Source organism: Leptonotus elevatus, chromosome 1 (assembly GCF_054856555.1).
Source record: "Leptonotus elevatus isolate MCC_2025b chromosome 1, RoL_Lele_1.0, whole genome shotgun sequence".
Lineage (NCBI taxonomy): Eukaryota > Metazoa > Chordata > Actinopteri > Syngnathiformes > Syngnathidae > Leptonotus > Leptonotus elevatus.
In genome coordinates this window covers 19,047,161-19,191,339 of record NC_141239.1, presented here as the reverse complement: position 1 = coordinate 19,191,339, position 144,179 = coordinate 19,047,161, and the positions used below count along the sequence as shown (strand labels likewise).

Genomic DNA, 144,179 nt, shown 5'->3' with positions numbered 1-144,179 from the left:
AGGCGGGAGCGAGCGAGAGAACATAAAGGCGCGCAACATCCACATCCTCTATCATGCACACAAGTTGTTAACATTGAGAAAGTGGAGAGGACGTCATTCTTGTATTCTGTTGGAGATTAGAAGGGCAATACATGAGGAGGAGCGTCATTGACATTGAGAATTGTTTATGTGCACATAATAAATGATGTGCACAAATATTTGGATAAAATGCAAATATTTGATCAATGGCACACAAATATCATATGCGTTGATACAAAAAATGCATATAATACACAAAATATGCAAATAATAGACAAAAGATATGCAAATACTAGATGAGGACATTTGCAAATATTAGATGAAAAATTGGGTTGAAAAAGTGACTTTTGGCTTTTCACTGTGTGGGGTCGCCACCGTTTCATCCGGCTCCGGGATCGGCAGTGGGTGGGAATTACAAATAAAAACAAAAAACAACGAATATAAGGCAAGCTTTATTTAACTAGCACATTTCATACACAAGGCAACTCAAAGTGCATTGTGTAAGCAAAGACACAACACCTAAAATTATTTGCAAACACATCTAACGACAAAAACAGAGAGAAAGAGAAAAGTAGCTTACCAAAATTCCAAAAAGAACGTACATTGACAAGATTTAAACACAAACACAAATACTTCAAAAATAATTAAACAATTGAAAGAGGAAAGAAATACAAGTAGGTTTCGAAAATTACTAAATGGCCACAATGTGAAATCAATTGATGTAAAATACCTTAATTAGGGTCAAAGGTATGAGGGGTAAAATTTGGATTTAAAAAGCATGGCTAACTTCCCTTCTTTTGGGGTCTTATTCCATTTGCTTTCAGCATAACAGCTAAATGCTGATTCACCATGTTTGCTTCAAAACTATTACAACTAATATATACTAATAAAAACTAAACGAAACAAGTATAGCACTAGATGGGAAAAATTTGGCAAAAAATTGTGTAAATATGACACATAATAGAAGAAAAATATTCACTTATATACACAAATATTAGACAAAACCTACATATAAAAAAAACTAGAAATTAAAGAAATTAAAGAAAGTACATATACAAAGATACAAGTCACATTACATGAAAAATATGCAAATACTGTATACATTTTATATATTATATAATATAAGTGGAAAAAACGCACATGGGTCGATAATATGCCAATAGTATCACCAAACAAAGACAGAGTAAATATTACATTTAAAAAATTGAAAGCTATGCGAATATTAGACCAAAATTACAAAAATATTAGAATGTGTACAAATATTGAAAAAAACAAACAAAAACATCAGTTAAAAAAAAATCTCCAAAGCAGGAGAAATACACAAATTGGATTAGAAAATGTTACATAAAAGACACACAAATATTAGACAAAAATATTAAAATAGTAAACAAAATAATGCAAAGAAAAACACACATATGATGAATATGCAGATTAAACAAGATATGTATTTCTGTGAAATATGCACATTAGACAAAAAATGCAATCATTAGACCAAAAAAAAAATTCAAATATGAGACAAAACATTGGAAACACATTTTAAGAATTAGAAAATTATAAAAAATAATAATCACGTCTCGCTTCTAACAGTGAGCGAGCAAAGAGGACGACACTGCGGAATATAATCGATTGGAGATTAAAAGGACAACGCACGGCTAGGATTAGCGTTGACATTGACAGACGCCAGCGCAGTCGTCGCAATGACTTATTTGGCGCGCACGGCGGGAAAATAATTGCTAATTTGCACATCGACGTCTTTCTACTGACAAACGGATAAAAATAGTGAGCCATAATAAATAATTTGCAAAGCTAATTAAGTGGGAAGTGAACCACATCGGTTGCATCTGCCAATTTATGTCGACGTCTTTGATTTACAAAATGCACATTTTCACACAAAAAAGAACAAACAAACCTCGGACGTAGCGATAACTAAATAATGAGTTTGCCATTTATTGATGAGAAATATGGCTTTGTTTTTTGGCTCGCTCACTCGCTGAAAAAACTGAGCTGTCTGCTCGGGGCAAAATATTTCATTAAAACAGGAATTGATGGTGTTGATTGTGAATTGATTTCATGAAGTGCGCTACTTGGGAGCAACCAGCAGAGGCGCTGTTGAATCACTCAGTTTGCTGTCTGAAGAAGTGAAAATGCCGCGTCATGATTACACTGAGCAAAAAAGGTCAAGGTTATCAGTTTTATCAAAGCATGAGCCACACTTGAGCCACAAGAGCCAAAAGATAATGTAAACGACGATCTGCAGATAAAAAGATGGTTGTAATAATCACCAAATATTGTGAAAAAAGTGGGGAAAATACACAAATCTTCAATGAAAAATACAATCTAAATACAGTATTAAGAAAATTAAAAGAGAGAAATATTAGAGCAGTAAAACAAACAAAAAAAAAAGAATAAAGAAAACTATTAGAAAATGTTTATTTTTTTAGAAAATATTCATTTTTAACTTAAATACATTCAACAAAAAAAGAATAATAAATGAAAAAAAATACATGTTTTCATCCAAACTAACTGGGGAATCTTTAATGGCCAAGTCAATCACCAAACCTTAACCCAATCAAGTATGCATTTTACATCCCGAATGGGAGACTGAATTGAGAAACCCCCAGAAACAAAAAAGAACTGAAAGAGGCTGCAGTAAATGCCTGGAAAAGGATTACGTATGAAGACTGCAAACAGTCTGGTCAAGTCAATGAATGCCACCAAATATGAAATATCATTCACTTGCATTTAATTTGACAAAATGATGAAATTTGAACTTCAGAACATGAAAATAATAATAATTTTCCCGCCGTTAAAATCAATGTTGACAAATGTTGGCAACTGCTCGCAAGATTTCCCCCCTACTTTTACTCAAAAAAATATATATAAAAATCCAAATAAAGAGGAGGATGTCACCTTGTAACCCGACGGCACTCCTGAGACGTGGTCGGCGGAAGAAGCCTGCAGATTGGCGTTCCAACAAGCACCCGCGGGTCCCGTTTATCGACTGCGAACACGACTTTCACCACATTGCACAATTGCAAGTCAGCCGAGCTCAGCGTTCTGTGTCAGCCCGTGTGTTTCCTGTACGTGTATGCGTGTGTAAGTGTGTGTTTGCAAAAAGTGCCACAGAGCCACCGGGGGACACGACGTCGGTAAACATGAGAATGCACACTACAATGTGACGACTCGGGAGGGGGAAAAAAACTCCTAAATTATTCCGCTGCTGACCTTTGGCGGGCCTCGGGAAGACGGATGCTGGCCGGGTTATCGATGGTGGTGGTGGTGGTGGTGCTGGTGGGGGGTGAGTGGGGGTAGGTTCGGTCTTTCTTGTGGGCTCCCTGCAGACTGCCACTGAATGAATAAGTAAGTAGGTGAGATGACAGAGCGCCGGCACAGCGTGTCTTTAATTTATTGCTGTCTAGACCTGGTCAGTCTGCTCAGATCAATGTTGTTCTTTCCCTCTATGTGGAATATTCCATCCATCTGTTTGCTTTTTTGCTCAAAGTTCTGGTGTGTGATGTCTTGATTTACAGCTTGTAAAGTCCAGTTTGTTTATATCTCTTGGATGGTTGACATTTGTTTTTGCTGCTACTCTTATAATTTCACATCTTGAAGGCAGGGTTCATAAAGATTGTGAACGACTTAACCATTTTTTTTGTGTGCTTTTGAACTGCTCATATGACGTGAGTGGCTGCCTGTGCATCAAACAAGTTTTGCTATGACGAACCAATCAGAAGAAGGAAAAATGCTGATATCATCTATGACAATGAGTTTGAAATCTGACTGGTTATAAAACAGTCCATTGCTATTATTTGAAGTATTGGCATGACAACACAGAAGTAGTGATGGGAAAACGAAGCTTCATGAAGCACTTGTGATATTTTTTGACTCCCCTAGATGGTGCTCTTGGTTTGAATATGAAGGCTAGTGCAAAGGAAATTGATTACTGCATCTTTCAACCAAGAGTGCCATCTAGAGGAGTCAAAAAATATCACAAGTGCTTCATGAAGCTTCGTTTTCCCATCACTACAGAGAGGCTGAAATCTGAATGGACAAAAAAAATTCATAAACATCCACATATAGAACTGGAAGCAGTGCAGCCAATAGGAACGCTTTGTAACAAAGACAATATACCAATGGGGATATATTCAAATAATTTCATGGAACAAATATGATAATTTCGGTTGTAGATGTAGATGGCCTTGTTTGTCCTGACAACTCACCACTGCTGTGGTGTACTCAAGATGACAGCAAATGCTCTTGTCAACCAATCAAAGGGTGTCAAACCACTGTGACTGGCACCTCAATAACGCAGACATCTCGGGACCCTTTACACTGGAAGCCAGAAAAATTATCCCAGACAGGGTTTTGTTTTTTTTGACTTTTTTTTTCTAGATGCAAAATGTTGGCGAGTTGTCAATAGAGGGCGCTAGGACGTCGCTCTACGACACACAACGTTAGCACCATATTAGTTTCCTCAAAGCCAAAAAATCCAAATATTCACAGTAAAATAAAAATATCTCAAAATACAAGCATGCCTATTTTAAGATGAGCAAGATAAATAGTATACAGTATGAGTAAGTTGTTTCCCTGACTCATTTCCGGGCTGGACCGCTGAAATAGTGACCACGTTTACATGCAGGCAATATTCAGGGAATGGTCAGAATTTGGGTTTCTGGAAACATCGGAATAACACGTTTACATGCGCAAGTTGACAGAGTTGCCCCCGTATACATGGCGTTTGGAATAACGCCATGTAAAGGACGTGACGTCATGGCAGAAATAGACGTCATTTCCACTTCTAACTTTAAACAGTCAAGAAGATATATTATATATATATATATATATATATATAATTTTTTTTTTGTTTGGTTTGGTTTTATTGAACATATAAACATAAAGAGAAAACACAAAACACATTACAAGTAGTGATGGGAAAACGAAGCTTCATGAAGCACTTGTGATATTTTTTGACTCCCCGAGATGGTGCTCTTGGTTTAAATATAAAGGCTAGTAAAGTTAATAGCTCCATATTGTTTTCTTCAATAAACGAATGAAAAAAATTCAAAATAACTGAAATGTTGAATTTTTACTCATCTTAGTTTTAATTTCAAACAAAAACAGCAGCATCTAGTTAAAGTTAACTCCAAATAGTTCTTCAAACTGCTGACTATCGATCCATCTTTACTTACTGTATGCTCAGTCTGGAGTTGCTGAATAAAACATACTACAAAATGAAAGTAAACCTATATTCACACTCCAAGACGCAAGACAGCTTTACAACAAAAAAAATTGCCAGCTTAATGCGAACACTAGTGATGGGAAAATGAAGCTTCATGAAGCACTTGTGATATTTTTTGACTCCTCTAGATGGCACTCTTGGTTGAAAGATGCAGTGGAAATGTATTCAATTTCCTTTGCACGAGCCTTTATATTTAAACCAAGAGCACCATCTAGGGGAGTCAAAAAATATCACAAGTGCTTCATGAAGCTTCGTTTTCCCATCACTAGCTAACACACAATGTAAAATCCTATTGACAGGCTAACAAAAACTAGCATCAAGTCACAAACACTTTATGAACACATACATACAGATTATAACAATACTCAGGCGTATACCTTTACATCCTGACTTTCTTCTTCTGGTCTATTAAATAATACACTGTAGGTGTGTTATCGGCATGCATGCACCACACTGCCCCCAGGAGGACACGGCACGCACAGCAGGCAGTACAAAGCCAAAGAAGGTCGTGCGTTAATCAGGCACAAAAAAAATTAGCAGCGTTAAAGAGGATTTGCATAAATGTGTTATTCCAACACTTCAGATATATGGATGGATGGATAGATGATAGACACCCACTGACAACAACAGTCCATTTTCTGTTGAAAGAGTCCTGCATAAACATCCCCTGGAGTCCCCACAGATGTGACACTGTGACCGCAGAACAGCAGCGAGAGGGAAAAGCGAGGGCGTCGCTTTTGGCTCCCCGGGGGACAACGATGCTCCCTTTGCATGATGCGTGCGGGGCTGGGTGGCAGATTTCAACTCGTCGTCTATTCAATGTCACTTTGGGCTGCACCGCCAGCGCGGCGTAAGTAAGTCATTCTTCATCTGACGTTGGCTCCTACTCGTGCATGAATTGTTCATGCGCCCCACAAAGGACACGTAATCATAAACTATGCTTGTACACGGACAAACATGTCTTTTGCTGCTGTCTGAAAAGTAACATCAATGTGTGAACCAGCCAAGAATTGCAATCTTTAGAGTAAAAAGAAAAAGAGAACAGTATTGATTGGAACACACTTTTTTGTGGTAATTACTAGTGATGGGAAAATGAAGCTTCATGAAGCACTTGTGATATTTTTTGACTCCTCTAGATGGCACTCTTGGTTGAAAGATGCAGTGGAAATGTAATCAATTTCCTTTGCACGAGCCTTCCTATTTAGACCAAGAGCACCATCTCGGGGAGTCAAAAAATATCACAAGTGCTTCATGAAGCTTCATTTTCCCATCACTAGTAATTACGTATTATTCCGTACCTAATAGAACTAATAGAACAACATCTTTCAGCTGACAGTTCCAAGACAAATACAAACTGGTGCCCAAATCTGAGACCTATTCCAGGAAGATGACATCATCGCGAGAAAATAAGCAATGATAGAGCAATGATGTCATGGCATTACCCCAAAGAACATAATGATATTGCTCGGATTTCATACCTACATCGCACACATCACCTGGGGGAGCATATTTTCATGTTGTATGGAGGTTTCATATTTAGATTAAAAGCAATATTGTAGTCCTCAACTTTTTTCTTTTTAGAATGGAGGCAGACAGACCCGTGTAAGCAATAAAATGGAGGACTTGGAGGAGTAACGTGAACGGACAAGGACGGCTGGTTGTTGCCTGACTCAAGAGGGTAGAACCGAGGTGTCGTCAGTGGCGACAGCGAGGTCGGCGAGAGGGCGATCCGTCCCCGGAGGGAAGAGGAATGCTATCTTCCCGAGATTGAGCTTGACAACGTGTAGCATATGACGTTCAAGCACTAACGCCCCTGCATGTAGCGATGTGAGATGCCATAGCACTTACAGGAGAAGCAATTTGGAGTGGGCGGAAAAAGAAAACGCAGTGGCTCCTGGAAAGAGCCCAGGGGGACACCAGAAATCTCTTTATGGCACCTGGCAGCAGAAAGTACATCTGGTGGGAGGAAGAAAAAAACAAGTCAGTCTCACCACATACAGAACACACGGCCTGGCCTGTCTCATCCTTTCCTAAGAGTGGCCCTTGATTAATTTTTTTAACCCTATAATGCCAAATTTATCATATTAAATACAATAAATTTTGAGCCCTCTATTTCATGAGTATAATATTTTTTTCTGTATACATGCATTGCATAATGGCTTTTCCAGCGACCTTGCAAGATCGCCCCATTTGAAAAAGGAGCGACACCTATACTTACTAATAGGGGTGTTAAAAAAATCGATTTGGCAATATATCGCGATATTACAGCGCGGAATTCTTGAATCGATTCGATATGCGGCTGAATCAATTTTTATACATCAATTTTTTATGGGAATATTCAACAAAACGTCTTATTTAGAGTTAGGGTTCACACGTTAAGCATGGAAGAATATTATATTAATGGAACATTAATCCTTAATATTTGTATTTCAATGCTGTTCAAACATGAAACAGATTGCAAAAGATTGTTTGTTAAAAAAAGTGGCTCACAGTTATAAGCCTAAAGTTTCAGATAAATAAATACATTTTCGTACAAATCTTACAGTGTACATGTACAAGATTACGGATGAGTATTTTCTAAATTTGAGTAAAAAATGTACAAATTTAAAGCATTGTGACCGGATGTATTAAATATGACACAAATCAAAAGTCATATGTGAAAGTTGATTTTCAAAAAAGTTTTCGTTTGTTCAAAAGGACCAATGAATACTCTTATTTACAAAGAATCATTATTTTCTCTCATATGTGTCATGGTTCAGGCTTTATAGGGTTAAAAAAAAAAAAAAGTTTACTGTAGCGGAGCAGTTTTAAACGGTAATAAGTTAATTACTGTTCATCACTAGATGATAGAGAGCTGAGGAGTGGATCTTTTAGATGGATTTGCTCTTATATCAAGCCATTTAACTACTGTACTACCGAACTCTACATTTTAGATTAGCTTCGCAGTTAGCATGACTTCTCTGTATTCTCCTGTTACTTAGTCCTTGTCCTCCTTTTGAGACACTTGTCAGAGGTGAGGGACTTATAGGAGCGTCTCCACAAGGGCAGTAATGTGCCTATTTATAAAATGTACGAAGGTTTGAACATTGAGAATGTTTAAACGAGAGAAATGTGAGAAAATGTAAATGCCTCAATGAGAAAAGTCTATAAACTGTGTGGTGAGGGGTTTTAGAGCCTTAAAACATTTATAATAAATGTAAAACAAAACTATAACTATTTTGTGGATTTTATTTATTGCGAGTATTTTTTGGGAACCTAACCCCAGCGGAAAATGAGGGAACACTGTATATCAGACTCACGGTGTATTTTCATCAACAATCAAGTTTTGCATGGTTTATAGTAGCGATGGGAAAACGAAGCTTCATGAAGCACTTGTGATATTTTTTGACTCCCCTAGATGGTGCTCTTGGTTTAAATATAAAGGCTAGTGCAAAGGAAATTGATTAGCTTTCCACTGCATCTTTCAACCAAGAGTGCCATCTAGAGGAGTCAAAAAATATCACAAGCGCTTCATGAAGCTTCATTTTCCCATCACTAGTTTCTAGATCATGTTTGTGCACTAAATGGTAAAAAAAATATCAATATAAAGTCAAGCTTCTTTTTGACAATATATTTCATTTACAGTACCATGTTTTTAACCCATTAAGGCCGGGAGCTCTCCAGCGCTCTTCTCCATTTCAAGCGGCGAGAGCGGATAAGTCATTTGGTTTTGTTTTGATCAATTCTTGGTCTCTTAGCCGATGAAACAGATGAAACAGCCGAGAGGGTGACGTGAGCCTCGTAGCATGTCCTGGAATTTTATTCGAGCATGTATGGTTGACGCAGATTTACGGGAGTTATGAAATAAATGACGCGATTGACGACGGCACGGGAGGAATTCGAATCCGTGTAACGAGTCGACAGTGACATACCGTTAAGAAATATGTTTGTAGATGATGAGGATGTTGAAAACTTTAGCGGCCTTGTAACGGAATGAACGACGAATAGATCCCCCGAGGTTATTACAACTGCGCTCCAGTGTTGAAGATAAATATACATGGAGTTATGTACTTGCAGATGCGATATTTGTTTGTTATTTAAAAAAAAAAATAGATTGAAGGTTTATAATAATAAACGCCTCAAGTGTAAGTTCTGAAATGTTTTGGGAATTATGTGTCTATCTGCTTCAGGAGCTGAGATATCAATTCTTTTTTGATATTGTCACAAAACATAACTTATTTTGAAAAACAAATAACAAGAAAAAAATGTCTTCAATGATGGCGCACCTGCTGCTCGCCTCTTGCTTTAAGCTTCTCCGCCCCGGGTGACGTTCTGACTGCTTTGCCTTGACTGCTCACGTCGGCATCACACCGGCAACGCGTGCAGAAACCGTGATAGCAGTTTCGACTGCATGCTTTTGGCCAGGAAATTGTGCTCTTTTGTCCATTCAATATTAAAAGATGTCCGGCGTTTTGGCATTTTTTTCTAGTGCTGCCTTTTCACTGCTGTCAAAGAAGGCGGCAAGGAAATGACATATAGTCAGCCACACGTGGAGATCTGTTTACATTTATTGAACTAATGATATATGAGACTTTTAACTGAAGCCACTTTTGGCCAATACATAGTATTTACATGACGTCACCGATCCCCACCTATCGACCTAGCAGGCCTTTCGTGGGGCAAACGACTAGCAAGACAACACAACCAAATGCTGAGGAGCGCTCGTTTTGATGACTACAAGTTACTTTGATTCATTTATTTGTTCATTCATTCCAGGTTTTCACGAACCGCTTCACGACGGTGCACAGGTGTGCTGTTCATGGGTGCAAAATTGGGCGAACAAAGATGTGAAATGAAACTTCTAGATCGCATTCACATGCCGTCATTTGCCCCACATTGTGTAAGGTTCCATAGAATGTCGAATGGGAACGGCAAAGAAGTGTCCGGAATTACAAAGATACATCGAAAGGATTTCCAACAGACAAAGTCTACACAAGTGTGTTCTGATCATTTTGATTAAGGTAAGTGTCATTGTAAGATGGTAAAAATGCTTTCACCCTAATGCGATTGTGATATTTGTGAGCCGCTAGCCGTGGCTAGCTCTGGCTGAAAATAGATTTGTGGTCAAGATGTTAAATTTTGAGATCTCTCCAAATACCACCCTCCTTAAGGTTTCTTATTTTCCTTTCCCAGCAGCCCAAAAGTTGAAATTGTGTACGAAAATAAGTGATGAATCAACAATGTTGTTGTTGTTGTAACATGCTAGTGCTAGTAGCTAGCGCGTTCGGGGGAACTAGCTATTTGGTTTAAAAATAACCCGAGATTGTTCACCTCGAATTCACAAAGCAACCAATAAAAGCCAAAAGTACAGAAGACGCAAGAATGTCCGTGTTTTGAGAACCATCCTACCACAGAGCTACGTTTTCAAGTCGTCCGGGGCGGGCAGTATCGGCAAATGTTTGTAATCCAATCGATTCCACTAAAGAAACGTTTCAACGTGTACCGATGCAAAGAGTGTTGAGCTAAATCTTCTGCATACATCTTGCCACAGCTCTTTTTTTTTTTTTTTAAAGGCGGACAAACCAGCGTCCGGCTTAGGGTTGAGCAGGACGCAGGACACGTCACTGAAAAGTAGGACTGTACGGCCTAAAGCTGGACATCTGGCCACCCTAGTCTCCACACCATGAAAGGAAAGCGTTTAGCTGCGCTAACTAGCCAGAGTTAGCTTAGCATCCCCCTGGTAGTTCCAGAGCAGCCAGCTAAGTGTTTGATGTGGACACAACAGGGCTTTCAGCACCGTTTTTAGATCTGCTTGAAGACATTTTCCAACAGAGGCAGATTACAAATGTTAGCGCGATTGGTCTCTACCATATACCACGCCCACCTACTTCTTCACTTTACATCTAGCATTACCTCTCACACTGTACTTGACAAAATGGCAAATTCTCACCTATGTGAAGTGGATCTGTAACTCCGCGAACCGAAGATCAGTGTCATGTTATTTTTGCCATATAGGCCTACTGCTGATCTGCGTTTATTGTTCTGTTGTTGTTTTTTGTGTGTGTGTGTGTTCTCTTTTCTCTCTGCCTGTCCCCTCTCAATCCTCATTCTGCCTGACAGTGTTTCCAATAAATATCCATCACAATACAAATAACAGAGGGTGTGTATATCAACTGTTCCGGTGTAAAAAGGCATACCGATCCATCATTACGACTTAGCCAAGCTGGGCAGGAAAATAACTAAATAAATAAAGACAAAACAAATGTCATTCACTTGGGCCTGCAAAAGAAACAACAAAACACCAATATGCATGCCAGTCTCATTCAAAATGGTCGGTGTGCGCAAGTTAAGATTTGAAAGGAACACCTTTGCGGTGTTCAATCACCTTGCGGACCGAAAATGTGCTTCTGAATTTTAAACAAAATTCATGTTTGCTGTCAGAAAAATATTCTTACTGCAGGAACATTTTGAGTGAGTCTTCCTTCCCCGGAGGAAAGAGAAGCACAATCATCCCAAGATTGAGCTTGACAAACTTAAACGTACTACATCTGAATGTTTTTGTAAGTAATGCGACATAACTGAGATGAGAATCAATTTTGGGGGCAAAAACATTTGGAAAAAGATAAGAAAAAACAAAGGCAACCAAACGCAATCGTAAGGGACAACTCGATATCACTGTTTTCTGAGATCTGTTTATAGTCACCTTTTCGACTACCTAGAATTGCTGCTAAACATCTCATATCAGAAATGGGATCCCTTAGTGGAGTGGATTGGGAGACAGACTGATCAGCCTGGTTTCCAGTGAAGTCAATATACAGTGCCAGTTCACAACAGAAGTTATCTTTGAAACTAAACAAAGCAGGTTTAGAGAGAACTCTGGGTCAAGAAACCCCGAAATGTAGGAAACTCTGCGTTTTCAGTTTCAAAAAGGGAGGTAACTGAAACCAGAGAAAAAGTGCTAACTCTAGCCTGTTTCAGAAAAAGAGGTCATTTAAGCTGTCGGTCATTTACCGTAGTAACATGTTCCATAAACAAAACCTGGTCGGTTGCAGGTTTTTCACCATGAACCTTGAGGTTTTCTCTGTCTCCGCCTCCTTTCAGCCGCATTCTGACATTTTATTTCCTCATGCATAAAGTCCGCTACGGCGAGTTTTTGCGTAATAATGCCTATAGTCTAGAACGTAAAGTCACCAACATGGCATGTCCTTTTGACAATGAACCTATTAATAAGGGTGCCGCATTATTGCGCAGGGAATTAAATATTCGTCGTGAGATTCCTATCAGACCGCGTATAGATATGCTGGCATTTCCGGACAGTTATCTTTTTGAGCGGTACCGTTTCACATCACAGTCCATCATCTACATACACAACTTAATCCGTCCCTACATTTGCAACATTACCGGCGCCGTAGTCATGCGCTCGCATATATTGTGTGTTGCGCTCCGTTTTTTTTCCTTATAACCGTTTGAATGATATTTTTATATTTCATCTTAAGTCAAGTGCGCTTCTCCCCCGCAGGATTGCGCCTAAATGAAATTAACTAATGAGTTACCATTCAACAGGTTTCCCCTGTAATATTATTGTATTATTCTCCCACGCCGCCTTCCTCTACGGGGAGCCGCTGCGGTGTTGCACTTCTTTTCTAAAGACATGTTAAAATTATGATCGCATTTAGATTTCCAGTTGAGAGGGGTAAAAAAAAAAAAAGCGCGGAAGCAGAGTGCGGCGCCGCGCACTGCGCTTCCCCGTTGCCATGGTGACTCGACGAATCGGGGCTCCATTGATGTGGACTTTTTAGTGTAGTGACAACACCAAGTGAAACAACTCTGCGTTGATCCAACTACCTCAAATCAGCTGTCCTGGAACCGAAAACGCAGAGTTTCCTATCTCAGGGCATGTCAACTCGCTGATCAGATTTAGTCTCGGTGTTTGTTGAACATGCTTTGTAAAATGGTCCCCTGGTCTTCAACAGAACGCTCCACACAAACAACTGAAACAGGGTTTCTGCAGGTATCATCAAATCGAATTGAATGGTTTCCATAGATGATAATAATAATAACAATAATAATAATAATAATCTTGTTAATGAACATAAAAGTGGATATACATGGTTACTAAATCCAAATGTGTTTTTAACATTTAGTTCATTGATACAGTAATTTCATAGTATGTAATTCCAGTTAAAAGGAGTGTGAAACATGGAGTCATAGATTTGTGTTGAGGTATTTTTTTGCCACTAGGTGGCATTAGTGTTTCACGTTGGACCTTGGTGACAGATGAAGCAACTCGAGAACTCCAGGCCATTTTGTTTATTGTTAATTACAACTAGTCACTAGTGATGCACCGAATATTCGGCCACCAAAAATTTTCGGCCGAAAATGGCAAAAATATGCATTTTAGGCCAAAATAAAATTCAAGCCGAAAGAAGATGACGCAAGCACAAAAAAAAAAAAAAAAAAGTCTGCAAGCAAGTGTCTGTTTGAATTAAACACCAAACACGGGAGTTGAGTGTCCGCCTTGCCCGCTGGCGTTTGTGAGTATTGGCAGCTTCATTGTGCACACCGCAGGAGGAGAGCGTCGTTTGGTAAACTATGCCAAAAAAGAGAACACTGCCGAGTACTGCACTACAGGTGAGCCACTCTTTCTCCTGCAGCACCTTTCTTTTTTTTCTTTGATAAGAGCCCCTCGACCGCTTTTTCACTTGCATTCTGGTGGTCATGCTAAATACTTTAGCTAATGTTAGCACTATTGCTATCAATAGTTTTAAACAAGTAAACACTTACCACTAGTGATGGGAAAATGAAGCTTCATGAAGCACTTGTGATATTTTTTGACTCCTCTAGATGGCACTCTTGGTTGAAAGATGCAGTGGAAATGTAATCAATTTCCTTTGCACTAGCCTTCATATTTAAACCAAGAGCACCATCTAGTGCTTCATGAAGCTTCGTTTTCCCATCACTACTTACCACTATCTCCGGGCAACTACAGATCTGCACAGGACGCCGTGTGTGACTTTGCAGTCCGTTCCCAAAGCCGATTGGCTGGTGCGAAGAAATTTATTGATTTTTAAACGGTGGTGAATATGTGAATGTGCCAATTTTAAGTGCGCCGCACCGTGTCCCGCTCCAAATAGCCTACAAATGCGTTATCCGTACCGCACAGCACGCATCCGTGCCCGCCGGTGCGAAGTACTGTACATTGACTATAAAGTGCAATTGCACCGCCAGAAAATGCTCAGTTGCTCACTTCGCGTTTGGTGTTTAATGTACCATTCGGCAACTTGTTTCTGATGTCTGTGGTGTGGACGCATTTCAATTTATATTGTGTTTTGTTAAAATGCCCATGCTAAATAGGCCTAAATATTTTATAATAATGTTATAATTTTAATCAATTATAATAAATGCAATGATAATAAAAATATGGCATACATTTTTTTCGGCGTTTCGGTTTTCAGCTAAGCATCTCTCATTTTCGGTCCAAAAATTTTATTTCGGTGCTTCCGTAATAGTCACCAGTCACCACTAATACTTCAGTTGCTTTAATAAAATAAAATAAAATCACATTTCTTTTTGACAAGTTATGTTATAGTGAATCATTTGCACAATGTTGTGTGTAAAATAAAGCATGAACAACACTTGTATTTAAATTTAAATGCCTCTCAACATCGTATTGAATGCTTCTTAATGTCATTTAAGACCTTCATTTTTGTGAATTCCATTTAATGGCTTTTAATACTTTTTATTTGACCGACAGAAAACCTTTGAACCCCACAGTCTTGGTCCAGCAAAAATGCTGACGTAAAGACCATCTTCAGTCTCTATTATTGCGTACCCAGAACAGGAATAACCACGCCACCAAACTAATGAATTACTCTGCATGTAGCAATTTGACCTCATTTGAATGAGCAAATGAATATAAAAATGGGAAAAACAGGGTCCCCTGGGAATGAGCCCTGAGGGACACCAGTCCAGGGCTATGAATTCCTTCATGAGTTCTGATACCAGCAACACGATGAAGGGGTGAATTAAGAGTGAGCAGATCTAACTCAGAAAATGGAAATAAGACAGCCAAGCTAAATATATGAACTGGCACTAAGGAGAAAGAAAGGCTATTGAATCCCTGGAGTGCTTTTAGATTTATTCATGCCTTTATACGCTTGACATCCCATCACCCTCTTGTCTTTAAGGGTTTAGATCCCCTGGTCACATTTTCAACAATAGATAATTTCTTCCAACGAGAACAAATAATGTCGCGATGGTCTCAGGCGGTCCGGTCAGCGACTTCGCGATCAGTGGTTAATAAATGTGCTTAAGGCGAGTCGCGCCTGGATCAATGTGCTGCCGTTAGTACAATAAGGCGGTTATTGTATTGTCCGCATGGAGGAGAAAAGAGGCCACTGGGTAGGCCAGGCTTTCCTGTCTGCTGAGCCTTTTGTAGTCAGGCAAGGCTATGCATAGCCCACGGCGAAGAGTGACAGGCCATCAGCCCGGATGAACAAAATCATGTCGTCGTCTTAGAGAACACCAACTCTGAGTCACACTTTCTCAAAAGAAGATGTGATTCCTTTCACACCGTTTGTGTTCCACGCAGGATAATGGATCTAAAAAAAAAAAAATCATTAGTCAGCTCCAACATATTCAGCAGCCATCAACTGTTAAGTAGTAATAAACACAAGCGATTATAAGCTATTATAAGATCCCTTTTGCTCACGAGTGACGGAATTCCCGCATTATAATAAATTGCTTTTTCATGCTAATGGCAGATGGGGCCCCGGCTAACTGTGGCGGTGTAAAACACATTAAGATTGCGAGTGAATGATGTCGAATGGGTTTCACCCCACGCTGACTCATTTTTCTTTGCCACAAATGGCGTCTCCTCCCAGTTTGACTGCTCGCCCTTAATTTAGAGCGAGGAGTCGCGATGATGCTCGCTGTGTGTGGCCGGAAACATTTTCAAGCGGGTTTACAGTCTTGAGCACAGATTTTCACTCGGGGGAGAATTCACAGGCGTCACAGTAGGCATTATTGCAAGCCTGCGCTGCTTGGCTCATTTGCATTGTGACACAAAAAGAAGGCTTCCATTTTATTGCGGTTGAGGATGAATTTTTTAGAGAGTCCCTGCTAGTCAGTCTACCATTAAAAGCTAATGTACTTTTGAGACCGTCTTACTACTTTCACATACAGTATATAACAACAGCCTGATACCTCCTACTCAGGAATATGATAGCAGGCTGCGACTGCATTTTCACACTACTTCTAAAAACTGTTCTTGGAACGCTTCTTCTGTTTTTCCCATTCATGTATTTTTAGAACAGCGCACCCTGAGTAGCAGCACAAAGAGTTTCAAGTTTATTTGAAAACATGAATGCATTGTATCGTGCACGGGTAAACAAATGCACAGTGAGGACGGATGCTGCAGTTGATATTAGTCGCAGGCAACATGGGGACCACAAACAGAAAAAAAAAATGTGTAGACATGTTATTTGTGAACAAGGGGTCGTCAGCAGTGGCGATGGAAGCACATCTACACTAATGCGGTATTGAAGACATCATTTGTAAACATTTCTGCACAATAGAGAGCACCCTGACATACGGATGTACGTTATGGTATGCGCGCGGCACTGCATCTGGGAAGAAACCATTGTCATCAAGGCAGCCCTTTGTTGGATTCTTATACAAAGACAATACATTTTTATTCTTCTCTTCTTCTATAGGCAGTGCATTTAAAATATTTATACAGTAATCAAAATGAACAATAGGACTATTCATTATTTTTGTTTACATAAATGAAAAAGATGTCTCAAGTATGTTGAGGCTTGTTAATGAAATGAGGATTCATTCCTACCATGACAGTTTAGATTCTAAAAAAAAGTCCAAAATATTGTAATGTAATTTTTTCAAGTTACAAGCGGACACATGGTTGGTTAATACAATTTGTGTTGTGAGCCAAAATGTGTTTTATGAGCGAGCTTCAGATACACCACCGTTCGAATGAACTAAAACACACTGACCCGCTGATGCACTTTTCTGCCATTTATTGATCAGGGCAAAAGTATCAAAGACTGAAGATGTGTTACTCTTTTTTTCCCTGTTCTTTTTTTTATTTTTATTTATTTATTATTATTTTTTTAAGTACACAAGCTGTTCGGTATATGAACAGAATTGCATGCTAGCCAAAGAGGAGTAAATGTACCCTTGTAGCTTTAAAAAGCCCCCCCCCCCCCCCGTCCCCCAACACCACCACCCCCCAAAAAATCTTTAAATTGCTTTCAAGCAGTTTACTTGAAAGGATTCTGATTGGAGGCAAAAAAAAACAACATAGAAAGATAAGCTGGGTATTGCAATTAAGTGAACAAAATGGAAAATCTTCCACCAAAGACACAAAGGGCCTGATTTATTAAAATCCCAAAGAGCAGGTTCTAAATTGCGTTTTCGCTCACTCACTCTAAATGTGGTTTTTTGGTTTTGTTTTGGCTAATGTGAGTAGCTGTATTTTTTTTTTGTGTGGAAGTGTTAATGGAAGAAGCAAACAAACACAATAATGAGTTACAGGATCGAAATTGATCGCTGCTCATTTTGAGAGCAACTGCATAAAGGCCATTCTCGCCCTGAGTGCACGGCAATCGGCTGTATCTGCCCATCTTGAATTTTGGGACAGCGCACCCAAACTGCTCTGGGGAGAGGCTAGCACTGACCGTCACAGTGTGCCCAAACGACCCAGGCCCATCTGCATCTACAGGATGTGCAACACTGCTAAGTGAATGAACGTTTGGGCTGCAGACATGCCTCAGCGGTAATACATGAATAACAAGGTGTCCATAGACTGAGACGTCAGTTGCACATGAGACCAAGATCAATAGTTAATTTAATAAAACGCACCACAGTTTGACATGCATTACTGCCAATTAGCGTCTTAAATAGGAACCATGGAGATGCCATTAAGGCACATTAGTCAAGAAGCGACTATGCAAAGCCAATAATTCCTTGGTTATCGTTGGCTGGGAGCGAGTCGTTAAGCAGTTATGTGCAAAATTGGCTCTCGGATGAATTTGAACATTGGAATGGGGTTTAAGTATCCGCATTTGTGACTGCGGTTGGTCTGATTCAAAGGCGTGAGACGGATCTGCCTCCCTGCCGGCACAAAAGAGGTGGGGGGGTGTGACCTTGTTATCCCGCAGACTCAATGTGAGCTGCGACACCATTAATGGCGTAATACAGTGATCAATCACATTTTATAATGGAGGTAAAGAGAGGAAGCAAGCTCGTCTTCAGCGCAGTTTCTCATTCTGCTCTCCTCTTATGCTTCTGGCTGCTTTCAACGTTTTTCCACGCGATACAAATGAGCTGGTAGTTCTGACGCAGCGCTAGTGAATTGTACAGGATTTTTGACGGGAGATGTTTAGCAAAGCCTCGCTGCAAGTGCCACTTAGCTTAGAATAGGTGCTTAAAACAATCCTGATCTTTTGCACTCAAGTGGATGGCAGTGTAACGAGAAAAAAAACTTCTTTATATTCCCCTAAAAAGGTTTGCAATTGACTGTGGATGCCAAAAAATGGCAACACATTAGTAAATAAAGCTCCACACCTGATTGCAATTGTTTCTTTGGCACTACGAGGCCAACAACAAACAGCACATTGGATGAGTTTAACTCATTTGCTTCCAAATACGCATAAATACATTATATTTGAAATATTACCATGCTCCCAAAGACATCATTATACAGGGTTTTTTTTATGCTAGAGCATACAGAAGGCTTTGATGCCGCCTCTGAACTGAATGGAATTCTTGATTTTTTTTAGTTATTACAAAAACTGTAAAAAGTGGCAGCAGAGTATAAGAGATCAACCAGGGCCATGTTGCAAAAAGCTCTTTCCCCGCTGTTTTAAACAGATTTGTGAATAATGATGAAACTTAGCTATATTCTAATGCTACACAGATAGAAATATACTTTTTTTCCTCATAAAAGAAGAGACCAATCTTTCTTTTGGTAGGTTCCATGTTTTTATAGCAATAGAATACAATATTCTATGGGCCTTGCAAAATCTGTCAAAATCCAGTAAGGGGGGTTGCTTTAGGGAAAATGGCTGGGAGTGAATGAGTTAATGGTGAGAATACTACGACACAAAGCGCTGGACGAAGCCAGGAGAAAAACAGTTAACAAAAGTCGCTTGCAAAGTATGCAAGGAAAATAAAGCAACAAAAATACACCCGAGGGCTGTAGAATCGCACAACGCAAATAAGAAAAAACAAAATGCAAAACGAGCTTTACAAAGCGGATCAACTAAAAGCAACGTGGGAAAAACCAATCGTGGATACCAATCACTCAAGCGTAAAGCTGAAGAAACACAAAACTACGGAGCAAAAGACTCACGTGAAACGAAGCTAGAGATAGGAATTTGGAACACGAAGTCAGAATAAAGCTCTTGGATGAGGACGTAGCAATACTCCGACGAGGGGAGTCGGCAGTTCCAGTCCTTATAAAGCGTTGATTTGTGAATGAGAAAACAGGTGCGGCGCAGGAGGACACGCCCCTCTTCTCAATCAGAGACTGAAAAAACCAACAACAATGCAATGAGAGCACAACCATAACAAACGTGGTTATTTAGCAGGCGTTTCGTCATCCTCGTGAACGCAGCCTATAATCAGCAGCTTGTGCTTCAACTGTTCAGTTTCCTTGTACTGTGAGGGCTGAGCTCCGGTATGCCGTTTTTTGGGGCACTCTGAATAACCAAATGAAGCGGTACTGTTTATTGTCATGCCTCTCCAAAATAAATAAATCAATAAATCACTTTTTTGGGGGGACTGGTCCGACTCACAAGAAAAACAGCAAGAAAACTTGCAAAATAGCGAGGTTATGCTGCATTTGATGATGGTCGGAAGTCTGACTTTTCCGACTTCAAACCAAGAAGTGTATACGGGAACGCCCCTTTGAACTCGGAAATCTCACTTGCAGTCGGAAAAAAAAAAGGACCCAGACTTCACCAACAGACTACAATGTCGACCCCTCTGGAAACACAGACTGTGAATAGTAAAACACAATTTACTCGAATATGAAACTAGATCGCTTTCTTCATTCATAAATATTCGACATAACTCCACGTAACACAAGGTACGTGGCGGTATGCCGCTGTCGCCCTGCATGAAATTATACGGCGAACTACTGAACTGTATGGAATGCTTATGAAATAAGATACAAACAATAAATGAAGCAATATTGCCAGAAAGGAAGTTTGCTGGAGGTCAAAATGAGTTTTGAGGACCAAAATAAAAAAACTATTTATCACTATCCGTCATTTTTGGTTGTTTACTTTCGCCTCGAACGCTTTTAGGTCGTAACTGGGAAAAAACAACTTGGATGAATCCGACTTCCGACCAACCTCGAACACAGCACAAGTCTGCAATCGATGAAGTCATGGTCACAAACCCAGCGCTAGAGTGAAGCTCTCCGACCGCATTAGCGTGGGTTAGTGGTCAACTACGACGTCTACAACTTACATACAAAGTCAGGTGCACACTGACAACCTCTACAAGCACAATTTGGAATCCCTTGAACAAAGCACATTATACACGTGAGTGCAAATATTCCCAAACAACACCCCACAACGTGTTTAATTGCACATCTATTCAACATTTTACAGCGCCTCTTAATTTTGTCAGATGAGAGCAATGAGATCCAAATGCAAATTTCATCGCTTTGGGCTGATGAGCACATTTGGAGGATTGTTGGGTGCATTGGCGGCCATCTATCATCATTTCTGGGCTAATGGGCACAACCTTATCAAGGATGACATTTGTGTTTACGCACTGGAAATTACGTTGGCTGAATATCTGACACAACGCCTTCTGGTGTATTACAACATAAGCCGCGGGGGTAATAATGTGTGTCCACAAAAGATTGCATCAGAAAAAAAGCATCTTAATAAGGACAATATCAAAAAAGCTCTCATTTGTGATTTGCATGTAAATAAAAACATGCGCCGCCGAGAGATGCATAATGGAACGTTACACTGCATTTAACCGTATGGAAACACCCACTCGCTATGTAGACGGTGGCTTCAAAGCTATCATGATACGTCAATCCAAAGCTAAAACCTCAGTGTGAATTAGCCTAAACCCAGAAAGTGGGCCTCTGTAAGCAAATGGCTGGGCATCGCGCACTGGGCACAGCCACGTATCCAAATGGTGTAATTGATGTGAAATTATGGGCTGCATTCCATCAGCAACCGTGCAGGGTTTGGCAGCCAAAGAAAAAAATCCCATCAGGCTCTTGACTTAATTCTTCCTCCGAGGCTTGATCATCTAGCGTGTGAGGAAGGCTGAGTGGGGAAGTTAGAAACGAGGGGGGGGGGGGGGGGGGGCTCAAGCAGAGGCACTTCTCTGTATTTGCCAAGCCTGCCAAGACAGTATTAAGGTGGACTGCTTTCTTTTGTTTTTGAAACACTGTGATCGCTGCCAAAGCTTGCTTGGGGACTGATTGGCGGAGACAAAAGCAGCTTTTTTGAATATGTGTGGGTAGGATATAGGAGCAAAACCAATGGAAGCTCGTCCTGACTTGAGAGGCCTCCCACCGATTCCGGTGGGAGACGTTCTGACGGGGCCGCCTACTAAGCCGAGGTGGAGAAAGGATGACAGGGTAGATACAAATAATTTGCTCAATCCGGAAAAGAACAGACTGCGGGATGCTCTTATCCCGCTTCGCTTTCTCTCGATAAGCCAACAAGGAGGATGCTGCACAACACAAGGCAAGCGCTTGACACTGTTACTGTAAAATACTTTTAAATTGCCCCTTGCTATTTGGCTTCTAAATTAATCATCAGCGCTAAAGAAAAGTCCAAACAAAACTCAACATGACAACAATGCGTGTCGCATTTCCTTTGCGTGTGTGCGTTTGCACGTTTGTCTGAATAAAGATATGCTGTCATCAGCATCAGCCTTCGATGAAACTAAGGATTTTAGAGCCGACCACCAGCAAGTAAAAAAACAAAACAAAAACGATAACCAATCACCGACCTGATCAGAAGATAGACCAATCCTTCATATACTGTACAGTAAATTCACACTTTTCGTGGAGGATTCAGATTATTCCGGCCCAAATATAGCCCAAATTTGCGTATAATTGACGGCCATTGAAATGTATTGGGAAAAAATAACAATTAAACTAAAAATTCTCCCCAAAATGCTGAGAACCAGCCAACACATGACATAGTTTGTCTGCTCAAAGGTAAGCAATGTACATCTATTATCTGTAAATTAAATGATTTAGCTACCTAACCAAAAATGCAAATGTTATGCTAGATAATCTAAGCTACATAGTCATACATGGATTGACCGACACAATCACACATTCTAGCAGACAATATCAACCCCATTGCTGTTATGCAGGTCCCATCCCGGCATCCCGTTTTTTTGCCATGTGTATTTCAATCACACAGTTGTCATATATTTCATTCCGATTTGCGTTCCCATTCTCATTTTATTGCTCGCAGGCGTGTTTTCGTCATACCGGAACTAGAACTGCTTCCTGCTTCCATATATATGAATAACTGGAAATGTAGTCCTACTAGCCTGATACAGCGGTCGCCGGTCAGACCCAACGTAAAATGGCAACCAGCGCCAGGTAAGCAGCACAGCCAGATTACAATAGCTGCCAGGACCGAGCAAAGAAAGTTGGATTATGGTGAGTGCATTGCCTTGTTTAGCGCTTTTGAACTTTCAACCAAGATAGCATTTAGCATTAGCTTAAGTGACAACTTAACTAACAACTTTACCATTACCACTATTTGATAATAGTTCAATTGTACCATCCCGGTTCATAATTTACCTACCATTCGGTCCATATGAAAAGTCAGTTCAGTATCCCCACAAAAATCTACTGACACATCTTTGTATCCTCTTACGTAAGCGGTCTGTTCATATTAGCTGTAAAATACATCATGGTACAAGGAATCCTCGCGTTACGGACGAGTTCTGTTCTTACGCTGGCGATGTAAGCGAATTTAGACATTAGTCGGATTTCACCGTTAAAGTCGATATTTACATCAAAATACTTTGTACAGTAATTTTAAAAAACACATTTGCGCCGGAACGGATATTTCGTGTTTCCACATGGACATGTATTGCTGACGGACGGCATAGCGGAGCTAATGGAAGCTTAAACACGAAAATGTGACACCGACCCGCTCAATGGACAACACAACTTTAAATAACTTTAAATTGGTGTGATTACTGTGAGATATTAATGAAAAAGAAGGTGCTACGGACGAGGCACGGCCGCCGTAAAGTCGAAATGTCGTAGGTCACGTACGACGTAACTCGAGGACTTCCTGTATGCTGTTTTTGCTGCTTTACCAAAATGCTACCGCTGTTCTCGTTACTCTCCGTGGCACGGGAAAGCTAAGCTAACAACGCTAGCTAACTGCTCTTGTTTGCGAGGTGTATCAAAGACATATTTGCTATAAAGTTCCTGTTTGCGTCAGTGTTGGGTAGCACGGTAAAATAACCAATGTCATCAAAGTTTGTTGAAATCAACCTAACTGATTATGTAGAGGTGAATCTTAAAAACATAACATTCATTATCCGTCAATGATAGTGGAAGTACATACATGTTTTGTTATTTGAGTTTAGCGTCCAAACAATGGTGAAAATGTTTTCATAGGCTGTTTAGCACTTTTAACAATACATTCAGATGAGCACTGAGATAGTAGATTTTTGAGACAATTTTAACAATAAAAAAATACCACCCCCCCCCAATAACTACTCATTTGTCCAGTTATTTACAGGGCTGCTAATCATCACTAAGGAATAATTTGCTTCAGTTTTTTTATCATCTGGGCTCCTCCCACTTTTTGTGAAGTGTGAATGTGAATTTTGAAGCCCATTTTCACAACTGAAATAGGTGATGCATGGTCGCTATGGCAACGGCAGACACTTTACAGCTGCTTGTTTAAGGGCAAACAGCTACATATTGTTTCTTGCCATTGCCATTAAGCGCTGATACATGCCATAAAAAACACGAATCGCCATTAAGTTTAATATCTTTTCATATTGCAGATGCTGTAAACATTCATGTGTGTTATTGCTCACATCCATTGAGTAATCATCATGTTTACAGGCTGGTTGCCGGGACATAACCAAGCACATGTAATTAGATATGGTTGTGAGCAGCGCTGCTCTGTGGCAGTTGCCCATTGTTTTTTTTTTTTTTATTGTTACAGGTGAGCAGAGAGGTGAGACGGCATAGACCCACTTCAGTAACTAGGTTGCAACGAGATCCGTCTAAATGCGAGCAGTGGTTTGACAATCCCTTATGGGAAGTCTATATTTTATTCATGGGGATATTACCGTCGCGCAAGAGTGCGCCTTAAGACAATGATTAATATGAGTATCTCCACAAAGGAAGTGTTTCTAAAACTGCTAACACGTTTGTATAAATAACAAAATGGCTCGGCTGATCAGTTCGGGCTCATTGGCGCTTAGATAGAAATGCTCGATTTTACTCCGGCTCCTTGGAAAGTCACCAACACCCACACGGTGGAAGTGGTGGCACTGGTGATTAGAGCGCCATGAGCCGAGCACAAAAGGGGGTTCGGCTTTAGACTGTACTGGATTTACGACGGTGGGGGCCCACGCACCGGCGGCCCTCTCCCATTGTATGGTAGCGCTATGGATACAAGGTAATGGATGCGCGCAATGAAGGCGGCTCAAGAAATGTGGAACAGGTACTCAGACCAGTGAGTGGGAGGAGTCGTAGCAGAACTGTTGGCAGCAGTGTGCGGGGAAAAAAAGCATTTAATAGGGACGCAGTGCCGTATTCCTGAGTGGGATTTTAATTGCATACAGAGGGTCTTGCCAAAGACGCAGACAGAGATTATGGGTGTGTGTGCTTTTATAGCATGTAAAGGCCTGAATTCCCTCATTCATGTCGTCATTTCACAAACCGCAGTGAGTTTTTCTAGGTCGACTCGTTAAGTTAACCGCCAACTTTAGAGGTACGAGGGCTGGATCACGAGGATTATAGCCCACTAAACTTGGAATGAAGGTATTCGGAGTGTAATGAAGCCGTTATTTTAAGGCAAAGTTACGACATACAGTTGTTGACGAGCAACTGGATAACGCGAGAAAGTGGTTCGACAGGGCCAGCAAGGGCTTTAGACATGACCAGAAGTACCAACCAAGAATTCCTTCTAGGGAAATGTATGAATTATTCCAAACAGTAAAGTCTTTTCATTTTCTAATATTTGTCTTGGCTGAACTTCTTTCAGAATCAGTTCAAATTTGCCTCAGGGGTTCCGCTGACCCACAATAACATCCAAATTTTACCAACCTCTTGACTGGTTCGTCAGAGCAACCAGAGTTTGACTAGCAGAACATGTCTCGAGTGATATGCACACATGAATACATGTAATAATCAAAATTTCTGGTGATCATTGTGTCGTTTATTAGCTAAATGCTGGTTCTCAATCTTTCCAGATTATGTTTAACAGGTGTGTGCTGTTATATTGTATTTGGTGTAGTATTGATGATTTATATAATTGATATTATAACTTAAAACTACAGTTGTCACATATTTGCAGTTCAGCACCCACTAGGGGTGGGAACCTTTGAATGTCTCACAATTCGATTCAATTCCGATTTTTGGGCCTGCGATTCGATTCAGAATCGATTTTAGATTAAGAACGATTTTTGATTCAAAATGATTTGATTGACAATGATTTTTGCTTCAATCTATAGATGTGCAAGGAATTGTAACGATCTACTCCAGTCTGACTCGTTAATGCTAATTAGCGTGCTACTTGCGGCACTTCTATTGGAATAACTTGATCGTGACTTTTCCCTTCTATTCTCTAACAACTTAACAGTGTATTAGACCGCGTGGAACCACACCGCCCCTAAGTGGCCAAATCATGAACATAAACAGCGCTCCAAATAAAGACACACACAGACAAAGGCAAGACAGTATAAAATAATTGAAATAAAATCGATTTTGGGACATTTAAAATCGATTCTGAATCGTATTAGATTGCGATTCTTATGAGAATCGATTTTTACTCCGGGATTTTTGTTTTTTTGTTTTTGTGAGAACATACTGAAAGTTTATCAGCATGAGTTGTGGGTTTGTTAAAATAAATAAATACAAAATCACCACCAAAATGCTTTTCAATATATATTTTTCATTAATCACATTGCCATTCCAACCCCATCCAGAAATATACCCCAAAAGATATGATCAAAATTACTCCTTTGCCTAATAATTGTGCCCACGGTGTGGAGTCAACATCTGATCACTGGAAAATGCCCGCAGATTTGTAACCGGCACTACCTCCATTTTAATGTATCCACGCAATTATACATGTTGCCGTGCTCCTCATCCCAGCAATCAGCAAACCATTAGTCTGCCGCAGACGGCGTTTGCTGAACTTTGGCTCCCTGCGGCGTTTAATGACAGTGCTCGGTGGTGTCGCACGTCTTTGTGCCTCCGCTGGGATGCGCCGACGCTCGCTACAGGGGAAAGATGTGCTAATCATGCACGAGGTGGCAGATTTGGAACGTGACACAGCACGGCGGTTGTTACCCTGTCTTATTCTGACATCTTGTTTTGCGTGTTTGTCTCGCACCTTGGGTACCGACACCCCCCCCCCTCCCCCTCCCGTCAAATGAGATGCACCCACAGCTCTCGCATCTCAGCGTTGTCTAAAGTTAGACCGGCAGAATATCACTTCCCGCCAACCGTAGGGTGGGAGAACTTCACCTTTCGCCTCACTCCACACTGTACGCCGTGTTCTCATCCACTCTGCAGCTTTGATCATGCTGAGACTGTTTGCTCACACTTGGCTCAGTTCCCCTGCCAACGCCCTTGTCCTGCACTCAGGTGAGGCGGAGGGAAGAAAACGGAAATGAACAATTTCCAGACAAGAAAGACAAAGATGAAGAAGCACGGGGAGTTTTGTTGATATAATTGCTCATCCAAAACGATTAAACTGCCAGTTTGACTGTTGCTGATCATGACAAGCCTGTAAAAATGTTTTGATACGCTTCGACCTCAAGTTTTAATATGAAAAACAAAGTGAATCTTGTCAAATCGGCAAATTGCTTGCGTAATTGTTTAAACCACCAGCCAGGGGCGTACAAACTTGGGTGGATGCAAGGGCCACTTTAAATTTGGACTTTAATTTATTAAAAGCACTGAAACCCAACAAGCAAGCATGCAATTGGTGTTTATGTTTTCAGTTATTTTGAAAAACTGCTCCATCCATTTTTTAAGGTGGTAAAGCAAATAGTTTAAGATTTTCTAGATTATGGGGTGGCATTGTTCTGCTATCCCAACCGACTACATCCACCCCTGTACTGAAGAGTAGCCAAATCTTGTCTCCACATTCTAAAGCTAAATAGGAGCAAACTGTGGAAGCTGTCATTGATGTTCATAAATAACAAAAAGCAGGAAGTGCAAGAAACAATGCCTTCCAAAATTGAGTCGTCTTTATTGACCAATGTTTTGAAGAGAAATTGTGTTATTTTAGTTTTTGTTGTATCTTATAGGGATGAGAGAGTACAGGACTACCTGTATATGTTCGACCATCTAAATTATCTGTATCTTTTTTTCGAAAAAATGTAATGAATAAATAAATAATCTGTATCGCTATTCGGAGTGGGCGTGACTTAACAAAATGGGTGGTGCTTACAACAATATATTACTGCATTTTTTTGTATGAAATTGAGAAAAAACTAAACAAAGATTTAGTTTGAAATTGATTAAAAGTGTCTATATTTTTTGTTTGAAAACTATTGACAAAACATCCTAATAAAGATTCAAATCAATGGTTTTGATCACAAAAAAAAATATATATTTCTTTATTTAGAAAATGTATGTGTATGAATACAAATTTACAAAACAGTCTGAGAATTGAGATTCCTTTTTTTTAATCAACATAAGGGAACTAACAGGAACAGAACAGGAATCTCTTTAAGTGTATGAATAAATATTTACAGAACAGTCTGAAAATGAATATTCGCTGTTTTTGATCACAATAGTAAAGACAAAACAAGTTTTTATAAACTTGGGGAGAATACGACTGAATACAACACATACAGTAGGAAATAATGAACTATTATGTGAACGAACAAGAGTTGTCATAGCAACACAGATTTCTTTTTCTATCTTTTTTATTATTTTGTTTTAAATGTTTAAATGTTTACTATACCTAACATTATTAAAGGATGTTAAGATGTGTGTGTAAAGCTTAATTTGCAAGATTTATATTTTTATGGACTGCAGTGGGGGTTGGTAGGGGGGTAATTTATATTGATTCATAGTGTGCTCTGCATGCGTGTAATGTCATAAGCCGTGCGAAGATGAGGGTGGACCCAAATGCGGGGAAACACAGCAGGGAGACAGGGATGGCGGGCAATGTGAGGAACTTTATTAAGATATAGAAAGTAAGGTGAGTGAACACGCACTGGACGGGCAGTGACTTTATTGGACGCCATGACTGGACTGGACGAGAGTAGGCTGGCTTGACTGTGAAAAGGACGACTAGACAAAGACAACTTAACTGTGACGAGGGCTTACTTAGCTTGATGCGACGAGAAACACAGACTCCCACACATAACGTCGACATCGACAATGCTCACACACAGACAACAGACTAAATACACCAACACTGAGACACACCTGGGGAACACAATAGACTGAGGATACTGATTGGCCTCACACACTGGGAAGGGAAGAATCCCACAGGTGGACGTGATGAGACATAACGAGACAAGGGGAGAGACTAGGAACACACATGACGAACACCAACCACAGACAAAAACAACAAACACACCTATAAAAATAAAAGCAACCCCTACAAAACCGAAACATGACATGTAAGTGCTTTAACCAGCGAAATAAAAACGAACATAGTCAAGAGTGCCTCCCTCAGTCACCCCGTGTGCCGCGCGCCGCATAGAGGAGGGAGGGGTCGGCTTTCCTTCAGCACGGATATTTAGTGTTATATTCGTAGCCGGGGAAAATCAATTATCCGTACCAGATACTCGTGTTGTATGACTACCCGGCTCACCCCTAGTTGTATTTTATCATATCTAGAAAAGTTCTACAGTATATGAATCAATTTATTAGTAATAGTGGCACCTATTAATTTTTTTGACACTCTCTTCTCACTGGTCGTGCCACTAATCATCATTGCCCCACGGTTCGGGTCACGCCCGAACTGCGGATTGGTTGCTGGGGAAACAAAAAAACAAAAAAAACAAGTGCGGATTCACAATCGATAATATTCTGACATATGTCAAGGAAGCTGAAAACATACTCAATGTAACAGGCTGAACCAAACGTCAAAATAAAGTTGACCATATACAGTAATACATTGACGGCAATGCAAATAGACTTAGTACACTTTTCCTTTGAAGTTTGCCCACGTTGTGGCGTGATGGCTAGCTTGACTTCTTGAAATTGTAGTCGCGACAGACATCAACACAACGCTATCCCGAACTCATGTTCAATCGCTAATTTAGGACGCTAAGAAACCGCTAATTAATCACGCCGTCATTGTATGAAGCGGCAGAAGTCTACGGCGTAAGTAGCTAGCGGCTAGCTGTTAGCATGACTAACGAGTGTCTGTCTGCAGGCACAACACAGATGGTAAATAAGTTTCACAGCTGGTACCTGCAGGCTTACTTCTTTTTCAATATTCTGGACCAAGGCTACTTTGTAATTCAGTCTCCATGTTTAAAGGAAAGGAATGTGCCTTAAATTGCACGTTGAGGTATTTTCATTATATATATAAAAAAAGAAAATGAATGATAAATAGCATTTTGTCTTCATTCTTTTAAATGGGAAAAGGTGTTTTACGAAATAAATGAAGACACTAAATCCTACACAGCTATATTAGACATTTTGAATTGATATTTAATGGAAAAAGCGCTTCACAGAATAAATAAAGACAAAATACTGTTTTTCTGTTTGTTTGTTTTTAACGATACGATCCGTGACTCAAATCCGTGATCCGATCCGAACCTTGACTTTTGTGATGCGTTGCTCCCTTTTTTAAAAATAAAAAAATAGCCCTATGGGTCTTGTCAAATGTCATTTTTAGTATACGCCAAGGGCTGCTGAAGAATGGATGGTGGCCCGCAAATGGCTACCAGACCGTAGTTTGGACATCCCTGACATAATGTAAAGCTTAGTGGGGAAAGTAGTGGCTTATTTTGCAAATATTACAGCAATAGTTGAATTCAAGTTGCCACTGATGTGCTTTGACCAGCACAGAAGGCATGGCAGACAGACAGTGGTAAATATATACATTTGGAAACACCGCTGAAAGAGCGTCATCAACAAAAAGTCGCTATTTTCAAGGGGAGGAGCTAATCTAGAGGGTTCAAAAGCTATTGCAGGGTTTGACGTTCATTATATGCAACATTCGAAGGGCCCTATTTTCGTAGACAGGTGCCCGTGCGCTTGGTGTAAAAATGGGCACAACTTCATTTTCGTGCAAGTCTAGTTTCCCATGTTTGGGACTTGGGAGTTGAACCTCGCTGGGCATTCCGCCAGATGTAGACTGTCCTCAGTGTAAAAACGGACTCATCTTCATTTTTTTGTGCCGGGGCAAGTCTCGTTAGTGTGTTTTGGTGAATTTGGTAGACCATGCTATGCGGTGTATTCCATAGCATGCCCTCAGCGTATCTGGCAATTTGGTGATAAAAAGTAGACTACATTTTAAACTTGCTAAAACCATGTCTAAGAGTGGTAGAAGGCGATGTTGGTGGATTTGATCGAAGCGCTGGCAGACAGATTCTGAAGTCTGCGGACATGTCTGCTGGATGTAATGGTATTCCATTCATAAAATATGACAAAAGCAAGGGACTCTCTCTTTCTCTCATCATTGTTGAAATGTAAACAACCTCATTGTCCTATGATAGTTGCTGCCAAATAGCAAACATCTATCATGCCTTCACTGCTTTGATATTTAGACCCACCATAAACTTCATTACTCCATCAATAAACCAATGAGCAGATCACGCCTGTCCTCAATAATACATTTCCCCCTTAGGTTAAGTATACATTGGCAGTAATCTATCCACAATCTTCCTCGAAATGTTCCAGTTCAAGACACTAAAGCGAGAATCTTCTTTCTTCCTTAATCCGGGTTCACGGTCACAGCCGTGTACGCATTCCGAGAGAAACACCAAAACTGGCTATATAAGGGAGAGAGAGGGAAGGGTCACGGCGCTAATCGCCATCTTTCCTAGTGAAGCGTGCGCAGTGACAGACAAATGAGCTGGTCTCGAACACATTAATAACGTCAATAAAGCTGCCATTGTGCATCTCATTGCGATGCTCAAAAGTCAACCGGAACGTCGTACGCAAATATTTCTCCTTGACGTCCCGCCGGGCTATCTCTCCGTTGGCGGCCTGATTTGTGAGTCTGATGACTCAATCACAGGTGATGGAGACGAGGACTTGCGTGATTAAACGCCACATCCTGTTGATATTTGCACTACGGCGTGCCTCAAAAGAATTCCTTGACGCCCTACACAGTAAACATTACATGGTAAAAATGTGCGCCTCAAGAATTGTTTCTACCTTTTTAGAGGACAAACCGTGACATCAAACAAGGACGTGATTGTGTTCTTATCACATGGACCAAGAGTGGTGGTTATAGCTATCATGATTTTGTAACAAGGAAGAACTGGCACAGGACGTACGCTGTGGTGGTGCCAGTCCTACTTTCACAGTTTGGAAGGTGCCAGAAAAGTCAGACTGATCCCAAACAGGCCATGTGTTCCAATTTTAACTTGCACAAAGTTAATGCGGCAGCAGGCGAAGAGTTGTTTCGCTCTTCGATAACTGATGTAAGAATCTAAAAAGAGCCAATTAATGTACAAGGGGTTCTTGGTTCCCGGGCTAGGGGGCCTCGGCTTTTGGTCTCAACCAATGGCATTTCCAACAGCGTAGTTTGCGCCCCAACCACAGCAGCAAATGAAAGTAATCATAGTCTTTTCTTTTTCTTTCTTGTTGCGGTTATTGTGCCGTTTTTAATTCAATTATCATTTCTGTCTGACCTACCAGTGTTTTTCATACAAACATTTACGACAGCGTAAGCATAACTGCTGTGAGATGTGACACAATTACAAAGCCCCTCACATCAGTAAAACACAAAAAGGGATGTGCAACACACTATCCCTCTATTTGTGTGCCATAAGCAGCTTTGACAATGTAGAATACTGGAGGTAAATGTCTCACAGCATGTCCTAGGGTTTATCTGTCTTCTCGTATTGCTCCATTTGGTTGATTTGAAGCTTCTTGCCACCACACAGAGACCTAGGGGCGATCAACAGTAATTCTCTTCCAGTTCACTGGAGCCTTACTTAAATCAAACAGCTAATGTTTAAAGGGACTCAATACCCTCAAGGACGCTAAGAAACTCACAGATCTAACAGAACTTCTGACTCAGGTTTTGTTTTGGGGGTGGAGATACAAGTTGAGGCAGGTTCAATTGTTTGACATTTATTGTGTATGAGTTTATTCCACACTGTTTTGAAATCCTGATTTCAGGATGGGGTGGCAAAAATGTGAGTGCCATATTTGATTTTTTAACGTCATTCGTACATGAGAAAAAATGCAAACATATATACAGTATAATAGCAGCATGTTGAGCTAGTGGTTAGCATGTATGCCTCACAGTTATGAGATTTGAATTTCTGTTTGTTGTGGGCACTCCGGCTTCCTGCCACATTAAAAAAAACATCTTTCTTAAGTTCTTAGATTAGCCGCGACTAATACGCTTCCATACATGTGCCTTATGATTGGCTGGCGAGTGGTGACCAGAGTGTGTACCGCGCCACTTGCTCAAGGTCAGCTGAGATAGACTCCAGCTCGGGGTGTGTAGTATATGCGGTACAGCGTTAACATTTGCTGATGACATCATTGTATCTACCTCGGTGTGAAAATGGCTTCAAGCACGTCTGACCATGGAGCTACCAGCACCATTATTTTCCTACCATTTCCAACCAAGATGGTTATAAAAATAAAATAAAAATGATGTGTTCCAGTTAAGAGTCTCCTAATCGCTCTGTGATTCCATGTGGCTTGGGAACAACTGGGTGAATGCTAGGAGCTAAGCTAACTTCCTCCACACGAGCTGGAGATGGCTAGCTATCGCGGCCAAACGGCTCCTTGACTCCTCTAAGTCTTTAATTGTCATCTCCATGGTGGCAAATAAGGTAAACTTCTGTCAATACTTCTGTAGCTGCATGTGACACACTGCACAAGAAGAGATAAGACGAGAAGCTTGGCCAACCGCTAAGCTGGCTAACGTGAAAAGTAGAGCAGCGCAACACCAGAATAAGTGCTTAGATGGTACAGTAGCTACACTTTTAATAATTTTGAATGTGGCACAACAGCAAGAATTTCTGTCATAGTTATTTTATTATTATTATTATTATTATTATTATTATTATTATTATTAATTTCTGTTCCGTTTTCCCTTTTCTGTTTATCCTTTCACAAACCTTGTTTTGTGTAGAAAATAGATGATGGATCACAATCAGATCAATCATCTGAACGATGATGCAGCTAATCAGGACAGGTACAAATGAAAAAAGAAAAAGGTCAGTTATGTAGAAAATGGAAGGATAGTTTTTTTCCATAAATGTTCATTTTTGTTATAATTCATAATTCAATTATACTTAAACATATTTTATTAAAAAAGTTAAATTTAAATGTGCCAGACAACAAATCATTAAACCAATTTAACCGAGTACAGTTACCAAGTACCGATACCTGCCCTTATTTCAAGATAACCGTACTCGCGATGGTGGCCGGTTATGGCTGTTTTACGATCAGCGGACCCGTCGGCATGGGCGGGCATTGGGGGTCCGTGCCCGCACTGGCAGTCAGCTGTGCCAACCCTAGCTGTTTTAAGAGGCCTCGCCAACTATCTATTCTTCCTATCAGTCACGTAAACTTGCGCCAATGCGCAATGCTTCAAGTAAAGTATGGTGTGTCAGCCAACCACATACCTCCTTTCAAGTTTGGCTTTGATTGACAGCTAAATCTAGCCAATGACAAGACGCAGAATCTAGAGACGCGCATCAGGCAAATATACTTCCGTTCCAATAACCGAGCAGTGAGCACATCATGCCGCCGTTAAAACAAGTGATGCAAAGCAACGTATTGTAATGGGAGCTACCAAACGGCAAACCTCGATCCAGGCTGACACAACATCGCTGGGATTCCTGAGTCCACTGATTACAACGTTCACGTGTGAGTGGCAAACTTATTTTAATCAGTCAAGCCACACAACACATGCATGGACAAATTGTATAATAATGCGGTTAACAGACCCACGCAGGCACATAAACACAACAACTTATATTGGGGCATTAAATTATTTATCACTAAGCACAGTTGCAGTACAATGTGAATTGAATTCTGTGTTTTTTTATTGCCAAGTTTGATAATGTTCATAAGTGTAATTAAGTTCTAATTTTAAAAAGCCCTTTGGATTGATATTTTGCTTAGTTTTCACTGACCCCATATATCGTTATTGTATATTATCGACTTTATTTATAAAGCACTTTAAAAGCATCCATTGCTGCATACAAAGTGCTGTACATGGAATAGAAATCAGTCTTGCAGTAGAGAAAAAAACAACATTATTTATTAATTATTATTAATTATTAATTATAATTACACAAGATAAAATTAATCATAATAAATATCCTTAGCAGGTAAGTATACAAGGCAAATACAATTAATATTGACAAATTAATAACAAGACCTAGGGAAGTAAATATGTATATCAAATAAGTATCAATAAAATAACACAAAATACAGAAGGCACCATAAAACACTGAAACAATGCAAAGTCTCTTGCTAAATCAAAGGCCAAAGAATAGAGATGTCTGGCAAAATTATTGAGATATGAAATTTTGTCCATAACGTACATGCCTAAAACTAAAAAGCAAATGAAGGCAACTGCTAGTCAATCCTAAATAGAAGTCATTCATTCGGACATACAGAAATGCCGAGCCGTTTTGTTGCAAGTGAACTTTTGAGTTGAATGAATGCAAACGGAACTACACAATTTTTTCCATTTGTCTTTTAGATTTCAGAATGAACGTGGCAGAAAATATTTCTAAGCAGTTTTTCAGCCTGAAGAACATTAGATTTAGGTTGAAGAAGTGCGCCCCAAGTACCTCGTACTCCCGAAGCACCCCCACAGGACTCTCCGAGGGACACAGTCAAACGCCTTCTCCAAGTCCACAAAGCACATGTGGACTGGTTGGGCGAACTCCCATGCACCCTCGAGAACCCTTCCGAGGGTGTAGAGCTAGTCCACTGTTCCACGGCCGGGACGAAAACCACACTGCTCCTTCTGAATCCGAGATTCGTCTTCCCGACGGACCCTCCTCTCCAGCTCCCCTGTATAGACCTTACCAGGGAGCCTGAGGAGTGTGATCCCTCAATAGTTGGAACACAACCTCCGGTCCCCCTTCTTAAAAAGCGTGACCACCACCCCGGTCTGCCAATCTAGAGGCACTGTCCCCGATGCCCACGCGATGTTGTAGAGGCATGTCAACCATGACAGCCCCACAACATCCAGAGCCTTTAGGAACTCCAGGCGGATCTCATCCACCCATGGGGCCTTGCCACCGAGGAGCTTTGCAACCACCTCAGTGACTTCGACCCCAGAGATAGGGGAGCCCACCTCGGAGTCCCCAGACACTGCTTCCTCAAAGGAAGGCGTGTTGGTGGAATTGAGGAGGTCTTCGAAGTATTCTCCCCATCGATTCATGATGTCCCGAGTCACCCAACCCCTTTGGCCCCTCCCACAAGTGGTGAGCCCATGGGAAGGGGGACCCACGTTGCCTTTCTGGGCTGTGCCCGGCCGGGCCCCATGGGTATAAGCCCGCCTTCGAGCCCCGCCTCCAGGCCTGGCTACAGAGGGGGGTCGGGAAACCTCAATCCAAAATTAACATTCATCATAGGGGTCTTTTGAGCCATGCTTTGTCTGGTCCTTCACCTCCCTAATTTACTTCTTTTTTTTTTATAAAACAGGACAAATTGAAAATGAAATTAATGGTCCAAATATCCCAGGACTCTTAGTAATGTAAATACTCAAGAATTTGGCACAACTGCCATTCGGGAATTCTACAGTATATTATACTGTAATCAACAGAAGCACATAAAAAAGCCATTCTCACTACTCACAATTTAAAAAAAAAAAAAGCACATCCAACTCTTTTGATTATATTTTATATGTAAAAACTTTTGTATCAGAATGTGTAATTCAAAGTTAGCTTATAAGAGATCAGACCTATGAGATGCCTCAACCAACTCGCAAAGAATGACATTTCACAGAAAATGAAAATATCAAAGTCTAGTCTGGTCTTACGTGGGTGTTGCAGCTCTGTGCTTTGGGGTGAATGTGAATTAGCTATACGTCTATATAGTGTGTAAAAGTGGATGTGTGCATGACGATTGTCTTGTCTTGCTCTCTCTCTCTCTCTCTCTGGCCACTCAATGCCACCGGGGAAACAAGAGCAGCGCAGCAGGGCTAATTAAACACTACTCCTTAGTGCCGCAGCCAGCAAACCACCTCAACTTGGATCCGTCATGAGTCACAACCTGAAAGTCAGTACTGGTCGCCAAACACTCGCTGTCACCATGACCACCGAGGAAGGCGACGGGACGGGAAGGGTGGCCCAGCAATCCCCAGAGCGACGAGGAAAGGTGTTGTAATAATTTAGCCTTAAGTCTGTGTTACATTATACAATTTAACAGTCTCACGTCACAAGAACAAGCACCGAGCCCGAGTGATCCAAGTAGCCACCGTCTGACGTACTCAATTCTAGAGCGATGCGACTATCGTCCGATCACTCCACAAATAAGATTGATGAGCTCAGAAGAGGGATTACCACCCAACATGAAATCAGGGAATGATGTGCTCTGATTTCGACGGAAACTTGGATAAATAAAAAGCCAGACTCGGCCATCTAGCTTTAGACACACTCCATCTACCGCCGAGACCGAAGTCGCCTCGGGCAAAAACAAAGGTGGCGGAGTATGCATCTTTGTCAAGACGAGATGGTGTGCAGACTTTCAGGTAATGGAGAAATACTGCTCAATGGACATCAAACTGCTGACAGTCAAGTACAGACCATTATTTACCAAGAAGGCTCATTACTGTGTTACATGGCTGTGTACTGTATATAGACCACCGTAACCTGACAAAAATTCAAAGCTAGCTCTTCTTTATGATGTCACTGATAAACACAAGACTGCACAACCAGACGGCGTGCTTAGTACAGTGTCCAATTCCAACCACTGCAAACTCCACTAGCATGTCATGATTTCAACTAACAGACTGGATATGGCTACCAGACGAGCCTTGTGTCCCGTGTCCTGGTGGATTCTGCCAGCATCATTGTTTTGTTCCACTTTAAGCAGGTCTTTTTTTTGTTGTTGTTCAGTCTACACGCCATTTTTTTTGCGCCATGTGTATGTCAATTACCCCAGTTGTTATACCGATTCACATGATAAACCAATTGAAAAGGAATTAAACTTTATTCAATTCCTTCCTATTTACGTTCACATTCATGTTTGCATTCTCATTCTCATCCACATCTAATCGCCAGCAGGTGTGTTATCGCCATACCAGTCCAGAACTAGAACTACTTCCTGTTTCTAATTCTCCTTTGTCTAAGACTCATGGAAAATGTAGTCCTACTAGCCTAATACTGCGATCGCCGGTCAGACCTAAAGCAAGCCAAGCTTTTTTGGTGGCATATTTTCAGTGTAACAATGTGGGACCGGCACGACGTAAACGGCAAAGCCAGCTTCCAAAAGCTGCCGGCACCGAGCAAAAAAGGTTGGATAATGGTTAGTGCATTGTTTGTGCTGTTGAACTGTCAATCAAGATAGTATTTAGCATCAGCTAATAACACAACCAGAAGTCACCAGATTGGCTAGCGATTCAATTGGTCATAAATAGTTCCTGGTGAGAATTTATTGTATATTAGATTTTCAATTAAATTGTCGTGTCTCTGTTTTTAATTTTGAAAATGTGGTCACCTTAACACTGTATCTTACCGTCACATCGTCGTCATGAAAAAAAGGGGCCTAAACAAAATCATGACATCTTCGTCATCGATGAAAACAATAATGGTTAATATGTCAAAAATCGGGCTGAGTTTACAGCGCTTAATATGACGGTTGCTTAGATGAACTGAGGTGACATGAAATGATTTGTTGGGTTAGCCCAGCTGTTGCAAGGTCTCGCGTTTGACTGCTGTGCAATTTCTTTCCAGTTTGTACCTTTTTATCAATTAAAGTATAGCAAATTAGCAATGTCATATACAAGATATTTTCAGTGCACAGGAGATCATTCAAACAATTGTCTCTGAATCAGCCCATTTCACGGATTCTACCCATTTTTTTTTATCTGTCTGGTGTACCAAATGTAGGGATTTTCAATCTGTTAGCATGCGAGCATGGCCCTGACATTAGATATTCTTATAAAATGGCTCAAAATATTCCATTCAGCAGGTGATTGAAAGCCTTTGCTCAACAAATATCTTGTACAGTATGATGATAATTGCCAAAAAGTTCTAAAACATTATGAAGGGGAAATAACCATGGTTTGATATGTCCTCATGTAACCTCTTATATAAGGATATGTTGTTGTCCTGAACTGTTGTACGAATCCAGGTGCCCAACAATTTATAAATAAAGGGCGGAATCAGCCTGGGAGTGAATACCTTGTTTATACTACAGTCTTCCCTGCTTCGCAAACATGTTTTCGAGAGTGTCTGGGAGAGGGCTTGGACAGCCCGGTTACTCACGCTAACAACTTTTTGTTAACGAATAAAAGACGGGCGGAGTCAGCTGTGGAATACGTACCATTGCCCAGCCGTTATTGCAGCTTGTTTTACCCGGACCGTGGGCTCTCCGGTCTAGTGTCAAAGTAAGCGCTGATGATCATCATATTCTGCTGCTTAGCGTTGAAGTGTGTTGATTGCTGTTTGTGGGGAATAAAAGGTACAATTATTCTGCTGTTTAGAGTTGAAGTGTGTTGATTGCTGTTTGCGGGGAATAAAAGGCACCATTATTCTAGCAAAAAGAGGTGTATATAGATTGCTGTTTGCGGGGAATAAGAGGTACAATTATTCTAGCACAGCCCAGGTGTTGATTGCTGTTTGCGGGGAATAAAAGGTACGATTATTCGAGCACAGCCCAGGTGTTGATTGCTGTTTGCGGGGAATAAGAGGTACAATTATTCTAGCACAGCCCAGGTGTTGATTGCTGATTGCGGGGAATACAAGGCACGATTATTCTAGCAAAGCATATCAGTCTGTGTATTCATTGTTGCCGCCGACCACTCACGATCCTGCATAAAAATATAAAAGTGAAGTAGTTTTTTCCACAAAACACATTACTAAAGTATTTTTAAAGCAGTGACAAATATATAGCATCTAACAGTAGTCCCTTGACAATAAGAACCCCATTGCCATAACTCAACTCAAATTTGCTCTCATTTTGAGGTCCTTGTTATTTGCATTTGGTAGTAATTGCTGCAAATGTGTGGACTTGATCCTCCGTCTTCTTGGTTGGTTCATTTCACTAAATATCGCAGTTTGTTTTTGGTGGTGGCATCTTTCATCTTTGCCCATGTCTCACTGCGAGATGTACAATCACCGTTTTTCAGTCACAATGTGACCATTTTCCTACAATCCTTTGTCCCAGATGGGAAGAATTGTACAGTGTCACACAAGCTTTAAAATAACAAATTTGGACCACTTTGACAGCACACATGCTTCCATTAACAGGAAGGTCTCTCACCCTGGAAACAGCTACTTGAGCTGCCCATTATATTGGTAGACAAACCACAAAACCTCTGGTTTGTTTTTGCTGTACCTACTCGACAGCAGTTCAAGTTTGCAATGCTTTTAAACGTTCATGAGTTCATTCAAGTATAACCTGGACAACCCTAATTGAAAAACGGCATAAAAAGCAAAATAATGTGGTTTCAGAACTGACTAATCACATTCAAATGCATTTTTAATTGGAGTCTATACACACCTTTTACTTTGTTGCATTTTACAGCAAAGCTTTTCAAAACTGTCAGGAGAAGAATTTCAAAGGTATTTGATATACTGTGGAACACAGTATAGTCAGGTTTCGATCCAATTGTTTTTAATTTTTTAATCAAATTTACTGAAAATGCGCAAAACGGACATGCAACTTTACATCTGTTCTTTTTTTGCGAATATTGAGAGGGGACTCCGCCGCTGTAGTTGGCGGTATACTATACCCCATTAAGAGATGTGATCCACCAGTAATTTAAAAGAAGAAGACCAGGAAGCGACTGCGCCGTGCGATGACGTCGTATGAGTTTGCTTTTGAAATTCTTGATAAACCGTAGTGTTTCTTTGCTGTTTTCCATCTAAAATAGCATTCATATTCGCTTCTTTAATTAATTCCAAAAAGGTTTCTGTTTCGTCCCCCCCCAACAATACCTTACTTTATCGTCCGACATTGCTTTGGGACTACAAACATACGTGTGACGTGTATCCGGTTTACATTGCCAACATTTGCATTTCTTTTTTCGATACGCTTCAAAATCCACCCCCTCTAAGCGTAAAAACGTTTATTTTTTGCGAATTTTGAGCCCTTTTTCGAATTTCTGCCGTTTCCATTCAGTTTTATTTTCGCATATCTTGAAAATTCGAATAAAACGGGTGGGTGGCTGTAAACCTAACTATTGATAGTCCAGTGAAGAAAATATGGCACAACATTGGCATGAACAAGAAATGGAAGAACCTTTAGAATTGATGAAAAGACGACGGAGGGGGCTACTAAAACACTAACTACTAACCCCAAAAGATTCATATTGAACCATTAAATATCTTTTTAAGGATATACAACTATTAGATGGTATACGTCTAACAGGGCAATGGAATATGTCAGCACACAGCAGGAAATGTAACACAGGCTACTTTATCCCTCCGGTCGATGAGTCGAGAAACGTTGAGTATAAATGAAATATAAGAGCTGCACTCGTGTGATTTATAATACCTTCCTGGAGCGCGAGCTGCTCCTAACTGCATTTGGTGCGGTCTCGTAGGAAATTACGACAAGCTTTTGTGAACTCTCGTGTAAGGGTGTGAATTGGATGATTGAGAGCAGTCCGACGTTAGTTCTCTAATGCATTGTTCCTGCTGCAGAACTCTAAGTAAGCGCCTTGCTCGGGTTTCAGTCTCAGTGTCTCTCATAGATTCCGCCGTTGTACGTAATACAGCATGACAGCGCAAGGCACACCGTACCACTGTCATCTGACCAACTCAGCGCCGGGTTTGTCTCCTTCTAACCTTGTGTATTTCATTTGACCTCTGGACACTCCAGGTGCCACTTAAAATAAGCAGCTGCATCTCTGGTCCTATTCTTAAACCACTTACACTGCCAGACGGGAGAGGAAGCTCATTCCCAGTGTGATGTTTATCTGACATTTTCCACAGGCCTGCATGTGACTCAGTGGGCTGTGATTGCTAGCAGAGCCTATCTGATGGCAGGAGGTTCTTACAGTGTCGCCTCACTGGATTTTGTGCAGGTTAGCGAGCTGCTTGGACGGTTTCACAATCCTTGTTTCTTTGTCATGTTTTCACATGTGCAGCTTTGAAGGGGAAGTCAACCATAAACATTTGACAATAATATGTTCTATGTGACCTTGCTAGTCTAAACATGACAGTCTGATTAATATTACATTTATGCAGCAAAATCCAGCCGTTTTTATCCATCTCAGGGAGCGGCCATTTTGCCACTTGCTGTTGAGTGGAAATGAACACAGTTGCTCAGGTCTTAGGTAATAACCAATCACAGCTCAGCTTCAGAATACAGGTGAGCTGTGATTGGTCGTTGCCTGAGGCCTCCTGAGCAACTGTGATGTCACTTTCAGTCGACAGCAAGCGACAAAATGGCAGCCTCCTGAGATGGATAAATAACAGCCTGGATTTTGTTGCATAACTCACATTCCAAATATGTAATATGCGCTAGTATGTGAATGTATGTACAGTATTGTAACAGTTCCGTTCATTTGATGCAGTATTATGTGAAAATGGTCGACAGTATAAGCTTTGGCTTCAGTCTACACCTTTTGGTCTTTGTATTTGTAAGTGTATGTTTGATTTGATCACTGATAGTTTTGACCAAATAACTAAACGAAACTAAATTCAATAACTGAAGAATCCTTTGTGGTTTTGGCTTACCACCACCACCCACATTGAGGGCGGGTACAGTTCCAAAAAGTAGCTGACATGCAAACGAGGATGAACCTCAGAACAGCGTCGACCTCCGCCGAAGCTTGACAACCACGATTTGAATCAGTGCCAAAAGGTACACCATAGATATCAACAACCTACAATAGGCCTACATATGCAAAAATCGGCCTCGACTAAGAAGTAAAGGACAATGTTGGATTCTCCTTTAGTCTACTCCTCGGTTACATTGCGTAATCCTACCCCATGCTAACATAACAACTAAAGATCTAATAACCTATGTTTATTTTAGGGACGGGACTAATAATCACTCAACTAATTGTTGTCGGGAACCGTTTGCTAAAGAACCACATCTTGAAGCAATTGAGCCAAACAATTATACTTATTTAACATATTTTTTTTCCCCCTTTCATAAAACAATTTTACAATATCAAAATGTCCAGCTGCTTCTCTTCCACAAGGATATGTGCTTTGCATTTAAAAGACCACTTCAGACTTGCTGCAAGGAATGAGACAAGGGCCTCGGAAATCTTAAATGTCAAATATAAATACGCCATCTTAAGTGATACATTTAGTCCTCAAGCAACCTTGCGGAAACTTTCTATGCAGAAGTGTCCTCAAACAGGTAAGGTTCGTGCTTTGTTCTCTTTGTAAATATACACTCATATTTTATACGTACAAACAGAGACTCATTTCAACTTTTAATCCAATAAGATTAGTAAAACAACACTATAAAAATGAATCCCAGTGGTGCCAGATGTTGTTCACTAATGTATCCAGCAAAACACGGTCTGGGTTTCACAGGAACCCAGAGACCATATTAAGACATTTAATTACTGGCAGCAGAGCGAAGGCAAAATAAACATTTGGGGAGGACATTTCCTTCTTCTTGATTCATAACAGCAGTTGGGGGTCACCGACTAACAAAACCGCAAGGCCTCTTATAATGCTAGCCACATGTGGGCCGTGGCTAGAGTTTGGTCATCGAGAACCCGCAGTGTTAACGAGCCAAAGTATTAGCTTTGACACCTTCTCTATCAGCCTAATCTAATTCTATCCGTCTGCTTTCAGAAGAATGCTCTCAAAGAATTTTTCACAATAAAGCAAAGTCAGTTTTCCTCCTTTAATTTGCGAGAATGGCTCTCTGCGGACACAAATTACCTGACCACATCCTTGCAGGGCTTCCGCCATCTGCTCTGTTTGTATTCCTTATGCAGAGTACGTCAATCAAGTAGAGATACGCGCTGCTCTAAATGACTTGACTTTAGGGGTAATAAGGACATCATTTGATCGCTAAACTTTGAGTGAATTTTTAAAGATCATCTGTCTCTTTGACTTTGGAGGCCAGACCTGTGATTGACTGGCAATCTGTCTAGGGCGTAGCCTGTCTCTCACCCGATGTCAGCTGGGAGGAGCTCCATCTACTCTAAGACGGTAACAAGACTGAATGCAATTTATCTCCCATCTGTGTTTTGTGTTCCGAATACAGACAGTAGGGTTTTAATTTACTTCCAGAACATACGCATGGTGTGAAATTGATCTTTCTAGCTTCATGATAGTTGTTGTTCTTTAATTAGTTATAGCAATTATTTTTTATCTGGCTATGGCGAGCTTTACAGAGCCTGTTCTGACTGAAATTAACTTTCAGAGGCTTAAACCAGAGTAACATTTACCACACAAAGTGTGACCTTGGATGCAAAGACATACACGGGGAACTGGGAGTGGTTACTGAGGAAACTGGCAATGTTACAAGCAAACACGGTCACACTAGTAAGCACCCAGCAGATCCAGACAAAACCGGACAGGGAATATCAAAATAGTCTAAATCTCGGCAAGGTCAGAAAAAGGAGAGTCAAACTGGCTGGAAAACATGAATGCTTGGACAGAAATTCTGGCAAGGGTTTGAGGGAAATACCAGCTTATAATAGGAAGGGGGTTGGTAACTATTTGAACACTGGGGAGAGACAACAGTGTAGGAAAAGTGCAAAAGCTAACACTAACAAAAGAGGACAGCCTGTTTCATGACTTCTACATGTGATCACGTCATCGGATGTCTCTCAGAAAACTGCACCATGAATGACTGGCTAATTTCCTCGCCTGATTTTGACCTACATGCATCAGACTCAGTTCATTTAAAATATTGTTGGTCTGGAACACAGATAACGTTGGCTTACTGGTATGTTGGAGTTGATGGAGACAGTCCTCCAATAAATACGATCACATAAGCCGCGTTTCCACCGCATGACGTTTGGGTATGGCGGGGGGCTTTCACAGGAACCGTCCTCACAGCCGGCCCGCTTGTGGCTGTGTCTCCACTGCGGAGTACGACCCATTTCGCAACGTGACGAGTTTTGATTGACACGTAAATGCCGTGAGACGGTTTCTCCCGTGCAACAAAAATCACAACGAGGAAAGAGAAAAACTTGTGGCGGTTGCTGTTTTTTTCTGCTTTTTTATGTACTTGGCGTGGGTGGATGCTTCGAGTGAGAGGAGATGGTGTCAAGATGAAGAATTTGAAAAGGCTACAGTCGAGCGAACGAAAATAGGCAAAGGATTATTAAGAGAATTGTTTTGGTGGAAGAGACTTAAGCCGAGAATGCATTATCGTCGCGCATGAAGGTAAGATAATTTTTAGCCAATCAGCACGAAAGCGAGTACACCCTCGAGTAGGACCTCCGCTCGTCCCCGTAAGTTTCTGTAAATGTGGCCCGGTTAGGAAGGCTCCTGCAGTGGAGACGCGCACATACGGGACTGGCCCCGTAAATTTACCCCGAAGTTCCTGCGGTGGAAACGTGGCAAATAATGACCAGGTGTTACATATTTTAGTTTAGCGACCTCTATTGGCCATGTTAAATAGATTCGAACCCGGTCCGTCTGGTCGGAAGACAGTGTTTTCTTCGTGTTGACTACATGTTTTCTAACGGTGTACAACCTCACTGAAAGCCTCATCCTAAACCCACGTCCATGACGGCGAATTGACATACATGTCAACACTAAAAATGAACACTGAGATCATTACTGGACTGTTAGCTCAGTAAGATAGATGTTAGTCTTTCAAGCATACGATCCGGGTTCGAGTTTCAGTTTTGTGTATTTTCGCTATTTAACATGGCCGATAGAGGTCGCTAAACTACAATATGTAACACTTGGTCGTATCTTGTTGCATGGTAAAACGACCAATACGGTCGTTATTGTTGGAGGACGTGTTGAGTTGTCTTGCCTCAATTCCCTCTTCAGCATAAGGCAATGTGATTTATTCAATTAGGATCCCTGGTATGCAATAAATAGATCCAACACTATTGCAACAGAAATATCCATCCTTCCATCCATTTTCTTAACCGCTTGCCTCACAAGGGTCGCGGGGGCGCTGGAGCCTATCCCAGCTGGCTTCGGGCAGTAGGCGGGGTACACCCTGAACTGGTTGTCAGCCAATCGCAGGGCACACAGAGACAAACAACCATCCACACTCACAATCACACCTATGGACAATTTAGAGTGTTTAATTAACCTGCCATTCATGTCTTTGGAATGTGGGAGGAAACTGGAGCACCCGGAGAAAACCCACGCAAGCACGGGGAGAACATGCAAACTCGGAAGGCCGAAGCCCAGACTCGAGCTCACGTCCTCTGGACTGGGAGGCGGACGTGCTAACTAGTCACCAACAGAAATATTTAATACAAATATGTGCAATATAAATTTACATATATAACAGCACAGGGTTCAATCTCTCTTTCTCTTGTTTCTGCTGCCCCCTGGCTTCGACCTTAAGAAAACAGCGCTGGTTGTTTTAACATGCTTTGTAAATATAGAGTTGAGTTGAGTAATGGAAGTCAGCATTCTAACTTCCTTGGAAGCTGCATGGAGATGGGGAATATAAGAACACAACACTTTCTGAATTCAAGAGAGACAGATTCAATGAAAAGGCTACTTACTCTCCATGTTCATTTTCACAAAAATAAAAATAATAATCTTTTTTTTTTTTTTCAATAGCGAAGAGTTCGGGGAATATGTATGGGAAATTGGTTGGGTTTCAGTACATCCAACAAGGTTAAGATTTGTATTTATTTTTTTCAAATTTTATTTCAAACATGTATATAAAGGAAAAAACTGACTGGTTATAAAAGTACATGTGTAAAGACAAAATATACATCAACAAACACAACATTAAAGCAACAAAAGCAACATTAGAAAGCTTTACAGTGTTTCACGCAGTCATGAGCTACACATTTACACATACATGTCTCGAAAAGGAGTAGGAAGAAGTATAAACTTACCATGGCCGACCTATTTTTACATCCATTACACATAGTAAATAGTAGGTATGTATGGTAAACAAAAAACTGCTAGTATACAGCTAATATATCTTGATTATTAATAACAAAGGTTATCATAGTAATTATTAATAGTGAACACATTGAACAGTGTGCCTTATGCATATATTGTCATACTTTTACATGTACATATATATTTTTTCCTTATCAATAGCAACAATACTAATAATAATACAATAATAATAATAATAACATCAACCAATGTTACTTTTCATTTACGATATGATCCGTCTGTCAGAGTGCACCATGGCATTTGGGGGTTGTCTGACAAACTTCACGTCTCATGGAGCCACAAAAAGTACAATCTTACTTTCATTAGTGAGTCTTTGCCATTCTGTTGATCTATTTGAATGGCAATCTTCAGTTTTCTTCAGTCAGTCTTTTCTTTCCTTTCTAAAGCATTGCAAGTCATTTCAGCCAAGTACCTTGGAATTTTCGGCACTTTTCTAAAATATTTCTGAAAAATGTCTGCGGGGAAAATCTTAGATTTTCAGAGGAAAATTCTGCACAAAATGGGCCACCTGATTGGCACCATTTTTCCCCCCACAGAATAAATTACCTCTCTAAATGAACTACATATACACCGCTATTATTTTCAACATGGCTCTTTCAATTAATCATTCCATTACACAGACTCAGAAGCACATATTAGTAATTAGTCATATAATTTCAACCTAAAACTATGATTATCTGGTTAGCCATGTTAGATTGTTATTATTTTCAACACGTTTTGAAAAACAATTCTGGTGGCCAATAAATCCACATCAACAAAATGTGTTTTCATTTGGTTGTTGAATAATCCATATTGTGGATGACTATCAGCCTGCAAATTGCTCTTATTGTCGCACATACATTACAGCACCTGCTGCTACAACAATTGCTTTCTCTTCTCTTGGTTACAAGGTGACAGGATTGCAGTTGCAGACGATTGCTGAATTGTGTTTCCCAATGATAAACAGTTATATAAACGACAGCACTTTGTGATACAATAATAGCACTGAGCCACTCTTCAACAACAACAACAATCGTGAAAATGTTTCTCCTATATGGTGTCCATTGCGTCTCCCAGGAGATTCTCGGTTTAGATGCTATGGATTATTGTGAAGCATCTCCCTGCTTGCTTCACTTCATGCGTCATTGTCCTTGCTGGCAATGGCATCAATGTACTGATGCGAGCGCTGATGCCTGCTGGCTGATATTACATTCTGCGCTAGTGGCTTCAGACACCACCTCAAGGTCTGCTGTCACCCTTTGCTATTTAACCTACAGAGCAAACAAGCAGTATTTATGTATGGACATGCTTTACGACACGTGTCTTCTCTACTGGGTGCTACATTTCCTGCATTCTTATACGAGATGACTACTGATGAAAAGGCAAAATCGTGCCCTCGCATGCACTGGGACAGAGGCAACGAAGGCCAAAGCCTGAACTCGTGTTGAGTGAAAGAGGACAGTGGATTCTCCAAAGTCGTACACACTCCATTCTGTCATGTTGGTTGACTTGAAAGTTCTATGAACTGTACATAAAGTGCAGCATTTTTTTTGTGCTAAACACTACATTATATATTTTGGAGCTTGTGTGTCTTTAACGCTATTGATCAAATTATATAAAAATGACCTTTAACATTCCTTCAAGATGGGGCTCTCGTTCCTTCCATTTTGTATGACTCGTCTGTCCTGTTTGTGAACAACGTATGCCATAACAGACGTCCTCAAACTTGCATTCAAATATATATATATATATATATATATATATATTAATTGTTTTACATGCAACGCTAAATTACAAACCTACAGGGAGTTGGTTACTCAAAAAAGATAAACAGAGTCCTCATTAAATAATAATACTAATAATAAATATAAAGGGTTGGGAGGGTTACTTTTAAAATGTAATCTGTTACAGTTACAAGTTACCTGCTAAAAAAATGTAGTTAGTAATGTAATCCAAGTACCATAATATTAAAGTAATGTAACTGGATTACTTTTGGATTACTCCAATATTAGCATATTGAGTATGCTAAATTCCAGTGAATAGCTAGTGAAGAGCTTTTTCAAACTGCCCGCGTGTGGAGGACACGACTAATCAGTTTGTTCGTTCCCACCTCCCCGACATGTAGCAACGGTCCCACTCGCGCGGGCGTGCACACGCTCTCTCCCACTCTGTCGCTCTCTCTCTCGCTCGCTCTCTATCTCTCGCTTTGTCTTTGTCTCTGCCTCTCTCTTTTTCTCTCTCTTGCCCTCTTTCGCATTCTCTCATCGTAGAAATTGTAATCTCTCGAAGTAATACCCATTTTTAATAAATGTACCTGTAATCTGATTACAGGTTTTTTCCTGTAACTGTAATGGAATACAGTTAAATTTTTTTGTTATCTGATTACCCGCTCTCTCTCTCTTTTTCTCTCTCTCTCTTCTTCCTCTCTCGCCCTCTTTCGCACTTTCTCTCATCGTAGAAATTGTAATCCCTCGAAGTAATCCCCATTTTTAATAAGTGTACCTGCAATCTGATTACATGTTTTGTCCCCCTGAAACTGTAATGGAATACAGTTAAAAAAAAATTGTAATCTGATTACGTAACGGCGGTACATGTATTCCGTTACTTCCCAAGCCTGTAAATATAATAGTAATAATAATAAAAGTAACAGTAATAATAATAATAATAATAAAAATAATAATAATAATACAACACTAACTTAGGGTACAACAAAAAGATACAAAGAAACCCAACAAACTTACCATTAACGATAAAACGCATACCGGTAATTAAAGACAACTATTTATAACTACCGCTAAGCATACTGGTATGCTTATTGTCAACTTCACCAGCGACAGCAAGAGTTGAATCTAACCTTATTCCGTGACGTGATTTAGTAAAATAGTCTTCATAACTATAGTTTATTGGTAAATTATGTTTGCTGTTGTAGTAGTAGATGTTGTGTTTGTCTTTTTGTTGTTCCCTGTTTTTCTTTTTCTTTTCACTGACAGTTACATTTGTATTCTGTTTAGCGACCACATTGTTCGTTTTCATTTTATGTTGGGGGTGCTACATCACTTGGCACACAAAGAAAACTATTTGCGCATAGAATTGGTCTATACACCAATCCTTCAATTGAATCAAGGTTATTAGACACATAACGTTTTTTTCTTGCACAGAAGAAATACACAAAACAACTAATACTCAAACTAATAAACACTCAACTTAAATGAAGTATTTTGAAGCGTCTAAAAAAAATGAATAAAAAGTAACAAATGTGCTCTGAAAACTAATTAAAACAAATAATTAAAAAAGCAACCTCAAAATGAGAATAAGAAGTAACGATAAAAAATATTGCCAAACTATTATAACCCTACTGTGAACACGTGTGCACATACCGCAATGGAGCACTTAATAGAAAAGTGAGAAAGCAAATATTGTTTTTGTCGGTGGGCAAGTAATGCAACAGCCTTGAATGAATGCATGGCATCGCTGTTTCAATAATTCTGTGGGAAAGTGTTTTTTTCCCCCATGAATCATGCATTTGTGGTATTTGAAAGTTGAAGGCTGTTTTGACAATCATTTTTATTCCCATTGAATTTTTCCTCATTCACATATCTACGCACTGTATCATTAGGTGGAAATTTGCACCCTCCGGGGCAGAAACACTGACAAAAGAAGTTGTGAATTAAAAGAGCTCTTGTGTCGATTGTGGAAAAATATATATATATATATATATATATTTATAAACCCGCATATTGGCATTACTGTGTTTTTACTGACTTTTTATACATACTGTACTTCTGTGTAGCAGTTTCCAGGAGTGTTGATCTTGCCCTGGCAGATTGAATTCGTAGTCTGGATTGTGGTGAAGGAGATGGTTTGAGAAAAGATGAATTGATGTAATTATCTTTTCACCTTGCTTGCTTTCTGTCATTTTGTTTGATAAAATACATATTTCGTATATATTATACATATTTATATATCTTGTGCCTGTGCACCATTTTGTGTGAAGACCCTCTTTTTACCTTTCAGTATTTATATCATTTTTCCAATGAATAAATTGCATTAATGGTGCGTCCATATGCAAAAAAAAATTTTGCAAGTGTGTATTTACTCGTTAGCCAGCATTGCATATTTCCACTGATAATGTGTCATGTGACGGAGGACTTGTTTTATCCCGTAAACACTCGCCTTTCTTCGGCCACGTAAATGTGTGACTCATGAACTGAACGCATACAGTAAAGTGCTCGCAGGTGGCGAGTGGGTGGCGGTATAATGATACTCAAGATGTTCCTTCAGTGGCCTGTCTTAATAATGCAACCATTAAGAGGAATAATTGTGGCTGGAGCATAATGATTTGCATGGAAGCAAATGTATAAGAATTACAATTAGAACTGCATTTAAATGAGATGAGCATTGGGAGGATTTCTGTAAAAACAAAAAAACATTGACCTATCTTTTTTTGTTTTTACAGTCTCCTTATCCTGCAGTGTGCTCAAAGTGCTCACTGCTCTAAGCTATTCTCAATGCACATTTTTGTGATGTCATAACATATTGGGATAGGCCAGTATATTGAAAATCTCTACCTTTGGCTATATTTATACCGCATACCACTTACATTGTTGATACTGCTCACCAAAGGTGGGCACGTAAATGAATTTTGAGCATCCGTCATTCATTAACTCTTTTCCTGCCGTCAACGTTACTTAACGTTAACGGAAATCCCACCGAGTACCCCCATCAACGTTAATTGACGTCATTTGTTTTTCGATGTGCAGCTCTGGTTTCATGAATGAGCTGAAAAATCAAAAACATCCACGAACTATGGCCAGCGGATGGCAGCATTGTATCTCTTTTCAATGGGATCCTGTGAATCAAATGACATGGCAGATCTTAGGAAATACGTTTTCAAGGATGTCGTGAATGATTTGAGTTTCACTAAACAAAAAATATTAGTGTCAAAGTTACTGTTGTGCTTTTCACAAAAAGCTTGTTTTCTCATTTTAGTTTGGTGTCACTCAAATTACCTAATTTCAAATGGTGATTACTAAGGAACGGAATAAGGTAGAATCATACTTTTTTTTTCCTAATTAGAGAATGGAATCCAACCTTTCATATTGTATTCACCATGTATATGTAGTCATAGCACACATTATTCTGTTTGCCTTGAAAGATGTGTGAAAGTGCTTGAAATCGGCTTGCACTTGTCTTTTTGGATAACGTTTGGCAGTAAAATAGTTCATCACACTTCCGTCATCATTAATCCCTCAATATTTCAAGCTAAACCGCATTGTTAATTGTCATTCCGCAGCGAAACTGACGGATTGATGATAACATTGACGGACGAAACCCACAAGCCAGCAAGGCTTAGTCCGTCAAGTCTTTGTTTCCCGTCATTTGTCAACAAAACGGGCATTCATCATTGACGGACCTTCCTCTGCCAAATGCTTGTTTTATTCTAATCATAGTGGCATTTAAAAGTAAAAATAACACAAGGTAGAATACTTTCCCTGTATCCAGATCTAAATGTAGAAAACTAAACTATCAGGCCCGCAGACCACTGAATCTCTGAGGTCCAAAAACAGACTCAACACAAAGTGAGAAACAATCACGAGAAGAACAACAAAAGCTCAATGCGTCGACGTAAAACTAATACGGAATACAAAGACTAAACGTCCCGAGCCACAGTGAAAGGACGGCGCCATGAACACAAATAACACAGACGCTAACCTACATTTAAAACATATAAATATGAAATCACCAAAGGTAGTAGTAGGAGTAGTGCAGCCATTTATTGTAGAAAGTCGCAATATACGAGAACGAGATTCGACAACAACGAGTCAACTCGAAAGACAATGGATGTAAGCCATACAATTCTCTGATTGTCTTATAAGCAGGTGAGGAGAAGTAAGCTCCGCCCACCCATGCTCACCAAGACTGGAGGACAAACAAAAAGGCACAACAAGCAGGCAAAGAAAACAAAACCAATATCATGATGGCAGACTTCAAAATTACACTTCACAACAGCAGGGGGAGCCTGGGAGCAAAAATGAATGTGTTTTTGTTGGTCTTAATGTAAGCAAATATAGATTTTATATATTATGTGAGGTATTTTGGACTTCGGCGGTGGTTGGGTAAAAAAAAAAAAATGCCAAAGGGACAGCTACGTTGCTGTATGTCGGCAAGTTGTGTAAACAGTCCATCTTCCTCTAATACTTTATAAGCCGCTGGCAGACTATCAGGGCTCCTTTGATTTGGAGTATTTATTCTTTGTAGAGGGAACCACTTACAGGTTGAAGAGACGTTCATTAGTGCATGACAGACTTTCCTGCGGGATATCTTATACTCTTGCATTTCATGTTTAATTCATCATTAGACTGCAGGCACTTTAATAGGAATACTGTCAAGAGAAAACAGTAACTATAAACTACCCAAATTGGAGGCAAACATTGATCTTTTAATGTTCCCCGAGACATCAAAAGGCAGAGAAGTTGAGCAAGCTGAACGTTTATAAAGTGCACAGAACTTCACATGTCAGAATGCGTATGATTTATGAAGCCTTCACTGGGCTGGTCCAGTACAGTTCATGACAGCTGGCAAAGCCATTAATCATGTGATGTGTATCACACACTTCCCATGGGGCTGATCTACTGTCATTGATCATTTTAATGTCAACGGTGTTGGGACAGACACACGGCCTGCAGACATTATTCTTTAAATAAAGATGGCATGTCTTAACCATTTTTGTGATTTGGTGATCAACCAGTTTGGGGTTAGCCTGGATGCTCACTGTTTGAATGTAGAAAATACATGCACTTTTGCTTTCATCTTAATTGCTGATGGGGACACCGGCAATGATTAGATGGAGGTGACTAAACGGCACCCAGGGTTGGGAGGGTTACTTTTAAAATGTAATTCGTTACAGTTATAAGTTACCTGCTAAAAAAAAATGTAGTTAGTAATGTAATCCAAGTATCATAATATTAAAGTAATGTAACTGGATGACTTTTGGATTACTCCAATATGGAGGATGCTCATGAAGACAAAATAAAAATAAATATCACCACAATATATATTTTACACAATGTGCCCCTGCTATTTGCGGGTAATAGGGACCCGGGCAGCCTACAAATTGCCAAAATCCTCGTGTAATTAAAAAGCATGTAGGCTATTAATTGATTGATTGAAGGCCATATGCTGTTTTCGAACTGTCACTGAAAGCAACCACACCTTACAGTTTGATAGATGGATGGATGGATAGATGCATAGATAGATAGATAGATAGATAGATAGATAGATAGATAGATAGATAGATAGATAGATAGATAGATAGATAGATAGATAGATAGATAGATAGATAGATAGATAGATAGATAGATAGATAGATAGATAGATAGATAGATAGATAGATCCAATGAAGATGATAATGCGTGACATCAACTGCAAAATGAACTTTTATCCCAGTCACAAGTTTAGCCATGTATATGTTGTGTATGATTTGTATGATGTTTAAAAAGTGACTTGGTGGGAGGAAGATTTGTTTGGAAGGTGTAACTCACTCATTATGGTTGTAGGCTAGCGGGCTAGCTAGCAAGAAGCTACAGCGCGTAGCATGCCGCTGGACTCTCAGCTCAAACTTTCGCTCCGAGTAAGTTCTAGTGAATACCGGTCGCCATTTCCTACTCTCGTCTGTGAAGCTTTTTCAAACTGCCCGCGTGTGGAGGACACGACTAGTTAGTTCGTTTGTTCCCACCTCCCTGACATGTAGCAACGGTCCCACTCGCGCGGGCGTGCACGCGCTCTCTCGCTCTGTCCTTCTCTCTCGCTCTGTCATTCTCTCTCTCTCTCTCTCTCTCTCTCTCTCTCGCTCTGTGCTTCTCTCTCGCTCTGTCATTCTCTCTCTCTCTCTCTCTCTCTCGCTCTCTCGCTCTGTGCTTCTCTCTCTAGGTCACCGAAACACTGAACTAAAACGACACTCATATTTTGCCTTAACACAACAGCATCAAAATCATTTCAGTGGTTCACTCACTGAAGATAATTGTCGCTGTTATTGCCACAGTAACCCTAGATCATTGATCATGAAGATCATGATTGTCAGGAAGTAGATCACTCAGGAGGAGACAAAGCGGAAATGGAAGTGGCAAACCATGAAATGAATGAAACAGACAAGCTGCTGTGTGAGTCACTGCTTCAAGAAAACCCCAAGAAATTAAGATGTTAACCAAGTGGAGAAAGATGAGCCTTACTGAACAAACTCCAAATGAGTGAAACTCATATTGACTAATTGTCTACATGCTAACATGCAATGCTTTTCTCAACTGTTTGTTGCATGTTATACTAGCCATTATCTTAGCATTGAAATGCTAGTTTACTGATTAGCAAGTCCTAGGTGTGTGGTAACCCAGCTATTAGCTTAGCCATCATGCTAATGCTGACATGCTAAACTCTTGTGACTTTTCTGTTGTTGAAGTATTCATTTTCTGCTACTTTACTTATTAGCTTGATATGCTAATGCTAATTGCTAAGTCAAAGCTACGTACCATGTGGCCTGCGAATGTGATGACCTGAAGCCATGCTAGCCTAACCTTATGCTGCATTCAAGAAAAGTGTGAAGTCAGACTTTTCGGACTTCATACCATAAGTGTGCACTGGAACGCCCATTTGGACTCAAGATCCGGGACCCTGACTTCACTGACCGGCTTCAATCTGACGTCACTGATCGAGAATTGCTAACCCACAGACTGTGAATAGCAAAACATAATTGACAAGATTTTAACATATTTATTTATCTTTATTTATTCCTACTTTAATATAATTATTTCACATAGGTCACAACGTGATTTGGAACGACTGTGTTAATCAGAACTACAAACAATTTGTCTCAATCAGCCATCGTTGTTGTTTACATTTGCCTCAAACACTTTGAGGTGGGAACTGAGACAATCCGAGTGGGATAAATCCGACTTTCCGCCTTCCTCGAACGTTAGCCTAGTTAGCTTAGCTTGTGCTTGTACCATGTAGCTATGGTGTTTAGTGTTTGTTAAATACCTGTACTAATCCTTTAGTTATTTAAAGTGTTTAGGAACTATTTGCAATGATAATCTAAGATTTATTTCATGTATCAATGCCATTTAAGGTTTTCAACCTGATTGTGACAAGAAAATGTGTCATCTGAGTAGCCTACATTCCTGCTGTTGTTGGCCATTTTTGAGTTCAGGCAGAAATTGTGGCAAAATTTAAAATGAATTCTTTATTTTCCAGACCAAATGTAATTGTCCGACTCTGATTTGGTTTTTATTACTGTCTATTTACATTTGCATAGTCAAATGTTCAATATCACTGAGTTGACATGTACTGAACTTCAGGCAAAATCAGCTAAACAGCTATTTGAATGTCAACAAGGGCCAGCAGCAACACAAGCAGAATACCATTAGGTATGTAATCTTCAGTTTGCCTGAAATGATTCCTTCCATTGGTTTAGATGCAGAAACACTAGATATTGATATTTTATAGTCCCTGTAATAAATACTTACAATGCATAAGTATCAGATTTATTGGCCAAGTATGTAAAACCACACAAGGGATTTGTCTTCACAGTCACAACCTGTCCAACAAACATGAAAAATAACAATGACCAACAGATGCAGAGAGACCGGGAAGCCTGGCGGTTCCCTTACGCCCCATAATATTGATTGTACATGTGAAATATGTATACATTATTCCACAGTGTCCAAGATGATTTTTCTCACAGTCAGTGGGGAAGTGTTATATAAATGAATATTGAACCATACAAAAGATGACATGAATAATTCTTTTCTGGCAGCTAAGTTGAATAAGTCTGTTTGAGAAAGAGCTTCTTTGCTGCTGCAGTGTCACGGTGAGGAACGATTGTCCGAAATGGAAAGAAGCAGAGGCCTGAAGGTTAGAACTGCTCATAATTATTTCCCCCCTTGACTACGGCCCCTCTTCCAGTTGAAGAAAAAAAGCCCCAAGGCATGATGCCGCTGCCACTGTGCTTCACTGCAGCTATGCTTTTTGTGATGACCAGTATTGTGTTTGCACCGTTAAACATGCCTTCTCATTTACTTATCTCACAAAAACCTGGCACTTGAACAGGAGTCAGTTTATATCCACCGTTAACTACTGTGCCACCACAATGCGCAACACTTGTGTCGAGGACCTTGCCTTGATTGTATTGTCCGTTTTTATGGAGACAGCTGCCCTTCAACAGACACTCAGAAAAGCATCGCACAACACCAACGCCGACGTGTTGAAGTTCAGAGAATATCGATAACTCGTAGTAACGTTGAGTTGCTCACTGCCCTCCATGAAGACCGCAGACAATTTCCTGCGGGGGTGGCAAGTGGAGCCTGCAAGCATTCAATGGCCAAAGTGTTTTAATCACGATGTCGCAGGCATGAGCCACCTTTAAGAGCACAGCACAACATGATGAATGATCATCCGCCCGGCACAAACGCTGCAGTCCGCTATGATTGTGCAGTGGAAACGGCTGATAAGTGGCATCTGGGGGGATGATTAATTGATGCAAACACATTTCAATTTAACAGCCCTTTGATCAATTATTAATAAACCGACCCCTCCCCCAATCGCTCAACCACCCACCTTTATTATGTGTGGGATAATCCATCCTAACAAGCATGAATTCTATTGAGAAGCTTAAGAATTAATTGGTGTAAATTGAAACTCGAGGACATGCAGTTACTTCCGCTTTTTAGCCCTGTGATGTTTCTATGAGACAGACCCCTTCCTTTCAAATTAATGAAAAGTAACAGAGAACTCACTTTCGGACAGCCAGGCTCACACACATTCTTGAGGAAGCTGTAAATTGGAGCGCAGATTCCTCAGTGGACCTTCAAGGTGAGAGAGAGCTTGTGAATGTGCTGCCGGTAAGTTGGAAATTGTTCCCCCTCAAGGCATCGCCGCCTTCATTCTTGTAATCTTGCTTGTCTTGCAGTCTGGTAGCGGACGGGGAGGAAAAAAAGTAAATCAAAAATACTCCTTCTGAGGATTGAGAATTGTCCAAGGGCCTTACTTTTAAAATGCTTCCACAGTACACTGAGGTTTTTATTGGCTTTCCTGATTGCCTGGCAGTCACAGGTAATATAGATGGCATTTCTTGTAAAATGGGGAAATATCTACAATGGCAATTTCATGAATATGTTTGCACTCTTATAACTATGGAGGTCAAACAATAGCACAGAATGCAATATTTAGAAAGGAGTTACCCCATTTGGTTCATGCAGCCTCACTTATAGCAATATCAATCATCTACAATAGAAGTCATAACAAATTAAGGGTTCTTCTATTTACTCCCAAAAGATGCATATCCCATAATACAAAATTGGGAAACACACTTGCTATCATTATGTGTGGTGTTCTCAAAATAACCATACCAGGACACCACACGCATAACACTCAGCGGCTTTTCATCCACCTAATTTTCAAGAATTGTGAAAATAAACCTGAATGGAAACAATACAAATTTGTAAAAAAGGCACACGTTTTGCTCAGTATTACATCACATGCATATATTATAGTCACAAAAAATGGTGGCGGACAATAAAATAAGATAAGCCACATGATTGTTGTGTGCATTTTCATGAAATTTGCTTCATTTTTATTTTAACATTTGGCTGTAAACCCTCTTGAAACGCTCTCATACACCCTAAAAACAGATTGGTCAAATTTACCAAAGAAAAATGTTACATTTGACCAATCTAGCTGGTAGTTAGTTATGTGTCCGAGAGATCCTTTGGTTAAAATAACCAGAATGGTAGGTTTTTTTTCAACCAATACAAATAGGTGATTGTCACACCCACCTAAGTGGGGCGAAATTCGTTCTCTGCATTTGAACCATCCCCTGAGGGGGGCGGTGAGCAGCAGCAGGGGCCACGCTTGGGAATCATTTGTAGATCTAACCCCCTAATTCCACCCCATAATGCTGAGTGTCAAGTTTTATAGTCTTTGGTATGATTCAGCCAGGGATTGAACCCACAACCTCCCAGTCTCAGGGTAGACAATACCACTAGGCCACTGAGCTGGTCACGCCTATAGTGCTCTATCTAGACACACATTTCCAATGTAAACACTATATCATATATTGTAATCACTTATAATAATTAATACATGCATTTAGAATACAATACATTGATACAATAAATATTTCCAAGTGATCTCTCTAGACTTGCTTTCTATTGTAACAAATTTCATTGGTTGTTTGGCTAACCAATAAAATTGGTATGCTTGTAACCACCCGGAATGGTCAATGTCTGACCAATCTATTGGTTAATCAAGCCAATATGAGCTAAACCTACTTGATTGGTAGTTTTCGTCTCTTCTCAGTATTCACAAAATAATAAATGGAAATGGGCGTAAGTCGCATATTCGTTTTGCACATTTTCACCAAATTTGCTCACAAATTTCAATTTGCATGAAACCCCCATTAACTCATTAACGGCTTTAGACGTTAAAGATCCATTTTTGCTGGGCTGGTAGAGAATGAGTTAATATGGCCACAGACAATTGCAAGTCTCCCTCAAAACTCGATGCCTACTTGAAAATACAAAAACGTGTACTAACAGTCAGCACAACCAGTTGCGCCTCTCTTCGTGTACACCGGCAATATAGCAAGCTATACCTGTATGTCTCTTTCTAATTGGCTGACTTATTGAAATATTGAACAAGTATAATATTTATGAGCAGAGAGGAAAAGCTACTCTTTTCACACCCCACACTACAGTATAATCTATCCGGATAATCTTATAGAGACATGTGGGAATTGGCGTCCAAGGAAAATCACAACATTTGTCCCTATTATCGGTGTGTATCCCACTTCAGCAACTTTGCTATATTGGGTAATAGATATATTTTATAGGAGCCATCTCTTCCAAGGCTCTGTGACCCCTTGTTCACCCATGTATGAATAATTCATTTAGATGCAGGGTATAAAAAAGTATAAAAGGAAATATGTATTGTTGGCGATCCGGGAGTTAAAGCAACGAGATGTGCCAGGCGCAATTATAGGACAGGAAGACGAATAAGTGCTCCCATGTACTGCAGTGGCTCCCGCTTGTCCCTTTAGCTGTGTTCTCATCCCATGGAGTCGGTGTGGATGGCTGCATTAAGACACACAGGTCTACTGATAGGGATTGAAAGTGACCCTCTGCTCTCAACAGTGGTGCAGAGCTGCCCGGCGTCAGGCTAAGCCACTTTGACTCTCTCGGCTGCCTTAATTGCTCTGTGAACCCGGTCGCAGCATTGAGCGGCCTGACTTCACTGCGCCCCTGGGAGTGTATTACCGCGACTCTGTCCAACTAATCGCCTCCTTTGTTCCCCATCATCCCCGCACAGTTTGTCTACATGTAATGACAGGCCAGCCACGATGTAGCGAGCGCCGCACCCTCTTTCTCATGCTCCCCGGGCCACCGATCACTCTCTTATTTCTTCAATTCACAGATATTGATGAGTGCAAACTGAAGAGGTCAATGAAAGCATTTCAGCGCAGTCTATTTACAAAAAAACGAAAATAGTCTAAGCTATTGTGTGCCCTTTTTCCACTGCATAATAGGAAGGTAACTATCCAAATGTCACAATATCACGAAATGAGCCTTACGATACGATAATTATCACAAAGTTGTGGGGAATTTGGCAACACAAAAAAAAAGGCTATATTGGGGAGGAAAAGCACAATATTGCCTTATTGTACAACATAACAGCAGTGCCAAAGAACTATGCTTGGCCAGCCATTTTATTGTCATTGCCACGTGCTCCAATTGGCTCAGCAGCACAAAGTACAGTATCATGGTCTATGTAGTTCACGATGCTGTGTTTGGCTGAAGCAATCGAAAAGCGATGTTGAGAAAGTATTTGCTGGTATGACGAGCAAAATGCATGTGAATGTCTCGTCTATACAATGCTAATTAGCTGAGGCCGTAATTATACATATAAGTACAGCTAATATTAATCTTAATGTAAATAAACGACCTAAAACACTATTAGCGCTTAATATCGAGGCACTGACTTGCTAATGCACGCACATATTGGGAATGGAGTCAATTTGTGGAGCAACTGAAACGTGCTGCGATTAGCGTGGGTCTTTACCATAGGTGGCCAAAACATGCGTAATTAAAATTAAGCTGCACTAATAAATTACACTCTAAAAATGGAAAAACTACCAATCTAGTTGGTTAAGCTTATATTGGCTTGATTAATTTATAGATTGGTCAGACAATAACCATTCCGGGTGGTTACGGGCATACCAATTGTATTGGTTAGCCAAACAACCTGCCCACCGCTCCCTCAGAGGATGGCTTAAATACGGAGAACAAATTTCGCCCCACTTAGGTGGGTGTGACAATCACTGGTATTTTTTTGTCAGCCTCTGACACAGATTAACCAATCTCTTGGTCAAAATTACCAATTTGTATCGGTTGGCCCAATCACCAATGTACAGTATATTGGTTGTAAACACCTACCATTCTAGAGTGGTTGTTTTTTTGTCAGACACATAACTACCAGCTAGATTGGTCAAATTTAACGTTGTTGTTTTTTTTGTGGTTAATTTGACCAATCTGTTTTTATTATATAATCACCAGAGGGTGCTGGAACTGCACAAATGGAAACAGTCAGGCCTTTTTAACAGATGTGCGTCTTTTTATATCGTAACATGACAATGACGATATCGTGATATTGCCGTTATTGTTCCATTCTGATTGCATAATACCTACCATGTGGCCACGACTACTTCCGTTTGGCATGTTTCCATGGACAAAACGAATCCATGCCTTGTAGAGGTTAAGCTTGAAATCATTGTTTTTGTCATCAGCTACAGCAAAAAGAGACAAAGAGAGGTTAGTAACAACTACACACCTGAAAACAGCTTTATCCATAGTTACAGCCGTGATGTTACTATCAACAAGTTGAAACAAAGAGGTAAGAAGGATATAGAGAAGAGACGAGGAGGGGAAGCTCTGTGTATCATGAGAGATCCCCTGCCGGGTTTTGGCCCATAGCAGCATAACCAAGAGATGAGCCAGGAGAAGCCTGATTCATCCCTGACTATAACCTCGATCAAAAAGGGAAGTTAAGTCTACTCTTGAATAGAGAGAGAGTGTCTGCCCTGCAGACAGCGTTAGGAAGATGGTTCCACGGGAGAGACGCCTGATAGCTAAAGGCTCTACCTTCAATACTCCTTTAAAATTTTTAGAACCACAAGTAAATGTAAGCTCTGGGAGTGTAGCAGTCCATTGAGTCTGATAAGGCACCACAAGCTCTTTAAGGTACGATGGTGCCTGGCCACGGATGTGTCGTATGTGAGGGGGATTTTAAATTCAATTGTAAATTGAAAAGGAAACCAATGTCGAGATGCCAGTACAGGAGATCTCTTCCCATGGTTCTGGTTAGAAGTCATGTGTTGTGGACCCGCTGGAGCGTCTTGACTGATTTGCTTGGGCAACCTACTAGCAAAGGTCCTGATCCCATTCTTGATGTCTTTGAGACGTACCTTAAATTTGGATAGCTGACTGGTTTCATTTGGTTTACTTTGATAAAGTGATGTGTTGACAGTGTATTCTACTTCTAACAATACTGCCTAAGGGAATAGACTGAACAGTATTGGTCTAAACACAGATTCCTGTGGGATGCCAGGGGCACAGATTTGTAATTTACAATGGCTACAACCTGTAAGCGATCAGACAAACAACACGTTCTAATCTCTATATTAGGATGAATGGGGGTCATTAGTAGCAAATACTATGATTGTTATGTAAACATGATTAATGTATGACTTATTTGTGAAACTACAATGCAAATACTGTACTTTTTTCTTTCTTTCTAGTTTTCACGGTGCAGAACAATAAAAAGATCAAAGATTATCGACACCCGTTCGAAACGCTCTGCGTCTTCGTTTAAAAATCCAAGGGGCCGCTACATACTACACAAAGATTCAACAGGTCGAGTACACAAACAAGATGTTTGTTTGTTTGTTTGTGTTTGTTTGTTTGAATCAACAAACCCTGACCAAATGTCCTAAATTCTGGCTTTGCAGAAAGTCATGAAAAACTTTGGCGACTGCTTTCTTGAGCATCCATCTCATCCATCCATCATCTACCGCTTATCCGTCCTTGAGCATCGTGGAAAGAAAAGGAAGTTAGCCTCAAACATCTGGATTAAGATTATTTTATTTAGGAAGTTTGATTATAGCCCCTTTAAATGACTTTGCTTATTGATAAAGACCCACAGCCTGTTAATAAAGTCATTTAGATCATGTGGAATATAGCAATGCCAACCAGCGCTACAGCATCTTTAAAAAAAAAATGGGTAAGAATTGGATCTAACAAAGATATACAGAAAATGTAGAGAACAAATCAGAACATTGATGGCATAGAAAATGGCACAGCAAGCCTCTTACTAAAACCTTTTTAGCCATCTAGACGAAGCGGTAGGGAAAGTGCGTTAAGTGACTCAGCAGAAATGACATCATCAATCAAATTGCTGTGACCATGGGTGGACCGAAGGTAAGTGCTCCTCTATTAAAAATATATACTCTCTATATATTTTGTAAGGTTTTCAGCCGTAATGAAGTGTCACTCAAACCAATGCAAGCCTGTTACTCGCATGAGCAAAAAATGTCATACTAATAGCAAGGTTTTTCTTTTCTTTTTTTTCCTATGAGATTACATGTGTTCTTGTGGAAGCATAGCAAATAAAACGGAATGTACCCTTCAGCAAAAACTCTTAACATTAGCATTGTTTTGCAACCATGTTACTGCAATTAAAGTAGTCCTAAAAATTCAAAGAAATGTAACTTACCCTACTTAATTGTAAATAATGTTTTTCAGGAACATCAGTATCTCCAACAATGTTTTGCCAAATACAAGCACATGAATGCATTACGTAAAATGTGTTCGATTGCTTGTTGAGCTGGATAAAATACATTACATGATGGTTAGTTTCCTGTTTTTCTTGAATTCAAACAAAAAAAAAAGAACACAAATTCCATGTTTTTCCTGAAAACGACAAAAGATACAATACTATACTATACAATTCTGGAAATGAAAATGACCTTTTATTTTATATATTTTATTGATTCACAGCAGGATTTAAATATAATAATAATATATATCTGATGCTGCATGAGCTTTTTGTTAGTGTTTTGAAATTGTTACTGTATGTTTGCTGATAAAGCCAGCAAGTAAACGTCAGAGACGAGTCTTAGCAAGACCTAACAACAGTAACTTTTGATAGAAGCAAGAAAACTGACCGTCAATGTCAAGGTCATCAACTTCATCTCATGACTGCATGTGTACATTTATCCAGGATGTTTTGTCTTAGTGCTAGCAGATTATGGACAAAAATGGAATGCTATTCTTAACGATAACGGCACTAAAAAAGTGACGGAAAATATTCCCACACTGTGTTACAATGTATTAGATGAGATGATTGTATTAGAAACTTAACTGTCACCTGCGTCGTTACGTACCATATCATTAGCTTTCATTTATTTTAGTCTTTAAATCAACTCTTTCTTTCTCAATATCTAGCCACCCATCCATCCCATCCGTCCGTCCACATCATCTGAACTGCTGCAACTGTCAGGGAAATATTAATGTGCCAAAGAGGTGATTTGAAGATGTTGGCCTTGCTGTACAAACGTAGTCAAAAGTCAAGCATCTAACACATTTACGCATGTGTTTCACGCATAACTGACTGACTGTATAATATATTATGTATCAGAAGAGCCTCTGACTGAAGTCCAACTCTCAGAAACTCTGATGGAATGAGTTTCAGCATAAAAAGCGAAGTCGTTGAAGTCAGATAATGAAAGCTACAAGCTTACAGGTGAGAGATAATATATGTACGTATGGATTCTCCAGTCGACAAATGACCTTCAACTTGCTTTCATTCAGGACCAGATACCCTTTAGCATGAGCTTCTGAATCACTATTTGGGCAATGCCCTTTAAAAACAATGAGATTTAACCAAAGGACAGTGGTGGAATATTATCAGTGAAGGAGCAGCACACCATGTGGTCAAGGGATTGGTTGGAACTGCTCAACTGCACTTTTAAATGATCAAACTGTTCAAAACTACAGAAGTATCTCAAACGCCAAATACCTTAAAACATGTGAAATGTGGCGTTTAGATAACATTGTCTCTTAAAATAAGCCCAAAATGTCTGCATTTGATTCAGTTTGTGGTGTTTGAGTGAAGATGTAGACTGCTACGTTAGCTTCTAACATTAGCTGCTACCTAGCTACCACCAACTGGTTAGCTGCAATAGGTTTGTCAAATAGTAGTGTTACATTTTATACTACATTAGTGGCTGATGTAATAATAAATTCAGCCGTTCAAGTTAAGAGTTTCTGAAGTGTCTTTTACTGTTTCGACTCAAAATAACATTTCCAAGAACTGGATTAAATTAAACACTGTATCAGCTTTTGGAAGGCATTTTGGTGCCAAGCAAATGCAGTACAATTAAAGCTTATACCACAAAGTGTTACTATATTGAGCGACTTCGATTAGCATTTTTTTGTAATTACGGAGTGCTTTTTGATAAATCTATACATTGACTTTTTCAGCACAGCACAGAAGTGTAGCTTTAAGTGAACAGGATGTCATGAGAAATGCGAGCATAATAACTAGTTTGCACAGCACTGTCTTTGTCAAGCTGTAAAGTGCTTTTTGTTCTTGTGATTGGGGCTTTTTTTTTTTTTTTTCACGCATTGCCACACATCACGGTAATGATGTGTGGCAATGTACAATCCTCCTCCTCATTCCCTCTAGTGGCGTTTCTCCCTCCACTAGCATCAAAGAGGTGCACAGCCTGAAACGAATGCATGTGTTAATCACCATCTCCAAAGAATTAAATGATCTCCAACCACTCTGACAATTCATGTGCAAAGGAGAGCTCTCAGTATTCATGAGAGCCATGCTGCGCATTTACATGTAGAAAGAACAGTGTCGAAACATTAAGTGGGAGGTTCAGAGAAAACGGTTCTTGCAGGAGATCAAACCAGTTCAGTGTTCAGTGAGAATTAACTTCCCCATATGTCTCTGGCAGCAGCTAGCTAATGCATCTTTTAACCTGGCTGTGCTCCTGAAATGAGCCGTTAATAACGCATGTTTCATCTGATTTTTTTTCTCCCGTCCTCGGCGTAATTATTTTATGTGAGTCATCCAGCACTGAAATGCATTTCAACAAAGCAACGGGGGTGTTTGGTGGGATGATAATAACTATGCAAATGTTTTAGCTGGTTTATAGAATAAAACCAATGTTCAGATGTTAGAGGTGACACAAATCAAAGTAGATACTCTTCCGGTCCATATGTTTAGTTTCACAAAAAAAGAAAATTTTCTCAGAGTTTGCTGATCAACAAAAAGGGAAAAAGGTAAGGGTGGCGTGGCTCAGTGGTAGAGTTGTTGTCTCCCAACCAAGAGGTTGTGGGTTTGCTCCCATGCCATTGTGGCTACGTCAAAGTATTCTTGAGCAGGATACTGAAGACCTAGTTCCTCCTGATGCTGCGTCATCAGTAGGCGAACGAGTAGTCGAACGTAAAGCGTTTTGAGGGCCTTATAAATTCTGTAGAGTAAATTTGACTCTATTTTGAGTGGGACCAAATAGACTCAGTTTTAGAGTAATATTTACTAGTGATGGGAAAATGAAGCTTCATGAAGCACTTGTGATATTTTTTGACTCCTCTAGATGGCACTCTTGGTTGAAAGATGCAGTGGAAATGTAATCAATTTCCTTTGCACTAGCCTTTATATTTAAACCAAGAGCACCATCTAGGGGAGTCAAAAAATATCACAAGTGCTTCATGAAGCTTCGTTTTTCCATCACTAATATTTACACTTGAAAGAGAGGAAAACAAAGAATTGACCCGCCCCCTCAATAAAAGTCACTCAAGGACTGAGGAACAAATTCACGACCTTCAGCTTGGGAGACAGCCGATCTACTGCCTGGGCCACGCAGCTCCTTCTGTGTGCTAATATATCGCTTGTGTCAGCTGGAATCTTCGTAACTCCAAGAGACCAATCGTTTTTGGTCTCATCTTGGATACAAGTAAACAGTAGAAAGGGCATAGCTCTGGTGGTAGTGTAGCATTCTCCAAAGCTGGAGTTCATGAGTCCGTTCCTCAACCCTTGAGTGACTTTTATTTATTTATTTTTCAATTCTTTAGTTTACTTTAGTGTAAATATTACTCAAAAACTGAGTCTATTTGGTCCCATTCTAAATAGAGTCAAATTTACTCTACGAAATTTACTGTGTAAGATGGAAAAGCGCTATGTACATGAAGTACCATTCTACCTAACGTACAGAATGTGAGTACTTGTCACCTGTTTTTATACGCAAATTGCAAACCCCCAAAACAAAATAATCACTGCACTGTGCCATAATTTGTTGAACATGTATGCAAAGATCAGTCTAAAATTCTAAACAATAAGCCTTTTTCATTATCTGGAAATGCAAAACAATTTATGAAAGGAAAGCGCTTCTTCACAGTTTTAACATTTGTGCCTGTTAATTCATGGATAATTTTTCGGATCAGCATAAAAATAAAAAAATTAAAAAAAGATAAATAGAACTTTGTTAACTTAATTTATTTGTAAAACGCGTTTTCCATAAAATTTAAATAAAAATCAATTCAAATTTAGTGTCTTAATTTTTTTTGTAAAACACCTTTTCCCATTAAGCTAGTGTTTTGTAAAATAAAGATAAAGTTCAAAATTATTATTATTATTTTTTTCTTAATGATGAAAAGACCTCAATGTGCAATTTAAGGCACATTCACTTCCTTTAAACATGGAGAGTGAATTACAAAGCAGCCTTGGTCCAGAATATTGAAAAATAATTAAATAAGTCAGGTACCAGCTGTTAAACTTACCCCAGACGGCAGCTAGACACTAGTTGGTCATGCTAACAGCTAGCCACTAGCCACTTACATCGGAGACTTCTGCCGTTTCATACAATGACGGCGTAACTAATTAGTGGTTTCCTAGCGTCCACAATTAGAGATTGAACATAAGTTCGAGATAGCGTTGTGTTGATGTTGGTTGCAACTACAATGTCAATCAAAGTAACGCCGCGACGTGGACGAACTTCAAAGTAAAAGTGTGTCCTAAGGCTATTTGCATTGCCGTCAATGTATTACTGTATTTGGTCAACTTTATTTTGAAGTTAGGTTTTGCCTGTTTTTTTACGTTGAGTATGTTTCAGCTTCCTTGACATGTCATGTCAAAATGTTATCGACTGTGAATGCGCACTTTGTTTTGTTTTTGCAACCAATCCGCCTGATCCGAACTATCCACAGATCAATGATGATCCGTTGCACCACTACCGTTAATACATACTTTATGGGACCATTGCGGTGGACAAAATAATCCGTGTAAAACTTGGTGTTATTGGTTGGCATTTATTTCGCAACAGTTTTTACAGTACACACAGCACAACACAGTTAAAATTGTCATAAAGCAGACTAATAAAGTTTTCATCGGACAGCGACGATATTTAACAGCGTCTCAAGTTTCAGTATCTACCAAAGTTCAAAAACATTTATTTAAACAATGGTTCAGCAGGCTACCGAGGGAGCGAGTCTGTTTATTTCCCAGAGAGCAGTTTGAAAAGGAAATTGGTTTACACTTGATATGAGCCATTGATCCATAGAGAACAGAGTGCAGATTGCCATTCAGTCGGATTGGAGTGATACGGAGGAGTTCTGGGAGCGATGGAAGCAGATAAGTCACTATCAGCGCTGTCGAGAAGGACACACTATAGCAGAGGATATGAACGTGTGGCAGATAAACAACGGCTTTTTTTCCCAGCAATTTTCTGGTTTCGACTTTTTTTTTTCTTTTGAGGAGTCATGTAGGGTAACCGCCATCATCGCATTTCCATTTAATGAAAAGCTTTGTGTTTTGTATGTCACATTGCTCTTTGTATACATGTTGAACTAATGATGACATACCCAGCTGCAAATACCAAAAGGTGAAAAGTGGTTATGAATTTTTCAAATGGATACTTTTTAGACACAAAAAAACAGAGGCCATATTGAACTCATTGAATAATTTAATGTTATAATGCTTAATGAGAAGGTTGTACGTTATCCAATGTTGGAAGTGTTCCCATCTCGGTACACTATCATTCCATAACATAATCAATAACAAAACCTGCCAAAAAAGTGGTCAGTCGTCATTGACGGGCCGACAAACAAAAAAGATTTTCCGGTTCAAAACGTTTTTTTTGTTATACCCCTAACGTGGACTGACTGAAACCATCCCTATGAGTAGACAGGGTTTATATGAGAGTGTAAAGCAAACAAGACCTCGACACAGTAAATTCTGCAGAGTACATTTTACTCTAAAAAGAGTTGATTTGGTCACACTCTAAACAGAGTAAAATTTACACTTGGAAGAGAGTAAAATATTTGGAGTAAATTTTACTATGTATGAGGGTTGGCCTATCTCATGACAATAAAGCTTGTAAATTTTATGTATGTATGGAATAAAAAATTTTGTTTAGTACATTGCTGATATCCAAAAGAGACCAATAACATGCTCTTGTACATAAAATGTAGTGTGTACGCAGTAAATTCTGTAGAGTAAATTTGACTCTATTTAGAGTAATACTTACACAATAAAAGTCACTCAAGGGTTGAGGAACAAACTCACGACCTTCAGCTTGGGAGACAGCCGATCTACCCCCTGAGCCACGCAGCTCCAGCTGTATGTTAGTATATCGCTCGTCTCCGCTGGAAATTTTCGTAAACTCCAAGAAGATATAAGCAAACAGAAGGAGGGGCATAGCTTAGGTAGTAGTGGGGCAGTCTCCCAAGGTGAGTTTGTTCCTCAAACCTGGAGTGACTTATTTTATTAATTTTTTTCCTCTCTTTCAAGTGTAAATATTACTCAAAAACGGAGTCTATTTGGTCCCATTTTAAATAGAGTCAAATTTACTCTAAATAGAGTCAAATTTACTCACAGAATTTACTGTGTACCAATGCCAAACAGTGTTAAACTGGATCGGACCAAATGGTACTTGCATTTGTCTGGATTTTGTCGCAAAGACTCATGGAATATCCACTGAGAACTTGAGCTACTAGACACGATAAAAATCTGAGCAAAAAATATAATAGCTTCATTGTGCTCTCCTGCCCCGCCACACAAACTTTACCGGAAATAGTTATTGTAATCGGCATTTGTTCATGATCACTAACATATCAACAGTAATGGAAAAAAAAACCCTCTTTGGTGGGGATAAGAAAAGCAATCAGGAAGCACCTAAAGTCCATAAATAGAACGCAGACTGACCTGGAGAACTACAACACTACTATTTAGAACAATTTGCTGAAAAGCAAAAATGCATTAGCGGATGCTGATAAATGACGCCAATAACAATACCACTTTTTGTCTTTTGAAGAGAGGCAGAAAGAGGATGAAAGAGCTTGCAGGGGCCATGCCCCACTATCTGTACTCACAATATGTCAAAACATACTCCAGCTTCACAAGAGCCATTCAAGCTAATGGAGGCAATTACACCGAAATTATAACCTGTCTGAGAGCGAGGCTACAAATGAGTGTGGATGCGTGGGAAATGAGCAATCATCATACAATCAACACATCCATCTGTGTACGACATACTTAACCACTACTCTGTGTCTGGCACCCTTCTTCACTGTCAAGCTGGGAAAAGGGAAAGGGACTGACATTTCCATAATCTGACACCAACACTGACTTTGACCTTGCGTTACTTAACATCCAGCACAGCTCAACACTTGAAAGAAAGTCTTATCTCCATTTTGATGAAGTTCAGAGACGGGGAATCGGATTCATCCCTATCCCTTGTGGAGATACGGAAGGTTAAAATCTACTCACTCAATATTTTATGTATGTTTCTTCATTTGATGTCGACCATAGTGCTGCTTTTGAACCGCTACTTGCATTCACCATTTTGCACAGACTTGCATACAACACAGATCACTAAATCTGAAATGTAGTTGATAGTTGGTCGATATAACCATAAAAGAAAGTTAAGTACGGTATGTGAAACAACTACGGCTAAAAGAGCAATACTTCAAGAATATACAATGTATACAAATGGTTTTCACATGAGAACAATTCTCCAGTTTTACGGCGTTTAATGAATTCCAGATCAGCTTGTGGTTTTACGCGTACAGTATCATCAGTTTCAAATGGTTGACAAAACATTACTTATGGAAGAAAAAAATGCATACCACATAGATGTATGGTAATGTGTTTGTCTTTGGGATACATAAATTAGATCATGTATGTGTATGTGATCATGTGTGCTGTTGAGCATAAAACATTCTTTTTTCAGGGTTTACCAACATATGGTTCTCATTATCATGCTACCAAGTCTTTTTTAATACAGTGGGTGGATTTGACTACAGTAGGCCTACTTGGAACCTGAAAATGGAGGGTGTTCCAAAAAATAGGACATTATTAGTCTAGTAACACTAGCGAATTCTTGCTCAAACGAGATATGTAAAAATTAAGATTGCCTAATAGTTAAAAGTAGTGATGGGAAAACGAAGCTTCATGAAGCACTTGTGATATTTTTTGACTCCCCAAGATGGTGCTCTTGGTTTAAATATGAAGGCTAGTGCAAAGGAAATTGATTACATTTCCACTGCATCTTTCAACCAAGAGTGCCATCTAGAGGAGTCAAAAAATATCACAAGTGCTTCATGAAGCTTCATTTTCCCATCACTAGTTAAAAGTCCCTTTGGTGAGAAAACAACACTACAGAGAACAGTGTTGTTAACAACCTTACCAATTTTGATTTAAAAAAACCAAACACCAAATATACAAAATGATGCTCAAAAAATTGTGTAAAATCAAGCCATCCATCATCTTCTCTCTCAGATGCTGTGGGATGTCCGCGGGATGCGCTCAAGCCACGTGCCGCTAAGCTGTCAACTGTCATTCAGCTGCGACAATATACTGTGGTCGTTTAACGCATCTGTTGGCTGGAATGTATCCCCTTGAGTCATTGCGGGTATTTCCACGCCCCGACTAGAGACACTAGCCACCAGTTAGCTTGTTAGCTAACCAGGACTGTTGTGTCATTTTTAGGCCCACCTAACAGACACACTTTGGGGAGAGTCGACCATTTCTAAATATAACAGCTCCCACTATTGGACATTTGAGCACATAATGCTTTACATTTCAACATATTACAGTAGCCTAACATAAATGTACATAACAGTTGGGAATTTTAATGACCGAGCTGTTCTGTAAATTGTGGAATCGAAGGCAAGTGCATTTTCGAGGTGTAGGCATAGCTAGCTTGCTAGCTAACTAACTGCACACTATAGCAGTAAAAATGGGCCATGTAATTATGACTAAGGAAGCAAACAATGGCGCTCAGTTTTTATATAGTGGGGGTCGGGCAACTCATGCTGGACACCCAAGTGTGTCACTGGGTGACATTTTAGGCCCCCGAAAAAACAATGGAAAAAATGGCAGTACCTCTAAAATTCACTGCTACTTTTTCCTGTCTTGCATGTTTCCAGCAATTATCTCCAAACATGTTTAATTAATGTAGTCAGAAAAAAATAACCTCTGAATTCCTAAAGTTAATGTTAGTTTCATGTTTTTCAGGGAAAAAAGAATGATATTCATTAGCAATGAAAAGTGTTAGAATATGATCAAAAACAGTTACAAAAAAGTTCAAATCTTTCAGTTTGAATATTTTGATTTTTTTTAATCCAACATGTAGCCTGATTAATTCTGTTTCATGTTTCAGATGGTGAATTAATGACCTGTACATTTTCTGTCACTTTTTTTTTCATTTCTTAAGCTGACAATGTACAAGAGAAACATCTCAAAACGCGATCTAAGACCTTGCCGGTGGGGCGGTCGGATTTCGAAGCTCTGGGACAAGGGTGCCACTGAACCCCTCCAATACCAACTGTTATAACGTACTTCAATTATTCATTTGAAGTAATAGTCTTACAGATGAAATATTCATGACACCAGAATGAACGACGTATTGATTTAAAATGCAAACCAAATGATCGGTATTCAGCAGATCATCTTTTTGTATTTAGTTTTTCAAGCGCTGGGTGCTGATTACAAATTAGACTCTCTTGTGTGGAAATCATTTGGAAGGGGAAAAAAAAATCACATTCCGTATTCAGCACATCAGAAATCTGCAGTCACTGATAAGAACAGCATTGTTCCACATTGTTGCATCACTTTACGACGGACGTCATTAGTCTGAAGAACAACATCTTCACCGGGGCTTAATGACCACTTCAAAAATCGGAGACTTTCTTCTCCTCGTAATTAATTTCTTCCAAGTTGTTAAAAGAAGGTCAGAGTTCTGGCCTCTGAAAACTATGAACGTGCTTTAATGTTCATGGAGGGCGAGTGAATATCTGTAATTAATTTCGCTCCTGTGTAGGAGGCTGATGAACTGAATTATTATTTTCATATCTTACTGCTTTTATTCCGTTATCACCTTGTGGACTTCTATTATAGTCAGTCAATGGAGACAGTGATGAAAAGTATTTGCCATCACATTATACTTGCTACTTTATACCGATGTTAACAGTAATACTAATAAAGAAGTTATCAGCAGGATCTTGAACCTCACTGGTGGGAATGGAGCATTGTCGATAGGAAAGTACTCATCAAATTACCCTGTAGATATTTTCATTTTCATTAATATTGCAGGAGTTCACTGGAAGAAGACTTTTCACCAAGGCTGCTCAGTTGCATCATATAACACAACCAGCCGACAAACTGCGGCACAGCTCCAGCCCTGTGTGATCACACAGTTTGGTATTCTTTACCAGCCTCTGCATAAGCTTACAGTATTACCTCCTATTCCCAGTGCGGAGCTAAAGACAGTTTTGTTGAATGAGTGGGTACTCAAGGGTAGATATACGTAAGAAACGTCATATGTTCAATGTTATAACTTTTAAAATGGAAGTTATGACATTGTTTTGTCAGAATACAATTCATCATCTTGATATTCATGGTCAGCCAATTTGGGGGGTTGGGAGGGGAGGGGGGGGGGGTTGTTTAGCTCAATCACAGAACTTTTGCTCAAACATAAAAAAAAATCCCATCATAAACTGGATTAATTTAAAGGGGCATTCAGTGATCCTTTTTTCCCCTCTTTTTCCCCCCTTTTTTCCCTCTCTGAGAAAAAAAAACATTCAGTGATCCCTAACGCCATCTATTGGTAAACTAAAAATTTATTCATTTTTAAAAAATGACTGTTTATGCCAATAGTATGCAAAAAAATATGTTGTATCGCAAGTAAAAAAAATATTAATAATTATGTATATATAATCGTAGGTCTAGTAATCACTAATTATATGACATGGCTGTAGTCTCACCTTACTAGGGATGCCATGTTTCGCCGCCATCTTCTTGCTACGGATGTCCAAAGGACAACTTTGCGAATGTAGTTAGCCCGGGTGGTATTGAATCGAGTGTCGGACCCAATGGGTCAACCGCAGCTTACTTTCCACTGCAGGTGGTCGTCTCTAATTCTCGTGATTCGAGCCCATCGCTTGTCACTTTCTGCTTTGCTCTCGCAAGCTTTTACTAGCTTTTTTTTTTTAAACTAGCTCCTCCCACTAGCCGCTCTTGTTAGCCACTCCAGCCTATGGCTCCGACTAATGCTGCCATCATGTGGTATCTAAATTATGGTAATACCACATGTCAAGTAGAAAATTGCATGTGAATCCCGAGTTTTCGAGCTGAGCGAACTTTTCAAGTTTCAACATGGCAGACGGCGCCCAAAGATTTGTGAATAGAATCTACACAATTACGTGGAATACACCATTACAACTTATTATTTGCCGTAATGGTTCGGTTTTATGAGCAAAGAGTATATCAGCTGCCGTGTGTATTTATTTGCTAAAACAACAAAAGCACATGAACAGAACTCGGGTCATAATTAGGAGTTTCCGAGGGGTAAGGGCGTGCGCGTGCTCCTGCGTGCTTCTAATGCTATTTTTTTACCACTAGATGGCGCTAGAAACACTGAATGTTTCTTTAACATTAGACCAAATGGAGGTTGTTGTTTTTAAGTCATGAAAAAAGACTAACCCAGTGCCCTGCGTGAAAACCTATCACAAGCCTTATCCGCCATTAAGGATTACAGAGCAGAGTTTAGAAAACGCTGACAACAGCTGTGATCTTTATGCAGAACAGCTGTCATTGTTAGGAACTCCTGTGCCATAAACTGATGTTTGTCTGGAGCATCCAACAGATTAAGGCACATTTTATGGGAGAGAACAACAAATGCCCTAGGATAATTTGGTTTTATGGTAGGAGAGAAGAAGTGTGGTTTGGCAGCTTCGACTGCAAACGTTACAGAATGTGCGAAAAGAAGAACTATTTGTTTAAGTATGGCACAAACTCCTTTTTCATAGCATAAATGTGATATTGAACAATGGAAAAAGGCATTTGAGAAAGTGATATACGGTACATGCCCTTGATGTTTGAAATGAGCTCAAATGAAAGATGTTCGATTTGGCTTTTTTCTAGGCCCATATCAGTAGTGATGGGAAAACGAAGCTTCATGAAGCACTTGTGATATTTTTTGACTCCCCTAGATGGTGCTCTTGGTTTGAATATGAAGGCTAGTGCAAAGGAAATTGATTACATTTCCACTGCATCTTTCAACCAAGAGTGCCATCTAGAGGAGTCAAAAAATATCACAAGTGCTTCATGAAGCTTCATTTTCCCATCACTAGTTAAAAGTCCCTTTGGTGAGAAAACAACACTACAGAGAACAGTGTTGTTAACAACCTTACCAATTTTGATTTAAAAAAACCAAACACCAAATATAAGTGCTTCATGAAGCTTCATTTTCCCATCACTACATATCAGTAGGAGTATTCAATGAACTGGAGTCCACTGAAATGCAGAGATTTGTCAGGTGATAGGACAAGGCTCCTTGTGATTGGCTCAAAGTCAGCCACAGATCGTTCAGAAGATCCAAAATGTTCTTCTTTTACTTATGCTAATTTACTATAGCCTATACTAGCATATCCCCCCAGAACAGGCAAAATGAATTGCTCAGCAATTTTGCAGAAGCATTCCTGACCGTGGTTGATTACACTTGCTACACCAGCATTTGTTTACATGGGCAATCAAGTTCGCGCCCGTAATCACGCCCATAATGTTTTAAATTGAATTGTTTAAAAGGCCTAGAAGTGTTTTTCATACAAATCCTTCTAACCATTTGCGATACCGCTTATCCTGTTCAGGGTTGCAGAAAGCTGGAAGCTATCCCATCTGGCTGTTGGGCAAAAGGCAAGACACTTTTGGTTAGAATTTTTTTATTTAATAGCTGGTCAAAAACTTGGTTTTAGGGTCAATAATGTACAGTAATTGTATGCGTGTGTGTTTTTTTTGTTTTTTGTTTTTTTTACCTCACTCACTATTTGAGTTAATGTAATGGATAATGCAGATGTGAAGATCTTTGTATGTGTGCTTTTCAGGGATACCAACAGGTATTCTGGCTGCTAATTTGGTTGACATTTCATCACAGGTCTGTGAGGTGAGCCGGGGGATGAAGCACAAGCGGTGTGATTGATTGATATTCTGCAGTCAGAACTCACAGAGTGGCAACAGCAAAGATCAACGAGCCCGATGAGAGTGATAGCACAAAGACAGGTTGGTATTTAGATGGCCGCAGAAGGACTGCAAGCTCAGATGGGTTTTTGCCGTTTCTACTGCTGAAGCTTAAAATTTATATTTCGAATTGATTTAGATTTTATATCAAAGTACAAACGTTGGTTGACTGCAGAACACTTTTTGTTTTCTTCTTATCTGAAAATGGCCTGTGTTTTGAAAAACAGAGAATCATCCCAACTACTTAAATTGTGATGGATTTGCGACATCTGATGGACTACAGCACATTTTTTGTGGTTTACTTATAGGTATAGTCCAACGGATTTGTTTTGGCCAGGCTGGGACGCTTCTGGGCAGTGACTCAACGTTTTCCTTCCAGCCAAGTCACAGAGGCAAGCTACTAACATTAGCAAATTTCGCTGTGTGAACCCCTACTCCTGATTGGTGGACTGGTTTCACGCTCGTTCCTGATTGGCTGCTGCCCTCGGTTTAGAATTTTGTGTACTGTTTACAAACAGCAACGGAAAAACGTCAGACATCATATCATGAAGAGAAACCTGAAGCCTAGAACTCTCCATAGCAAGATCAGGTCACATCATCATATAATATATAATGTAGCAAGCTATAGTTGGTAGTAAGTGCTGTCAACAATTAGAAGTATTACTGTTAAAAATGTGTGCTGTTTCGCCTTTTTTTGGAAGCATTTATTTTTAACCATCTCAAATTAGGGCTGGGTATCGATTCAGAGTTCAGTTCGATTCGATTTTCCCCTATTCAATTCAGTTCAATCAGATATTGATTAATTATGGAACATCAATTCTTCTTAAATGTCAAGGACATGATAAAAACTCCGCAACTATTAAGTTCCAAAGTAAATTTTGTGGAGGCTGTCTCTGGTCAAATGATTGTTTATTAATGAAAGTAACACGTGTTATAATCACTTAAGTGTTACACAAAACATTGACATCAGCAAGGATGAGATGAAAATATTTTCATGATTCTAATTTAATAATTGTAAATATAAATTAAAATATTCTAAATTGTCTTTAAGTGTAATAAGTCAGGTCTTTCATAAATGTAAGAAAATACAGTACATTTCAAGAAAACAGTAAGATACAAAAAAAAAATCAACTTTTAAAAATTCTATTTCTGATGAATTTATGGGGAAAAAAAGATATTTAGATAATCGATTCATGGTTCAATGAATCGATATTGGGCTCGAAAAGGAAAATACATTTGATATAGATTATTCGATTTTTTAAACCCAGCCCTATCTAAAACAGCAAATATTAGATTGTAAAAAGTTTTAAAAACTGTGTTTCTGTGGCAAAACAATACAGTAAACACCAAAATGACTTATATTCGTGGCGAAATACCGTTTTTAGTATGTTTCTATGTAATTTGGGACAACAGTTCTACGGTAACAGCGTTTAAAATATGAAATTGCAGCAGCAGCACAGCATCTGTTTATCTTTGATGTATATAGCGAGCAAACAGTACTTTTAGCTCCCGCTGGAAAGTAAACAGCGAGCATAAACACACCACTTAACCGCTTCAGTAGACAAAAGGATCTGCACTTTACCTTAAACGCTTCCTTGTCTGATCAGAAGTATTTCTCCCCTTGTTCACTGCCATCCCAAAGTGGCACCTGTGTAGTTCTATAACTGAATGGTTCATGAATCTGGCACGTTGTTAGCGGTCCAAGTTTGTGTTAAAAATACAGCTGAGATGTTATCCTCGCTCTCAGCTCATCTTGTTTTCGAGAGACCGGCCGCGGGTTGTCTTCCAAGAAGCTACGTAGCTAGCAGCTAGCTACAGTTTTTAGCATAGCACATAGCCGCTGTCTCTGGCCAACTGCGTTACATTGGCTAAGGGCTTTGTCCTTTCACCTCGGTGCTTTTTTACCGTGCTGTGTGCCAATGTGCTTATGGATAATCCTCAGAAGTGTTAGAGCAGCTCGTGGAAGTATAAGAAAGCACAAGGAGTTGATGAGGTCCCGGCCCCTGGAGCAGGAAACCAGAGGTCCAAAGAAAGCTCATGGTGAGTTTTTCTGTTTTCCAAAGCACTTATTTTCTGCTTTTCTCTCTCTTCACAAATTTAACACATTTCCATCAGTACTTATTATAGACTCCAGACGATCTGAGAATGAGCTAACAGGGCACTTGGACAGTTTATCGGCCATCCGAAGAGATGCCAAACAAATCAACCACAGATGGTTCTTCTTTGTTGTTTCATCCATGAAACAACGAGAATGAGTCATTTTCCTCTTAAATAATGTTTTCAGTCTCTTATGATATGCTTATGACCTTTTAAAACAATCCTGGTTGACAAATGGAGAAAATAAATTAACCTTTGAGAAAATTGTTTGGGAATGTGACACAAAATAATGACGTAAGAAAATGTTGCAATAATGCATCAGCTATCCTTTTTCATAAGTCGGTTCATTTCATGAAAGACAAACTGTAATATTTGAGAATTAATCATATTAAAACAACATCCTGAAAGACAAACCTCACTGTAAATTAGGTCATAGACAATCTAAGTTGGATATTGCAGAAACTTGAGTTCTTCAGCTCACGTTGCGTACTTTGTGAACATAAGTTAATTTAATTCATTTCTGATTTAATGTCTGCCGTCTATCCAATTGTGTAAATATTAAAGCACCACCTATTCTGTATGCTGTACGCAGTAATCTGTAGAGTGAATTTGACTCTATTTAGAAAGAGACCAAATAGACGTAGTTTTAGAGTAATTTTTACACTTGGAAGAGAGTAAAATAAAGAATTGATAAAAAAAATAAAACAAGTCACTCAAAGGTTGAGGACCGAACTCACAACCTTCAGCTTGGGAGACAGCCGATCTACTCCCTGAGGCACGCAGCTCCTGCTGCGTGTTAGTAAATCGCTCAAGTGAGCTGGAATCTTCCTAACTATAGAGGGACCAAATATTGTATATAGACCAAAACATTTTTGGTCTTTTGGAGATAAACAGTAGGAGGGGCATAGCTCAGGTGAGAGTATGGCAGTCTCCCAAACAGAAGGTCGCTTCGTTCCTCAACCCTTGAGTGACTCTTTTTTTTTACTCTCTTATAAGTGAAAATATTAGCCTACTCTAAAACTCAGTCTATTTGGTCCCACTCTAAATAGAATCAAATTTGCTCTAAATAGAGTCAAACTCTACAGAATTTACTGTGTTGGTGTCACCAACACATCCAATAAAAGTATCAGGATTGCTGTAAATTCAGCCAAGAAATCTAAGCCTTAATGTACTTTGTCACTAGCGATGGCATGACCACTGCAACTCAATAATCCAAAATTACAGATGTTACCGTTTAGGTAAAGACAGGTCAGACCACTGAGACAATAATAAATGTCTCAAACGATGACATTGCAGATTAACTGACGGACTGATGGACGAATAGATCCATTTTCCATAGGATAGGAAATATTTTTTGCCAACCCAGTAAAAAAGTGCAAAGAAGTAAGATTAAAAAGAAGCAAAGAAGGATTTGACTTTCTAACTGAGGGCTTACAGCACAAGTTATCAGAAGGCAAAGGAAGCAGATAGGGAGTTTGCCATGTTATGGAAAATTGTACCTGCAGGGCATTACAGAATCACACAAATCCCACCACCACAAGTCACATTTTGGAGTTTTTGGAAAGGGAACTTTCCTGAGGACACAGACCTGACATCGGGGAAAGAGATTAGTTACGAAAACACACCTATTAACTCTGATTGACATTACAAATAAGACGCGTCAATGATTTGCTCTGTAATTAAGAAAAAGGTTGGCGATGGAAAATGTCAATCGCAAGCCTCCAGTGCACTCAACAGTATCATATTGGCGGCTGTTTGCTAACAATTGCCGTCTGCATACGGCATTAAAAGGGCTTTATCAAAATGTCACTGCCTCTGTGATTGTCAATTGCGCCGCCCATATTGATCGCAAACTCTTACCTCTTCTTAAACGTCCATCATTTATCCTTAGCAGCCTCCGCATCGCCACCACCCACTTAGTCATATTCTCTGCCGCCCATTTCATTTTTCCTGTGCTTGGCAAAACTTTATTTCCTCCCTTTATGCTTTCTAACTGTGCCGCTGTCTCCAGGCAAGTCAAAGACTGTTTTAGCTTGTTAGGCCCATATCCCCTACAGACTTTTTTACCCTCTCTACACTTGCAGTAGTGCGAGGCAGTTCGAACTCTTTTCAGATTGCTGCCAATGTGGCTATTTGCGGCATGCTGTCGATCTAACAAAATGACTAGACCAACAACAGCTGTCAGTCAATGCACGTTTACTTGCTTCGTCTAAAAGGTGGCATTGTTGTACCTGAACAAGCTCAATGAGCGAAAGTTCATGAACTCGTTCATATTTTGGGCGAACGTGAACTGAGCGTAGTGCATTTTTTGCTTTGTGAATGTTTCTGTGAACGAGCTCATTCTGGGGTAGATGAACGGCTCTGAATGCAGTTCATTTTTTCTCCGGGTTGCCAGGTTTTCTCTTTTTAGAAAACCTGAGTAAAGACACCACAAACGGGCCTTAAAAGGCAGGAAATGCCATTATTTGGCAACTCAGTGGTGATGAACGGTCGCAAGGCACATACGTCATCAAAATGCGACGCTGGCTTGTTGCTTGCAGAGCGTAACACAAAAATAACACACAAGAAAAAATACACACATCGTATATTTAACTCTTTGACCGCCATAAACGTTATAAAACGTTTAGCATAAACCTAGGGAAGAGCGCCGAGGACGTTAAAAGACGTTCACTATGTTTTTTTTTGTTTTTTTTTGGAAACGGGTGCAGGAAAGCCTTGGGCAGCTGTGCTGAAAGTATCAGGCAGATCTGGTTAGTAAAAGACTCGTTTTGGCCCCTACAGGGCAGCGATGACTCTCTTTGCACAAGGTTGGATGGGCCGCCCACCGTGGGCGTCAGTAGAAGACGTGAGGCGGAGCTAGAGTGTTGAGGAGACATGGCTGAATAAGCCACAATGGCTGACCAAGCAACCGGTTGCAAGCAGCTCACGCTTCAGCATTTTTTTCAAAGACGGAAAGCATCGATCAATACTAAAAAGCGCATTGATGTCGACGATGATGATGACTCCGAGCTTGACGCCAAAGTTGGAAGCCTTGACGCGACTGTTATGATCACGTAGTAAGCCTCACCGGCTAAGCGCGGCTAGCGCGGCTACCGCTGCTAAGGCCGGAAAACGCGCACAATAACCGACCGGGTACTTCTACACAATCGGACATTCGATCGGGCGATGGAGAGTTGGCATCGACCAATGCAGATTGATGATGATGATGATGGTGAATCCCGAGGTTGACGCCACAGTTGGAAGCCTTGACGCGACTGTTATGATCACGTAGTAAGCCTCACCGGCTAGCTCTGCTAACGCCGGAGCTTTCACATGCGGACATTTTGTCGGACAATGAAGAGTACTACCAATGCATATTCATCGGAGGAGCGGGTACAGTCTGATCACGGAGAAGACACTGTTTCTGGACTACGATGCCACCATGAATGGAGTGGATAAAATGGATCAAAACATCTCTTACAACCCGGTTTAGCAACTGAAGGACATGAGGAAGCGAGACGTAACACCACCGTAACGAAACCGTAGCATGATCCTGATATTAGACTTGATGGCAACACACACTGCAGTATATACTTGCTATTCCCCGGAAAAAACGGCCTGCAAGAAAGTGGAGCACGCGAAGAGGCAATCTGTTGTGCAAATGCTGTTGCGTCTTCTTGCACGCAGGAGAGTGTTACAAAAAGAAAAACTGTCGTTGAAACATCCACATATTTGTAAATAGCACCACAGTTGCACACATTTGTAAATAGTTTGTCAAATTGTTGTCAAATTGTTACACTGTTGAATGTAAATAAACGTATTTTGCTATCAAAAAACCCTTTTTCATTCTTGGTGGTAGTGTTTTATAGAAGTAAAGCACTATTTAGGTGTTTGTGGCATCATTCATGGACAAAAAGAAGTGTAAAATTCACTAGAATGTATGAAATAATATCGTTTCACTAAAAGCTTGATTTCTCCGTATTTTGGTCCAAAACAGGCGAAATTGGATGAAACTAACCATTTTCTATTGTTGATTACTAAAGAACGGAATAAGGTAGAAACAAACTTTTTTTTTCTGATAAAAGATGAAAGTCCAATCTTTCATTTGGTAGTACGTGTGTTTCAATAGTCCGAACAGAACATTTTCTGTGGACCTTGAAAGATCAGTCAAAATGCTTAAATCGGCTGGCACTGACGACATCCCTTTTCTGAAAACGTCTGGCAGTCAAAGAGTTAAATACAAAACATGCTTTGTTTATAAAACATTGCTAGCGCTAATGCTAAAGTCGATGACAAATCCCATTCAAATGCTAACAGGAAATTAGCATCAACTTCTGGAGTGCTATTCCGTCAAATAACAGCTATTCACACATAAACGCTTTGGAAACACATACACACAGGTAAGATAACTACTCAGAGGTACATTTTTTCCCACGCTATGAAAAACAATTTGTGTTAACAGAGCTCAAATGCGACCTCATTCCATCCCATTGTACTCCATGCATGCACGGCACCACACTGCCCCTAAGAGGCCAACATGTGCAGGGATCGTCTGTCTTTGTTTTTTGTTATTTTATTTTAAAAATGTTAAGTCATGCATTATTTATTTTTAGTGTACAGTATTCTTATATTACTTTCCTACTAATTTAATTTCTCATTGTTTTTTAAATTATATTTAAAGTTAAAAAAAAATAGTTTTCATTTTTGGACCAATGAACTCAGTAAAAAAAAATGTTTATGAACTATGAAGTGAACTAGTTCAATTAAAAATGTGTCAGCTGAAGTTTCAACTAGTTTGCGTAGTAAATTGATTTTCCCAACACTGACACGTGGTAATGGTTCGATTGATTTAGAAAGAAGAAGTAAAAGAAATAGAAAAATAAAAAAATCACATTTTAAAAGAGTTTCAAAACATGTTTCAAAAGAACGCTACAAAAAGTGTCGTAATGATCTGTAGAACCCAAGAGAATAAATATCCAAATTTCCCAGACTTTACCTTACTGAACAATAATCACAACAAACTGCATGTGGAAAGGCTTAGTATCTCGGTTATTTTATAACGGATAAAATGACTGATGATGAATGCGATTATAGGCAGCGCCATGTGTTGTATACACAAGCGAAGATGCTTGGACGCAAGTTTGATGGTGCACAAATGAGGTCGTAAAGCCATCTTTGTTCAGCGCATACTGCAATCCTCTCTTATACAGCACATCTGTGGTCAAATTATAATAAAGTTAGCCTGCAGAAAATAAAAATCCTACAATGATGCCCTGATATGATTACTCAATAGATGTACCAGTGCAAGTGAAATGTTTGTGAGTGATCAATCGTGTCTAATAGTGTAAGTGGCCGTTCTAAGAAATCTAATGTACAAATTTATCTGCCGGCTACATGACTCAAATAATGCAATCAATTGTCAAACATCAGTTTAGAGATGTTGGTACTGCTGCGTCTCGTGTGTGTGCGTGTGTGTGTGGGGGTGTGTGTGTGTGTTTGTATTTTCATTTTTATATGGTGTATCTTGTATGTCTGTAATAAAACAATTTATTCAATAACAGTTATTGGTATACTCTGCTAAATGAAGATATCCAAATAACTGTCCGATATCATGAATTTCAAATGACCTCGTATGACACAGCTGTCAAATTCAAGGCCCGAGAGCCTGATCTGGTCCACCACATCATTTATGTGGCCTGCAAAAACAAATCACGTATATCGACTTCAAGTTTCTTACTAAAATGTTTAAATACTGAAATTGCAAATTGTCTATTAATAACGTTTAATAACGTTGATATATTGTGATCATTTTTGTTGCCCCCTTTAACATTAAATTATATATATATATTTATTTATTCATTTATTTTTTTGAACAGCTTTTTTTGCTGCCCTCTAATTTCTAAACTGGTAAACTATTCATCAATTTGTTGTGTATATGTAATTCGCCGATCATACATTTATTTGGGTTCACAGTCATAATGGCCCTGCAAAGGAAACCGTAACTCCAGTGTGGCCTATGACAAAAATGAGTTTGACACCCTTATCTGATCAAGAGGCAGCAGAACTGTGGCTACAAGAGCGGTGGTGACACATTATGACCATTTCAAGACTTTATAAAAGATTGCCATGTCAAGAGAAAATAAATAATTACATACACCCACTCAAGACACTATAAAAAGAGCGAGGAACGCGTAAAATTCTTGTTTCCTTGCAGATGGTTCTCTCAGTGAGGAAATCATGGACTTTAATATGATGCAAATTAAACTCAAGGGATCAAAGCCGTCAACTGTGCCTGCCAAACTTCCTTAAGCAAAAACATGTCTCACGCGTGTGGTCACTGACAAAGAAAAGAAACGTCAACAGCGGGTCCGAGCCAGCAGGGTAGAGCATTTCATTTGAGCTGCTGAGCCCAAACAGATAAATAGAAATATGTGACATTGATGAGAAGACGGAATGAATAACAGCAGTATACAATGAAACAGAATGTTTAAAGTCATAATATTTCCAACACCAGATAACGAGACATGGGCAGCAGAGCATGTGGTAAACAACATGCAGACATCAATAATAAACTACTAAAGTGAACGTATAGCAAATTAATTTGTCAACAGAAAGCAGGACATTGTCTGTGGCCAGCATACTTATTTTCAGAGGTGGGCATGAAAATAAATTGTACTGGTCTGTCATTCACCAATGGTCGGGTCACTCGTCAGTCATTCATTCATCTTCATTATTTCAAGCCGAACCAAACTGTAATCGTCAATCCATCAAGGTTATTTTACAGTTTGTCACCACTATTTTAGGACGTCAGTAAAAACTATTAGTTACTATTATTATCGAGTATTCATTCATGTATTCAAAATGTGATTTTGTAACATTTCGCAGGTCTGGGGTTTCAGAGATGGGAAAAGTACTGACGTTCTGTACTTGAGGAAAAGTACAATTACTTATATAAAAATTTTTGGGGGGTATAAATAAATGCACTAATTCAAATAATTACTCAAGTAAAAGTAAAAAAGTATAGGCTCTCAAGTTTACTTCACGTGTAAATATGTAAATGTGTCCTCCTCGTGTCATATAATTTGAAAACCATTCAATTTAAAAGATCATCACTTTAACTCTTAAAACTCACTAGATCGCCTCATTTTTTTTACTCCTCTAGATGGTGCTCTTGGTTTAAAGGTGCGATGTAAATTAAGTTTCCACTGCCTCAACCAAGAACGCCATATAGAGGAGTTAAAACATATCACAAGTACTTGTCATTAACCAGGTCCAAGCTAACGAAAGGGTAATGATTATTTAGCTTTACTCTACCTCGATATGTTTTTTTCAGATTGGACGGGGAGTTCTTCTTTTATTGTATTTTTTTTTATTTAAATTTTTTTTTTTAAAGAGCTCAGTATTGTTCATTTGGTAATGTCATCATCATTGCTCTTTTTTTTGTTTTTTGTATGTGGGTGAGGATGTGTATGTGTATGTGTATGTGCATGTGTGCGTGCGTGCGTGTGTGCGTACGTGCGTGTGCGCGTGCGTGCGTGCGTGCGAGTGTGTGTGTATTCGTTAGTTCACCAAAAACCTATTTTAAAAAATCCCATACCGTTCACCTAAACCGAACACCGCCGTCAGGCGACCCGAGGAAGGACAAAAGAAAACAAAGGAAAGTGAAATCCAGCACCGACCAGACACCACCCACCGGGCCACCAACCAGAGTTCTTCACCAACCCCAGAAACATCTAAATTCCAACAAATCCAAAAAATCAGGGAGACCTCAAGAGACCAAAGGAGAGACTTAGGAAAGGAAGGAAGGACAAACGAAGCAGAGTGAGATCCACAGACACCAGCCTCCACCGACGGACGGGGAGTTCTTGTAGGCGGCTAGCTCGTGGACTTTAGGTTTACACAGGACACAATGTATTCGCCATGAATCGTTCTTCGAGCCGACCAATGTGAACATGCTCCTTCTGAGTTGAGTCCATAATGTTGACAGTTTCAACGTCGACACACTCCACATTGTCGCCCGTGTTGCTTCTTCTCACCTTAATCCTCATCTGTAGAAGTGGCGGGAGCTAAGGGAAGCATCGCGTCTTCTCGCGTCATCTCATAGCTTGAGATAGAGCCTATCACAAGCGGGGATGGATGTCGGGGACCGTGTGTAACGCTTCATACGATTGGCCGAGCCAGGAACATTGACGGCAGCTTTTGCGCTAGGTCTAATCTCTTTTTTAATCGTTGTCATGCATGTAAAACAAAAGTAACGAGTAGCGACCCTCTGTTTTGAAAATGTAAAAAGTACATACACTGTTTTTAAAATGTAACGGATACAAATAAAAAGTATTCTAAAAAATGAACACTCCGTGAATTACAAAGTACTGGAAAAAAATACTCAAGTACAATAACAAAATATTTGTACTTCTTAGTTTTAGCTCCATGATTGTCCTGGCCGGGGGTCCCTAGAGTCGCCGGTCTTCTCCAAGGACCGGGTGCCACGCACACACTCGGCACTTTCATCAGCACTACTAGTAGACTAGACACACTATTGCTCCTGTCTCTCTTGCTCCTGTCCATGACCAAAAATGGTGTGGTACTGACAGAACATGAGCGGCCACTTTATCTTACTTGCCTTCTGCTACTTCTTATTTTACTTCTTCTCTATAAGTTTATTTGTGGATTACAGCTCCTTGGTGCATACCGCCACCTATTGTACAAGAAGCACAAGGGAATTTAGCATTTCCATATAAACCGTAGGAAGTCAAGTTAATGCAGTCTGCTCAAAGCAAACCCCGGAGTATATTCACCGATGCTAACAACCGTGCTAGACACATTGGTAACTGATCCTGGTTACTACTTCCGCCAATGCTCAATCAATTTTCAAAGATTTTCCACATTTGTCAACAAAATCATAAATTAAACTTGAGCTGGCAAAACAGCAGAAAGTGTGTCATTTCTTTGGATGTATCAGTATGAGTGGAATGAAAATTGTATATGTGAATATGAGGATGAATTATTATGGTGTATGCCTATGAATTACATGTGCATACCGGTATGCTACTGGCAAATGTACGTACATGTCGAAGTGCAGTTGTAAACACGAACAGGTTTATACATTTTCTTTCATTTAAATATATTAACCTATTATTGTATCTATTGAAATAAGTCAAAACATAAGGTGTAGGACTAGATACGTTTTTAACTTCTTCCCTTTTGAACATGTAAACTCTTTTCTTTCTCCCTATTCTTTTTTTTTTTTTTTTTTTTTTTTTTACTTCAACTTCAATAAACCAACCAAACCAAACCAAAAAAATGGGCGTCCATCATTGATGGATTGACAGAACGGCCATTACAAATACAGGGCTCCTTAGTCAGTCAGACAGTTACGTTCCTTCGGCAAGTTGGAATGTGACGTAGAGTCCGGGTTCGATAACAAAAGTTGTCTTCATTCCTACAGCTGGTCTACTTAATTTTTTCCAGATTCGGCCTGAAATAAATGTAATGAAATTTTTTTTTCACAATTCACATGTCATTCAAAACAATCTTTCAATATGCATCATCCCATACATTATATCTACTCTTAGAATTTCAACAACTAACTTTTTTTTCATCTCACAAAAATTTGGCCGCTCCCTTTACCCTCCCCATTTTTCCAATGTTTGCTACCTAACCGTGTGTAATGCTCCTCCTACGTGACATTTCACATCAAATGCATTAGTTAAGCAAAAGCCTTTAAAACTGGATTATTTTGTGAAGAAATGATAGAATGTTCCAGCTAAAGATAAAACTTCAGCGTTCACATCAGAGCACAAATTGCTGAGACGCGTAAATAGCAGAGCAATCAAGAAGATGTAAATGCATATATTATATCCTGGCATGTCGTTTCGCTGCTACTGTTCCGCTATTGGCTTTTTCAAACCATTAGACAAGGGCAATTGAGTTGTGCCGTCCAATTCAACAAGATCTATATGTCTATTCAGAGCGAGAACACGTATCGCTAATCATACAACACGAGGTCATTTGCGTCCTTCCTTGACCCTCAAACTCATTGTGACCACACTGCCAACACATTATATTAATAGTTCTGGTACATGTTGGAGATCACCAGGACTTGCTATCTTACCATCTTACCCTGTAATCAATAATAAATTACAGCAAACGCGTCTTATCTTTTATTTATTTAATAATTCTTCAGCAAGTATAGCAGCACAATATTGTCAGCAAATATGATGCATAATACACAAGGGGGCCCTGCCAGGAAAATTGCATATGCAGTGATATCATTACGGCGTTAAGAGGCAATCACCGTGGCAACATTGTCAAGGGACAGCCGGTGTATGTGCTTCGTGACAGCCTTACAAGTGCAATTTTGTGCGATTATCTTCTATTCATAGAGAAAACAACCAACTTCTTCATGCCGCTGCATCGGACCATGTGGCTAAACTTGCCCGCTACGATGTCTCCAGTTGGATCGTACGAAGTAAACAAGTTACAGGACAGAAAACAGAAAAGGTTTACCAGGATTCACGCTTTAAATGCCGATAACGAGGACAAATGAGTACTCACAACTTTAACAAATTATATCTGGACTAATGCTGATAGCAACACTCGCATGACTAAAATAAATTGGCTTAAGTTGTGTTCCTGAAACCTAAACGGCTATTTTTGACATTTTGAATTGAAGGTTGTATTTATTTACTTATTTATTTAATGGACAAATATAAATAAAGACAACGTTTTATTTATCTTTTGTTATTTTAAATAATGAAAAGACCTCAAAGTGGAAGTTAAGGCACATTCCGTTCCTTTAAACATGGAGAGTGAATTACAAAGTAGCCTTGGTCCAGAATGAAGAAACAAGCCAGCTACCAGCTGTCAAACTCATTTACTGTTTGTTACCAGCCAGGCACCCGTTGCTAGCTGCTAGTCACTAACATACATCGGAGATTTGTGCCAATGACGGCGTAATTAGCTAGCGGTTTCTTAGCGTCCTAAATTAGCCATTGACTATGAGTTTGTCTCAACTATATGATGTCAATAAAAAGTACGATAAAGAAATCCTTAACATTGACAGGGGAAATCAAGCTAGCCATCACGCCACGACGCAACCCAACTTCAAAATAAAAGTCTACTAAGGCTATTTGCATTGCTGTCAATATATTATTTGGTAAACTTTATTTTGAAGTTAGCCTTAGCGTAGGTGGCGTGTTACATTGAATCTGTTTCCAGCTTCCTTGGCATGTCTGAATGACGGTGTCGGGACATGAGGCAGAACAAAAAAAATCCTGTATCATTAAATTGAGGACTAATTTCACCCCAAGTGGCCGGTTGTGCGAACGCCCGCTCCTGATTGGCAGGCTGTTTTCGCGCTCATTCCTGGTTGGCTGCTCCTTCGAGGTTCCGTTTTGAATGTTGTGTTTACAAACAGCAACGAATTCAAAATCTGTCCGCGAGCTATTCAAACTACGTCACGAACGAGAAGCCTGCTTTATAATATCCAGTGTGAACATTTGAACCTCTTCCGGTTATGCTTGTTTATACTAACAATAACTATCGGAAGACTGTTAACTATTTAAGAGATGCTAATACACGGCCGTGGAGTCTTTTCTGCCAGATGTGAAAGAAGGTATTCCCTGCCAAAATGGTTCCTCTTCTTATACTATCTTAGCCACTTCCACAAAGAGGGAGGTGGGGGGCGACTTCGCCAAGCCCATCTAATCCACGGTTCTAACTGGATTCAACTAGTAAATGTGACAAAGGGTACCATATATTAGGGAAGGGCAAATAGAAGCAAGTATAAAGCTCACAATGATATAACAGCCTAGTTGATTATGTCTGCCAAAGAGGCCTAATCAAACAAGTTTTCAAAACGGAAAAAGAGGCAAGATTATATTTTTAAGACGAAACGGAATCATCTGCTCACACAATATTTGGTGTATTGTAAAACACGCTGATCTCATTTAGGAGCAATCAGAAACCTCAATAAAGTTCAGTGTCTACCGTAGCGTGCATTTGGATGCAGTCAGTGACTACGTTTACACGCCGTCAATAAACATTTAAAAACTCAAATACAAGGAGTCCTCGAGTTACGAACGAGTTACGTTCCTACGCTGGTGACGTAGCCCGAAATTCTGCGTAAATCGGATTTTAAAAAGTTAAGTCGGAATTTACGTTAAAATACTTTATTTTTGCGACCCCCAGAAGTTGCAATATTTCCTGTTCCCGCACGAACATTTATTGCTGACGGACGCTTGGTGCGTTTTAAAGCCTCTTAGTAGCTAACTTAGCTTTAGCGTGCTGTCTGTGTGTCGCTGAGCAATGAGTGTGAGTGTAAATTGCCGTGATTACTGTGGGAAATGTTAATACGTCATAGGTCGAGTATGCCGTAACTCGAGGACTCCCTGTATTGTCGGGTTTTGAAAGGCCAAGCAAACATGCGCAACAACTCAAATATTCTCTTATTCCGGTTTTCGAAAACATAGGTAAGACTCCTCGGTTAACGCTTTTCCAACCCGGCTATTTGGTTACATAACCACGATCGGAATCGTTACTACTTGTATGCGCGTCGGCCATCTTACGTTGCCACTTGCTAAGACAGCCAAACTTGAATACAGAGATTTCTCTGCGGCGTTTTCACATTATTTTCTGTCTCTTTGGCGAAAATGCCACAGTGTGTATATATTCTCACACATGCGTGTATAAGTCCATGCATCTGGCGCACAACACACTGGAAATAGACAAGTAGAGGTAAACAAACATGGAGAAACTTAGACGCTGGACACTTTACTGTAGAAAGTTCAAAGTGAAAATGACGTTGTCCGTGCATCGCGGTTTAAATCGGGATAATTATATGGGAGTAACTCTGTCCACTCACACATATAAACGGGTTATAAAGAAGCATCCATTGGGCAGTATTTGTTGGGCGTTCACAATTTCTTAATAATATCCGGAAGTTGCAGCTTGGCAAAAAAATTGCACACCGTAAAATAGGGAAGATTAGATTGTTTTAAACCAAACAGATTTATCTCATCCCATGTCCGTGCAGCATTTGTTTTATCGCAAGACAAGCTGATCTTATTTGACAGCAGGCGTCTACAATGTCAACCATATTTCTTCATAAGAGCCGTCTATCCCACACCTTTCCCAGGGCTGTCACCCAAACACATCCACGTCCCTTCCTATTTACACTGGGCTCCTCTCACCGTGGCACGGCCCATCATGCCGCGCAGGGGACGCTTGACAGCTGTTTGTTGATGTGTGTGCCACTGCTTATTTCCTCTGTCTTGTTTGTTTTGATGTCAACGTTTCAGAATGACGGATGCTAGATGGGTGAGTGAGCGAGGGGGGGAGGGGCACTCCTGACAACGAGAAACGGACACCATCGAGGAGCTGGTCTTTTTTTTCCTGAATGTCAGGCCAATTTGAGCTGTCCAGCGTATTTCTTTTCGGAATGTCACATGACTGCCTGCAGGCTTTTATTTTGAAGACAATTAATTATAGTGAGATGTACAATATTCCTCAGTAATGAAAGCGGTTCATCTTAAGCCTGAAACTGTACAGGCAATGTAACCTTTTGACTGAAACACTTGTGACTAAAATATGTGATGCTGCTACCCTGGATATTTTCAAAAAACTACTCAAGGACCATCTGTTCACAAAAGCATATATTTAGTAACATGACTGCACTGAACCTCCGATATTTGTGGGGGATAACGACCAGAGTACATACACACACACACATATAGATTTATTTTAATTCTACTCGTAAAATATTATGAATGTCCTCGGGTCTTTTGAAAGGTGCAATATAAATCTAAGCTCTTATGTAGGGATGTCCGATACCACTTGTTTTCAGACTAACGCGAGTAATCACTGATACATAAAATTTCCCCCCAAAAACAGCAGATTATTTTAAAGACATATATCACCATATAACATTTTCTTTAAGATTGGAAAAAAAGAATAATGGCAATTTTGTATCCTTCTAATTTCTAGTTCCTGATCTTAAAACAGCCACAATGTGATTACCGATACCTTGAAATAGGGCCAGGTATAGCGGAAAATAAAGGTCATAGGCACTGTAAAATAATAAGTAATAATAAATAAGAAGAAGAAGAAATAAAGCTAAAATAAAGTTAAACTACTTACTCCCTCCGAAGAGCCTTGCTAGAGACTTAAGGAAAAGACATTACACACCCTATTTCTTGTCTTGTTGAAATTGGCCAGTCTGTTTCATTCATGGGCAAATGAGTAATGCGGGTTTGCTACCTCGATAATGGAGGGTTTAAGGGCTTCAACAGATTAAGAAATTGGAGCAGAATCCAGAATTTGGTTGAAAAGTGAGCTCTCGTTAAGCAAATTCAAGCATTTTCATTCGCACAGGCAGCACTTCATAAATCACACTTTGTGTATGTGGCTCATAGACACCAAACACAAATAGTCCCCACCACCACGTCAACAACTTCAACGACCGATCAAGCACGTCAGAAGCTAACGCTAATCTGTGCATCCAATAAAACTCAGTGCAGCTCTGCTTACCTTTTGACATTGTCGCACAAGTGGAGGATGTGAGATTTTCTGCATTGTAGTTCCTCTGCATTCGTTTCAGACAGCGTTGGGCAGAGAAACATGCTATATCACTCACAGACACATTTTCAGAAATAAGTCGATAATAAAAGACTTACCTGGTTGTTTACACTTGATGGATGGGGGGGGGGTGTACTCCAGACAATCAATTATCTGTAAACAAGCAAAAGAAACAAAAACAATATTCCATAAAATGTCCCCCAAAAGACGCATTTGTTTGCAAGCCTCACTGATCATTTTCATGCTAGTCTTGAGCAATTATGAATTCCACTCTATGCTGTTTACGCTAGCATTCACATTTTTCATAGACATTTTATCATTTATATTGCTTGTATTCAGCAGCAAGGCCCTTCCCTGTCATAGTAAGTTGCTTTATTCTACTTATAAGGTTCTCCTTACCCTTTTCCTCTTTGTGGTGATAAAAGTCAAATGAACCCCACCTAGCCGCCCAACCCTAACCCTAACCCCAACAAAACAAAACAAAACACTTGAAGAGACAAGCTAATAAAGCATGATAATCATTTCAATTCCTAATTTTGTTTTACTTTTGAGGCATTTTTCCCCAAACGTTTTGACACATTTTTCGATTTCATCGCCAAGTTGATCTTATTATAGAAAAATAAAAACACTTTTTTTTCCAATTGTAATGTAACATAATAAACGAATGGTGTGTGATGAGCGAGAGCTTATTGTCACTTTGGTACCCGAGCCAGTCATCAATCTTTGTTATGAATACATCTTGTGACTCCTGTGTTGACAACTCGATTTCCTGAATAGGCCCAAATAAATTATCCTCCATATTGGCGGGTCAAAACATGAAACAGAGAAAATGAATCTGCTCAAAATTCCCACGGCGTCTTGACAAAGCACTCGCTAGAATTAAAGGGAACGTCACCTGTCACCGCCAATAACCGCAGCCAGTCCATCTTACACCTTGACTCCCACCCACCAGCCCGCCACCTGACGCGCTTGCACATCACAGTCACTTTGACTGACGTCCCCAGCATTTAGGGGAACATTCAATCTGCAAAAAGGTTGGGGCATTAAAAGCATTATTTTGCATATGTCACCAGTATTGCAGTATTGACATCTAACAGATTGACATCAACTGGATGGTTTACCTTTCTGATTAGGGCTGGACAATTCATCAAGATTTAATCATGATTTAGACTTTGGCTTCTCATGATCATAAAAACATTATAGCCAAAGAAAAACAATTATTGTGTCGACTGGTGTGTGCAAATGAATGCATCGTCGTAGGTTCGTCTTCCCGCCCTCAGCATGCTTTAAGGCGTTTAGTGACACCCCAGTTGGAGATTACTGTAAGATAGAACTAATTGTAAACTACACAACAACGCATTGTGTATTTTATGTATTTATTTATTTATTTTTTCATCTAGCCTTGCGTGTATTCTCATTCTCATTGGCTTAAGCACTTTTTTCTTCTACCGCGTGGAGGTCGCAGTAAGTCAAGCACCTTGAGGACATGAAATATCAAATTGTATTTGAAGTTTGAATGCAGTGGCGATATGCACACCTCATGCTAATAATATTGTTACCGACACCCAGAAAGGTGGTAAATGATCTGTCCAGTCTACTCATGTCCAGTCCCGTCAAGGCGACCAGTCTACTCACGTCCTGCCCAGGCATGGCGACCAGTCTACTCATGTCCTGTCCAGTCATGGCGACCCGTCTGGGTGCTGTCCCTTGGTGGGGGGGATACTGTCATGTTTTGGTACTGTGGGGGTTGTGTTTGTTATGAGTGGTCTTGTTGTCTAACCACGTCCACCTCTGTGTGTCTTCCCTTCCCCAGGTGTGTCTCATTAGTGCTGGTGTATTTAGTCTGTTGTGTTTGTACAGTTGGTGTGGGTGCATTGCCTATGTTATGTGTGGAAGTTCGTGCATCAAGTCATCGCTACAGCCAACCAAGTCATCATTGCCAGAGCCAACCAGGTGGTCTTCGTCGCAGCCAAGCAAGTCGTCCTCGTCACAGCCAGCCAAGTCGTACCTCATCACAGCTAAGAAGCCATAGCCCCAGCCAAGTCAAGTCACTCCACAGCAAGTCAAGTCAAGGCACGCTCCGTTTCAGTCATGATGACCAGTCCAGTCACGTCCTGTCCAGTCATGGCAACCAGTCCAGTCATGACGACCAGTCTACTCACGTCCTGTCCAGTCATGGCGACCAGTCCAGTCGCGTACTCTCCAATCATGGCGACCTGTCCATTCACGTCCCATCAAGTCATGGTTATCTGTTCACCTTGTTCCCTATGGTTAATTAAAGTTCCACGCATTGCACTTGATTCCTGTTTCCCTGTGTTTGTGTCCACCATCCCTCAGCCACTCAAGTTCCACCCTGGCACATGCAAATTTAGGAAGATTTGTCCCATTATATAGCTGTTTGATGGTACCTATAGGGTGAAAAAGGTGTACAGTACTTTATTCCAATTTGATACTGATGTCAAATATGTTACAAATTCACAGATAACATCATTTTTGCTGCTCACCAAGAATCATGGCGGCCTTGTGAGTGGATTTCTCCTGATACAGGTCTCGGCGACGAACAAGAAAATGACCATAAATAAAAACAAAAATGCCTTTCTTACCCAATGCCGTGGCTTGGAGATTGCCTCACAACAGAAAGCAGTGACAGCCTTGACGAAGGCTTGAGTGTAGACAATCAAAACCGCTAACAAGGTAAGTACACCAAAAAAAAGCACTTCAAATAATGTTTTTCTTCACCTTAGAAAACAATTTCAAGTTGCACAAAATCAACGATCAGTCAAAGCTGAAATCTTAGGTGTGACGGATAACTTCAATGTTTCAGTGTTGGCTCAATAAAGTGTGGGAAACACTGCCCATATACTGTATACTGTATACTGTATGTAACGAGCATAATATGTGGTTTGAACAAATGTGTCAGAAAGACAGAGGCATACATTTCAAAATGTTGCATTCAGGTTTGCATGTTTAGGTTTAATGCCTACTTATTAAAATGGTGACTATATGCTCCTCAGATAGTGATGGTTTTATTTCCAGCAAAAAAAAAAAAAAACCTCACAATTTTGAATTTCCTGTAATCTGAAATTGATATCCATAGTATTCATAATTACATTTTTCAGTGTTCATAGAAACCGGTGTTGGTTACTGCAAGCTAACTAGATTTGTTTTCAAAGTTTGATATGAATGAGATTGGGGGTGGGACTTAATAAGTTTGTCTTGCTCTCACTCCTTTTCAGACTAGGTTCAGTTGAGCATTTTCTGGAGAAATTGATAAATTGTTGATTTTGATTGCTGCCTGAAATAAATGAACAATTAATGAATTTTTTGGGATGCTACACCAGTGAAAAGAACAGTTTGTGTAAATGTGGTCCACAATTCCAGGTAAAATTCTCCTAAAGCATCATAAATATATTTACACAGAGTAACAGAAAAGAGGAAAAACTGACCAGAAAAGGTCAACGGCACAATTAGATTTGAATACAAACTGCTGCACAATGTATTTATGAGCATTTTATCTTCAAATTACACAAATAACCTTTTATTTCCTCCCTAACCAATAGCAGATTGGACACATTTAGTACAGAGCGCTGTCATGACCAAAGCTTTTTTCCCTCGACAAACAGTCACTTCACGAGTTGCCCCAGTGGGCTTTAAAAGTGTGCTAACTCAAAAATAGATGAAACCAATGTTCAGTCTGTCAGCCGTTTGTTGTGCATACCGTGCAACACAAATGCTTTGATCCGCAAATGAATCACCTCATGTGTGCCGACACACTTTTCATGTTCGCTTATGTTTAAAACGCCATGCGTGCGGGATGCAAAGAAACGTAAATATAAATGTGCATTATCACCTGGTTGTTGCACGACTCCGATGCGTGAATGGTATTTGCAAATGACCAAAAGTGCAGCTTAGAAAAGAGCATCATGATTCACATATCGACTTGTGTGTAAAGGACACACTCAGAGGGAGTATTCTAACAAAAGGTCGAGATGAAGGAGATGGATTTTTTTATTTATTTTATTATTGTAACTCTGACTTTCACCATGAATGTCCACAGAAGTACTTGATGCTCAAGGACACACAAACAGGTTTATTCATGAATGGATGTAGTATTTGGGAGGAACTGTCATAAGAAGGGCCAAAAATATTTAAAAGGGATATATTATGGCAAATTGATTTGTATACAAACGGTTGGGTTTCTGTAGTTCCTGCCCAATTGTAAAATTAAACAAATGATAATCATGAAATTTGTTCAGTATTGTTTGAAATCAGGGCCAGTGACGGTTCAAGCAGGTCCACCAAAACTTAACTCGCCACCCAAAAAAGGGCAAATCAACCCCCCAAAAACATCTTGACAATAAAATGTTCTATACAGCCCCGCTAGTCTAAATACGGCATTATAGTTCATATTAAATCCAGCCGTTTTTTATCAATATCAGAAGGTAGCCATTTTGCCTATTACTGTTGAGTGAAAATGACATCCCAGTTGCTCAGGTCTCAGGTAACCAACCACAGCTCAGCTTCAGAAAACATGTGAGCTGTGATTGGGTATTACCTGAGACCTAAGCCTCTGTGATGTCATCTTCAGTTGACAACAAGTGGCAAAATGGCCGCCCCCTGAAATGGATTACAATGGCTGGATTTTGCTTCTTTACTCATATTCCACAAACGTAATATTAATCAGAATGTCATGTTTGGAATAGTGAGATCACATATAACATATTATTGTCAAGAAATGTTTGAGATTGACTTCCCTTTTAATGCCATGGCCCTGGTGACACCCTTATTGTGTCAATGTCAAAAAGTAAAGGGGCTGTTTTGACAAAAGCATAGTCACTGACTGTTTTAAATTGTCAAAAGAATGCATTTACCTCACAAATGCTGCGTGTTTATAATCATACACATTTGATTCTGGCTCTTGGAATGGCTTTTCAGGGTAAACCATCAGTTTCGGCCAGAAGGAAAGTGACACAAGAGAATTGCAACCCTCGGGGAAGACACTGTACCACCGTCTTGTTAAAGTGACAGGATCATCTGGCAAGAGCACACATCTATTAGCTTTTTACGTCTTTCCTCACCATGGCTTTTATCAACCAGCTGTCAAAATCATCTCAGAAAAGAGTGAGTCAGAGTATTAGGTGGGATATTTGTAAATTTGTTCGGAGGTTGAATACAAACTGTTTCAGCTGTTCCACAGTTGCTCTAAATTAACATTACCAAATAATTGTTTTCATTTTCCGTAATGGTTAATACATCTGCATGTAAAAGCTCTTTTACCAAAATGATGTATGTTATGCTAAAATACAGCTATTATTGTTATCCATAACTTTTTTAAATGGGGGGGGGGGGGAAACACTACATTGTCAAATTGTAGTCATTTACTTTCTAACAAAAAACAACAACAATATTTTAGTGGTCAAATTCTATGTCGTATTAATTTTTGACTTTCAAATTTAAGCATAAAAATATAATTTTTAGGGGGGGGGGATTCCTCATTTGTATTCAAAATGTTGAAACACAGAACAAGCACTTTTTAGCACATTAAGCTGCAATGCTGCTGCATGGTCTCTTAATGACAGGTGGTGTCATTTGTTAAGCTTTGTAGTCAGGAAACAAATTGCCCATAGTAGATAGTAAGAAACAATTTATAATTCCAGGGTCAAACTGTTGACCTAATAAAACACTGATTAACTGTTCAAACCGTGTTTTAATTAACATTTTGTACAAATGTAAACACTGTTAATGTTGGGATAAGAAAACAATTCGGGGGAAAAGGCAGCATGAGAAGGTGACTTGCGTTATAGACGTGCTCCGTGGCATACAATAATTTTTTTCCAAAATGCAATAAATCCATTTGTATTATTCAGAGAAAAATGTATGCACTTTAACCCAGACCGGCCAATATATTTGTTTCACTGTTGTCTGGAAATGTTTAACAAAAGATAATGCAGTCTGTACACAATGAATGAGTGAATGAATGGGTTGTTTCATTGGGTCATATGGGTTTTTGGGCTGGGTCATGAGGTCATGAGGTCGTTATGTTGTTATTATGTTGATGTTGTCAGTTGCTCTGCAGTCGCTATGTAATGATGATATATTTGTCACTCTTGTTTTATAGTTGCTATGTCCCTTATGATGAAAAATGAATGAATGGCGTCACTTCTCACTGTATGCGATCACCGTAGCATATAGCGTCGTTTACGCTTATGTCCTTAAAGTTCTAAATACTAAGGTGATCATTTTGATATATTCTGCAGATCAATGTGGGGCATTAGGCCTATTAGACATGTCCATGTGATTTTTTTGATAGTTCCGTTCACACCTCCTCGATCAAGACTCCAACCTCGCGTTCTGATAATTTCAGCTTTCTATAATAATAATAATAATAATAATACTTTCATTTAATTAATTAAATTTGGGAGACAGATACCGATACTTAAATCTTCAGTACTCACATAAAAATGTCCCCCCAAAAGCAATTACAGGTTGTTGTTTTTTTAAATGACATATATATTCCATCTAAAGCAAATTTCCTTAAAATTGAATGAAATTAAGGGCAATTATATTTTTTCAATTTACTCATAAAGGTCATTTTGCATAGAGCACACAATAAAATGAATTTCAAAAAATAGATAAATAAGATCAAACAAATAATCCAGTGGCCAGGAAAAAAAAAAGTCCCAATCAAAATATGTGGTTGTACAACATCTTTTTAAGGAATACAGTGAAGTGCAAAGAATTCAATTTGATACAATAGGGCTTCAAGTAATTTAGTAATATCTACCATGTTAAGAATTCCTCAAGCTGTTTAGTGTGTGATGTACAATTCTTTCTTGTTTTGAAATCAATGCTTTTAATTTGGAAGGCTGCTCTGTATTTCCGTTTCCTGTTTCACGTTCTCGTTCATCGTTCATCTCATAGCAGTGCAGTAGTCAATGACGATATACAAATACTAAGATATGTCTGAACTTCAAAGCTAATTTAATTGTTGAGTGCAACTGAAGACTTACGTGGTCTCTTACAGGAGCCCCCTGTGGCGGCCAATAAATGGAAAATAACCATTTCAGCCTTTCGTTCCCGCAGTGTTGTCCACATTAACTTAGAAGAATTACGCTGACTGAAGCGGCGTAAACAGCACCGTTCTATTTTTAGCACCGCATCTCAAACGTTAATGAGCCAATTAAGCGCGCCGCAACGGTCAACAAGGCAATTAAACACGTCGAAGTTACGTGAGCTACAAAGATATGCAACACACATCGAACCACAGATATAGGTGATATTACTCACAACAAGTGCACTTACTTATTCTCAGTAACGCACGCTGAAATGGCGCCGCCGGAAGTAATGAAATGAACAAGGGTTACCTCATAAGGAGACACACAGGAAACAAACGTTCATTCCCCCCAGTCTTTCTGACAGTTCCTGACGAAAAAACGGCCACAAGAGCGCGGTCCGATACCGGTATCGATACCTGGCATCGGTACTCGCCCATCCCTGTTGTCTGGGTTTGGGTCCTAACTCTGTACCTCGCGTGTACTCATTTTACCCTTTATCTGGTTTCAGAAAAGAAAAAAATATAGTTAACCACTCTAAAATATAAAAGCACCAAACCACTACCTTAAGTTCAATAACGAAAAAGCACAGAAAATGAAAGGAAATGCCAAAGAAAAAGCTCAGCATGTGCTTCTGATGCAGAGGCTGCGAGTCGAGCCTGTTTGTGAACCATTACGGCCTTGTTCTCTTTGTTAAACTCACGGGTGAGTCACATGCTGTCGCCATCTCACCTACGATAGCAGGATGGCGGCGCAAACGACAGCCTGGTCCAAATGCAGCGTTCAAGTGCAAAATTGCCCTTCAGCTTTTTTCCTCTCATCCTAAAAGCCCTTTGCCATTTTCCCTTTCCTCCGCTCCTGGCAAGAACACAGGTGATGTTTTACTCTGTTGGAACCCCCCCCCCCCCCCCCGACATGAAATCAGGAGTGCTCACCGCCTCTCAAATCATCACCTTCCCCCATTACCTCCCCATCACATGACGCAGCCTCGCTGCTCCAAAGGGGAGAAATTCATTGGAACAGGTGGAGCTGTGGACCATATCCCATTAGCGAGCCTGCCAAAGGCCCATTCCTGGAGGAGTAAATCCTGCTCTTCATGCACCATAGGCGCAAGCTACTGTATGGAGAGTCAAATATATAGGCAAGCAGCCTTTCTGGCGAATGATGAACATAAAGATCACCACTTTAATTACTTTTTATAAGATAGCCGACTTCCCGTTTGTGCTGGTTTCTGAGAAGCAGTCATTTGCAATGAAAGTCAGCAGCTGAAGAAAAAGAAAAAAAAAGCATCGCGGCCTTGCGGGCATGTGAAGGGCGGGCTAACGTCTGACTTGGACTGGCTCGCCTCTTTGCCCCCGGCTTTATGACTCTTCCCACATGGCAACACATAATGGAAACACTCGCCTTTCTATACATAGACCAAGACACAATGTCGAAGGCAATGACAATGATGGGTCGTCCTGATTAGATCAACACGTTTCGTTGGGATGAGGGTTGCGGAAAAATGAGGACACGAGATCCGCAAACTCAATGTGGGAACTTTCACAAAACAACGCTGTGTATGTTGTTTGGAGGTAGAGCTATATTCAAGGACATCGGGCATCAATCTGGTGGGCCAATTTAGTGCAATTAACTATTTTGGGAATCCCCCCACCACCCCCCCATTTTTGTCCCCAAGAGCCCAGCCTAAAAATCAGATGGAGCAGCCCATTAAAGGGGAAGTCAACCCAAACAAGTTATTTTACAATAATATGTTCTATGCAGCCTAGTAGTCTCATTATGGTATTTTGGTTAATATTTCGTTAGTGGAATATAAGTTAAGCAGCAAAAAAAGCTGCTTTTCTTTATTCGTTTCTGGAGGGGGGGAAGGTATTTTGCTCTCTCTCTCTCTCTCTCTCTCTCTCTCTCTCTCTATCTAGCTATCTATCTATCTATCTATCTATTTATCAATCTATCTATCTATCTATTAGAGCTGTCAAACGATGACATTTTTAATCAGATTAATCACATCTTGTACTGTCTGTACAAAAACACACACACACACACACACACACATTAAAAGATATGGCAAGTGTTACCAGTAACGGTAACAAAGCTGTCTTCAAGTTAGCATCAGGCAGCTAAGTTATTGCACCAGAAGTGGTGTGAATAGGTTTCAAAATAAGAGCACTAACATCATCATTAGCTGCCTTAATCTTGCTGATTTAACTGCAATTGGTAAATGTGACCTTGTTACGTGTAAAATGTCTTATCCCATTTAATGTACACTTGCCTACTGGTCCATTTTATGTTCACATACTTGTTCAGATAAACACGGACCGCCATCTTGTACGTGTATTCAATTGTAAATTAGATTTTTGACCAAATGCACCATGAAAATAGTTGGAGGGAATGGTTATCTATTTTACATTCATACACTAATAAGTTACTGTTCAATTGTATATGTTCATTAAAGTGGGCCAGCCTGAGCCCTGAAACTCCACAGCTGAAAATGAGTCCCAGTCCGGCCCTGAGCATGACCATGGACAAGCTGTTCTGCAAACTAGTTCGGTGTTCCACACATTCTATGATAGTATCATCGTAAAACAATGCCACCCTGTGAAATAAAATACAGAGTCCAGGGATAATGCATCATCATTTTACCAACAATGAACTTTAGTAAATTGATTCTATAATGTGGCCTAAGGTCTTGAATGCTGCCATCAAACTAGGACTCCCGGTAATTAGCTATTAGGCCGACTTGATGTCACAATATGTCTCATTTAAGCCCGACCTCATATGTGGGGTCAAAATCCACAACGAGCTGCTGCAATTACAATAGCTCATTGCTTGAGAGGAAAATTAGTAGGGCACCAAGCACATAAAGGTTAGACTACATACCAGGAAGACAACACTCTCTCTTATATGCCAACATGCATAATTCATTCCAATTTGTCTGATGGGAAGGTAATAAACACCATGTTTTCTTTTTCTTGACACTTTTGAAAAGCCACATGTTGCTCGGCAGAGGGCTCAATCATAACTGCGGCAAATTTGCGAGAGCAAAACTCGTGTAGACTATAAAGCGGCAAAGTTGCGACTTCATAAAGTGGCAGATTTGCGAGAAATACACGTAGCGTAACTATAGTCTGGACAAGGTGCTCTGGCTTCTGTCCACCAGGAGCTAACGTAAGGATTTGTTGTGGTTAATGGAACACTCTTTATAAAACGAAAAGGCAGGATGAAGACGGATTTATTTTTCATTTAAACTTTACTCGTCATTCACCGCAGCTAGAGCATGGTATATCTTTGCTAAGGTAATTACTATCTCCTTATTTAAAAAACCCGACCTTAAAGTATTGGCACAAACATCCAAGTTGTACGCTACATATATTTCTCGTAAGTTTCTGAGTTTTTTTCTCGCAAATCTTTGACTTTATAAAGTCGCAAATTTGCCACTTTATAAAGTCGCAAATTTGCCACTTTATAAAGCCACAAATTTGCGACTTAAACACCAATTTCATAACATTCTAAATGGTGTTGATTTGTTGAATGTACATGAATGTGTATTTTATAAATATATATTTTTAAATGTATTAGATTTATTATTTATAATTAGGGATGTTTGATACAACCTTTTTTTAGACTGATACCAATACGATTACTCAATTCGGTTACTGACAGTATTTTGGAGTGCACTCATAAGTTTATATACTCCTAAGGTATAAACTTTCCAGCACAACTGTACACAGTAAATTCTATAGAATAAATGGTACTCTAAGCAGTCTATTTGGTCCCACTCTAAACAGTCAAATTTACACTTGGAAGAGAGTAAAAAAAAAGAAAAAAAAAGTCACTTAATTGTTGAGGAACAAACCCACAACTTCAGGTTGGGAGACAGCCAATCTACTCCCTGAGCCACGCAGCTCCTACTGTGTTAGTTTATTGCTCGTGTCAGCTGGAATCTCCTCTTGGAAATAAGCAAACAGGAGTGGCATAGCTTAGGTAGTAGAGTGGCAGTCTCCCAAGCTAAAGGTAGTCACTAGAGTTAGTTCATTCCTCAACCCTCGTGTAACTTTTTTTTGTTCGTTTTTAAATAAACTAGTAAAATTTAAGTTAAAATCTCTCCTTGTAAATGTACTTAGAATTTCTGAGTGACAAATCTGTAATCGTTTTTTTTTACGAGGCAAACAAATTCTCTTGTACACACTAAAAATGTACTCTTAACTCATTCATTGCCATCCACAAATTAACTCGGGTTTTTAATCTAACCGCTCAGTGCCATCTACGAATTAACTCAGGGTTTTTTGTTTTTTTTATGCGCTGGACGTAGAACAACTTCATGCACGTCCCCAGCAAGTATTGAGCTTAAAAATGATTGTAATGAGGTGTGGTTGCCAGTAGGTGGAAACAGTAGCTTTGATCAAAAGAGAACCAGCATGTTGGGGGAGGAGAAGAAGCCCACAGTAAACAAGAAAGTAGGTGGTAGCATGTGGAGGAGCATTAGCTTAGCGCTAAGAAATTTGTCAAGACGTAAGCAGCCATCTTTGACTTACCCATTCAACGGATGAAGCTTCGTGGGCAAACGGTAGTGATGGGAAAACGAAGCTTCATGAAGCACTTGTGATATTTTTTGACTCCCCTAGATGGTGCTCTTGGTTTAAATATAAAGGCTAGTGCAAAGGAAATTGATTACATTTCCACTGCATCTTTCAACCAAGAGTGCCATCTAGAGGAGTCAAAAAATATCACAAGTGCTTCATGAAGCTTCATTTTCCCATCACTAGCAAACGGCATCAAGCTAGCAAGCCACATTGATCCAAAGAAGCCACGTAGCAAACGTCACAGGGCTGTTTAACTGAATCAATTGGACGCCGTGCAGAATAAGGACCACAAGGTATGTGGTAATAAATGTAAGTGCAGGAGCAAAAATAAATAAATTTTTGTGATGTACCTTTTTCCTTACATTAGATGGTAAATCCGGCACCAGAACCATTCAAGCTCCTCCTGTTGCAGTGTAAAGAAAGGTAAAATGTTTTACTTCACATTGCAAGAAGTAAATATGTATACAGTGATTAAAAAAAAAAAAAAAAGTATTGTGCACATAAGGTAACAGACGTCAAAATGGTCCTTGGATGGCATCATGCTGACTTTGTGGTGGGCATCATGTTGCACAAAGGACAACGCTTTCACCTCTACCAGAAAGTATCAAGGTGGATGAGACTGCACACATGCACACGCACTTCATAGTTTGGAAATATGTTAAAATTGTAAATTGATATTTGGATACATTCGTAGTTCGATAATTGTTTTTTGGCATCAATATCCTTTTTTTTCCTGAATTGTTTGATGTTATTTTGAAGGAAAAAAACTGTTTATTTGTTTGACATGTAATAAAAACAAAAAGTATTGCTGTCAAAGTTAAAAGCTAAACCCTCGATTTCTCAGTTTTTGGTTCTTTCTTTTTTTCAAAAACAGGATTTTCCGTTAAACTTGCCTCTCTTCTACTGCTGATTACTCAAGAATGACAAATGCTAGAGAAAAACTTTTTTTTTAATGAAAGATGAAGGTTTAAGCTTTCTTTCGGTATGTCCCATGTTTATATACCCATAGAACACAATATTCTGTAGGCCATGAAAAATTGGTTAAAATTCAATGAGTTCATATATTACTCTCTTCCAAGTCTATATTTTACTCTATTTTAGAGCAACCACTCACATTCACATCGATTGGCAGTTTAGTCATGATGAATCTAAGGTGTATGTTTTAGGTATTCGGAGTAGTATTCGGAGAAAAACCCACGCAAGCATGGGGAAAACATGTCAACGCCACTCAGGAAGTCTGGACCAGAGATTCAAACCCTAACTTCACATTGCTGAAGCAGACGCTCTAACCACTGGCACCACCATGCTGCCGTTATAACATCACGTCTTGAAACATCTTTAGTTCGCACATCAATGTGGTGCTAACACAAGAGCTGTTCATTCTGCCCCACTGATATTATCGAGTAAAATCAGAATGTGATGTGAGGTTGCCGTAGCAATGACAGAGATGTAATTCTCCTTCTTTGCACCGAGTGTGCCATCAATGTGAATTTGCAGCTCTTATAGTCAAATTACTACATGTTGTTGCATTGAATCATGTAAGCTGTCTCACTCAGACGCCCCCCCCCCCCCCCCCTGTATGCCTCCCTGAGTTCAAACTGCATAATTGATAGCCTACAGTAAGTGTTTTGGAGCACATGCATCGGCAGACTATTTTCCCTACTGGTGACATGTTGTTGACGCAGAACAAAAATGACATTTTCTTCCCCCTGCGCCCACTTCAATTGTCACACATAACCCACGCTCTGCTGAGACAGCACTTGCGGCACACAAAAAGGTCCATCAATATGGACGCATGATGTATTGTTGTGCTCGTGTGCGCGTGTGGTCAGACGCGCCGAAATGCTACTGCTACTTTTTAAAATTTTGCCACGGCCCACTCCCTGATGTGCTTTAAAGTGCCGTGGTGTTTTTTTTTTTGTGGGCATTTGTGCCCACAGTTGGTCATGTTTTTTTTTTTTCAGAGGGAAAGAGGAGGAGGTTGACTTGGGAATATAAAACATGACAAAAAAGTGGCACGCTCTGGGAAAAGCAGGGCGAAGTTAGTTGCGGTTGAAGAAAAAGGGGCCAGAGGAATGTTTCCCTGGTGTAAGTGGATGCGACAGCTCCTCACCCAGGAGAGCACTTGTACTGAGCACACACTGGAGGCCAGCAGGGCCACCTGTCACACAGATCTGTGACTAAACAACTCTATTAGCGAACACACACGGGGAGGGGGCGGCAGGGGGTCGCACCCACACGCAAATATACCCTTTATTATACACATGCCACAATGCTTGAATGGATGTTCATAAATGTCAACTTTGGGAGAATTGGGCTGCGCATTTACTGATCTTTGCTTCTTTGACCTTGCTCTCGTGGTCATCATTAGCCTACATGAGGTAAATGATTGCTGACGGCAGGGCCGGTCCAGGGCATAGGCAAACGAGGTGGTCGCCTATGGCGCCATCTAGTGGAGGGGACGCCAAATTGCAGGGCAAAAAAAAAATGTTTTTCCCCCTCAGGTTTTCGAAAATGAAATATTTAAATGACTCTGCTATTATTTTTTTATTTATTATTTTTTTATTTATTATTTTTTTTATTGCAGAATTGTGTTTTTGTATTGCGCTATTATAGTTGTATTCTGTTTTTTTTAATAAATTCATGAAAATGTCCGGTTGGCATTGCGTGACTAATAGGAGGTGAAGTACACTGTGCGACTGCGACTAATACTACAATTTCAAGGCTGGGGCAAGTGTCCCCTTTTTGGGGAAATGGGAATATGGTCACCCTAGTATATGGCTTAAATACGGTAAAAGGATACACAAAACATAGCGTTTGAGTTATTAATGGCATTTTTTGTTTATTTGTATTGTAGCTCTTACAGTGTGTTCACACAAAGGAAGGTTGAATAAAAGTTGTGAACCATCAGTTGGAGAGACCACCTTTATTTCAACCGAGAATGCTATAAAATGTTATAGAGCATATATATTTAATTTATTTTACATTATTACGTTACATTATTTATATATGTTATATTATACCGCATATATATTTGATATAATAATTCTTTTTTTATGGCTTCTAGTCCAAATAAATATGAGACCTGGCACCCTGAATCTGACCCGCTGCTGCCGTTTACAGTGAAAGGTAGGGGGGAGGGGTCGCGCATCATCTCAGAGTGTTAGCGCTATTGATAGATAAGATGGCTCGCTTATGTTGTTGTCTATATATCAAAAACCTTTACAACGAAAAGGTCCAAGCCCTGAAGGTACTGCATTAAGAAAGTGGCGAAAGGAAGAGGAGGAAAAACGGGCCCAGGGTTGAGGCATGCATGTCAGAATTGTCTATAAAAATAAACATCAAAATAGTATTAATTTTTTTAAGTTTCCAATCAATTGTTAACAAAATGGGTGTCTGTCATTGACCTCATTATTTGTATTACTTTTTATATGTATCTTACACAAATATATTGTACATAGTTTGAAAACATTTTGTAGTTAATAACTAAACAGTTGTATTGCACTGTACTTATGCTATTTATTTGTACTACTTGTAGTTGTCTGGGGAAGGGGGGTGGGGGGGCTACAATCTACACTTTCGCTTAGGGTACCATATCACCTAGGGCCGGCCCTGCTGACGGCGACCAACGAAGTAATGTGGAGTGTTCCACCAGGCTGTTTTCTCACAGTCTGGTTTGTAATTATTTATTTATTTTGCTAAACATTCGTGATTCCATGTTTAAAAAAACAAAACAAATGTTTTTTTTCACAATCCTTATGGGGCTCCGACGGCGTGTTAGGACCACGAATAATAATAATAATAAATATATATATATATATATTAGGGGCGGAGGATTGTGGTACAGAGAAAAAAAACTCACAAATTTGCCACTTTATTAATAAAAGACTAAATGGTCACTTGTTTTGATGTGCCCTGTTCTTGATTGGACCAGTGCGTGGTGTGCGTATCCCACCTCACCAAAGTCAGCGGGGGACAGTATAGGAAATGAATGGCTGCATTGTTGGCAACAATTGAGGATGCATTATTATTTTAATTGATAAACAATATGATATCCAACATATTTTAATTTTGTTTTCTCATTTATCTTGTTTTGCCTCATTTACTTTAAATATCAAATTACAGTGAACGACAGTCGCTGAGCATTCACACGACAAGACACAAAACGTTCTTTGGTAAAAGCGCAGCTTCATATTTTCCCCCAATACAATCAAAACAATGCTGATTACCGCATGCTGGTCTTCTATTCCAACCACCCCATTCATCAAAGCATTGTTTCGGCGCTTGTCTGAGGTTTTGGGCACACCTGCGAGGCCTGTAAGTGCTTCTCCTCTAAACCACTACGCTGTGAATGGAGATAAGGCTGATTGAAATATGCTCAGCTTTGGAAAGCTGGCAAGGAATTTCATACGTTGGAATTACATTCAAGAAGCGTGACGTGACGTGCATAAAAGAGCACGCGCGCCATTGCCCGGGTTGAATGGCTGCAAAAGCACACTAGCGCCACACTGAGGCGTCCCTCAGCAATTGCAGGCAATTTAAGGCCTGATAAAGAAAAAAGGGATTGTGCACACTATGCATATGCATTATCATACACAAATGGTTTGATTGTCCTCCACCCTGTTACAATTTTCCACATGCAATGAAATCATGCCCCATGTCAAAGTGTGACATCATTTTATAGGCTCCTATTATCATTTTATCGGAGGCCATTTGAGCTGCATCAAATATTGCTGACCTCGCATGTTTGCACTCCATTCGGAATGTATAGTTCTTAATCGTGCCATGAACCCTATTTAGGGTCTTAAATGGACATCTTACTATAAGGCTATGCGGTTTCTGCCAAAACAGCAGACGAGTTGCCAGGCAATCACAGAGCACAAAAAAAGCATTCAGTCACACTCACATTCTCACTTTTAAGAGTCTTTACTGAGCCTAACGTGCAACTTTTTGGAATGTGTGAGAAAGCCAGAGCGCCCGGAGAAAACCCACGCAAGCACAGGGGAACGAACATATGCAATCTTCACTCAGAAAAGGCCTGATTTAGAGTCTGACCTAGAACTTCGATAGTTAAGCAGACGTGCAAACCACCGTTGCACTATGCTGCCTAATTGTTCTTTAATGTGTCATATTCTGAGTTGTGCTTTGTTGTTTGTCAGTTGACCGGCCCTGTGATCCTCTTCATTTTCCCAAGGAAGCGCAGGGAGTAGTTAAGCAAGAAGGCGCACACCCGGGAGCAATTGAACCATTGGGGGGCAAGTGCTCCAGGGGGGGGGGGGGGGGGGGGAGACACTTTTGTGCACAAGGAATATACCTTACTGACAATTCCGAGATGTCGTCACAAGTCAAGATGGCCGTCAATTTGGTGAATGAAATCTATTTGCTCATTGAAAAGCGTTGGACTTTTGGATTGTTGTTATTTGAGATGTCGTTTGTATGATAGTCACAGGAAAAAAGCATTACAATTTGTTTTCACCGAATGTAAAGGAAGCATTTGCATTGTGTTGCATTTGGGGACATATCAGAAATGCCCAGATGTTCGGAAATGTCAATAGAAGTTTTAAAATAAACATTACACACACTTAATAATACCCCACAGCTAGTTTTAATAACAGCCTATTGGGGCAACATGACTGCAAGACTTGTAGCATAGAAGTAACTTGCAGTTATGGTTTGTACTAAATAATAGCTAATAATTGAGCTAATAATAGTTTCATGCCTGCTGATTTAGTACAAACTACTTTTAAAAAGATTTTGTCAAGAAAATTAACCTTAAGGAGCAAACAAATATTAAAATGGGATCTTTAAAAGGTGCTAAGGAGTCGAGTCTGACCTTTCCTCTTCATGCGTCTTTGATTTCATCCAAGAGAGCAGAGAGATGCTTCCCTTGACTGCTTGCTGTAGATCCTTTTCTTTTTCCCTTTTGAGCCTCTCCTTTCTAGGCATTATGCTACAATTACTAAATAAATAGACCAATTGTAACCAAACAGACCAATGGCATGAGAATGAATAAGACTGAATGTTGTCATTACAAGAAGGCAAACGGGGATTTTTCACAGGTAATTGACAATTCTTAACATCCGGGCATTTCTGATATTTCCACAATGCAACTCAATGCAAACGCTTCGATCACCAATGACGTATTTGATTGTTTTTTGCCTGTGACCACTAGCATAATACAAACCAGACACAAACAACAGTTCGTCACATTTTGAAGTCAAAATAATCCTCACAAATCAGATTACAATGATCCAAAGTCCAATGCTTTTCAATGCACGGATGACAGAGAGCTTCCTTTCACCGCCATTAGTCTTAACTATGTGGTGGTTATCACGTTATCTATTATTGAATTAGCATATAGCATTTTAAACTAGGTGGCTAATATCGGCTAATTTATGCTCAGTTGTTTGTGCTGTATGAGACATGCTACTTCACAGCTAAATGTTTATAGGTAGGGAATAGAGGGCAAACGAACAATACAATTTCACTGGATTCACAACACAGTTACCTTGCTGGGGTGGAGTAGCGGGGGGGGGAAGAGATGCGTGTGCGTGTCCCACACCGCGACCGTGGGTAATTAGCGTTCACGTGACAAAAGGGAGCGATCTCGGTCGAGTGCGCGCGCGCAGGGGATGATTTTTTTTGTCCACACGTGATTAATCATGCAGTTTTTCTAAAAGATTGTGTCAACATAGACCTTTCTTCAGTAAAGTGTTTATTTATCTAAAAAACGAACTTTCCAAAGTGCACTTTTTTGAGAGAGGGCAGAGGGGGTGAGCACCACTAGGGGTCTACCTGTGCACGCCAGCGCCAGGAGTTGTTATGTAGTCTCAGAATGCATACAAGATAATGAAGCTTTTGTGAAGCAATGGACCACTTGTTTAAAAATAAAAATAAAGGTTCATTTGTTGAAGTATCAGTTACAGTGACCTCTCCTGGTGAAAAACAATACTGCAGTAGAGTTAAAACACAGTGGAACCTATTTTTATATCCTTAGGGCTAATTGTCCGTTACATCAAAGCACTTTTTTATGGTCTAAATACATCCAATAAATGACTAAACTATTGTTCTGCACTTTTTTTCTTTACCTTAAAAAATGCCCGGTACAGTACTAAATGAATGTAAATATTAACTCTTTGACTGCCAGACGTTTTCAGAAAAGGGATGCCGTCCGTGCCAGCCGATTTAAGCATTTTGACTGATCTTTCAAGGTCCACAGAAAATGTTCTGTTTGGACTATGGAAACACACGTACTACCAAATGAAAGATTGGACCTTCATCTTTCATCAGAAAAAAAAGTTTGTTTCTACCTTATTCCGTTCTTTAGTAATCAACAATAGAAAATGGTTAGTTTGACCCAATTTCGCCTGTTTTGGACCAAAATACGGAGAAATCAAGCTTTTAGTGAAACAATATTATTTCGTGCATTCTAGTGAATTTGACACTTCTTTTTGTCCATGAATGATGCCACAAACACCTAAATAGTGCTTTACTTCTATAAAACACTACCACCAAGAATGAAAAAGTGTTTTTTGATAGCAAAATACGTTTATTTACATTCAACAGTGTAACAATTTGACAACAATTTGGCAAACTATTTACAAATGTGTGCAACTGTGGTGCTATTTACAAATATGTGGATGTTTCAACGACAGTTTTTCTTTTTGTAACACTCTCCTGCGTGCAAGAAGACGCAACAGCATTTGCACAACAGATTGCCTCTTCGCGTGCTCCACTTTCTTGCAGGCCGTTTTTTCCGGGGAATAGCAAGTATATACTGCAGTGTGTGTTGCCATCAAGTCTAATATCAGGATCATGCTACGGTTTCGTTACGTCTCGCTTCCTCGTGTCCTTCAGTTGCTACACCGGGTTGTAAGAGATGTTTTGATCCATTTTATCCACTCCATTCATGGTGGCATCGTAGTCCAGAAACAGTGTCTTCTCCGTGATCAGACTGTACCCGCTCCTCCGATGAATATGCATTGGACTCGGGGTACTCTTCATTGTCCGACAAAATGTCCGCATGTGAAAGCTCCGGCGTTAGCAGCGGTAGCCGCGCTAGCCGGTGAGGCTTACTACGTGATCATAACAGTCGCGTCAAGGCTTCCAACTGTGGCGTCAACCTCAGGATTCACCATCATCATCAATCTGCATTGGTCGATGCCAACTCTCCATCGCCCGATCGAATGTCCGATTGTGTAGAAGTACCCGGTCGGCTATTGTGCGCGTTTTCCGGCCTTAGCAGCGCTAGCCGCGCTAGCCGCGCTTAGCCGGTGAGGCTTACTACGTGATCATAACAGTCGCGTCAAGGCTTCCAACTTTGGCGTCAAGCTCGGAGTCATCATCATCGTCGACATCAATGCGCTTTTTAGTATTGATCGATGCTTTCCGTCTTTGAAAAAAATGCTCAAGCGTGAGCTGCTTGCAACCGGTTGCCATTGTGGCTTATTCAGCCATTGTCTCCTCAACACTCTAGCTCCGCCTCACGTCTTCTACTGACGCCCACGGTGGGCGGCCCATCCAACCTTGTGCAAAGAGAGTCATCGCTGCCCTCTAGGGGCCAAAACGAGTCTTTTACTAATCAGATCTGCCTGATACTTTCAGCACAGCTGCCCAAGGCTTTCCTGCACCCGTTTTCAAAAAAACAAAAAACAAACATAGGGGACGTCTTTTAACGTCCTCGGCGCCCTTCCCTAGGTTTATGCTAAACGTTTTATAACGTTTATGGCGGTCAAAGAGTTAAAGACATAAAACTGTTTCTAAAGTTTTCAAGTAAATCTAAAATTAACTTCTTGGGGGAGACTCCAAGTTGAGCTCCAATTTTAGTGCTTCCTTCTTTCAACTTAATTGAATGCTATAGATAAGGGCTTTACCATGGCTGGACTGACACCCAAAAAATCGGCCCTAGCATTTTGACTTAATCCGGCAGTCTAGCTTGGTGTGAGTCAAGACCAGTCAGGATAAGGTAAGGTTAAATACATTTTGTTTGCTTGCTCTTCAAATGCAGCCTTTTGTTTGTTGTGAAGTTGGCTTGTTTCACGCTTTAAAACGGCTACAGGAGGTTCTCAAAAATAAAGCTCTTGTGAAAAATGAATATACTGGTTAATAATAGCCCTTTGACTAACTCATAGATGAGCACGTCCGCCTCCCAGTGCAGAGGACGTGAGATAGAGTCCGGGCTTCGGCCTTCCTGGGTGCAGTTTGCTGAAGCAGATGAGGGTAAAGCTAAAGTTGCTGCTTCTGACATCATGAGCAAACTTGGAAGTTGTCAAGAAATGGTGCATGTTGGAGAGAGTGGGCCCAAAGGCAAGGAGACACATTAGGGAGACAAGAATTGTGAACAAAAGGAGAAACTTTATTGGAACAAATGGGGACGGGCGAGAGGAGGCTGGTATCCGTGACTGGACTGGCTTGACCCGGGGCTGACTTGGCAGAACTTGGGAAGCTTGGCTGGACGAGGAGAACTTAGCAGGAACGTGGACCACTAGACTGAGACGTGGACCACTAGACTGAAACAAAGACAACTTAACTGTGAAGAGGCTTAGCTTAGCTTGGCTTGGCTTGACTTAGCTTATTTTATCTTAGCTTAGCTTGACGGGACGGGACGGGACGGGACGGGACGGGACGGGACGGGACGGGACGGGACGCACAGACTCCCATACAGGACTTCGACACCTGATGTAGGCAATGATCCCTCACCGACTGGACAAACACAACAGACTAAATACACCAACACTAATGAGACACACCTGGGGAACACAATAGGAAGAGGGCACCGATTGGTCAAACACACTGAGAAGGGCACACAGGTGGACGTAATCAGACATGACGAGACAGGGGAAACACTCAGAAATGCAAGACAAACACCAATCACAGAAAGACACAACAAACACACCAAATAGACAAAACCCTAACCCATACAAAACCGAAACGTGACAGAGGTAGTGATTCTACAGAATTGGAGCTAAAATGTTTGACGCACAAGTCGAAATGTCTGACTTCCATTTTTGTTTTCCACCATGTAGCTCTTTGTTTCTTGCAAAACATTCTGACCTTTTTGTTGATAATCCACCCTGCTTTACCGCTTCCTCATTAGCCACTCTGTACTTTGCTGCTTTTCCTCCTCCTTTTTCATAGCATATGTTTATTACCTGCTTTATATTACCAGCGCTATTAAATATCAATGGGACCAAATAACTTGTACCCACACCTCTGCATGTCAGGCCTGCTATTAGGATTCCTCCATCATTCACTAAGAAATGCCAAATCATTTACCATAAAACCTGTCAACATAATCCCCGTAGGAGATAATAGACATAGATCATTTGTAGATGTTCATTGAATTAAAGGCGGTTTGAAATGTTTTAAGTCTTATGAAGCTGAAAGCACTATTTTACACAATTTTTAAAAAAAATGTGGACCTTAGGGGATCTGAATTTTAGAGCCCCTAAAGGCTAAAGCATTAACCGCGGGACTCACCTGCTAACAATCCAACTTTAGCATTTTTCCCTTGCAATCGTTCATAAACCCGATCGGTGGATGTCTCAGAAAGGTTATACTGAGTGATTATCCCGTGTTGTCGGGTATATTAAGCATGATTTTCTTCCCTGATCTACTCGATAAATGGTTGGGGTTAACAAACGTAAATGTTAAACCTGCGGTCAATAATGCGCCACTGACTACGATTGTGAGGCTAAACGAAACGACAATCAGGAAGTGACCTGAAGATTTTCATTTTCTACTACTACCCTTTCTTCTTTGTATTTTCCGGCAGTTTGGATGCCTCCATGCGGCCTAATACCAGTCAGTCAGACATCGTGATGCGCTGACGTCATCTAGCAGCAGCCAATAGAAAAGCACCTTCAGATGACGTTGCTCCTAGGTGACAATTTTGCATGCTTGAATTTTGGGCTCCGATGTCTCGGCGTGTTTGCTTTTTCATTTGACTCAGCCGAAGTGCAACGATAGGTAAGAAATGCGTTTTTTCATGTTACCATGGTGTTTAAATATTGCACACAAGTAATACGCAATTAAAAAAATAAAAATAATAATACCGAAACTAACTAAAACTAAGCATTTTTAAAATAACTAAAATAATAAATAAATAACAGAACTGCCGAGAACAAAAAAAAATTAAAAAGAAGAAAAAATAAAAACTAATGAAAGTGAAAATTCCAAAACTATAATAACCCTGCTCAGGACTCATCTTGCGAACGTCACAACCAAACCCAGAAAACTGGTGAGCCGTGACGGTCGTTACCTTAGGCACTGTGATGTCATTTTCAGTCAACAACAAATGGCTGCCCCCTGAGATGGATAAAAACGGGCGCATTTGGCTGCTTACTTTATATTCCACAATATTAATCGGAATGTCGTGTTTAGACAAGTGCGAAGTAAAGAAAAATTTGGACTTGACTTCGCCTTCTAGGTATTCTGAAAAACTGTCAAGACTATACACTCAAAATGCATCCATTGGACAAAGAAATGCGTTGTGATCAAACTGACAGTTTTTCTACCATAAATATTTTCTAATGCCGATACTCGCCAACATCCTCTTTTCCTTTCGCCGGGGGATCTGAGGCTGATGCTTTGCAGCATCTGCACTGGCCTCTTGTGGGTTGCAGCCTGACAGCTTGTCTCCACCAAGGCTTGGTAATGAGAAAGGCTGTGTTCATTCTGTCTACACGTGTCAGACGCTGTTGGGTTTTTTTGGAGCTCGCACACGCTGCGGTTTTTCTTTAGCTAAGTTTGACGTCGATAGCCAGCAAAAGCGGCAACATTCAGACGCTTATTTGGAGTTAGAAGTTAAGTTGCCTTTTCGAGGGCTCTATTGCATATAAATAAGTTATATTCCATGTTTCAACATTACATTAAGCAGGCAATAATGTTGCAGTGTTGACTCAGTGGATGCTCTGTGTTCCAGGCAAAAATAAATCATTTGTCAGAATTTACAAAGAATCACTACTTCCTAATTTGCTTCAACCTCCCATCATGCTTACACATCCCAGCACTGACCAGACCCACGCAGAGCAAGTGTTCCACAGTACATCTACCCAGTATTGCATAATTATGCAGTGATGCAATCAAACGCATAAAGTATCTTAGATTTCATAACTTTACTGGCTTGGTTGCAAAAAATAGGAAGTCAAACTTCCACAGATGATAGATTCAAGGTCCACAATTTAAGTGATTTCAAGTATGAATTTGTTTATCTTTAAATTTTTGGAGCTTCCAGCTCATAAAACCCACAAAAACAGGATATCAAAAAATTACAATACTGTGAAGAAATCACAGTGCATACTTCTCAGTCTTTTTGCATGCAAAAGGATGGATGGTATTGGTATTGCCTGGGGGCCCTGGAAGCCCAAGTTTTCTTGATGCTTGCTGTCAGCTCTTTGTTTTTGGATCTGGGTGCCCTCATTTCCCAACCAACGACTGAGATTGACATATCATTTTGAAAATATCATCCATCAATCCTTTTTTTTCATGCAAAACACTGAAAAGTACTTCACAGTATTCCTTTTTTTTTTTTACATCCTGTTTTTGTGGGTTTTATGAGAAATAATGTCAAGATAAACAAATAAATACATGAAATCACTTAAAATGTGGGCCCCAAATCTATAATCTATGAAATTTAGACATTTTGAATGGAATTATAGAAATTATTCAACTTTTCGAGGATATTCAAATTTTGGGACGAGCACCTGTATACCGTATGTGGAGAAGGGAATGTGGACGAAAGCAGCAATAGTCAGCAACACTGTATATGTAAAGTAGCAAAAAAACTGTCAATACAGTATATAAAAGTGGCAGCTGGTCATTAGAGGGTGCTAGGGTGCCACCCCACCACACACTGTGGTCACCACATGACTTTCCTTGAAGACAACAATTTTTTTTAAAAGTAAAATTATTATTTGGCTAATACAATATTGAGTCATTTTTCCACAAGTTTAGTCGAGAAGGTTTCTTACATTCTTCACTACATTGAAATTGTGATTGGGATGATCAATGATCACGTAATGAGGCACTGTGATTTCCAACAGCTTCTCAAAATGTCACCATCGGGGGTTTTCGCCCCACCAACAATTTGTTCCCCCTACTGAGTGGAAAGTCACTGACGAACCCCGCTTACAGTTGATTGGTTGCTGTGAAAGAAAGACATTTATGATCTTTGCCCAATGGGCGGCAGATTGCAACCTGCTCCAGACATTGCATTTAGACTGGAACGAAAACAAGTGTGTGACTGAGGTGGACTTTCAGCCTTAAATCAAGGAGCTTCACAAAAAATATGACATTAACCAATTAGGATTTAGGAATTCCAATTATTTTATAAAGGACATATCCAAAACCATCCATCTGTTTTTATATGGCGTCTTGCCCTCAATATGGTCACAGTTAAGATGAACCCTATCACAGCTAGACCCTGGACTGGTCACCAGCCATTTCCACAAATTGCGAGAGAATTATTCACACCATCACTGACTGGGAAAGCTATCACTATGGCATAAAAAAAAGATGGATGAAAATCCTTTGAAAAGTAGTCAACAACATACAATTGATTGTTTAAACTGCTCAAATCGCATAACGTCTGTCTGCTGAATTTTTCAAATCCTGCTGCTAATTCCATTCACGAGCCTGTGAGTAATATTTGGCCTTCTTTGTAGCAGCGCAAGCTATGGAAAATTGCTGCCTGGCTGTCACATCTTTTGGAGATTAACACAATAGGGCAAGACACAAGTGAAAGTGGAAAAAAATGCTGTCTTAGAATGAAATCCGCAGCAGGTGATGATATTGGCGAGAGAACGATGAGCAGGTGAATGCTGTATTATAAGGTCAGCATTATGGCTGGATTTACACTGCATGGTTCAAATGACACAATTCCATTGCTTTCTTCTCAAGCTGGACAAATCGGATATTTTCGGAATCAGGCATCTTCCAGTTGTGGATAAAGTAAAATGTAACTGCTAATGTGATTGTAGTTTAAAGGGTAACTTAACACAAACATTTTCTTTCCAGTAATATGTTCTGTTTCTCAACTAATATTTTCTGTGAAATAAGAATTAAACAGATTCATTTATATCCATTTTAGGAGAGCGGCCATTTTGGCCTTATAACGCCCTCTTCTTCTGTCCAATGAAATTGACGAACAACACGGCTCACCTGATTTCTGAATTTGGTCTTACAACACATGTCCGCTGTGCGTATTCTTTGTCCTCTGCTTACTGAGTCACTTAGTTGATAAACTCTCCATTTTGAATGTCTATATTATATAATCAATAACGTAAATACAGTGGAACCTCTCGGAACTCGTACAAATCGGACTTCAACCAAAAAATCGGAGTAAAAAATGCCTCGGAGTTCGAACACCCAAGCAAAGCAAGCTAAGCCGATCGTAGCTTGAAAAGGGGTAGCCGAGTGAAGCCGAGTGAAGCCGAGTGAAGCCGAGCGAAGCCGAGCAATGCCGAGCAATGCTCACGTTGCGGTAGTTGAGACGAGCAAAGAAAAACATACAGTGCTACAAACAACAGTGGAATTAGGATTAAAGATTATTGCGCCGTTGTAACTACCGTGGCTAATTCTGGAAATACTGGCATGAGGACCCCCTCCTAGCTGTTCAACAACGTGACTAACGTTAAACAACGCACGCAAGGACCGCTTAGTAGTCTAACAATATGCCCAATGTAAAATACACAAACTCAGGACTGAACTAAAGCAAGCATTAACAGCATTTTTCATCCACGGATGCCATCACAGCACAACAAAAAAGGTAAGGTATTTTTTTATTGTTTAAATGCTGTACAGGGTGTAAATGTAAAAAAAAACATAAAACGAAATCAAAATAGGAATTTTCTGTTTTTGGGAACGGATTAATTGCATTCACATGATTTCCTATGGGGGGAAAAGTTTCGGAGGTTGAACAATTCAGACTTTAAACACTTCGCAGGAACGAATTGTGTTCAAACTCCGAGGTACCGCTGTACACTATATTAGAGTTGTGTCTATCATTTAGTCAAAGAAAATAATTCCTGAGGGTGGCCAATGAAGTAATGTGGAGGTTACCCTCATTTAAGTCAACAGGGGGCAAATAAACAACTCTAACGTTGAATTTGTTATTTAAGTATTGTTTGATGCGTTGTCACCATGGCATCCCATGTTGTGTGGATTTATTTAGGTGACATTTGGGAGTTTGTGGGTTAATTCATATGTACCAATATAGGCCCACATCAGATGTATATGCAAATCAAGAAATTAGCATTAGATTGGAATCAAGTACTTGGACTTGTAATCTAGCGCATAATAAAGTCATTTCCCACTATGGATCTTACTGTATTACGCTGACATATAACGATAAGGTTTTGCCACCATATTTCTAGTGCACATATTGTGAGGTTTGAGGTTTGCTTGTTTCCTGTAGAATGTGCAGCATCTCTGCATGATTGAATGGGAGTAATGAAGGTTCCATGGAATGTGATCTCTAGCCCTCAGCAGAAAACGTTCGGGAGGTCAAGTTGCTTTTATCCAGCGTACGCAACAATCTCAAGGTCTCGACTAACTCTGAGCGTTGGAGAGGCTCGAATGAATGAAAGTGTGAGCCAAAGTTTTCAAATCATTTTAAAATGTTTGCACAAAGTCCAGGTCAATTTTTTGGGGGGGAAATTAACAATTTTGGGGGAGGTGGTTGGTATTGTAGACTGAAGTTCACTGAAATAGTTTGAAGGGCGAACGTTGAGTGAGAATGGTAGTTTGAGAGAGATTGAGAAACCTGTGAATTGTTTTAAGATGTGAAAACATGTTTGATATTTCCTCATTCAATAACGCCTAAAATTTCCTTTCACATCCCTCATTGTCGTGGTGGCTCCGTGGGTCAAGGAAAATGCTCAATATGCACCGTATAAATCCAGTTATTCTTGTAAACTGATGATTTTGATGATACAACTGACAGCTCGCATGACGACTCAAACTAACAAGTGAAGCTGATAGGAATCACATCTCACCAACAATAACCACTTTTTTTTTACGAATGATCCCTGTCCTCCATGCATAAAAGTATTTTTATCATTCAAAAGGAGGGCGCTGACTTTAGCTCTGTGTCAAAGCCTTTAGCTTACATAAGAGATAGAAAAAGCTTGGCACGGTGCGCCGCCAACAAAGACGGGGTCTAACCAAGCATGCCTTTATTACTGTTACCAAAGACCATTAGCTTACAGCCGCCTTGGCTAATGCTCTTGGGCTGTGTTGTATGGAGGACAAAAAATGAAAATAAATAGATAAAAGTGAAAATAAAAATAAATTAGGGTATCAAAATTAGTGATCAGCTTTTCAGCAAGCTCTGCATAAGGATGATAACGATCCTGTTAATTGGAATCAGCTGCAGGTCGAGCAGGGAAACCTCTCAAACCTGCAGGAGCAAAGTTTGCCATTCCTGATCTATGTCATATGTTTGTGTTGTTTTTATTTATTTCAACAAACCGTAACTTTAGGTTGTGTGCAAAATAATGACATTGAGGTCAATTCCATGTACAATTTGCATTGCTCATCTGAGGATTGCTTGTAAAATTATGATTGTTTAAGTTTTGATTTGGGCCGTCTGACTAATTGGTCTGACATTACTCATATTTTTTTTATTTTACAATATCATCTCGTGGGCCGGATTAAACCCCTTTGCGGGCCTGATCCGGCTTTATGTATTTATTTTTGCAGTTATTTTCACATTTACTTGTATATTTATTTTTATTTTTTGAAAATCGTTTATTTATTTTTTTTTGCATTCATTTGTACTTTTATTTACTTATGTATATCTATATATTTTTTTTTACATTTATATTTTTTGGGGTATACATTTTTGAGGTTTTTTTATATCCGTTTTTTATTTTAACATATTTTTTTTCTTTTTTTTTTTGGTCCTCCATGGTGTTGGTTATTCTACGTTGTTTATTATCGCCAATAGAATGGTTTGGGGCTGCATGTGTTCCATTAAGCTCTAATAATTGTATGCTGCCTAATGATGAACAACAATGTCTCCTTCCCTAGTGTATATATCCCAATACTGTAGGTAGTTCCAAGGGGTTACGCTAATAGCATTACATAGTATAGCATTGTTGGTAATGTGCTAATGTCAACAACACAACTTTGGAGGTTCCACTGTACATCTCTTGGACAGTCATGTACTGCCTATATCCAATTGTGCTACAATAGCCATATTACCGTAAACACAAATCAGACACTATTATCCAAATTACCAAGCCTTCACAAACTAAATGACCTCACTCGAAACTGAACACCATCCTCTGGTTGTCTTAATTAAACGCAAATGCGCTGTATCAACAAACATTAAGCGACTAAACTGCACTTGAAACGCATGCAAATGGGGAGAATTGCGGCAAAATATTAATAATTAGTTGAGAAGGGCCTCCCCCTGATGTGCCTCGCAGCTTTCACAGCAAGACTGCCTTCATAATGATTTATGTGGTTTGTTAATGTTTACGTGAGTGTGATTTACATATCAATGTGAAATAAAGGCATATGCCTGGTGGCTATACTTGTCTTTGCTAGTATGACTGCGTGCTAATTGTTCATATAGAACAAGCTGTACAAGAATTAGGTCAAATGTAACGAGGTGAATAAAACTGCTTGTTGTGATTACTTCCCTATTGTTTACCGCAGTAAGATTTTTCATTGTCACTAAAATTATTATGACATTTCCTTAAGTAGTGGCCATCTCTTCATTACCTCTTTTACCGCCAAAAACGTGCAAGCATGATAGCGTCCCGATGCAAGCTTGCCCATAATTGCAAGTTCTTGCATCGCAGTCAACCAGGAAGTAACCAGAAGGCATTTCCCGCTGTTAGCACTCTGAAATCACTCTGCCAGTCCCATTGGATGCACATTGTAACGTCGCTGTGAACTCGGTCTGGAATCAAATATTTTTCATTTTGAGTGCACAGCACCTCGCAGCTCGTCCCACAATGAAAGAGTTTGTCGACAGCAAGTTGCTAAGTGCAGCGTGAAAGGGCCTTAATATAAAAGTGAATTTTTACTTTGGGCACAGGGGACTGTGGATAAAATCCCGGTCAGGGTGAACGTTACTCGCTGTTTATCGTGGGTTACTCAAGAAGGTCATCTGCCGTATTAACATGCGGCAACCCCTGCCTGACAGAGATTAAGCTGGAAGTCGGAACAAAAAAAATACTTAATTTTCACTTTATTATTAGTCAAAAAATACATTCCTCCATCTGCAGATGAGTAAATAAATGTCCCCGGCCACTACGGTCAGCTCACCTTGGCTGTGTTATGGAGAGTGAAACAAAGGGAGTGGAACAAATTGTAGGATAAATATTAACATGCATGGAAACCAAGTGGAAGATTAAAAGTAACCTCTAAGGGTACTGACCTTTCAGCACAACTTTGTACACGAGAAGCGTCCTTCCGTGTGATATTTCAAATCATTTCCAGTCTCTAATTGATTTATTTTCATTAAAGTTGTGCCGATGCAATCACATGATCGGAAATCAAGCGATCACGAATTGTTTTAATTGACATCAGCTGAAAAAGATCAGCTTTCTTATTTTTTTAAAATGAAGCCCAAAAAATGTCTTTACAATAATATGCGTAGCAAGTGCTCAAAAGACACAACTTCTGCTCTCTGATTGGTTTGCCAACGCCTCGGAAATGCACTTGATGGCGACTGTGTCCAGACTCAATCACTAATACAGCGATGAATCTAGTTTCCAGGTTAGTTCTATGTGCCCCCACTAGTCTAAAAAGCCATTTTGATTAATATTGTGCTTGTGGAATATGAATCAAGCAGCAAAAACCACCTCTCAGGTGGCAGTCATTTTGCCACTTGCTGTCGGCTGAAAATAACATCACAGTTGCTCAGGGCTCAGGTAATGACCAATCACAAAAGAGGCCCGGGTCGGATTTGAAAAGAAAAAAAAAAATTGTACTGTTCACACTGCATGGGGAAAAAATCGGATACATGTCACATATATTGGCCAAAATAAATGATCTGAATTGAGCTTCAGCGTGAACGTAGCATAATGCTATGTTCAAACCGAACACAAAATCAACTCACCAAATACGTCAACTTGCTTGCTCCCCATTCCCCAAGTCTGCTCCTTTTTGGTCACGAGCCGGCATTGGAAGCTGGCTGTAATGGATATCTCCTGGTCCAGACTGAAATGATATGCGCACATTTAGCTCCTTAGTCGACCTCTCCTGCGGCTCCCGGTGGTGCATCTCTAAAAAAAAAAAAAATTTAAAAAGTTGAAAATATTTTTTTTTACATATATATTTTCATTTTTAGATGAAATATTATTTGAATGAATTAACAATTTTGATTTAAAAAAAATAAATCATTAAATATTCAAAACATGCCAGAGTCCAAATTTATAAGTAAATATAATAAGTATAAAGAGAGACGAAAGGTAGATTTTTTTTCTTTCTAAATAACTAAAATTGTCCAAAAAGTGATCATAAAATGTCCAAAAAGGAAGAAGAAAAACGTAAAATTACCTTATGCACACAAAATTGCAAAAAGTCAACAAAGAAAACGCTCAAAAAGTAACCATAAAATGTCCAGAAACAAAAGAAAGGCAACAAATTACCATATAATGTACACAAAATTGCAAAATAATAATAATTCTTTTTTTTTTAAAGGCAGAAAAAAACATTCAAAAAGTAAATATAAAATGTCAAAAAACAAACGAAACCCAAACCAAAAACGTCAGAAAGTTTACAGAAAGACAGAAAAATCTAAAAATGTATGAAAAACGAAGTCTATTTAAAAAGAAAAAAAGAGCAATGGAAGACGAAAGGTGGAAGAAAATGAATCTCAAAAGTATTGGATGTTGCATATCTTTTGTTATGGTGCAGCTCTTGGGCCCTCAGACTAACACTGACGCCGTTTCGGTCATCGCAATGTTCAAAGGTTTTGCGGCTCCAGACAGATTTCTGGCTATTTATTTGGCCTAAAATGGCTCTTTTGACAGGAAAGGTGACCCCTTTTGTAGACAAACACATTCATATTCACACATATGTTCAATTAGTCTTCATTGAAGACCTAAAATGCATGTTTTAGGAATGAGAGGATGCTGGACAACCCAGAGGAGTCCCACACATTATTCTTAAAAAATTACTCTTTTCTGACTAGTTAGGTATACACTAGTATAGTCATTATCCAAATATTCCAGAATGGTGCCACTAATAATGAGCGTGAACTGTGCACTGTCAAGCTGCTCCATCAGCTGTAACTGCTGAGACGTACATGTTACCTCTGAATTGTGATGAACTGGACTTGTGTGACCGAAACAAATGATTCAGCCACATAGCTGTAAAGGAAAACACACGATGCGTTTTATTATCATGTTCCATTGTGTAAGTGCATTATAACAAACCATATTCCACTCCTAAAAACGAAGTAAAGTAAACGCAAACTCCGTTTTCTATTTCTTTGGTGGAAGAACAAAATCTTTCACCACAAGCAGTCCACTTCGAAGCTACTGAGCGATGTTAATATTCAAACATCTATTTGGCTTCTAAAAAATAGCTTCGAGACGTATTAAAGATTGCGCATACTGACGCATGTCAACATACCGGTGCATGTGAAATAAAACACGCCCTAAGTATAAAATAAACGTTTAGTTAGCGTCACAGACCCGCGTGTTTTTTTATGAGCTCACTTATCGACTAAATCAGAGCGTTTAGGAGGACACATTTATCCACGAAACGGTGGTCGTGATCGCCGACATAAAGATGATTTCATATGCCTACGTAACCACGCATACGGCCTTTAGCACATCAGGCTAGCGAATTAGAACAGTTGCTTTGCCTTTACAATTGTGTTATAGCCTCACTTTGGGTAAACAATAATAAATAAATAAAAAAGGACAAACAAATTTAAATAGGAGCGTCAACATACCTACAGGAGAAGAACGCTGTGAGTATGATTAGTTCAGGGACACTGTGGAATTTTATCAACGCTAAAACACTATAAATACCTACACATTACACGCTTGATACACGGCGCCCAATCACGTTCATACTTTTAGTGGTCGCATTTTAAGCACAGGTTGATCCTTCCTAACTTGACTCATGTTTATCAGTCCAATAATGTTTATTTTCAACAAAGAGTTTCTCAATTCCAACTCTCAAACAGTACCATAACGCACCAGAAGTTGTTCAAATGACTCATTTGATTTTACCAAGAAAAAAATGAATGAAAGTACAGTCATGTTTACATAAGATGAGCAAATAATCGTACTTCCATAAAATAATGATTTGCTAGCTTTCAGTCCAGCGGTCCTCAAACATTTGACACCAAGTACCACCTAAAAAAGTACTTAGCTCTTGAAGTACCACCATCTTGAGCAACTGGTCCAGGTGTTCATGATTCATCAAAACACAAGCCAGAAATTTTACCCGTAAAAAATATAATATTTTATATTCTAAGTGAGTGGCATGCATGCTGTGAACATGAATGCTTAAAACTGTACAAGTGATTCAATTGAAATGTATTACACAAAAATGTATAATAAATGGTACTCAAATAGTTGCGTCTTAGATTAAACACAAATGCATATTGTGTTATATTGTGAAAGTTGAATATAACTGCACACAGTGATTCTTTTGCTTGTCAATAGAGGGAGCCCACGCACCACTACTATATCATAATTAAGAATCACTATTGAAGTATTTTGCAAAAGTTGTGTTCCACCCAAACACTTGCAGAGTTTGTCACAAGGAGAAACTACACTACACTCTTTCAAGTAAAAGCTGGACAGCACACAAACCTCTTGACATGCCGATGAGCCTCTTTGACTTAACTTGTAGTTAGTCACAGTGTTGCTGTAAAAATCCCTGACTCCTCCCAACTTGTTCAGGCATTATAACTCCTGAGAGGTGATGCCAGGCGTGCAATCCCAGGGTACCATTGGCGGTTCACAATCAAATGACAGAGCGGCTATCAGGTCCACACAGCCTCCTTCTTCAGTGTAAGTACTGCACCACTATATGTTACTGCATTTAACTGACAATTACCTTTACACTTCCTGTATGAAAAAAAATGATTGATGTTTTCTATCGTATGTTACGATTCAGCATTGATACACCTGTGTATATTGCTCTGATGACACAAAATTCATCTTTCTGACGTTACTAAAATGGCATTACTGTATAGTGAAATGTATTTTAAAAATGCTGTATTAAAGACCTTGCTTAGTCAAAGAAATGGAAAAATATCATTTTTAACCTGGATTTAAAAACATTTCCTACTTCAACATGCCTTAACGCAAAAACCAAAATATTGGCCATAACTGCTTTTCATTGAACCTTTTCATGGTAAAATGATGTTTCCTTCATCAGTTGCATCCATATTGTAATGTATCTAAAGTTGTAAAGTATAATCGTGCAGAATTTGAGCAATTTCAGTGAAGGCCAGATTAACGGATGTCTCTGAAAGACCTCTTGGGCTGCCACTGCACCGTAGAAGAAGTAGTAGAAGCAGCATAAGAAGACCGTCTTCTGGCTTCAAGGCAAAGCAAGCACGAAGAAAACAAACTACTTTCGTACAGTATTTTGTTTTGAAAAGAAGATCAGATAAAGATTTTCCAAGTCCCAATTTTTTAACCTAATGGGAGATTATTCGTTCCCGTTCAACTGAGACAGCAACACTGCCTTCTAGTGGACAGAGTAGGGGCGTGCCTTTAGTTTTCACACGTGAATGTTTCAAACCTGTCTTGAAAACGGTGACATTTGTCTCAAAAATAAAATTTGCGCGCCCGCTGATCCACAAACCCACATTCAACAACTCACAAATTGAATATTTACAAATTATAATTGTAGAACTGTCACGGTGTGGTCATGGAGCGGCGTGGTGTCTGTCGGCGCGTGAAGTGGAGGACTCAAAATGCAGCGAGGCAGGAGAACCACAGCAGGAGTGCGGGCGAAACTATCGTGCTTTATTTTACAGAAAACACTAACCAGGATACTGATTAATGCTAACTAAAGAACAAACTGAAAAGATACGAAATCAAAATGACAGACATAACTGCGGTGTTGATCGTGACAAGCGGCAATGATCCCACGCCGACTGATCACCACCCGGGAATTAAATACACTCACACTAATTGGGTAACTAGCCACACCTGGGGCCAGGCATAAGTGGCTGAGGGCCCGGATTGGTCAACCCGGAAGGGCTGGAACCCACTCAGGACCAATCGGGACCCTCAACCAAAACCAGATCTTCTCAGACATGACAAGAACTGTCTGTAATGTGAACTACATTTTGTTTTGTTTACAAATGATGTGCCAATTTAATTTACTTATAGTAACACATGATTTCTTGTAGTGCATAATTTTGTGATTACACATGTATTTAAATTTTCTTATTTGTGTACATATCTTTTAGTCGAGCCAATTACCTAATGCCCATGTTGTACTATTATTATAGGGAGTAAGGAGAATCATGAATGAATGGTTCGCACCTGTGTGTACGGGGCACTCTATATGCGTATCCACGCCGAGCTGTCTTGTTGTCGAATGTCAGGACCAGGATGCCTCAACGGTTTACGACCTACTAATGCTAACTACGACTAGTGCTACTACTAATCTCGCTAACGCTAACGGCGAGCACAAATACTGCTACTCCGGTTAAATGTGAACAAGTATGTGAGGCAGTGTGTGAGTGTGTTGATGTGTGTGTGTGTGTGTGTGTGTGTGTGCAATAAACGACAGTTGAGTTGTATCCGCCGTGCTTGTCCTGTCTACCCTTCCAGAGGGAGTGAGTTAAACTAAAAGTGAGTTTAATTAACAACTGGACAATAGTGATAAATGCAAACAGCATTTAAAAAAACACGTGCATTTGTGTGAATTTTGTGACAAATCTGTCACCGTACAAAAAAAGCATCGTTCAACCAGTAACATTGCATCGTGAAATAGAGCGAGCCATTTTTTAACACTTTAGTTTCGTCATTTAGTTGTAAAGGTAGCACACAAATGGGTTAACTGATCATGAGTATTGATTAGGGAAAGGAGAGTACCGATACCAGGTATCGGTATCGGGCCAATACCAGACTTTATTTGAAGTCGGTACTTGTGACAGTATTAGCCACCGTCTTGTGGTCATTTTTATCAACAGGAACTAAAAATTGGAAGAACTGAAAACTCTCATTAACTCATTCACTGCCATTGACGGCTATAGACGTCAAAAATTCATATTCAGCATATTTCTATTAGTTAGATTTTAGATCAAGAGTATGAAAACCTAGGACAAATTTATTGTTCATTTAGAACAGATATCAAATTTGTGATTAATCGTGAGTTAACTAGTGAAGTCATGTGATTAATTACGATTAAAAAAATTAATTGCCTGACGCCCCTAATTTTTAATAATCTTTTTTCTTTTTCTTTTAAAAATCGCATTAATTGTAATTAATTGCATGACTTCAATAGTTAACTCACAATTAATCACAAATTTTATATCCGTTCTAAATGTACAATAAAACAATTCTAGGTTGTCACACAAAATGTGAAACTAATAGAAATAGTTCAAATTAATTTTTGACGTGTATAGCCGTCAATGGCAGTTAATGAGTTAAGTTCTTGCAATGTTAAGGAAAAGTACTATGTTGGGATATATAGGTCTGGTGGGAACCTCCACTGGTTCTTGTATCTTAATGTTTACGATATTATGCTAACAGTAATGACCAGAAGACTGCATGTTCTCAGTTAACTATTACTGAATGCCAGAACGATCGAGTACACAGCTGTGGAAGAGGAACTGCTCTATTCCAAAATAGTCCCTACTCTTATACTGTCTAGACCGTCTCCCCACATGGGCGGACGGTTCAGCCTTGCCCATGTAAGAATGATAGAAAGGCGCCAAGCAAGGATGAATAATTGCGACACAACGGCCTAGCTCAAGTCACCTATCTAATCATTAAGAATCCTAATCTAAGAGGTCTTTCTTTAAAATGATCAGTCATTGCTTTTGGGGGGGGAATTTTATGAATCAAAAGTACTGGTGGTATTGGTACTTAGTATCGATGAATACTCAAAAAGTTCTCGTACTGGTTTCAGCCTGGAAAAAAGTGCTATTGAACATCCTTAGTATTGATTTGCCCCAAAAAATATATGAAATTTCTGAAATTGTGTCATAGGAGTTTCAGCCAGACGCCAGCAAATTATGCAAATAGATGAATGGCGCAAAGATTTACCAGCAATGCACAGGCATGTTTTAAATGTCAGCTAAAATGTTTTTTGGTTCTTTTATGACTTTATTATTGGTTAACAGAAAAAGTGACCACATCTGCTGGGTCCAAAATAGACATACAGCAACATGAATTAGCAATTTTGGTGACTTAGAAAGTTTTCCAATGAAATGAGCTTCATAACATTGCCTCTTAATTTCTTGCGTGTGATTTTGAGTGACTGCGACTTCTCTGAGGCCATTGAAATCAGGCTCATTGGATACCAATGCCCACAAACGCTACAATGGACAGTCAAGCTCCCTTTTCCCCTCTTTACTGGTAGGCCTATGCCATGTAGGCTTTAACTCATTCACTGCCATTGACGGCTATAGACGTCAAAAATTAATTTGAACTTTTTTTATTACTTTAAATTTTTTTCCACTTTTGTTAACAAGAGTATGAAAACCTAGAATTTTTTTTAATTGTGCATTTAGAACAGATACAAAATTTGTGATTAATCGTGAGTTAACTAGTGAAATCATGCAATTAATTACGATTAAAAAAAATTACTGCCTGACGCCCCTAATTTTTAATAATCTTTTTTCTTTTTCTTTTAAAAATCGCATTGTAATTAACTGCATGACTTCAATAGTTAACTCACGATTAATCACAAATTTTATATCTGTTCTAAATGTACAATAATTTTTTGTCTAGGTTTTCATACTCTTGTTAACAAAAGTGGGAAAAATATTAAACTAATAGAAATGGTTCGAATGAATTTTTGACGTCTATAGCCGTCAATGGCAGTGAACGAGTTAATTATGACTGCTGGGAACTGAGCTCGGTTTTTAAGATGAGCCACACTGGTTCTCCTGGAAGCAATAATTTGAAATATCAATTTAAAAAAAAAGACACCAATGAGGACAAAATAAAGATTTTCACTCGTGGAAAGAGCACTTTATACACTTTTCAATTAATTAATTCTTCATTCTGTTCACCACAGGAGCACAATGCTGGGAGTCGAAAATATGAAGAGCAAGGATTTCTGGAGGGCCGTAGCTGCAGAATTCCTGGCCATGCTACTATTCGTGTTTATCTGTACGGGCTCCGCCATCGACTGGAACTCAACTAAGAAACCAACTACGGGATTGGCACACGTACCAGACACCAACCTCTTCATTTCGATAAGCTTCGGCTTAACCATTGCCACCTTGGTGCAATGCTTTGGCCACATCAGCGGCGCACACATCAACCCGGCTGTCACGGCGGCAATGTTCGTGACCAAGAAAGTGACCCCAATAAAGGGGCTGTTCTACTTTGTGGCCCAGTTAGTGGGCGCAATCGCAGGTTCTGCGATCGTGCTTGCCGTCACACCCGCCAATCTCAGGAAGGATGGTGTGGGCGTCAGCAAGGTGAAGACTCTGGATTTAACATGTACTGTATTTTTCTTTCCTTGACAATCTTTGCGTTTGCTCAGATAGATGAAAATGTCGGCGAGGCACTCGCCCTACTCGTGGAGCTGCTCTTAACATTTCAGCTGGTCTTCACCATTTTTGCCACATGCGACTCCAAACGGACTGACCTCGGTGGATCTGCTTCGTTGGCCATCGGCCTGTCTGTAATGATTGGTCACTTGATTGGGGTGTGTATTTATTATCCAATAGTTGTTCACTTCCATGAAGGAAGCATGCGCTCAGTTTCAATTCAATATCATGAAGAAGTCTTGTCTGTTTATATACAATATGCCTGGTTTGAATCAAGGCTTTTTGACTATGCCTGCCTCCAGCGGGAGTCTCGTACCTGGCTGGCCGCTTACCGTGAGAGCAAGCCAGGGTTGCCAAATACTGTGTCAAATATTCCCCACAATGTCAACTTGAAGTACTTTGAGTCCCCTGTAGGTGGAAAAGCGCTAAACAAATTGAAGGCCCATTTATTTACCATTACAACAAAAACGCTGGCTTTACTTTTAATGACAACGATGCCAGGCAACATAAAAGGAATACATCCGATTCTAAAGACACGAGAGGTGTTACAATTAATTGATTAACTCATTCACTGCCATTGACGGCTATAGACGTCAAAAATTAATTTGAACTATTACTTTTAGTTTCACATATTTTTCCACTTTTGTTAAGAGTATGAAAAGCTAGAAAAAAATGTATTGTACATTTAGAACAGATATAAAATCCGTGAGTACTCTTGGGTTAACTAGTGAAGTCATGTGATGAATTACAATTTAAAAAAAATTAATCGCCTGATGCCCCTAATTTAAAAAAAAAATGAAAGCAATTATTATTAAAAAATGAGGGGCGTCAGACGATTATGTTTTTTAATTGTAATTAATCGCATGACTTCAATAGTTAACTCACGATGAATCACAAGTTTTATATCTGTTCTAAATGTACAATATTTTTTTTCTAGGTTTTTATACTCTTGTTAACAAAAGTGGAAAAAAATGTGAAACTAATAGCAATAGTCCAAATTAATTTTAGACGTCCATAGCCGTCAATGGCAGTTAATGAGTTAATGGACAACTAATCGATTGTCAAATTAACCCTATAAGGCCTGAAATATAACTATAAAATAAATGAGAAAATTCAGATTCTTTGTAAATAGAGTATTTATTGGTCCTTTAGGACATTTTTTAAAATCAACTTCCACATATATGACTTTTGATTTGTCGTCATATTTGATACATCCTGTCACAATGCTTTAAATTTGTACATTTATAACTATCAAAATATAAAAATAAACAAACGTATCAGATATTTCCAAAAATCAGAAAAAACATTTCCCACTATTAAATTATAAGTATTGGTGTCTCTCCTTTTTCAATCGGGGCGATCTTGCAAGGTTGTTGGAAAAGCCATCAACTGGGTGATACTGCCCTCTAATGGATTATCCGTGCAATGCATGTGTCAGATCATATACGTCAGGGTTTTAATGGAGAAATAAATTATTATAATCACGAAAAAGAGGACTCAAAATGTCTTGTATTTAATATAGTGCTGTCAAAGTTAAAGCGTTAACTAATTAATTACAAAAAAATTATCACAATAATATTGTATTAATGCAGATTAATCACACTATTTTGACCGCAGATGATACTTTAGCAAACAGCGGATGGTTACATTAAAGGTAGCACAAGTTGTGCTACCTTTCAAGAGCAATAAACATAACTACATGTACTAAAGTAAAGCAATTATTAAATGTTTGCGTATGACATTCAGAATATTTGTTCATGTCAAACTATTGGGGTCTTAATTTCATTTTAAATTATTCAAGTAATTGACTGATTAGAAAAAGAGGATGATGAGCGTGTGCAGTGGATACTTTTTTTTTGAAGACGTCCTCATAACATGTCATAACAGGTGCTCTTTAAATTTGGCGGGCAAAAATATGTTGATAAAAAAGCCTTTTTATTAAGCGATTAATCGTGATTAATTAAAATTCTAGCAGATCTGATTAATCTGAGCTCTAATTTCTTATGATACGTTTGGCGTTATAGGAATAATCAGTTATTTTTGATAATTGATCATTTTTTTAAAGACCTTGTTAAAATTGTCCAGATCCTCCATTTTCTTAGACCATTATGCCTGGTCATTACGGTAATACTTATCTGCCATTCTATGTATGCTATGTCTGGCAAATGGGTTAAAAAATAAATTAGCCAATCAGAGGGAAGATGTCAAGACTTTATGTCTGGAGTCACTTTTGGAAAACAAACCATTCTCTACTACAACCGAAAACACTCCAGTGTGTGACACTGTGCTTCAGTATGCTGATTCACATTTATGTGCACATCTTTAGTTGTAGTTATCACCTCATGGGAGCTTGCCTAAACCTCGTAGATTAAAAACGGGAGCGCAGAGAAATAGATGTTGCCATCCACTGAATTGCTTGAGTGAATGATCACCTCTGAGTTTCAGTATTATTGTGTGTATTAATTAACGCCTTATATGTCCTACAGATTCCATTCTCAGGCGCCAGCATGAACCCGGCTCGTACCTTCGGCCCGGCAGTGATCTACAATAAATTTGCGAGTCACTGGGTAAGAGATCTTGATGATGTCGTAGAGTTTGTAGCATTCTCTTGTACTTGGGATTTTAATCTGCTTGGTTGCTATTAGTGAAAATGGTTCTCCAAGTTTTGTCTTCCATTCAGTTTCATAGAATTGCTCCTGATGCTGCGTCATCAGTGAGCCCTTTCAGGGACTTGTAGGTTGGAAAAGCACTATATGAATGAAGTACCATTTGTTAACTCCAGCTGTTAACAAAGCTCGCTAGACCATTCTTTACCTTTGTCTATTGTGGGCTATTGGTGGTATTCGTTGACGTGACGGGATGACGGAATCCCCGCATATGGTGTGGCGACTTTTCATTCAGTGTACTGAGCCGTGGTCCCGTTGTGTTTACGCCGAATGTTATTTTCTTATCGATAAATGGCATCCCACGTTACTTGTGTTAAAAAAAGACGTATGCGGAAGGTTTAGATCAACACTCCTTGCAGCGGTACTTGTTAAAACGTTTGATTAATGGCATTGATAGGATTAGAAATGTTTGCCGGTGTTCCGACATTCACGTATCCCAAAACACGGACACTCTTGCGTCTTCTGTACTTTCAACTTTTATTGGTTGCTATGTGCATTTTTTATTTGTGAATTAGAGGTGAAGAATGGCAAGTTATTTTTGATACCAAGTTAGCTCGTTCCCCGGCGGCGCTAGCTACACACTTTAGCATGCTGCAACAACAACATTGCTGACTCATCACTTCTTATTTTCGTCAACTTTTTAATACAAATTCAACTTTTTGAGCTGCTGGGAAAGGATAATAGAGACCTTCACTCATTCACTTCCAGCCATTTTCACTGAAGCAATCCCCTTCACTCCCGGCTGTTTTACTGGATTTTGACAGATTTCGCAAGGCCCACAGAATATTATGTTCTATTGCTATAAAAACATACCAAAAGAAAGATTAGAGTCTCTTCTTTCATCAGGAAAAAAAAGTATATTTCTATCTGTTTCCATTCTGCAGCAATTAGCATTAGAATATAGCTAACTGTGGAGAAATCAGCTTGTTTGCAACACAGCCCTGGTTGATCTCTTATACTCTGCTGCCACCTGCTGGCTGTTTTTGTAATTGCTACCATTGCTTCACCCGTTCTCTGCAATTCAGAGGCTGCATCAAAGCCTTCTGTATGTAAAAACGTATAAATACGTCTTTGGGAGACTTAAAACATTTAAAATAGAACATATTTATTCGTTTTTGGGAGCATAATGAGTTAAAAAGGGTATTTGGAGAAATTTTAAAATAAAAACTTTTGACCACTCAGATCTATTTTTAGCCAGAGCCACGGCTAGCGGGGCACATATATCACAATCGCATTATGGTCAAATGCATCTCACAACATCATCAAAACGGTCAGAACACACTTTGGGAGACTTTGTCGGTTGTAAATCTTTTTAACTTATCCTTGAATTTCTCTACGGATGCACCTTTGTTAATTCACATTCAACGTTTGACATTCCGTGCACCCATGAACAGCACACGTGTGGCACTTGACGTCATGCGTCTACCACAGAGGTGGGCATCGAGGGCCGGAGTCCTGCAAGTTTTGCATGTTGCCCTTCTCCAACACAGCTGATACATGATCAGCTCATCAGCAAGCTCTGCATAAGCCTGATAACGATCCTGTTGATTGGAATCAGCTTGTGTTGGAAGTGAGAAACCTCCAAAACCTGAAGGCCCTCGAGGATCGAGATTGCCCACCTCTGGTCTACCATCTGTATCAGGGGTGCTCAAGTTCGGTCCTCGAGAGCCCCTATCCAGCCTGTTTTCCATGTTTCCCTCCTGCAGCACAGCTGAATCTAATGATCAGCTAATCAGCAAGCTTTGCAGAAACCTGATAACGATCCTGATCATGAATCAGGTGTGTTAGTGGAGAAAACATGGAAAACAGGCTTGATAGGGGCTCTCGAACACCGAACTTGAGCACCCCTGATCTATATGCTCGAGTGCAGTACATCTTCTGACCTTACAATCACAAACTTGAATGGATTTTGTTGAGATTTTATGTGATTGACCAATACAACAAGTAGCACATAATTGTGAAGTGGACAGTGGTGACCACTAGTGTTAATTTCATCAACAAAAACTGAGCAAAAATACTTTTGTGAACACAAATTTTTCACCGATCTAAAACTAGACTAGACTAAAACCTTCATTAAAACTAGGACTAAATCAGTATGTATTTTCAGCGACTAATAAATACTAGATGAAAATGTACTTCACTTAATAAAAAGTGGATTAAAATCTATGGACATTTTAGTTCATGAACAAAAACGAGACGAAAATTATATGATTTTGTAAAATCTTGTCTATGCTAATCTGTCATGTGACACACACCCTTTCAAATCTGCAGCTAGCTAGCTAGCGAGTGCAACACATTGGCACAGACAGGAGGTGGTTTCACGGTGAAAGGTTAAAAAAATATATATATATAGTTATCGTAACGTAACATTAATCCAACGGCTGTAACATTCCAACAATAATGTTAAACCGACCGCTAACTAATGCTAGCTAACTTACGTGCTAATAGCATGGAGCCATAGTAGCCACTGTAATTGTGTGTCAAGGTGTTTTTCATCCCAAAAAAAAAGAGAGAAATGTTTATGTGAAATAGTTTTAGATCCGAAATGTTCAACATAATCTTATGGAGAGAAAAAATACGGGGGTTAAATGATTGTCCTGACTTAAGATAGACTAAAATGTTGACAGTTTTTGTTGACTAAAATGTTTTCTTGGACTAAAATAAAGACTAACAAGCTAGATTTATAGTCGACTAAAAATGGACTAATTAAAAACGGGATGAAGTTGACTAACTATGATTAAAAACTAACATAACAAGCTAGATTTATAGTCAACTAAAAATGGACTAATTAAAAACGAGATGAGGTTGACTAACGAAGATAAAAACTAACAAGCGTGATTGAAACTAGACTAAAACTGAGACTAAATTTAAAAATGGTGGATAAAATTAACACTACTGACCACTGCAGTAGCTAAAAGCCCAGGTTGCCAGCTCAGCGGTCAGGTCAGCGCCTTCTTTGAAGAAACCAACGTACAAGCGTAAAACTTTTCTCTGATACCCCTAAATACAATTCGTCACCTAATTAGTTAATAAAGTGCACCTGCGTGTTATTTACTCCTCGTATGAATACTTGTATTGTGGTTCCGTGAAGGCCTCAATGGTTTGTTTTTTTAGGGGGGGGAAACGTTGTTACGTTGACATACCAGATATAAAAAGTTAACCCAGCTTTTTTTCCTCTTATGCTTCTACTCTTTCTTTCTTTATTTGTACTTTCTGGTAGTCTGGATGCCCTGTGGCACCACGCTGCGTCCGACAGGTCAGGGTTGGAACTACAACAAACATCTTCGGTGTGTGGTGTGCTTTATTGATTATCTCGAGTACACCACACACAAGCCCATTTAACATACATTGATTCATTTTCTCATGTGTTGGGTCTTCCACAAGAAATTGGTTAAGATGTTAAAAACAGGTATATTTGTACCCCACTCTAGGTCTACTGGGTGGGGCCCATGCTGGGTGGCGTCATCGCCGCACTCGCGTATGAATTCATTTTCTGTCCGGACAGCAGCAAGCCAAGTCCAGGCCAGGTGATTCCCAAAAACCAAACAGGCACCTACAAGGACATGGAAGGGCCGGGCTCCATGCAGCCGCTCAAGAAGAAGAGGAGGACCGAGAGAAAAGACCCGCCGCCAACGAGAGACGTGCTGTCCACCGTATGACGAGCAGATGCGCTGGAAATGGAGAGCAATCTATAAGACAGAACGGTTTTTGGCTTTCATCTCGAGTCCCCCACCCTACATCTCATTGCCTTCAAATAATTCATCCTTGAATGCGTTTTTGGTCCAAGAGGCTTTGTGCACTGAACAATTTAGATTACATGTTGCCATATAGCTTTGCGAGCTGCAGAATGACTCTGCAGTCTAAGCGAGTGTGTGTAATGCTGCAGTCAGACCGAACGCAAACTAGCGGCGCGTTTCCGTATATAGTCAATGCAGTTTGCGCGATTGCGTGCTAGGTGTTTCATTTGGAGTAAGGCCGCAGCTGTATATTTTGGAATTTTGGATATCTACTGAAAATATTTCGATTTTTTTTCCCGCTTGGTTAAAGAAAAATGTTAATACAAAAGACAAAACACAACGACCAACTGGTTTTCAGTTTTAAATATTTTTTTTACTTAAATGTAAATGTAAACATCGTTTTCATCACTAGAAACATTAGTGAGATTTTAAACAAATCCCTCCCCTTAGATTTTGTCCAATGAGACGTCGGAACAGCAGTAGCGATTTTGCCGGCTAAATCAGCACATTCGACTAAGCCTGGTTTTCTAAAACGTGATCAGAAGGACCGACAACTGCGTCCGGCTGTCAGCATCAATGTATGCAGTCATTTATAACTATTAAACTGCCTTAGCAGTAATTCAATGGCAATCACCAGTCTATGTGGGGCACTTGAGCGCTGCTAGCTATGCTAGCAACAGGCATTGTCAATACAATGTCAGCGTAATTAAGTGACAGTGAAAGCAAATTAACCCTAATAGTGAAAGATGAGTCAGCCGTTATGTGGGAACAACTTGAAAATACAAGTTTTTCAAGGCATTAATCCACATAATTTTTATTTTGGTGGGTGTGCACGTAAAATAAACCGGTATCCAATGCAGATAAAAACGCCTCGAACGGAGGTACTCGAATTACCGGAAGACTCGTTCAGACCTAATTTGAAGGGTTAAGAGGAGAAAATGTGTGCATCTCAGATAGCCAATCAGTGTTGAGAATGAACCTGCTCCATCACATGCAGATGTTGTACAAGCAGACAACAGACAACTAAAGCCTAAAACAAAAAAAACTGATGCAGTCTGTTGAAATAAAAACAATGCGGGACAATGTCTGCGGGATCGGGAGGTACGCAACGCAGCCAGCTTCTGATGCCGGTCAGGGCCGAGCCGAAAAGGAGCAGACTTGGGAAATGGGGAGCGAGGAAGTTGGTGCATCAGGAGAGTGGATTGTATTGTTTACAGCTGTTGAACTTTCAACCAAGATAGAATTTAGAAGCCAACACGACCAAGTTTTTTTTCTGTCACAGAATTTAGAAGCCAACACCAATTTTTTTTTTCTTGTCACGAACAAAATCATGCGAGATAACGCGGGGACGACGTGACATTTCGTGTTCGGTCTGAACCTAGCATAAGGTCCATCAGTTACGTAGGTTCATCATTGGCAACGGTGAACGAGCGAGGAAGAAAATGTGGCCTTGTTATTTTGGGATTAGTGTCACATTTACTCAAAAGTGCATGTACTGGTTAAGCGTATTATGATACAACAAATGTCCAGTAAGTTGATGACTGCTCTCTATTTTCAGTGCATAGGTGTATGCTCTCATGGGAAACGCACTATTTGTAAATGTTTATTTTTTTTTTTATATACACTGAAATGTACTTCATATAGTTGTAATCAATTTCACGCACCGGTTGACTAGTTTTAGTACATCATCTAAAAGATGGATGAATCGATAGATTTTTATTTGGCTTCAGCTGCGTATCATTGTCATCTGATCTGGAAATTGGTGCTGTGAATTTTATGTAAGATGTGATAATAAAGTTATACCAAGATATGGACATAAAAAATTGTATGACTTAATGCATCATAGGAAAAAGACCCACTTCGATAAAATGACACTCAAAACACAAGATGACTGATGGGATGTATGAAACCTCTACCACAGTTTGGCTTTAGCCCCAGGTGCTAGCTAGCTCGCTCCAATGGTGCTCGTTTACCTGCTAGTAGTGATGGGAAAATGAAGCTTCATGAAGCACTTGTGATATTTTTTGACTCCTCTAGATGGCACTCTTGGTTGAAAGATGCAGTGGAAATGTAAAATTTCCTTTGCACTAGCCTTTATATTTAAACCAAGAGCACCATCTAGGGGAGTCAAAAAATATCACAAGTGCTTCATGAAGCTTCGTTTTCCCATCACTACCTGCTAGCTCCCTAGCTAGCTTCCATGGTCATCATTTACCTGCAAGCTCTCTAGCTAGCTCCCATGATACTCATTTACCTGCTAGGAAACTACCTAGCTAGCTCCCATGGTACTCATTTACCTGCTAGGGAGCTAGCTAGCTAGCTAGAATCAGGGGCTAAAGCCAAACTGGGACGGATTTTACTTTCTGGACCTGGATTTGCCACCTCTGATTGTGGTTATCTTCTACCCATACAATTTTTTGGCTTTGTACAAGTATTAAAGGTGCACATTGTCGTGTGGGCAGTGTGATTCAAACACGTGAAAATGACATTTTTGATTATGCATTAAAAGACAACTTTACTCGTGTGTTCATTTGTGTAGGGCAGCAGTGTCGAACATTGGCTACTCATATTAAACTATATGTATCCAAGCTTAACACAATCAGGATTTTTTGGGCCAATCAGTGAACAAGTTTTGAACAAAATTATTGATCATTGACATACAATCAAGATGGAGAAATATATTTCTTTAAAGGCAGTCGACAGCCATCCACGTATAATTGATGTCATTTGAAATGCATGAGAAATAAAATAAACCCCCAAAATGTGGATAAACATTGAATATAGCATGTAATGTCTTATTTCGCGCAGCCAATCAATGATGTCATTGATCCATCGGACAAATTAAGACATTACACCTGATCACCGATTTTATATCAAATGCAATATTTGTCCGAACCTGATCCAGTCTAGTATGCATATACATGTGAGTATATGAGTGTGTGGGGTACACACTAGTGATGGGCCTACATCTAGTGATGGGAAAATGAAGCTTCATGAAGCACTTGTGATATTTTTTGACTCCCCTAGATGGTGCTCTTGGCTTAAATATAAAGGCTAGTGCAAAGGAAATTGATTACATTTCCACTGCATCTTTCAACCAAGAGTGCCATCTAGAGGAGTCAAAAAATATCACAAGTGCTTCATGAAGCTTAATTTTCCCATCACTAGTACACACATCAATATTATACAGGTATATTAGTGCTGTTGAATACAAAACATTTTTTTACAAATTAATTGCACAATTCTCCGTAATTAATCGCGATTAATCACATTTTTCTAACATCGTCAAATAGAAAATATATTTAGAATCAGACTGTTCTAAATAGCCTTTTTTGATCCTTAAATAGAATCCTGTAACACAAGCATAGGGAACCCTGGTCCTCGAGAGCTACTGTACTGCCTGTTTTTTTAGTTGTGTTCACAAGCAGCAGACTTCAGAATTTGCGAGGCCCCCTGAAGGAACTTGAGCAGGATATTTTTCCTGTGAGATGATACGGCAAAAACATACAACTATGCTATTTGAATTTGGCTTTGTAAAGTGTACAAATTACTTGAGATTTCTCCGACAAGCGTCAAGTACAACTGAAAGTAAAACTACCTACAGTCCGTGTTTGTCTATTTTCACGCCAGTGGCTGCAGGTTATGGACTAAAACAGGAAGTAAATAAAACTGAGTGTAAGAAAAAAAACACTTTAAAGAATTGTAGTTAATCTGCAGAGTTAACGCTTTAATTTTGACAATATACAATTTGCCTATGAGTAATGGTATTCTGTATATACTAGAGCTGTCAAACGATTACATTCTTTTAATCGGATTAATCACATCTTAGAATTTTAATTAATCATGATTAATCGCTTAATTAAAAAGGCTTTTTATCAACATTTTTTGACTGCCAAATTTAAAGAGCACCTGTTATGTGTTAAATCTTTCTACATTTAATGTTATGAGGACGTCAAAAAATTTTGATCCACTGCACACGCTCATCCTTCCTAAGAGTTAATTATTTTCATAATTTAAAATAAATAATAAGTATGACATGAACAAATATTCTGAATGTCATACGCAAACATTTATTAAATGCTTTACTTGAATGCATGTAGTTATGTTTATTGCTCAAACACAACCTGTGCTGCCTTTATGTAACCATCCGCTGTCAATTTTAAGGATCATCTGTTGTCAAAACTAATAGTGTGATTAATCTGCATTAATACATGATTAATGCAATATTTTTTTGTGATTAATTATTAACGCTTTAATTTTGACATATATATATATATATATATATATATATACATATACACACACACACACACATTCAGAGGGGTCTTTACTGTTATAGATCATTTAGGGATCAAACTTTAACATCATATTGGCCTGCAATCTCAGGATTAAATTATATTTTAGATTCTTAGCTAAAAAGCCACTTTTCAGGAGACCCCCCCCCCCCCCCCCCCACACACACACACACATAAAATTAAATAATAATAATCGGTTCGGAAAATGGACGGATAATTAAACAATTAAATAATTATTAAATAGATAAATAAATAAATAAACAACACCCACATGTGTTGAATGGACGGCCAATAGTAAAGATTTTTTGAAAAATATTAATTTGACCAAATAGTGACTTTTGAGGTTTTGCCCAATGCCAGTGATATTAAAACAAACAAACAAAAAAAACATTTACAGTATTAGGTTTTTACTGTATGTTACCATCAGTGACCTTATAATAAAAGCCAAAAAACATATTCCTTTTTTTTGGTTGCATTTCACACATTTTAAATGGAGTAGTTACAGGAGCAAGAACTCCTCACACAAGACAACCGTCTGCAGATCACTGATCAAATCACTTACAGTATCTCGGCATATTACTCCACCTTGGAAGATTTATTAGAGTAATTTCCTTAAGTAAAGTGTCATCTTTATGTGATCTAATTCCATTGCAATTTGCAGCTTTTTTTTTTCTTTTTTTTTTGTGACAACTTTGATCGTCTGTATATATGCCATTATTGTTGAAATTGATGAGGTTTTTCAGTCACAGTCTAAATGCGACAACAGCATCACTTAGTGGTTGGTCTCTTGTGTAAAATAAAGGCTCACCTCAAGTGTTTCTCCAGGGGAGGGCAGCCACGAGCCTGGAATGTGCACTTTCCATCCATTGCTCACACAGTGAGTGACACAATACATGTGATAGGCCTTACTTCACTTGACACTGACTGGCCTATTTAACTATTCGCAATTGTTTTTCTCTAATTTGCACCTTTGTTGCGCTATAAATATTCTTCACTTGAGGCCAACACCGGCTAATCTCCTTTTAATCATCTTTCCTGCCCTTATGGGCTATGTATGTGGATATACAATATGTGATGTTTTGTGCACCTTCTCGGACAAATGAGAAAATAAGTCTTGCTTTTGTGCAGGTCTTAAGTAGTGATGGGAAAACGAAGCTTCATGAAGCACTTGTGATATTTTTTGACTCCCCTAGATGGTGCTCTTGGTTTAAATATAAAGGCTTGTGCAAAGGAAACTGATTACATTTCCACTGCATCTTTCAACCAAGAGTGCCATCTAGAGGAGTCAAAAAATATCACAAGTGCTTCATGAAGCTTCATTTTCCCATCACTAGTCTTAAGTAGTGTCGTTTTTGGTGAGTCAGTGGGACCTGCCAATAGCCTTTAACCCTATAAAGCCTGAACCATGAAATATATGAGAGAAAATAAAAATAAAATAATGTAAATAGACTATTTATTGGTCCTTTTGGAGGGATTTTTTTTTTTAATGGTTTTGAAAATCAACTTCCACATATGACTCATATTTGATACATCCGGTCAACATATTAGTTATTTCCAAAAATCTGAACATTTCCCACTATTAAAAAGTAAATGTGTCTCTCCTTTCTCAATTGGGGCGATCTTGCAAGGTCGCTGGAAAAGCCATCAGCTGCCATCATACTGCCCGCTAATGGATTATCCATGCAATGCATGTGTCAGATCATATATGTCAGGGTTTTAATGGGGGAAAAAAATATTATTCTCATGAAATAGAGGGCTCAAAATGTCTTGTATTTATTTTAATACGATACGATTACAAAAGCGCGGGGTCTAATCCAATTTTGGCACAAGTAGTGAAGGAGAGCTCCAAGCACGACAACTTGGAACAGTGAAACCATGATCAGCGTTTTGCAGGACATTGGCGAACAAGCTTGAATATTCCAAAATGATATTACTTAAACAATTTCTGGTCGGGTTGATCTCATGTTCTGTCGCTCCATTAGTGTCGCTGTCCGTTAGTGATGGGAAAACGAAGCTTCATGAAGCACTTGTGATATTTTTTGACTCCCCAAGATGGTGCTCTTGGTTTA

At 39.5% G+C, this 144,179-nt stretch overlaps 1 protein-coding gene and 1 long non-coding RNA gene across 4 annotated transcripts; one reads left to right on the top strand and one right to left on the bottom strand.

Moving 5' to 3' along the window:
• Positions 1 to 39,139: 39,139 nt before the first annotated feature.
• On the bottom strand, positions 39,140 to 125,699 carry LOC147181167 (uncharacterized). Of its 3 annotated transcripts, XR_015095618.1 has the most exons (8): positions 125,662 to 125,699; positions 125,015 to 125,071; positions 123,817 to 123,982; positions 93,205 to 93,259; positions 93,059 to 93,113; positions 61,564 to 61,661; positions 57,619 to 57,792; positions 39,140 to 39,258 (listed from the first exon to the last, which is right to left on the bottom strand). It is a non-coding gene; the product is annotated as an uncharacterized LOC147181167 (long non-coding RNA). The 3 variants fall into 3 exon arrangements; XR_015095617.1 differs by lacking the exons at positions 39,140 to 39,258; positions 57,619 to 57,792; positions 61,564 to 61,661; positions 93,059 to 93,113; positions 93,205 to 93,259 and adding an exon at positions 114,076 to 114,250; XR_015095619.1 differs by lacking the exons at positions 39,140 to 39,258; positions 57,619 to 57,792; positions 61,564 to 61,661; positions 93,059 to 93,113; positions 93,205 to 93,259 and adding an exon at positions 114,269 to 114,443.
• Positions 125,516 to 139,780, top strand: aqp4 (aquaporin 4). The gene is made up of 6 exons (XM_086081157.1): positions 125,516 to 125,679; positions 126,623 to 126,733; positions 130,932 to 131,340; positions 131,406 to 131,570; positions 133,899 to 133,979; positions 137,510 to 139,780. Exons 2-6 carry the CDS (start codon positions 126,645 to 126,647, stop codon positions 137,735 to 137,737), a joined length of 972 nt encoding a protein of 323 aa, XP_085937283.1. The 5' UTR covers positions 125,516 to 125,679; positions 126,623 to 126,644; the 3' UTR covers positions 137,738 to 139,780.
• The last annotated feature ends 4,399 nt before the right edge of the window (positions 139,781 to 144,179 follow it).

Excerpts from the sequence above, each read along its gene's own strand:
- aqp4 (XM_086081157.1), top strand. The coding sequence starts at position 126,645 with ATGCCAGGCGTGCAATCCCAGGGTACCATTGGCGGTTCACAATCAAAT. Across the intron at positions 131,341-131,405 it reads ATGGTGTGGGCGTCAGCAAG|ATAGATGAAAATGTCGGCGA; the intron begins GTGAAGACTCTG and ends GCGTTTGCTCAG. Across the intron at positions 131,571-133,898 it reads TGATTGGTCACTTGATTGGG|ATTCCATTCTCAGGCGCCAG; the intron begins GTGTGTATTTAT and ends TATGTCCTACAG.